General features: G+C 39.1%; 2 protein-coding genes across 4 annotated transcripts; one reads left to right on the top strand and one right to left on the bottom strand.

The window, feature by feature from the left end:
* Positions 1–21,817: 21,817 nt before the first annotated feature.
* Positions 21,818–37,490, top strand: guk1a (guanylate kinase 1a). Its single transcript, XM_048162588.1, has 5 exons — positions 21,818–22,426; positions 22,805–22,943; positions 23,893–23,977; positions 24,076–24,161; positions 35,660–37,490. Exons 1-5 carry the CDS (start codon positions 22,239–22,241, stop codon positions 35,693–35,695), a joined length of 534 nt encoding a protein of 177 aa, XP_048018545.1. The 5' UTR covers positions 21,818–22,238; the 3' UTR covers positions 35,696–37,490.
* Positions 37,491–37,817: 327 nt separating this feature from the next.
* On the bottom strand, positions 37,818–117,464 carry LOC125250161 (intracisternal A particle-promoted polypeptide). 3 transcript variants are annotated; one of them, XM_048162581.1, is made up of 13 exons: positions 66,812–69,390; positions 66,620–66,691; positions 66,418–66,492; positions 66,192–66,266; positions 65,982–66,035; positions 50,046–50,257; positions 49,561–49,780; positions 47,681–47,836; positions 44,663–44,830; positions 41,310–41,447; positions 40,906–41,028; positions 38,690–38,910; positions 37,818–38,588 (listed from the first exon to the last, which is right to left on the bottom strand). In XM_048162581.1, exons 1-13 carry the CDS (start codon positions 66,828–66,830, stop codon positions 38,364–38,366), a joined length of 1,758 nt encoding a protein of 585 aa, XP_048018538.1. In that variant the 5' UTR covers positions 66,831–69,390; the 3' UTR covers positions 37,818–38,363. The 3 variants fall into 3 exon arrangements, with proteins under 3 accessions (XP_048018538.1, XP_048018537.1, XP_048018539.1); XM_048162580.1 differs by lacking the exons at positions 65,982–66,035; positions 66,192–66,266; positions 66,418–66,492; positions 66,620–66,691; positions 66,812–69,390 and adding exons at positions 85,479–85,851; positions 117,119–117,230; positions 117,342–117,457; XM_048162582.1 differs by lacking the exons at positions 41,310–41,447; positions 65,982–66,035; positions 66,192–66,266; ... (1 more) ...; positions 66,620–66,691; positions 66,812–69,390 and adding exons at positions 85,479–85,851; positions 117,119–117,230; positions 117,342–117,464.
* Between the last annotated feature and the right edge of the window lie 21,943 nt (positions 117,465–139,407).

The following is a 139,407-nucleotide window of genomic DNA, read 5'->3' as shown; positions in this document are numbered from 1 at the left end:
CGTGCCAGACAGAGTTGTCTGCAATTCTTCCTATTGTAAAGTCATGCAGTGTGAAACCTTCTGTCGCCGATCCATCGTGCAGTTTGAACACAGCAGCGACTGAATGCTGGCCAAGATAGTCATGCAGTGTGAAAAGAACAATGACCCGACTACTTTGAAAATCATGCAGTCTGAAAAAAATTATCCAGCCTTAATGTGAATGTCTGTGGTTGCTGATGTTGTATAATCCTCACTCTTCTCTTCATGTGTTTTTTGACCTCCCTAGCTGTTGTTTGTGCACCAATCTTATGCACCAAAAGCATGCTTTAATTTAATTTTAATATGTGTGGTATAAGATAAAAAATAAAATGAAAAAAAAAAATGAATAAATAGAGCCAAATCTCAGAACCTGCCAAGACAATTTTAATGTCAGTCTCAGGTAATAATAAGGTACATGTCTAGATTTTTCTGCTCACTTATGCAAGTTTTATTTTAAACAGAAACTTTTATAATCATGTGAAATTTTATTGAAACAGGGGTTTTTAATAAATTTAAATCATGTCAATAAATAATGAATTTAAAAATTTGGTGACACTTTATAATAACTGCACACTGTGAAGCATTAGTTAAGTATTAGTAAATAGTCAATTCATCATTTATAAAGCATTGATAGACATTAGTAAGCAGTTTATAAATACAGCTATAAATGCTTTGTTCTTGATTTATAAGCATATCTTTAATGTGTTTAATACTTGTATTTTCATACTTTATTAATGATCAATTTATCATTTCTAAAATTAAGTATTACATTATTTACAAACCAGTTGTATAATCCTCACACTTCTCTTCATGTGTTTTTTGACCTCCCTGAGCTGTTATTTGTGCACCAATCTTATGCACCAAAAGCATGTTTCATTTAATTTCAATATATGTGGTATACAATGAAAAAATAAATAAATAAATAAATGGAACCAAATCACAGAACCTGCAAAGACAATTTTAATGTCAGTCTCATGAAATAGTAAGCTACATGTCTAGATTTTCCTGCTCACTTATGCAAGTTTATTTTAAACAGCCACTTTTATAATCATGTGAAATTTTATTTTAATAAATTTGAATTATATAAATAAATTATTAATTAAAAAATAATTTTAGAAAATTATTTAGAAAACTATTCCTGTACCAATAGGGATACAGTGTTATAGTTCAATTTCAAATGAGTGTGAAGTTATCATTTGCAGCGTGTTCTTATGTTTTAATTAACCTAATTATAAAACTAATAATGTAATACTATGTTGTCAGTGGCCTACAAATGCACTGGCTTGATTAGCTGCTTCAGGTGTGTTTGAGTCTGAGAATAAAATGAGTCTGCAAAAAAAGGTTAAATAACTGATCAGGGATGGAAAACTCTCTCTCTCTCTCTCTCATTCAAACACACACACACTGGTGTGAGGTGTCAGGGGGAGAGGAGGGGGGAATGTGAGCTGCACATAGAGAGAGTGCCTATGCCTATGTGTGTGCGTGAAAAATCCACATTCAAACAAAAATATCTGACTTCCTGTTGGTCTGAGCTAATGACTGTAAAATAGAAAGTTATCAGTCTTGATGAGATCAATATGTATGCCGAGTTTGGTGACTGTAGACTAACCCCCCGACTTTTGTCAAAAGGTGGCGCTGTATAGGCCCTGCTCTCTGCCCGTTTCTAAGGCTTTGCCCATGTCTACTGTATGACAATATTGATGTGTGTGTCGAGTTTCATCCAAATTGAAGCATGTTAAGAGCCTCAAAAAATCCCAAGAATATTATGAAAGTTTGACATGCTGCCATGGCAACAATATTTAAGATATGACAAATGCAGTAACAGGTCTACATCTGCCATGTTTTGACATTATTGTGATGAAGTTTGAAGCAAATCGGGTGAAAATAAGAGGGTGATCTCAAAGCATTTTGAAAGTGACACACTTCCTGCTGCCAGTTGGTGGCGCTATAACTTTGATTCACAATAGTCACATCCATGTGATCAGACTCCTATAACGAACACACCGCTGAAGTTTCATAAACTTCAATTAATGTATGTAGACGTTATAACACATTTCGTGTTTCCCTTTTCTCGCCATAAATTTGTTGCTTCGCCACGGCCAAACTGTTCGAGATATCAAAAATCTGCTGGCAATTTTTCATCATCAATGTCTTGACTTCATGCTGACCAAGTTTGGTGGTGATCGGAATAATCTCCTAGGAGGAGTATATCAAATTCCAGAGCATGCGTTTTTCAAACAACCCGTAATAACTGACTTCCTGTTGAGGTGGCGTTTAACTTAGAGTACGAAAGTTGTTTGGCCCGATTAGGTCTATATGTGTACAGAGTTTTATACTTGTATGTCCAAGCGTGTTTGATATATAGACCATGTTTTCGGACCCCATTCAAGGGGGCGCTGTCGAGCCCCCCTGCCACGCCCGGGTACCAGCTTCTGCCCGGCCCTGTTGGCCGCGGATTCCAATGTGTGTGCAAATTTTCAAGAGTTTTCGAGCATGGTAAGGGCCCCAAAAATGCCTGAATAGTCGGAAAAAAAAAATAATAATAATAAATATAGCTGCGAGCAGCGATGGCGGGCCCAAGCCCGGTGGCACCGCCACCCCGGTGGCTTCAGGGCAACTGTGCACAGCGGGCAATAGGCACTTAAAACGGTTAAACATCAAAGGACTATGTCAAATTCACTCCACATTTACTGCACTACAAGGTGCCACTATAGAGCCCCTCCTCCCTGCCCATTTTCAAAGGATTACATGTGCCAAGTTTTAACATTATTCTGATGAATTTTGAAGCAAATCAGGTAAAAATAAGAGGGTGATCTCAATGTATGCTGAAAGTGACACATTTTCTGCTTCCAGTTGGTGGCGCTATGACTTTGAATCACAATAGTCACATCCATGTGATCAGCCTTGTACAACGAAGACTAAGCCGAAGTTTCATCAAAATCAATTAATGTATGCAGAAGTTATAACACTTTGTTTCCCTTTTCTTGCCATAAATTCGTTGCCTCGCCACGGCCAAACCGTTTGAGATATCCAAAATCCGTTTGCAATTAAACAACTTCAATGTGTTAGCAACAAGTTAAAAAAAGCTTGGTGTAAATTGGATAAACCCTGTAGGAGTAGTAGTATAAAATTCATAGCCTGTTTTTTTCAAAAAATTAACATTCAAACCAAAATAGCTGACTTCCTGTTGGTCGGAGCTAATGAATGTAAATTAGAAAATTGTCCGGCTTGATGAGAACAATATGTGTACCAAGTTTGGTGACTGTAGGAAAAACAAACCCCCCCACTTTTGTCAAAAGGTGGCGCTACTGAGCCCCTCCACCACGCCCATTTCTATGGCTTTGTCCATGTCTACTGGTTGACAATATTGATGTGTGTGTCGAGTTTCATGCAATTTGAAGCATGTTAAGAGCCTCAAAAACACTCAAGAATATTATTACAGTTTGACCTGTTGCCATGGCAACAATATTTCAAATATCAAAAATCCTGTCATAGGTCTACATCTGCTGTGTATTGACATTACACTGATGAAGTTTGAAGCAAATCAGGTAAAAATAAGAGGGTGATCTCAAAACATTTCAAAAAGTGATACACTTCCTGCTGCCAGTTGGTGGCGCTATAACTTTGACTCACAATAGTCACATACATGTGATCAGACTCCTATAACGAACACACTTGTGAAGTTTCATAAAGATCAATATATGTATGCAGACGTTATAACACATTTCCTGTTTCCTTTTTCTCGCCATAAATTCGTTGCCTCGCCACGGACAAACCGTTCGAGATATCAAAAATCCCCTGGCAATTTTTAATCATCAGTGTCTTGACTTCATGCTGACCGAGTTTGGTGGCGATCGGATTAATCGTCTAGGAGGAGTATATCAAATTCCAGAGCATGCGTTTTTCAAACAACCCTTAATAGCTGACTTCCTGTTGGCGTGACGTTTAACTTAGAGCACGAAAGTTGTTCGGCCCGATGAGGTCTATATGTGTACCGAGTTTCAGACTAATACGTGCAAGCGTGTTTAATATATGGACCAAATTTTCAGACCTTTTTCAAGGGGGCGCTGTTGAGCCCCCCTGCCACGCCCGGGTACCAGCTTCTGCCCGGCCCTGTTGGCCGCGGATTCCAATGTGTGTGCCAATTTTCAAGAGTTTTTGAGCATGTTAAGGCCCCCAAAAAGCCCCGGAAGACGAAAAAAAAAAAAAAAAAAAAAATAATAATAATAATAATCCTTAGAAAAACAAGAGGGCCCTGCGCGAATTTTCGCTTGGGCCCTAATAAATATAGCTGCGAGCAGCGATGACGGGCCAAAGCCCGGTGGCACCGCCACCCCGGTGGCTTCAGGGCAACTGTGCACGGCGGGCAATGGGCATTTAAAACGGTTAAACATAAACGGACTATGTCAATTTCACACCACATTTACTGCAGCAGCTTTTACTTCAGCCAAGTTTTTAGTGTTTTTGGTCCAAACAGCATATTATTAACTTTGAACAATTTCAACTGCCAGAAGACTGCTATTACACTACAATTTACCACTTTAGATCAAGTTTTAGAATAACAAATATTTTCTTACATATATTTCCCTCTCAGCTTGCCTCCTTTAAGATGAAAAATACATGATTTTTCATTTTTTTTACTCCTACTGCCAATACCTTATTAAATTCATACACATATTTCTTTCAAACCATATTAAGGCTGTGCACTATAAGTAAATGTTGTGTTATACCAAACTATTATTTTAACATTGATTATATCATAATATTTACAAATAAATAACTACACACAAAATATTGCATTGTACCCTAAACAATGCAATTTTATTTTCCAAGTTTTACAGTACATTAAAACTCATGCAATGAAAACATAGAATCAATCCGCTTTATTCAGTGCCTAACACAGCTATTTTGTCATTCAAACTTAGAAAAAGACAAAGACTGACAGTTTTCTTATCTTTTTACTGATCTGAAATATAGTACCTTCATTTTGAATTAATTCAGGTTCAATTACTAAACATTCAATAGTAATTTAATTTAAATCAAACAATGAGTGCAAAATATCATCCTACTCTGCCATGTCTGTTTTTTCTCAGACAAACCCTAAAAAATTCTAGAGTAAATTACATACTGTTATTTGTGCAAACTTCACCGTGCTCTGAGAAATCTAATTTAGCCTTAATGCGAATGTCTGTGATTGCTGATGTTGTATCCACCTTATTCCAACGCCCCATGACGCTTTGCACGAATTATGGGAGTAATTTACGTTAAGCTGTAAACAGTCAGTGATAGACACTATGAACGCAGTAATGCGTTTTATTTTTAAACTGGGTACAATGAGATGACATTATTCTACTCACCCTTCAACCAACGAACAATAAATGGACATTTAAAAGTGTGAAAGCATCAACAAGGTAATTTCAACAGGCCATGAAAAGGTGTGATTCTTTCCACAGCAATAACGGATGAGTTGAACATATGCTATAGTGATATATATGCATTATGTAATACGTTGCCTTAATAAAAATGTTCATAAACTTCAGCATTGTGTGATACTATTTCAAAGTGATTTCCATTTTAATAAATTGTATTTACCTGTAAAACAAACCTGGAAAGAGACGTGAGGCTTTGAGGAGATTCTTTGTGCATTCCAGTGAATTATTAATGGGATGTATTGTAAATTATATAGAAAGAACAGACCACAAATGTGCAGTATATGCTGTCCTTTTTCATACTATTACAGCAGTATGCAAAGAGACAAAATAAAATATTCTGGAGGATAGAAAGCAGCTGCTGAAAAGATAGATAGCCATAGATATTTTTGTTATAACATGTTATATTACAATACCAAGCGTTATGTAATTCTCATGATGTCTGAAAATAAAACATGAAAGAAAAATTGACAGTTTATGTTTTTGACCTCCCTGAGCTGTTGTTTGTGCCCCAATCTTATGCACCAAAAGCATGCTTTTGCAGTGTGTTTTTATATTAAATTAACCCTAATTATCAAACTAATAATGTAATAATATGTTGTCAGTTGCCTACAGATGAACTGGCCTGATTAGCTGCTTCAGATGTGTTTGAGTAAGGGTTGAGAATAAACTCTTAAGCACAGTGAGGCTGTAAAACTCTCTCTCACTTTCACTCAAACACACACACACACACACACACACACAGAGGGGGAGGGGGGGGGGGACTGAGACCCTACGTCTTAGAGAGCTTATGTGTGTGCGTAAGAATGTTTGAAAAATCCACATTTAAACCAAAATATCTTACTTCCTGTTGGTCAGAGCTAATGACTGTAAATGAGAAAGTTGTCCAGTTTAATGAGAACAATAAGTGTACCGAGTTTGGTGACTGTAGGTTAAACAAAACCCCCCACTTTTGTCAAAAGGTGGCGCTGCAGAGCCCCTGCTCCCCGCCCGTTTCTAAGGCTTTGTCCATGTCTACTGTATGAAAATAATTATATGTGTGTCAAGTTTCATCCAATTTGAAGCATGTTAACGGCTTCAAAAACGCCCAAGAATATTATAAAAGTTTGACGTGTTGCCAAGGCAACTGTGTTTGAGATATAACAATTCTTTTCAAAGGTCTACATCTGCCATGTTTTGACATTATTGTGGTGAAGTTTGAAGCAAATCGGATAAAAATAAGATGGTGATCTCAAAGCATTTTGAAAGTGACACGCTTCCTGCTGCCAGTTGGTGGCAGTATAACTTTGACTCACAATAGTCACATCCATGTGATCGGACTATTACAACCAACACACTCGTGAAGTTTCATAAAGATCAATCAATGTATGCAGAAGTTATAACACATTTCCTGTTTCCCTTTTCTCGCCATAAATTTGTTGCCTCGCCACAGCCAAACCGTTCGAGATATCAAAAATCCGCTGGCAATTTTTCATCATCAATGTCTTGACTTCATGCTGACCGAGTTTGGTGGTGATCGGATGTATCGCCTAGGAGGAGTATATCAAATGCCAGAGCATGCGTTTTTCTAACAACCCATAATAGCTGACTTCCTGTTGAGGTGACGTATAACTTAGAGTACGAAAGTTGTTCGGCCCGATAAAGTCTATATGTGTACCGAGTTTTATACTTGTATGTGCAAGCGTGTTTGATATATAGACTACGTTTTCTGACTCAATTCAAGGGGGCGCTGTCGAGCCCCTCTGCCACGCCCGGGTACCAGCTTTTCTCCGGCTATTATGGTCGCGGGTTCTGACCCGTATGCAAAATTTCAAGAGTTTTTGAGCATGTTAAGGGCTCCAAAAACCCCAAAAACGTGGAAAAAAAATAAAAATAAATAATCCTAAAGAATATAGCTGCGAGCAGCGATGGCGGGCCCAAGCCCGGTGGCACCGCCACCCCGGTGGCTTCAGGGCAACTGTGCACAGCGGGCAATAGGCATTTAAAAATCAGGTAAAAATAAGAGGGTGATCTCAATGTATGCTGAAAGTGACACATTTTCTGCTTCCAGTTGATGGCGCTATGACTTTGAATCACAATAGTCACATCCATGTGATCAGCCTTGTACAACGAAGACTAAGCCGAAGTTTCATCAAAATCAATTAATGTATGCAGAAGTTATAACACTTTGTTTCCCTTTTCTTGCCATAAATTCGTTGCCTCGCCACGGCCAAACCGTTTGAGATATCCAAAATCCGTTTGCAATTAAACAACTTCAATGTGTTAGCAACAAGTTAAAAAAAGCTTGGTGTAAATTGGATAAACCCTGTAGGAGCAGTAGTATAAAATTCATAGCCTGTTTTTTCAAAAAATTAACATTCAAACCAAAATAGCCAACTTCCTGTTGGTCGGAGCTAATGAATGTAAATTAGAAAATTGTCCGGCTTGATGAGAACAATATGAGAACAACATGGCTTTGTCCATGTCTACTGGTTGACAATATTGATGTGTGTGTCGAGTTTCATGCAATTTGAAGCATGTTAAGAGCCTCAAAAACACTCAAGAATATTATTACAGTTTGACCTGTTGCCAGGGCAACAATATTTCAAATATCAAAAATCCTGTCATAGGTCTACATCTGCTGTGTATTGACATTACACTGATGAAGTTTGAAGCAAATCAGGTAAAAATAAGAGGGTGATCTCAAAGCATTTCAAAAAGTGATACACTTCCTGCTGACAGTTGGTGGCACTATAACTTTGACTCACAATAGTCACATCCATGTGATCAGACTACTACAACCAACACACTCGTGAAGTTTCATAAAGATCAATATATGTATGCAGATGTTATAACACATTTCCTGTTTCCTTTTTCTCGCCATAAATTCGTTCCCTCGCCACGGCCAAACCGTTCGAGATATCAAAAATCCGCTGGCAATTTTTCATCATCAGTGTCTTGACTTCATGCTGACTGAGTTTGGTGGTGATCGGATTAATCGCCTAGGAGGAGTATATCAAATTCCAGAGCATGCGTTTTTCAAACAACCCTTAATAGCTGACTTCCTGTTGGGATGGCGTTTAACTTAGAGTTCGAAACTTGTTGGGCCCGATGAGGTCTATATGTGTACCGAGTTTCATACTAATACGTGCAAGCGTGTTTAATATATGGACCAAATTTTCAGACTTTTTTCAAGGGGGCGCTGTCGAGCCCCCCTGCCACGCCCGGGTACCAGCGTCTGCAGCGTCCTAATGGCCGCGAATTCCAATGTGTGTGCCAATTTTCAAGAGTTTTTGAGCATGTTAAGGCCCCCAAAAAGCCCCGGAAGATGGAAAAATAATAATAAAAAAAAAAAAAAATACTTAGAAGAACAAGAGGGCCCTGCGTGAATTTTCGCTTGGGCCCTAATAATAATCCTTAGAAGAACAAGAGGGCCCTGCGCGCTAATTCGCTTGGGCCCTAATAATATTAATAAACAGAGCAATTCCAATAGGGTCCTCACACCATCGGTGCTCGGGCCCTAATAAACGGAGCAATTCCAATAGGGTCCTCACACCATCGGTGCTCGGGCCCTAATAATCCTAAAGAAAACAATAGGGCCGTCAGCCCCTTACAGGGCTTTGGCCCTAATAATCCTAAAGAAAACAATAGGGCCTTCAGCCCCTTACAGGGTTTTGGCCCTAATAATAATCCTAAAGAAAACAATAGGGCCTTCAGCCCCTTACAGGGCTTTGGCCCTAATAATAATAAGAATCCTAAAGAAAACAATAGGGCCTTCAGCCCCTTGGGCTTTGGCCCTAATAATCCTAAAGAAAACAATAGGGCCTTCAGCCCCTTGGGCTTTGGCCCTAATTAAAGCTGCAAGCAGCGATGAAAGGGCCCTCGCACCCGGCCTCACCACCACCCGTTGGCCTCAGGAAAACAGCGAACAGTGGGCAACATGCATGTAAGCGAGGAAATACAGGAGAATTATGGCAAAATCATGCAAAAGTGCCACACTTCCTGCTGCCAACAGGTGGCGCTATAGCTAACTGAATATTGTCATATAGATGTCTTTAGGCCAGGACTTTTATCACTCATGTGAAGTTTGGGGCAGATCAGACATAGTATGCCTGAGTTACAACAGTTTCCTCTTTCATGGCGAAACATCAAACTTTGTCAGTCTGCCACAGACACGCCCTTCAACGAAAACTCAAGATCTTTGATATTTATCATCGCTAAGGTCTTAAGATTAGACTGACAACATATGATGTTGATCTGGTTAAATCTCTATGAGGAGTTAATCACAGTGTAAAACATGTCATTTCCTGTTGCCCCCAGGTGGCGCTATGACTGTAACTGAATATTGTCATGAAGATGTCTTCAGGCCAGGACACTAATAAAACATGTGAAGTTTGGGGCAGATCGGACATTGTTTGTCTGAGTTACAACAACTTCCTTTATCGTGGCGAAACATCAGACTTTGTCATGCCGCCACGGACACGCCCTTCAGTGAAAACTCTAGATCTTCTCAATTTAACGTCACAAAGGCCTTTAGATTAGACTGACCAAATATTACATTGATCTGATTAAATCTCTAGGAGGAGTTAATCACAGTGTAAAACATGTCATTTCCTGTTGCCTACAGGTGGCGCTATGACTGTAACTGAATATTGTTATTGTTATGTCTTCAGGCTAGGACTCTTATCACACATGTGAAGTTTGGAGCGTAGCAGATCGGACACTGTATGCTTGAGTTACAACAGCTTCAACATTCATGGCGAAACATCAGAATTTGTCAGGCTGTCACGGACACGCCCTTCAACAAAAACTCAAGATCTTTGCAATTAAATGTTGCTAAGGCCTTAAGATTAGACTGACCATATATGATGTTGTTATTATTAAATGTCTTTGTGGAGTTAATCACAATGTAAAACTTGTCATTTCCTGTTGCTGGCAGGTGGCGCTATGACTGCAACTGAACATTGGCATATAGATATCTTCAGGTCAGGACTCTAATAAAACTTGTGAAGTTTGGGGCAGATCAGACATCGTATGCCTGAGTTTCAACAACTTCCTGTTTCATGGCAAAACATCGAAATTTGGCAGGCTGCTACGGCCACACCCTTCAGCGAAAACTCTAGATCTTCGCAATTTAACGTCATAAAGGCCTTTAGATTAGACTGACCAAATATGATGTTCATCTGATTAAAGCTATAGGAGGAGTTTGTTAAAGTACAACGTCTGGAAATGGCAAAAACTGCCCAAATTTTGCAAAGAAAACTCAAAATATCTGACTTCCTGTTGGTTTTCAGATTTCACTCCAAGAGACTTTTTTTGTAGATATTGGGCTGTTAGATGTGTGTACTAAATTTCATACCTGTACGTGAAACGTAGTGTCAGGGGCACTTCGTTGAAATATTTTAGGTGGCGCTATCGAGCCATTTTGCCACACTTAATTCTGAAACCCATATCAGACGTAAATTTTCACGACTTCTGACGTATCTGCAAAGTTTCATGAGTTTTCGAGTATGTTTCGGCCCTCAAAAAAGTGATTCACCTTACATGGCGAAACATCAGACTTTGTCGGTCACCACGGACACGCCCTTCAACAAAAACTCAAGATCTTTGCAATTTAACATCTCAAAGGCCTTAAGATTAGACTGGACATGTGCTTCTGGGTTAATCTCTATGAGGAGTTAATCACAGTGTAAAACATGTCATTTCCTGTTGCCCCCAGGTGGCGCTATGACTGTAACTGAATATTGCCATAGAGAGGTCTTCAGGCCAGGACTCTAATAAAACATGTGAAGTTTGGGGCAGATCAGACATTGTATGCCCGAGTTACAACAACTTCCTGTTTCATGGCGAAACATCGAACTTTGCCAGGCCGCCACGGAAACGCCCTTCAGCAAAAACTCTAGGTCTTCGCAATTTAATGTCTCAAAGGCCTTTAGATTAGACTGACCAAAAATGACATTGATCTGATAAAAGCTCTAGGAGGAGTTCGTTAAAGTACAACATGTGGAAAAGGCAAAAACTGCCAAAATTTTGTAGAGAATATAAATATTTATATTTAAAATATCTCACTTCCTGTTGGGTTTACAAACTTTGCACCCATGGGCTTTTTTGTAGGTATTGGGCTTTTACATCTGTCTACCGAATTTCATAACTATACGTGAAACGTAGCACGAAGGGCGCTTAATTGAAATTTTGTAGGTGGCGCTATCGAGCCATTTTGCCACACCTAATTCTGAAACCCATATCAGATGTAAATTTTCACCACTTCTGACGTGTGTGCAAAGTTTCATGAGTTTTTGAGAACGTTTAGGCCCTCAAAAATGCGATTCATTTTGGACTAGAAGAATAATTGGCTGAGCAATTCCAATAGGGTCCTCACACCATCGGTGCTCGGGCCCTAATAATAATAATAAACGGAGCAATTCCAATAGGGTCCTCACACCATCGGTGCTCGGGCCCTAATAAACGGAGCAATTCCAATAGGGTCCTCACACCATCAGTGCTCGGGCCCTAATAATAATAAACTGAGCAATTCCAATAGGGTCCTCACACCATCAGTGCTCTGGCCCTAATAATAATAATAAACGGAGCAATTCCAATAGGGTCCTCACACCATCGGTGCTCGGGCCCTAATAAACAGAGCAATTCCAATAGGGTCCTCACACCATCAGTGCTCGGGCCCTAATAAACGGAGCAATTCCAATAGGGTCCTCACACCATCGGTGTTCAGGCCCTAATAAACGGAGCAATTCCAATAGGGTCCTCACACCATCGGTGCTCGGGCCCTAATAATAATAAACTGAGCAATTCCAATAGGGTCCTCACACCATCGGTGCTCTGGCCCTAATAATAATAAACGGAGCCATTCCAATAGGGTCCTCACACCATCGGTGCTCGGGCCCTAATAAACGGAGCAATTCCAATAGGGTCCTCACACCATCGGTGCTCAGGCCCTAATAATAATAAACGGAGCAATTTCAATAGGGTCCTCACACCATCGGTGCTCGGGCCCTAAAAATGCAAGCACGGTTAATGCAATGCACATTTTTTTTTTCAATTACTGCAATTCAACAGGCTATTTATTTCAAAAACATTTGGTATTAATTAACTTTCATACGTATGCTCTATGACCAGTCATTTACGCCATTATCACCCAGGTGTTGATAGCGCGCGAACGCAGGTGAGACCTGAACAGCTCACGTTGCTATCTCTGTTTAAACTAAACTCATTTAAACCTTTCCAATTTAAACATTCAACCTTAAAACGCGAACGAGAACTTGCACACGCTGTGAGGAGATTTGTGTGTTTACTAATCCGAAGCGCGAACACAGAAGGCCACGTCACAGTGTGCAAATACTCTCACGCAAATTCTCTTTCAAGTCTTGCACCTGAACAGACAAATTCACACAAAAATTGTCAACATGCCCATCTTAGTGAGTATCCTAACAAACATAGTAGGTTATGTCTTAAGAGAAAACCGAGACAGACAACGCATGTGTATAAGTGTACTGGATCTTTGAATTATGTCTTAAAGGGACAGCAGTCTAAAATTCCTGCTCTGTGTTTTTAATGTTAATCAAATGACAAAAGACAAAGAAATCACTCACTACTATTGAATGAATAGCTTTTGTAACTTCAATAATGTTTAATCTTTATTTAATTTATTCAAAGAAGTTTATATGCAGTGATATTTTATATTTGATTACTTTATTCAATTTCTGTACCTGAAAACAACTGTTAGATACCTGAAAAACCTGTAAAGCATTGTTTTTTTTTTTTTTTTTGTATCTTAGCTCTCATGTATTTATTTGTGCTTTTTCTTGTAGTTAGATTATTTGTATTTATTTTCTTTATTTGTATTTGACAAATGTCCTATTTTTTTACTGAACATAGCACATACCAAACCATACCGAAACCCTGACCCTAAAACTTAATAAAATCTCTGAATATCATTTACTTGATGGTTTTAGTTGAACACACCAAAATAATTGACTGAAAATCCAACAGTTAATTTTGTCTAAGATTTACAGTTATATTTAAGTTTTTACGTTGTTTTTTTTTTTGTTTTGTTTTTTTCACTAAAAGAATTTAGTTTTTGACTAACGAATTAGTTTTTTTAAATATACTTAATATATTTGTGAAAATCAAAATATTTGCGAATGGAGAATTAAACTGATCTGTTTCAAGAACCACAAAAATTACTTAATTCAAATCAATATTATTCATTTTTAACACACATTAAAGAAATTGAGTAAGTTTACTCAATTAAAACATTGCACCCTTCCCCCACCCTCCGACATGACAACAACTCAATGGTTAAGTGAGCATGGGCTGTTTGAATACTTTCCAGTCTCCAGAGCAGTTCTCCCTTCTCAGCATTACAGAATTGGTGCATTTCCTCTGTGAAATTCAGGTTTGTGTATGTTTTATTTTATCTATAAAATCATTACTGTGCTTTAAATCATTTTATTTAATGCAAAACAACATACAGGGATGCAATGGGAGTCACCTAAATGAGTGTCACATCTGTCTTTTTGCGTGATTAAAATGCCTGATGCCTTTCATAAAAAAAAATAAATAAAAAAAATAAACACAACTGTATTCCTAAAGATAATGAATATAATTAATTTGGATGATGACATGTTCTCAGAACTCTGCACTGTTTGTTTAATAGCAGGTTATGGAGTCCATCTCACTAGCGAGAACCTACGCTGATACGGTGGAAATGGGATAACAGACCAGTTTTTTACACATGAATTACCTTCAAATGTTTCATTTTTATTTCTAAAATGCTTGTAACATGATTTTTAATGTAGGTAATATTGTATACATGTTAAAATAGTATACATATCTGCAAACTTGTCTTCGCCGTTTTGAATCAAAATATGGGGAATTGCAAATTGCAATAAACCTCACAAGAATCAAAAATGGGCTACATTCCCAAACACTGGAGTGAGACCATAGACGTCTCTCAAGGTGTCGCGATCTTTCTTGGCGCTCTGTGGCGCCAAGACTCATTAGTCAGCTACAAAAATGAACTAAGAGAAGAGCATTCTGCTAAATGTATGATGCCCCCAGACCTCCCACAATAATTTAATTCAGAAACATGTCACCTTTTTCACCTCTTTTGTTAAAAGTTAAAATTACTAAAATTTATTAGTTTTTAAGTGTTTTACCAAATTATTTCTACTCAATTTTATTTGTTTTTAAATGTTTTTCCCCCAATTATTTCTACTCAATTATACTTGTTAATGTACCAAATGCAGTTACTCGGAGCATACTAAAATTCAAGCACAGTCCAGCTACGACACCAGAGGATACTCAAATTCCTGCGGCCACTCACAGTTTTCCATTAAATTGTATTATATTAGTCCAACTCATTGTTATTGTATTGTACTCACGCATCAACGCCACCTTGCCTGTTTGGTAATTATTCACTGAATGATGCATTCAGTGGCCTAGATGCGACGCAGCTCAGTGCCTAGTCCTGTGCGCTAACCAGCTTTCCGGTACTGAAAACAAGAAATCTAAACCATACTGGACCAAGGACAAAAAAAGCTATTCTTTTGAAAGACGTGGAAAACACCCAAGCCTGCCGCTATAATCGGTTACTCTTGCACATAAGACAAAAGGCATGATATAATTAATTCAGGCCTACAGTGAAAGTGATAAAAATATGAAATACTGTTCTACAACACTGTTTCACATCATACTTTCAATAGATTTATTTTGAAAAAAATAGCCTACACATCGCTACTTCTTCCTCCTCAGTTAACATGAAATCATCCATCACGTTTAAGTTCAGCAGTTGACTTAACCCTCTGGAGTCTGAGGCTGATTTGGGGCCTGGAGAAGTTTTGACATGCCCTGACATTTGTGCTTTTTTCAGTTGTTCATAAACATATAAATGACAAAAGTGTCATTACACTGTATTCAGCACAAACTAGGCTACCATAATATGTGAGGAACATGTATGTACATGTTTGTGTTTTTGAAGGAATAACGTTTATGCGTGGTTATTGAAAAAACAAAAAACTTAAGTCACTGAAATAAGGCCAAAAAAATAATATGAAATCTGTGTTCACAAGACTTCTGGGTATTGGAGATTGTAGACTAGAGTTTTTGCTTCAAAATTATGTAAAAATTATCCTTCCTACTCCTTCATATAAAACAATAGAGAGATTTAAATTTTCTAAATCATCTTTGGTCAAGAAACACAGTATGCGTGGAGGCGTGAATAATCATGAATAATGGGTGATTCTCACCTGAGAAGACAAAAGAATCGCATAAAGAGCTCTAATGAGCTGCATAAATAATGAGCTCTTTCAGTCAGGTAAGCTGTGAAAACCCCCTCTGTGATCATGTCTCAAAGCAATGGTGTAAATCAAACATACAGAAAAAAACAGCAATACTGTGAAATATTATTACAATTTAAAATAATGGTATTCTATTATATTCTTTAAAATATAATGTATTTCTGTGATGCAAAGTGTCTGACCAATTATGTTACCTCTATGGCATTTCATATAGGCTTTTAGCTTAAAAGCATGCACATTTGGAGAAATATTGATGGATTCTCATATGTTTATGTCAATTTTCTATACAGAGGAGTTATATTTATTCAGGATTTATTGTCATTACTATGAGTGCTGGATACTGTGTTTTCAATTCATACTTGCAGCCGGAGGGCGCTCTGTACACCTTTAGTCCACAAATGCCTGAGCACTAAAGAAGAATAGGCAATCCAGGAACTAACCGAACTAACAGAGGCCATAGATCGCTAACTATGGCTATTCAAAACACTTTTCAAGACAATAAATACACGATTGAGACGATGTATGCATGTATTGACTGAATTTGCGTCTGAATAGCGCTGGCTCCGTGGGCGTGGCCGCATTAGCGGGTAATGAGCTGAATCTCGGACTTCTGACATGGCTCTCTTTTCATACAGATTACATAAACACAGAATGTTTGTTTTCGATTTGACTTACACGATTTAAAACCTGACATTTCAACATTTTTTTAGACATAAGTCTAATTTTTTTGTGATTAGTATTCATTAAGTTACAGTTCATTTTCTGAGAACTATCAGATTGGACTTTGTTCAGAGGGAGACGAGAGATCACGCATCATGTTAGTTTTCTTTATTTTGCAAAAAGCACAACATTTTGTTTTTACTCTGAGTGTACACAAATGAAAGAAGATATTCAACAGATTAAAATGGTATATAACTCTTAATTGTATGTGCAACATTGATGGAGTATTTTGAGTCTCTTTCACACTGGTAAGAAAAAAACCGCGGTGGTATCGCCGGCGATACCTCAGGCCTCAGAGTGTTAATGGACCTGTTTTGATCCCTTAATTTTTTTAGGGCTAAATGGTTACTAAGGACTTTGTTGAAATGCATAACAGAACTTAAGGAAACTCTCAAGTAATTAAGGGAAAATACTTAAAGGGTTAATTCACCCAAAAATGAAAATTCTTCATTAATTACTCACCCTCATGTCACACTCTACACCCGAAAGACCTTCGTTCATCTTTGGAACACAAATTAAGATATTTTTTATGAAATCCGATAGAAAGATACTAAAGACATGGTTAAAACAGTCAATGTTTTAACGATATCAAGTGGTTCACACTTAATTTTATTAAGTGACAAGAATAACTTGCGCAAAAACAAAACAAAAATAAATTTATTCAACACTATCTTCTGTCCTGTGTCATTCTGCTATGTTGTTTACATCCAGTGCTTCCAGGTTCTACGTCAGAACACCAACTCATTATTGGTCGGCTCCTGCATCAGCATCACACATGCGTTGTGTTGCTCATGTGCTTCAGCTTTATGGGTGGTTCATGTGGTTCAAGTATTCTTGTCGCTTCATAAAATTAAGGTTGAACCACTGCAGTCACGTCGACCATTTTAAAAATGTCTTTAGTAACTTTCAGGACCTTGAAAGTGGTTATAAAATTGCTGTCTATTGAGGAGTCATACAGCTATCGGATTTCATCAAAAATATTTTAATTTGTGTTCCGAAGATGAACAAAGGTCTTACGGGTATGGAACGACATGATGATGATTAATGACAGAACTTTCATTTTTGTGTAAACTAACCCTTTAATGGCAGTCTTAAAGTTCCTTAAAGGGTTAGTTCACCCAAAATTGAAAATTCTGTCATTAATTACTCACCCTTATGTCGTTCCAAACCCACAAGACCTACGTTCATCTTCGGAACACAAATTAAGATATTTTTTGATGAAATCTGAGACCTCTGTCTTGTTTTAAAAAAACATGTACTCCTGTGGGTGGGACAGATGTTTGTGCGTGTGTGTGTGTGTGTGTGTGTGTGTGGTTATGTAACTGTACAATTTCCTAATAAATGCACAATTTTTTGACATTGAGTTCATGTTTAATGTGATAGTTTCATCCTTACGTCTTACGTTAGTGAATAAATATATAGATCCACATTAAGTATTCATTAGTCTTAATGGGCTAGTGGTAGAATTTTCATTAAGCATGCCAGAGGATCTGGGTTCTAATCCATCCTTGTATAGCTTTTTTTCCTCATTAAATCCAAAGATGTTTATCAGTGATTGTATATCAAATGCAGGGAGAGACACATTTGTTTGAATTTGGTTTTGTGATTTCACAGGAACAAATAAAGAGTCTCCGCAACGGTGTTAAGCAATAATTTAAAGGTCCCGTTCTTTTTGATCCCATGTTTCAAACTTTAGTTAGTGTGTAATGTTGTTGATAGAGTATAAATAAAATCTGTAAAATTTTAAAGCTCAAAGTTCAATGCCAAGCGAGATATTTTATTTAAGTCGCCTACATCGAATGGCCAGTTTGGACTACATCCCTCTACTTCCTTCTTTAATGACGTCACTAAAACAGTTTTTTTGACTAACCTCCGCCCACAGGAATACACAAGAGTTGCGTTTGTAGAGTGTGTTTGTCGCCATGTCGTCGAAACACTGTTATTTTCATCCCGCAAGTCCAATCACCGGGTCTGATTCCGGCTCAAATTGATAGGGTAAAATTAAAGACATGTTTACAATAACACTCAGTGCATGCATCTCCACGTTATGGTAAGAGGCATGACCTTTCCGGGCAAGATTCGCTAAACTGCTGTCGAATCACAACACAGGAACCGCTGGCACAATCAGAACTCGTTACGTATTTCTGAAGGAGGGACTTCATAGAACAAGGAAGTCATCAGCCCGTTTTTATGACAGTGGAAACAGCGGTATACAGATAAGTAAATTATGTGAAAAATACTGTGTTTTTTTACACGCAAAACATGAACATATGTTATATTGCACACTATAAACACAATCAAAGCTTCAAAAAACCACGAAAAACGGGACCTTTAAAGCGCCCGTCCGTGCGAAGTCTGCGCAGTGTGCACAAGTGTCAAGATAACACTGTTGTGCCACTGATAACAGCGGCATTGAGCACTCAGTATGATTTCAAAAACAACACATCCCAGCACCAGATCTCCTCTTATTTAACACAAACAAATGAATTGCTAATCAACTAGAGATGGTTCTTTCTATATACATCAGTGGCGTGAGATGTTTAAAAAAGTAGTAGGGCAGTATCAACCTTCGCAAAAAGTGGTGGGGACATGTCAATTTAATTACCACTTTCAAGGCCCAGAAAGGTAGAAAAGACATCACTAAAATAGTCCACGTGACTTCAGTGGTTCAGCCTTAATTTTATGAAGAGACAAGAATACCTTTTGTGCTAAAAACATCTCGGTTACTTATGTAACCCTCGTTCCCTGAAGGAAGGAACGGAGACATACGTCAGAAGTGAACCAACGAATTGGGATATGGCGTGAGAGCCCAATCACCTTCGATTGTAAACTAAATGAGCCAATGCACATTGGTGTGCAAGTTTTGCGTCACGCGACCCGCCCCGTGGTGTGGTTATAAATGCAGAAGCGTGTGCACTCGCATTCTGTTTTTCACTGAGGAGACGAGCACATAGCCCGCGCTCAGTGGTGGCACAGGAACTGTGGTGACGGGATGTACATCTCCGTTCCCTCCTTCAAGGAACGAGGGTTACATACGTTACCGAGATGTCCCCATTCAGTCAGTCACGTTTGGTGTACGTCAGAAATGAACCAACGAATTGGGATCCCTAATAATGCACAGCGTAAGCCTCAGCATCCCCCCACACCTTGGGGCAGAAAATAGGACCGGGCCAATCAGTAATACTTGGATAACTCTGGGAAAGCGTGCCCATAAGGAATGCTGCAGAAACCACAACCTACACAAAGGGAGGTATTACATGGGAAGACATACATGGACTGGCCGTGGGCAGTGCACATATGGAAGTCCCTGGGATGGCTCCGGCCAAAAGGGACATCTGATAGGGACAGCAGAGCGGACTCTACTGAGGGAAAGACACGGGCTCACTGTAGAGAGACCGTGGAGATATACACACATGGGACTGCCGTAGGGGTCACGACATATGACACCCAGCCTAGCACAGGTGAAGTAATGAGTGCTTGGCCTAGCGACAGACACTCCGCAATGTCTGAGGCTGCAAGGGGTGGCAGAGGAACTCAACAGGGTTCACCGGCCAGGGAACTCACTGGAGCAATGAGCTCCACTCTGAGAGGGGAATGGCGCTGCAAGCCGACACAAGAATGGGGGCTTCAGGCATTACTGCAGGTTCACTACCTGGGACCTTATTTATAAAACTTTGCGTAGATTTCATCCTAAAAGTGTATGTACGTGCAAAAGCTAGATTCTGCATACGCACAAAAAAATCAGATTTATAAAACCATTCGTACGCCAGAACCTGTGCACAAATCCCTTTATAAATCCCAGTCAGCAGAAGATTGTGCATACGTGCATCTCCACCCTGTCTCCTCCCTGAAATCACCATATATGGAGCTTACGACGCCTAGTTTTACTATGCATAACCTCATCCACGTGACACCATGGTTAACGCCATCAAAGGTACAAGACAATGGAAAATATTAGATATGGACTATAAATGCCATTTGTGCCACACATTATATTGATAAAGATCATCCAATATCCTCTTTATGTTTTAGAATAAATATATTAAAATATCCATAAAAACAAAATTGTATAAAATACTTAAGATAAAGGTTTTAGAATAGAGCTGATTCATTCATTTCCACTGGCCAAACAGTATTTTAAAAGTTTTAAACAATTCAAATCAAATTTATGCAGTTTTGCTGATAAGGTGAACATATCTTTTAGGAAGTTTATAGGCTATTTTTAGTGGAAACAGATAGGACTACTTGATGAGCAAGTTCCACTTCAGAGTGCAGAGGTGCCTTGTAGAGGGAGCTTTAGCAGAGAAGTGATGGTGTCTATGACCAACTGGGGTAGATCACCTAGAATCTCCGTGTCCCGTCCAGGGACCAAACAGGGTGCCCCGTCTCTGAGTCGGAAAGGCCTTCCTCAGAGGAATGGGCCAGGGAGGTGCTGTCGTGAGGAGCATCAGTTTGGGTAACCTGATCCGGTTGGGCCAATAGGGCGCAACTAGAAGGACCTGCTCCTTGTCCTCCCGGATTTTGCACAACATCTGTGCAAGAAGGCTCACTGGGGGAAACGCATACTTGCGAAGACCCTGGGCCCAGCTATGTGCCAGTGCAAATGGCGCCAAATCAGCTGGACCACCTGGGAATGGAGTCTCCATTCTCCCGGAAAAGGAGGCTGCCGTGAGAGCACGCCTGGGATGTGAATGGCACAAAGCGACCTCAGATGCTTCTGACTCCATAGAGGGAGATGGTGGGTGAATTGTGACATGTGACGGGAGCGTAGACCTCCCTGGTGGTTGATGTGTGAAACGGTCGCAGTGTTGTCCTTATGGACCAGTACATGCTTGCCTAGTAGCAGCCCTTTGAAGCGGACCCTTTGTCCACAGACCCGAGACTGCATGCCCGTTGTACATGGCCCCCACAACCGGTGGTGGAAGTATGTGGAGACCACAGCATGCCTGGACACCTGTTCCAGTGGAACACCGGCCCGCGGGAACGAGGGGTGCGATATCCCAATTTGTCAGTTCACTTCTGACATACATTAAACTTGACTGACTGAAAGGGAACAAAACAAAAATAATGACTTTATTCAACAGATTCGTCTCTTCCCTGTCATTCTCCTACTCTCTTTACATTGTATAGACAGTGCAGAACTTCTGGGTTCTACATCAGAGCGCCGGCTCAGTATTGGCTGGCTCCTGCGTGTGAACAGCTATTGTCAATATTTAGTCGCCGTTCTGATGTAGAATCTCGAAGCGCTGAACGTAAACGCCGTAGGAGCATGACACGGAAGAGAAGAAATTGTGGAATAAGGTCGCTATTTTTGTTTTGTTTTTGTGCACAAAACATATTCTCGTTGCTTCAAAAAATTAAGGTTAAACCACCGTAGTCACGTTGACTATTTTTACGAAGTCTTTTTTACCTTTCTGGTCCTTGAAAGTGATAATTAAATTGCTGTCTCTGGAGGAGTCAGAGAGCTCTTGGATTTCATCAAAAATATTGTAATTTGTGTTTTGAGGATGAAAGGTCTTACAGGTTTGGAACGACATGAGGGTGAGTAATTAATGACAAAATTTTCATTTTTGGGTGAACTAACCCTTTAAGAGGACCCTCTTTTCTTGCAACCCATGATTCATTAAGGGTACCCTTAATCTTATAACTAAGGGTTTTTTTAACTTAAGGGCTTTGATGCAACCGGGCACTGTTATGTTATTATGAGAAGTTTAAATATATTTTCGGGCAGCAACAGACAATCTTTATATTGTGGTGGGCTGCCAACAATAAATCCATGTATGGGAAACAGGTTTTTTTTTTTTTTTTTCAGTTTTCAAAGTCAATGAGTGGCCTATTTTCTGAAAAAAAAATCTTTCCTTTTTCAGATTATCATTATGTTACCAGGGAAGTTATGCAGGCGGGCATAGCAAATGGCGAATTTATTGAAAATGCTGAATTTTCAGGGAACATGTATGGAACAAGGTACAGCCCTCTTTGGAAAGTCTTGTTTATATGTGAATGGACATAACTGAAATCCTTCTGTTGAAACTGCTGATAGAATTTCTCAAAAGTGTTTTTTCTTATTGAATGGTCTATAACAGGGGTGTCCAACCCCAATCAAACACACCTGAACCAGCTAATCAAGGTTTTCAGGGTTGCTTGATAATTAGAGACAGGTGTGTTGGAGCAGGGTTGAAACTAATGTCTGCAGGATGGTAGCTCTCCAGGAGCAGGGTTGGACACCCCTGGTCTATAACTTAACATGCTTGTCATCATATTCAAGCTTTTCAAAATATGTATGTAAAAATATTTATGTATTTATGTATTTATGAACTAACATCACTTTTGGCCTGTTTACAGTAAAGCAGCTGTACAGGCTGTTCAGGCCAAAAATTTGATTTGCATTTTGGACATTGACATGCAGGGAGTTAAAAACATCAAGAGAACCGATCTCAACCCCATCTATGTGTCCATCCAGGCCCCGTCAATGGACATCCTGGTAAGAAATACTTTAAATAATCGCTCTCTGTCCAAATATTATGTTTACATGTCTTCACATTTTAATATTAAAGGGGACCTATTATGCCCCTTTTTTTCAAGATGTAATTTAAGTTTCAAGTGTCCCCAGAATGTGTCTGTGAAGTTTCAGCTCAAAATACCTCACAGATCATTTATCATACAATGTTGTAAATGCCCATTTTTGAGTGCAAAAACATGCTGTTTTTGTGCGTGTCTTTAAATGCAAATGAGCTGCTGCTCCCCACCCCCTTTCCAGGAAAGCACTTCTTTCAACAGCTCCTGCCTGCATCAGATACTCTGCCAAATACTAACAAAACATCTGCTTGGTTTTGATTATCATCTATATCACGATCACCCTTATGGGCATTGCAGTTCTTCTTCATCATGAAATCTGCATGCTACAAGCTATATCAGTTTAAATTTCTAATTTGTCATTTTCTGAGCGCACACATCTAAAGCACATGCACAGAAAGCAGGCTGTCAGATGACAAGTCTTGTGAGTATTACACTAACTTCTCTTTCATGTTTTATTGTATTTAAACTGTCAAATACACACAAGGTTATGTCAAAAACACGCAAAGTTTACAAACACAGGCGGTTATGTCTGTGAACGTAAATAGCCAGGACAAAAATTGCATGTGTATATTAGATCTGTGGCGCATTCCCTTCAAAAACAAAACTAATCCACTGCGTCTTCAGATGTTGGTGGGGCCTTTACAATGTGATGTCACATTGTACAGAAAATGAAAATGGCTTGTTCTATGAGACTAAAAGTCTTTCATAGGTATTAAAAAAAAAGTGGGTGGATTTTTATTATTATAAGGTGGCTGTGTACACACACTGCCAACACACATTTATGTTCAAACACCATGTAAAAGAGAATTTTGCATAAAAGCTTCCCTTTAAATCTCTAACTTTTTTTTTTTAAGGAAAAACGATTAAGGGATAGAAAAACTGAATCTGAGGAAAGTCTACAAAAACGTTTACATGCAGCCAAAGTTGACATGGAAATAAGTAAGTATCTGTTACTATATGAATCATTTTTAATAAAATGCTACAATTTTTTTTCACATCTGGAATAGCATGCTAACCTTTATATATCCATATTTCAGGCAAAGAGCCTGGATTATTTGATGTGGTCATTACCAATGATGATCTTGACGTAGCATATGGGAAATTAAAAGATGCTCTTCTCGAGGTAAAAATTTCCAGTCTAAATGTTCATCACTAGGAGTGTAATGGTATGAGATTTTGATGGTATGAAAGTTTTCATGAAAATTTCACAGTATTAAAGGCACAATATGTAATATTTTTGCATTAAAATATCCAAAAACCACTAGCACAGTGTTATATATATTTTGTTGAATTGTATACTGATATTATCCCAAATGTTTCCAACAATGTTAAATCTAGAGAAATTAGCAGTTTTAACCAGTGTAACTGTCAGTGTCATTACGCCGCATGTCAATGATGTAGTATCTGTCAACAACGTGGTTACCCTGGATTTCCGGATCTGCTTCAGTGAAAACCATAAAAACACCAAAGACACTTTAACCCTCTGGTGTCTGAGGTTTTTTGGGAGGAAGTTTTGACATGCCCTGACATTTGTGCTTTTTTCAGTTGCTTATAAACATATTAATGGCAAAAGTGTCATAACACTGTATTTAGCATGAACTAGGCTGTATTTTTGAGAGAATAATGTTTATGCATGATTATTGAAAAAACAAAAAATTTAAGTTACTGAAATAAGGCCACAAAACAAATACTAAATATGTGTCCACAAGACTTCTGGGTACTGAATGTAAAAGCCTAGAATGTTTGCTTCAAAATGATGTGAAAATCATCCTGCCTACTCACATAAAACAATATACTGATTTAAATTTTGTAAGACACTTTTTGTTTAGAAAGACAGTATGTGTGGAGGCGTGAATAATCCTGAATAATGCTGTGATTAACACCCGAGGAGAAAATTAGCCGCATAATGAGACTTTCAGAGGTATGTGAGAGAGAACTACAAGAAATAGCATGAGGATAAAGTAGTTTATTTTGTAGTTTATTTAGAATATAGTTAACATAATAAATGAGAGTCAAAGGCACATTTCAAGTACACAGTTTTACCTGGAAATTAATCCTGTTCAAAGATATAAGTGAACATCACTTACCTGGCATTTCAGGGTGTTTGGTGTTTCTATGCACTGGAGAAAAAAAACTTTCCTGCTTCCAGTCAGTGATCTCACCATCATATTCATTCAGAATGTCCAATGTGTGCCAATATCTGGTCACTATGATTCTCAAATATGTGAGATAAAATAAAAAACCATCTGTGAGCATGCTGATAACAGGATCACATCAACTATTATATTAATGTTTAAATAATGTCCACTCTTAACAGAAAACATGATTTTTGTGATCTCATGTATGCATGCATTAGTGCACATCTTGCTTGTATGCAAAAAGTTTGTATAGGCCTATTATATTTTAAATTATATACAGTACCGGTCAAAAGATTGGACACATTACTATTTTTAATGTTTATGAAAGAAGTCTCATGCTTATCAAGCCTGCATTTATTTGATCAAAAATACAGAAATAGCAATATTGTGAAATATTATTACACTTTAAGATGATAGTTTTCTATTTTAAAATACTTTAAAATATAATTCATTTCTGTGATGCAAAGCTGAATTTTCATCTTTTGTTGCAAACAAAAGCTTCATTGATGTGGCAGTAGGCTATTTCACAGTAAAAACTTCATAAATTAAATTTAGTTCCCACCAAAATCAGGGGCCGTATTCACAAAACATCTTAAGGCTAAAAGTAGCTCCTAACTTGCCGATTTAGGAGAAACTCTTAAAAATAATGGGTGTGTCAGTCCTAATTTTAGGAGTCCTAAATTTGTGCTCTAAGAGTATTTCACAAAGCATTTTATCGATAAAATTAACTCCTAAATCTGTGAAATGTTAGGAGTAGTCAAGAGGACTCCTAAATCACTAAGACCAAATCACAAACAGTCCTAATCCACCTAAAGACACTGTACACCATTGAGGCAATAGCGATAGAGCCTTGGGTGCTGAACCTTTTCTTCATAAATGCAAAACATTTTGATTTATAGATTTGAATCTACGACGAGACGGCAAAAAAAAAAAAAACTAACAAATAAATTAATATTTTCTGATTACCTGTGGCAGTGATTTTCATGAGTTCACACTTACAAATGATTGAATAGAGTAAAAAAAAAAAAAAAAAAAAATATATATATATATATATATGTATATATATATGTGTGTGTGTATTTGGTGTGCTGTCCAAGGGGATCGAGGGCTCTGAGCTTGGAATTTAGCCCAAATTTCTCCCTGTATCCCCAGCCGAGAGTGAGGAGCGGGTTGGCGGAGGGATACAGAAAACTGTCGAAATAACTATAGGCGAGTCAACTCTCGTCTGTGTATATATGCCTCCTCTCGAGCTGATTAGAAAGACCTTTTGAATTCTGCATTCTGTTGAGATGCAGACACCCAAGAGGTGGACAATTAACTGTATATACTAGTTTAATTAGTGACACTTAGCCTACATTTTAAAACCTTTATGGCAACATTTTATTTTGACTATGGCAACATTTTTATTAAAAAATATTTATTTGAATAGGGCAATATTTGTGTTTTAAAACCTTTATTTTAATGTGGAAACATGACACCTCATTCTACAATATTTCTATGATTAAATCGCTGACTCCTCCCCATCAGCCAATCACTGTGTGTATACTCCATAGCAACAAGGTCAACCATACTCTTAGCTTAAGACTTCAGTATATTCCTTAGTAAAAGTTTGTCTCAGCAGCTTTGTGAATAGGTTTTAAGAGAAAACTCTTAGCTAAGAACTTTTACTGCTATTTAGGAGAACTCTTAGTGGTAAGATAAAATGTTTTGTGAATACGGCCCCAGTATTGTATCTGGTCGGTATTGAAAAGTCAATTTTTAATTTTACGCAAAAATGCGATATCCGCTGTGTTATTCTGTGTTATTCATGTTTTATTTCCAAACCGCGACAAACGCCAGTCTCCCTTCTCTGCAGAATGTGATACATCCGCTCAACCAATCACAGCACACCATTCCACGCATTGTAAACAGTAATTGCGGCGCATTGAATACATCCTAGTTTTTCTTATCTACTTCGTACTTTATGATCAACAAACAAACAAAAAAATAAATTTTGATGGCATTGATGAACCTGTGGTGGTGTCTGCGGTGGGGAAGAAACGTAAGTCATCGAAATCTAATCATTTACGTGAGGAGATTACGAAGATGAGGCACTCGGGAGGAGGAAAAATGCCGGCTGTTGCTTGTTCTCACACAACAGCAACTTCTGTCGGTCTCCAAAACTGAATCATGAGCAGCTTTTAAAAGCCGTTCGACTAAGAATGATTAATTCTCGAATCTGGCATTGCTAGTTTTGATTCTAAACATCTGATGATGATTGCCAAAATCTGCACTGTCAGACAAGGATTTATCAGCTATATTTTACTTTTGTCACACCAGTATAGCGACGCCCCTGCGTAGTTGCAGTCAATTCCAATGTACTCAGCAAATGTGTTGTTTCTATTTTAACCGTGCGGAGGCGCCAGGTACTCTTTAATTGGTAATGACAAATGGAGAAATAATTTATTTTTTTAGCATTATGCAAGATGACCCGTTGAATTCCTTTTGGGAGCGATGACTGATTAAATGTATTTTTAGTCCAGTGCCTGTTTATAAGATTAGTATTGACCAAGTTCAGAGGCTGTCATACACTATATTGCCAAAAGTATTGGGACAGCCCTCCAAATCATTGAATTTAGGTGTTCCGATCACTTCCATGGCCACAGGTGTATAAAATCAAGCACCTAGGCATGCAGACTGCTTCTACAAACATTTGTGAAAGAATGTTTTTCGCTCTCAGGAACTCAGTGAATTCAAGCATGGTACCGTGATAGGTTGCCACCTGTGCAATAAGTCCATTCGTGAAATTATCTCACTACTAAATATTCCATGGTCAACTGTTAGTGGTATCATAACAAAGTGGAAGAAATTGGGAACAACATCAAATCAGCCACGAAGTGGCCAACTTTCTGCAGAGTCAATAGCTACAGACCTCCAAACTTCGTGTGGCCTTCAGATTTGCTCAAGAACAGTGCGTAGAGAGCTTCATGGAATGGGTTTCTATGGCCGAGCAGCTGCATCCAAGCCTTACATCACCAAGTACAATGCAAAGCATCGGATGCAGTGGTGTAAAGCACGCCTTCACTGGACTCTAGAGCAGAGGAGATGTGTTCTCTGGAGTGATGAGTCGCACTTCTTTCTGGCAATCCGATGGATGAGTCTGGGTTTGGTGGTTGCCAGGAGAACGGTACTTGCCTGACTGCATTGTGTCAAGTGTAAAGTTTGGTGGAGGGGGGATTATGGTGTGGGCTTGTTTTTCAGGGGTTGGTCTTGGCCCCTTAGTTCCAGTGAAAGGAACCCTTAATCAGGGTATCCGCGGGGCATTGAAAAGCATTAAAAGTCATTAAATGGATTTTGCAAAAATTAAGGCCTTAAATGGCATTGAAAAGCCAAAAGAATTTCTACAGGCATTAAATTTTTAAATAGTTTTGAAGAAAAAGAATACTACCAGTTTATTTTGAATAAAGCCTAAATAATGAATAACTTTGATTTGCTGTCACAAAATATATACACTGGTGTGATACGCACACGGAACCAGTTTGGTCATTGTCTCCGGCCGGTGTGAAATTGCCATAACGCCGGTTTGGACAGCGGCGGGCTGGGACCTGTAGACAGAAGGCTGCATCAGTGTTGCCAACTTAGCGACTTTTCAGGCCCCTTTTGCGACTTTTTTCTAAGAAAGCTCGTTGTGACGAATATAGCGACTTGTTAACCTGATCCAGCTTCCGAGACTCCCCGGTACCCAGCAGGGGCTGGCGCACGAGTGCGAGATCTTGCTTTCCTGCCGCAGCCATTCAGCCTCTCTGGTTCAGCGTTGAGGATGTGCGCTCTGAGAACAAATAAAATAGATACTATTGCTTCTAACTTGAGTGATCATTTTACGTGTAGTACATATAGCCAAAATCACAGCAAATGTCTATCTTATGTGTATGGTGATTTTGTCAGACAACGTCTCGATTAACATGTCAGGGATCGAACTTTACTTTCCCGACCGCACAAGGACCTGATTAAAACGTAAATACCAAAAAAAAAAAAAAAAAAAAAACAGCAACTTGGGAATCACCAAAATGCGAGTGACTGATTTTATTACAATTAATTATCATTAGTGACGATAACAATGTTGCGCTGTTGAGGCTCGCGCAGCATCTCAAGGAGAAATGGAAACATGAGCGTAGCACACACAAAAAGAAACTCAGTTAAACATACTGCGGTAAAAATTCAAAATGTGGAGTTTTTATAACTCGAAACTGGTAAGCAAAACCACACAACAAAGAATGCTGTTTACAGGCTACCATCACGATTAAAAACATGACACTGATTTCATACAACTGTTCAATTAACAAGTAGTTAATATTAAGCCACTTACATTTTAGAAGGAACATCGACTGTTTTTGTTCTATTTTAGCAGCAAAAATAGTTTCAAACAAAGATCACAGCAAAGCGCAACACTCCTCGCCTTGTTTTCATTACTGAATGATTCAGCATTTTGAACGAATCGGTTGAGTCAAAGATTAAATGACCCATTCATAAACAACTGCCTCATTCTTGAATGAATCAGCCATTGGAATGAATCGTTTGAATGAATGAATCAATGACCCACTCAATAAGACGGTTACTTGACGCCACCTACTGGTGGTTTAGTTTAATTTTTAAAATATAATTTCCACTCCAACATTTCATATTTGTATTTTCAAAAAGTATTTAAAACAATCCCATAACATTAATTAATGCAGTTGTAATCAATCAAAAATATGCAGATTTACCTATGTCAAAGCTGCAATATTCTGAAAGGATATTGCTTCAGAACAAATTTATATTTCCACCACAAAAAAAAAAAAAAAAAATCCAGACAAGCTACTGTTTTACTCGTACAAGTGACTGATTTACTCTTGTCCACATGACGAGGCTTAATGTCGAGCCCTGTGTAATCTTAATGGGCCTCGTTTCAGTCACCATTTCATATTGTATGACAACAAAAACAGGAAAAATATATGAAACAATTTTATTGGGAATTTGGCTGTGATTAAAATATATTATGTGAGCAAAAGTGTAGCAGCAGAGAAGCAAACAAATGTAAAGGGCTGACACTTGGCAGAATGCGAATACAACAATGACATGATGAATATTCTAATTGCCATATGTCGTCATCTATCGACATTTAGCAGCATATATATATGTTTATATATATATATATATATATATATATATATATATGGCATTAAAAAATTAAAAATTGGCATTAAAAAGCATTAAAGGTGCCCTCGAATGAAAAATTTAATTTATCTTGGCATTGTTAAATAACAAGAGTTCAGTACATGGAAATGACATACAGTAAGTCTCAAACTCCATTGTTTCCTCGTTTTTATATAAATCTCATTTGTTTAAAAGACCTCCGAAGAACAGGCGAATCTCAACATAACACTGACTGTTACGTAACACCCCCAATATTTGCATATGCCAGCCCACGTTTCCAACATTATAAAAGGCATTAGACAAGGGCAGCCAGTATTAACGTCTGAATGTGCACAACCAAATCATCAGACTAGGTAAGCAAGCAAGAACAATAGCGAAAAATGGCAGATGGAGCAATAATAACTGACATGATCCATGATAACATGATATTTTTAGTGATATTTGTAAACTGTCTTTATAAATATTTCGTTAGCATATTGTATTAGGCTAATGTACTGTTAAATGTGGTTAAAGTTACCATCGGTTATTACTGTATTCACGGAGACAAGAGAGCCGTCACTATTTTCATTTTTAAACACTTGCAATCTGTATAATGCATAAACACAACTTCATTCTTTATAAATCTCTCCAACAGTGTAGCATTAGCCGTTAGCCACGGAGCACTATCAAACTCATTCAAAATCAGAAGTAAACAATATAACAGTATACAGTACTCACATAATCCGATGCATGCATGCCGCATGCATGACGAACACTTTGTAAAGATCCATTTTGAGGGTTATATTAGCTGTGTAAACTTTGTTAAGGCACTGTTCAAGGCAAGCGCGAGCTCTGTGGGCGTGGACCACAGGATTTAAAGGGGCCGCAGCATAAAATCGGCGCGTTTATAATGATGCCCCAAAATAGGCAGTTAAAAAAATTAATAAAAAAAATCTATGGGGTATTTTGATCTGAAACTTCACAGACACATTCAGGGGACACTTTAGACTTATATTACATCTTTTAAAAACATAATCTAGGGCACCTTTAAATTAGATTTGATGAAACCTGTAGAAACCCTGCTTAATGCTTCAGCATACCAAGACATTTTGGACAATTTCATGCCCCCAACTTTGTGGGAATAGTTTGGAGACGGCCGCTTCCTGTTCCAACATGACTGCGCACCAGTGCACAAAGCAAGATCCATAAAGACATGGATGAGCGAGTTTGGTGTGGAGGAACTTGACTGGCCTGCACAGAGTCCTGAACTCAACCCGATAGAACAACTTTGGGATGAATTAGAGCAGAGACTGTGAGCCAGGCCTTCTCGCCAACTTCACTGCCTGACCCCACGGTTCTTGAAGAAAAAATTCCCATAAACACACTACTAAACCTTGTGGAAAGCCTTCCCAGAAGAGTTGAGGCTGTTATAGCTGCTCCATATTAAACCCTACTGATTAAGAATGGGATGTCATTTAAAGTTCATGTGCACATAAAGGCAGGTGTCCCAAAACTTTTGTCAGTATAGTGTATGTGGATCAACTTTATGTATTTTCAACAGTTTCAATAAGAAAAATAACTTTTATATTGATTCAATGGATTTATTGCAAAATCTGAATTAGATTTTTTTAAATGTTATTATAACCTAAAGATGCTATGTGAAAGTTTGAAACAGAAAATAGTGGTTTTCTTCTTGCCACTTTCTTGGTAAAGAAAACACATTTTTACTCAAATTAATCAAAATGGATTTATAGCGTTTTGGACGTTTTGGAACCAAACTCTTCATATGTCTTATGTTTGTATGATAAGTATTCACTAAGTCGTTAGAAAATGAACTGTAACTATCAGAATGGACTTCATTGAGAAAGAGACTGCAGATCGTGCATCATGTTAGTTTTTTTTTTTTTTTTTTTTTTTTGCAAAAAGCACAACATTATGTGAGCAAAAGTGTGAGCAAAAGTGTTTTTACTGTGAGTGTACACAAATAAAAAGACATTTCATAGTTTTGAATGATGTTTAGCTCTTATGTGTATGTCCAAAATTGACAGTATTTTAAGTCTCTTTCGCACTGCTAAGAAAAAAACCGAGGTGGTATCACCGGTGTAACCGCCGACCCCTGATAGTTAATATGTTATGTTTTATTAGATATAAGTAACAGTTTGGATACCTTTATCGACAGAAAAGTGATCATTGTTATATAGCTCAACACGGCTAGTTTTGTCACGGTTAGTTTTGTTAGCTTGTCAAGTGGCTAACATAGCATAATCAGAAATATCTTTATTTGTAATAAAATATCGCATTTTCTCCACCACACAATATATTTTACAATATATTAGTCAAATTAACTGCATGCCATTTAGCAACACAAGTCATCCAGGTTTTATTAATATGATAATCTAATATCGATCATCGTTAGCTTATGTTATGACATAACATTCAACACACTCAATTGTATTTCAGTATGATTGTTTTGACAAAGTAAAACAATGCTGCATTACCACACAATTTTAATTTGTCAAATAAAAGAACCTGTATAATAATTCAGCACTTGAGGCTATTTCATTAGAATGAGATAAAATAATGTGAATTTAAGTGATCAAACTTAACTGTAACAAAGTTCAAGTTCAGGGAAGGAGGAGACAGGAAGCGGCAAACATTAAATTTAACTAATTATAATAGACATTGAAAACCACTGATTCAAAACAAAAGATTCGTAAAGCTTCGAAGCTTCATGAAGCAGTGTTTTGAAATCACCCTTCACTAGATATTGTTGAATAAAGTCATTATTTTGTTTGTTTGGTTTTTTTGTGTGTTTTTTTGGCACACAAAGTATTCTCGTCACTTCATAACATTAAGGCTGAACCACTGTAGTCACATGAACATGTTTTAAATATATCTTTACTACCTTTCTGGGCATTTGAAAGTCTAAATTAAATTGTCAATGCAGGCCTCACTGAGCCATCTGATTTTATCAAAAATATCTTAATTTGTGTTCTGAAGATGAACAAAGGTCTTACAGGTGTGGAACGACATGAGGGTGAGAAAATAATTACAGTGTTTTAATTTTTGGGTGAACTAACCCTTTAAATTTGCAATTGAATTGGAAACTGTGAAGAGTGACAGTAGCTGCGTTTCCATTACCCTTCAAATTGCGGAAATTGTAATTGCGAATTGAAATTACACTCAATGGAAACACGTCAATTTCGCGAAAACTCCCAAATGTCGCAAAAAGAAAAGTTTTTATGCTCGCATGAGGTGGTTTTTCAGGCAATTCGAAAAAGCAATATTTTGCAAAACTGCAATGGAAACTTTTTCGCATTTAGGTCAACTGACATACAGTCACATCATCATTCTTTAAAGATAGCGCGGTATGTTTGTACAGAAGATGAGACGGGGTGCTTTTCTTATTTATGCATCTCTTTCCTCGCGCCTCAGCTTCACGAGATGCAACGGGAGGATACAAGAAAAGAAAACGAGGACAGGGTAATCGAAGGAAATCTTATTTGTATATTGGAATATTCTTGATCCCTCGAGCATCAGTTTAAAGCTTCATCAGCCTCGAGGGATCTTATGTTATTGAAGTTTGACATCTAATAGTCTATTAATAGTATTAATCTATTAATAATTAACATAATAGAAACTAATAGTATTAGATGTCTGCACTAGGGCTGGACGATATATCGAATGCTTTTGTCACGCGCATTTCGTCAGTAAAGCCGGTTCCCTGATTACCGCTAAATCGCCATCACCTGCTTTCAAATGGAGAGGCATTTAATAGACAGAGCCGTAGTTCACCGACAAGCCACGCAATATCGCGTTCAATATCGACGGCGATTCATATCGATATTGAACGTGATATTGCGTGGCTTGACAGTGAACTATGGCTCTGTCTATTAAATGCCGCTCCATTTGAAAGCAGGTGATGGCGATTTAGCGGTAATCAGGGAACCGGCTTTACTGATGAAATGCGTGTGACAAAAGCATTCGATATCTCGCCCAGCCCTAGTCTGCACCTGTGCATCCTCGCTCATAGCTCCTCAGGAAGCTTTCAAACTCCTTGTTCCTCACCTCCTCATGGTGCATTTATAGAATTAAAATGGCCTTCGAGATTTTTTTTGATCGGTTTCCAGGTCACAGGCTGGAGTATTGAAAAGCACCTAGTAGGGCTGGGCGATATATCGCATGCGATTGTCATGCGCATTTCGTCAGTAAAGCTGGTTCCCTGATTACCGCTAAATCGCCATCACCTGCTTTCAAATGGAGCGGCATTTAATAGACAGAACCGTAGTTCACTGACAAGCTACGCAATATCGCATTCATTATCGAAGGCGATTCATCTGCAATATGAACGCGATATTGCGTAGCTTGTCAGTGATCTATGGTTCTGTCTATTAAATGCTACTCCATTTGAAAGCAGGTGATGGCGATTTAGTGGTAATCAGGGAACCGGCTTTACTGACGAAATGCGCGTGACAATCGCATGCGATATATCGCCCAGCCCTAGCACCTAGGGAAGCATATGAGGGAGAAGGGCTTCCAGAAGCCATGGCAAATATTACGCTCCAAATAAAGCTCTCAGAAAGAAGTATCTTTTTGAAAATGACTCATCACAAGAGTTTTAGTCGCATAACATTGGTTAATAGAAACACAGTCATTTCGCAAGTTTTTTATTGACATTTAGAAAATATTGCAAAAGTTTTGCGCAAATCTATAATGGAAATGCGGCTAGTGATAACCAACAGATGAGACAAAAAGCAACATTTTTTTTTTTTTTTTTAAGTACTTAATTGAGCAGTTTTTGCTCTGGTACCGAAATTAGTACGGTGAACCAAGAAATTTTACTGGTATTGGTACCGTGACAACCCAATTACTTTCTATTTACTGTGTTTTTATTGTTATTATTTTACAAATAGATGTGTTTTTCTCTGCTTGTGTATTGTATGAATATAAAATATCAAATTTATGTATATATCTCTGATGGACTGTTGTTGTGGTTTTGGTTGCCTCTTTGAGGCTGCTTGCTGATTATCCCATCTATAACGGCGACTCCCACACCAAACCCTAACCATACTGGGACTAGGGGATTTCCGACGGAGGGACGGTTGAATGAAAAGAGAATTTAAACATTTTTGAGCCTAACTGAATGTCTAATAAATGGAAATCTAATTCTAATCTAATTTTACTTAGACTCCACCTAAATTTAAAATGACAGTGTACCGCAAAATCGTCATACCCTTACATCCTTATTCATTTTAAAATTCTTTTAGTTTTATCTTTGATGTCTTATGTGAAAGTATTTCACTTCCATGTGGCTTTTTCCTTCCTTTAACAGGAAATCCAAAAGGTCAGAGACACCAGCAAATCCTAGATGAGAACACACTTGCCAACAACAGCGACCTCTCTATTCACTTCCAACTTAGTTTTCAAATCTGAACATTCCACCCAGGGAAGACTTTATGAAGTTTGATCAGTACTCCAACAAAACTGAATGTAAAATATGTTCATTACTAAATGGTGCAGACTAATATATTCCATGTTCAGTTTAATTATTGATCACGCATGTTACTTCATTCCAGGGCTAAAGCTAAAAAAGCATGTAAGATTCAACCAAGAAACACTCTTAACTCTCAAGGCCTTCTCTTTGAAACAGTTTGTTTTTATTTTTTATAATGAAGGAAGATTGTTATATCTTTGCTATATTTGCTGTATTGTTTGCTATATCTATTTGGTATTGATATATCTAACTAGCATGTTCCCTAATGTATTGCTTTTCCATGCTGATCTTTTTTGATGAATTTAATCATCTTTTATTATAAAATTTATCTTGGTTGCTGCTGTATACAAATAGGACAAGCAGCTTTACATTTGTGATATTTAAACATTCTAGCTATTATCTGCACATATGGCTGCTTTTATTCTAACAATTGCATCTGAACGTCTGACATAGTAATTAGTTAAGAAAAGAAGCTTTGCTCAACTTCTACAAATTCTTAAATAATGGTAATGGTTGCTTCCCATATGCTGGTGTCTTGAATTGCACAATCATGTTTCACATACACAAGTGAAATATTGTCCTCTTATTTTTTTTTTTTTTAATTATTATTATTTTTTTATTATTATTATTATTATTTTTTTTTTTTTTTTACAAAACATGTTTGTTTTATAAAGAGTTCAAAGGCAATACAGATGTTGTTTCAGATTTTTAGTGTAAGGCAGCTCATAAACACAGCCACAAGTCTTGTAGCAGTAGGTTTAGGACATGTTGTTGACACAAAGCTTTGTCTTATACAGCTGATCTTTAGCAGATGTTCAGATTGCTCCAGCAATTCTAATCTGCCCCTGTCAAAAAGGCAGTTAAATAATTTGGAAACCAAAATAAAACAATTTGTTTTTGTTTTTTTAAATATGAAACAGAGTAATTTTTTTCTTGTTTTGTTTACACCCTTATGTTTATCAGCAGTTAAAACATTTATATAAAGTGATTTCACATGATTAAATACCTTGATAGACATAAAATATTTGTTACCTTCCCATAATTGTCCAATGTCATGAGCTATGTGGTTCCAGTTTACCTGATATAATGTTATAACATAATAGATTGACTTAAAATGTGGTCTTGTTTTTTTTTTTTTTATTATTTAGCACATATACTCTGGCTGCAGTTTAGCAGAAGAAAGTTTGGCATCAAGTTTATATTTGATTCTCCAAAACCTTCAAAGTACTGTGTGTGACTTTTTGTCCATTGAGTGTGAAAACAATGTAATAAAAATGCAAATTGTGATGTATACACATACATGGTTTATCAAAATTGAACAAACGTTTTCTTAAAATTGCACAATTTTAAAGAAACCAAATGACCAGACACCAGCTGTTTTTGAAATGTAGAACGATCCCGTGTTTGTTGCGAAACTTCTAATAATTTAGGGGGAGGAGGGTTATGCTTATACAAGTTGACAGATTTTCTACTTCAGAGTTATTTTATTCCTTGGTGCATCGTAAACATTTAGTTGAAATAGACCTGTCAAACATTTGTGGTATATATGAAATCTGAGAAATGCATTTAATGTCTCAAATGTATAAACCAAATGTCACTGTTTTCTTTTTTTTCGTAAACTGTGTACATGTACCATGCAGGTGTAATAAAACTACGCTATTACAGTTAAGTATATGGCTGATTAGTTGTCAATGTAAATTTACATTGTGAATTTCACTTTGAATTCAGGCAGTGACTTGTGTATATCATTTTGGTATAATTAGGTGATATGGGAAAGACAAAAGAATCAACTGATCATCAAATTACATTTAAATTCCTATTCACAAAAAGTTCCAAAACTTTCATTGTACTTGATTAATGATAAGAAAGTGAATGGGCAGCTTCATTTTGGTTTGATTTTACAGTAGGTCTGTGTCTGTAAAATCACAATTCATTGTAGGTTAAAATCCTTTGTGAATGTCTGTAGTGGTCACTGAGTCAGATATGGGAGTCTCACTGGAGTGGTAAACCATTTTTTTTATTCCAGGAAATTGTTGATATTAATGAAATATTAAAGCTCTCAGCTGAACAAATTCTAGTGCTTAAATTTATTCAAATATTTTAACAGCAATCAAGCAAGTGTCCACAAGCTTAAGATTGTGATAAATAAAAATGTATAATACAGAAGTGCAAATTGTAACAAATAAAATATTTAGAAATGAGGCAAATGTGAAAGTGAACTCAACAAAAGAAGCAAATTGCTGGCTAAAATGCACAACACTGAGATGAAAACACCACAAACAACACAATGGACTGCATAGGTGAACTAAGTGACCTTTTGAAGCAGGCTGTTATACACAAGCTATTAATTGCTGATGATCTCAAAAAAAAAAAAAACACCTTGATGCTTCACTCCCAAACAATGCTGTGGGTCTTCTCAAAGGCTAACATATGAGAATCATACCATGTGTCCTTCTTAACTCATTTAAAAGTTATAATAAATTAGACAATCTAAAATCAGTTACAACAGTGGAGTTAAGTGATATGTTGCTGGGTGTGAATATCAGAGCACGGCTACACCACCATCACAGCGGCTGGTGATCATGTTACCGATCTCCGTCCATGTGTCCAGGTGGGGGTCATAGATTTCGACCGAGTCTACAGTAACTGGTGCTGAAAAGTCCCTACTAGTGGTTCGACCACCTACCGCATATAACAAACCATTAACGGCTGCAACTGTTACCCCAGCGCGCGGGATGGCCATCGGCGCCACCTCCACCCACTTCTCCTGTAAGAAGAGAGCCATAAACAGCATTAAAAGGAAAAGTCAAAACATTTGCATAAAGGTTCAACTTGATATTTGTGGACCAGACTTTATGGAATCCTAACCTCCTCTAGGCAATATTTTTCCACAGTGTCCAATGATCCCAGTGCCTCATTCCAGCCTCCTACAGCATATATGCAGTTATTGAGACTAGCTACACCCACGTACGCCCGTCGGGTCACCATTACAGGCAGGGCACTCCAGCGGCGAGAGATTGGGTCGTAAACCTCAGCCGAGCGCAGCTCCGTACCCTCATCGCTGATGCCACCGATCACATAGATGAAGCCTGGAACATTCACACACCATACTAAAGACAAGGGCCTGCATACTTTTTCCATACTTCCACAGTGCATTTTAGTGCTTTTGGTTCCATTGTCCTGAAGTCAATGTGGTTTTGGTTAAATGCCTGAAATAAGATCTGTGGTGAACACAAGCTCAAGATATGTTCAGGTTTTATTCTACGACATAAAATACATCATTAAAGGGATAGTTCACCCAAAAATGAAAATTATCCCATGGTTTACTCACCCTCAAGCCATCCTAGGTGTATATGACTATCTTCTTTCAGACAAACACAATCGGAGATATATATATATTTTTTAAATATCCTTAGTCCTCAAAGGTTTATAATAGTTGTGAATGAGGGGTCGCGTTTTGAAGCCAAAAATAATGCATCCATCCATAAAAAAAAAGTAATCCATACGACTCCAGGGGGTTCTTCTGAAGCAAAGCGCTTTTATAAGAAAAATATCCATATTTAAAATTTTATAAATTCAAATAACTAACTTCCGGTGGATGATCGTACACAGAATCGGTATGTGGCGGAAGAGTATCCTTTGACCTGACGCACAACAACGCACAATGACGAAAGCAGAGGTGCAGAGGATAGAGCAAAATAAATCACCGGTCAAGGATTATAAGTCTAAAATAATAATTTTTAAAGAGAAATGTTAGAGGATTTTGATATAAAAAAAGAGGATCTTAAATTTGTTGCACAGCCCTATTTGTTTGAACCGCGAGAGGCGTCTAAGCTTACAATACTCCAACATCCTGTGTCATACATCGCACCAGAGGATTACTTATCTGGCACAAGTCGACTTGCGCATTCTGTGTACAGTCATCCGCCAGAAGCTAGTCAATTGAATTTATAAAGTTGTAAATATGGATATTTTTCTTACAAAAATGCATTGCTTTGCTTTATAAGGCCTTTATTAACCCCCTAGAATCGTATGGATTACTTTTTTTTATGGATGGATCCATTATTTTTGGCTTCAAAACACAGCCCCCCATTCACAACCATTATAAACCTTGGAGGACTAAGGATATTTTTTAAATATATCTCCGATTGTGTTCGTCTGAAAGAAGATAGTCATATACACCTAGGATGGCTTGAGGGTGAGTAAATCATGGCATAATTTTCATTTTTGGGTGAACTATCCCTTTAATACCTGCTTGTGATTTTTAAAAAGATTTTACTAGTCTCACACTCTTGCAAACTATTCTAATTCAAACTTATAAGGAAAATGTTTTTAAATAAAGACTAAAAGAGTTGTTGGAAGCTTGGTGATGGTGACTGTAGTGTAGTTCATTTATAGCCTACATTTAGCTTCAGCTTCAAAATTCTTAAAAGTTGTTCATTTGTGAAGATTTTCTTTTGAAAAATGTGTAAGAATCACAAAACTTTCTCAGAGCTTATTTTCTGCAATAATCCAAAAGCCAATGTAAAAAATCCTATTGGGTTTTTGTTGAGGGAACCATGCTAACTTCTGGGTGGGCCTACAAAAATATGTAATCACTGCAGCGCTTTACAGTTATGTCCAGTTTGTGAAAAAAAACAATCTTTTGTATCTGTTCTTTTTAGTGAACTGAATGAACATTTTAAACAGGTTAAGGCTTTGTCACAATTCACATTTTTTTCATCATCATTTGACATTTATACCCTCAAAATCTGAAACTATTGGTTATTCTAACATCACATCGTTTGACACTGTACAAGTTTGCCACTGCAATGTGCACAAGTTGTGCTAACCTTGCTCTGTAGAGCAGAGAGTGAAAAGCCTTTTTGATGAAAGAAGAGGTATAATGTTAAAGTAAAGAATCATGCACAATTAGGAGAAATGTATTATAAAAGTAAAAAGGGTCCAATTTTATTTTATGTTGATTTTAATGCTACACTATTTGAAATAAATGGGTTTATGAAACAAAGTGGGTGTTTAAATCAAATATATTAAACCTTTAAAAGTCATTTATTGGTCATTAATATGGTTCCATGAGGACATACCTTGCAGCTCACAGCAGCCAAAATAATATCGAGGAACAGCCAAGCTTCCAATAACCTCCCATTTATTTTCTGCTGGGTCATATCGTTCCATGGTCTTCCCAATTTCCGATCCAATCCAGCCACCTGAAACGATAAACGTTTACATGTATGCATTTGGCTGACACTTTTATCCAAAGTAACTCATATTGTCCCCAATGTGTACATTTTATCAATTCATGCATTACCAGGGAACCCATGACCTTGGCGTTGACAGAGCTATGCTGAACTACAGGAATGTTGCAAAATGCATTCATGCAATCAATCAATCATGATGTTATAGTGCAACTGAACAAAACCCTGAAGAGAGCAGCAGACTCACAGTGGGAGTGAAGTTGCCCTGCCAGAAAGCATCTAAATTTGCATACCAATTGCATAAAGAGCTCCATGACACGAACAAACTCCGACCCCACAGCGTGGATAGGTCAGAGACGCCACTGCCGCCCACTGCTTGGTCACTGGGTCATACCGCTCCGTACAGTCAAAGATCATGGAATCTTTTTCTCCTGTGCAATACAAGATGGCTGTATATTTTTCATTGTCTCCTGAAAATCATATTCTAAATACTATTTTAGTACATTGCTATGAGGTTGCTAGAGAGTTCTGTATGTATGCTAGGGTGCTTTAAATGACGGCTTAATAGCCTAATGGCATACACCCATATTCTCTATTCTGGTCTCTGGTCTCTAGACTCTAGATCTCATTTTCAGTGTAAATGCATATAATGATAACTAAAACTAAAAAGTTATAATAATCATTCTCATTCTATGAGAATAGTGAAGTCCACACCACATCTATAACGATAACGACACAAAGGAATGATTTTGTTGGAATAATTTCAGAACTATTTTTCCAGGTGAAGAAAGATAAAAGCAGACAACATAACTGCAGCACACGCTAATAATATGCAGAATGATATTGCTGGTGTGGATGCTAATATAGTTTTTGTTATAGTTATTGTTTTTGGTGTAAATGGGCCTTAAGTCTACAAGGTTCTGTTTTCTCAAGTATAAGTTAGTAGAAGTAAAATGGAAGTTTTAAATTTTAGTAGAGATACTGATGCTTCCTTTTAAAAATGATGCACACTATTTGGACAAAAGTACTGGGACATATTGTGAATTCAATTGTGGTACTGTGATAGGATGTCATCTATGCAATAAGTTAGTTTGTGGAATTAAATCCCTACTAGATATTCCATGGTCAATTGTAAGTGGCATTATTAGAAAGTGGAAGTGTTTAGAAACAGTAGCAGGGTCACCAAGTGCTAAGGCACTTGGTGAGTAGAAGTCACCAATGCTCTGATGATTCCATAGCTGAAGACTTCCAAACTTCTACTGGTGTAACAAATGTAGCGGTTATTACTAAATTTATGGATGAAATATGAATATAATAATTCATAAGGTTATGAATAAATTATGATTCATATATCGACCCAACGGGGAATTAAACATATATTGTGAATCAATTACAACGAATTATAATCAATTACATATATGATTAGTTCTGGTTTAATAATTATTTAGAGAAACTGTTCGTTTGTCCAGCAAACTAAGTCCCTCACAGAATATTATAAACAGAGTTATTCTCTGGCCATGAAAATAACTAAAGCATAAAGCGATCGAAAAACGTTAAAGTGACTTGGTCTTCAGTTGAAAGAACGAACAGAACAATCGAGCATGAATTAAAGTGTTTAATATATGCAGCTATGACTGAGATTATACGTCTAAAATATATACAGAAGGTATACACATATATATGCACAAGAGTGAAAATGAAGAAAAGACATGGAAAGAAAGATGATCAAAGGATGGCAAATTCTTTGTTAAACCTTTTTGAGAGAGAGCCAGCACAGAAATCAGTTTAGACAAATTCAGATAAATGATAATACTTGCTTATTGGTTCAAGTCCGTGTGTAGCAGTTTCAATGCGCCTGGCTGGGTTGGTCCTTTCAGAGAGGGTTTCTCCGGCGGGGTTTTCAAAAGAGGTTTAAGCTTAAGTAACTTAGCCGAAGAGAGAGAGAGTCTAAGGAAGTGGTCCTCCCGAACTGCGCGCGTGGTTGTGAAGCGCGGTCACCTGAGGCGTCCGTGCACAAGGTGCTCGTGAGTCAGTCGGGAGACGAAGGAGAAGAAGAAGAGAACGCGAAGAGGTGTGTGTCGTTGTCTTTATGGAAACCCAAGCTAACACACCTCCTGAATTGTAGCGACCAATAGATGCGCTGCACTATTTGGCGGGCAAAGTTGCTTTGTTTGGTCTCCTAGCTGAATTTGCATACTTGATGATTATCCGATCGGATTTCGAGATGGAGTACGTTCTTCACAGGATCATTAAACACATAGAAAAATGCACTTGTCCGTTTTGTGACATGTCTCAATGAATAGCTCAAGTCCGGAGCTTTAAAACGAGATCAAACTCGATAGGTCGGAAAGGCATAGGGAAGAAGTTATGGTTTACAGACAGAATTCCACTATTACCATGCACACTAGCACAAATACACTCCTTTAAACACTAGGAAACATGCATACGCTTCAAAATACAGGATGAGTATATGTTGGCATAATTTGTATTTTACATATACAGTCACAAATGTATGTTTGTGAGTTTCTGTATGTGTCTGTGTGTGTGTTTTTGTGTGTCCCTGTGTGTGTGGGGTGTTGGAATGTGGATCTGGTCAGTCTCTGGGGGGGGTGCTCCTTTTGAAGTCACCAAAGTGAGGAAGTTGGACTTTTCTGTTTACTATCGCAGGCCCACAAACCTGCCGAAAGTCACAGCCGTCCGGCGCCGATTTAGTGATTTATAAACAAAGTTCACCAGGTTAAAAGCGTTCTGAAAACTCCAAAGTTTATTGACTCTGAACGGATCCATCCAGGCGTTACACTGGCATTAATAACAGAAAATATCAAAAACTGTCTGGCGAGAGCTTCATGGAATGGGTTTCCAATGTCGAGCAGCTGCATGCAAGCCTCACATCACCAAGTACAATGCCAAGTGTTGGAAGGAGTGAGGTAAAGTATGCAGCCACTAGACTCTGGAGCAGTGGAAATGTGTTCTGTGGAATGACGAATCATGCTTCTCTGTTTGGCAGTCTGATGGGCGAGTCTGGGTTTGGCCGATGCCAGGCGAACGTTACCTGCCTGACTGCATTGTACTAACTGTTAAAAGTTTGGTGGAGGAGGGATAATGGTATGGGGCTGTTTTTCACAAATTCGTGGGAACGGTTTGGGGATGGCCGTTTTCTTTTTCCAGCATTACTGTGCTCCAGTGCAAAAAGCAAGGTCCATAAAGACATTGGATTGGATGAGTTTGGTTTGGAAGAACTTGACTGGCCCGCACAGAGCCCTGACCTCAACCCCATCGAACACCTTTGGCATGAACTGAAACAGAGGTTGTGAGCCAGGTCTTCTCAATCAACATCAATGCCTGATCTCACAAAAGCTCTACTGGATGAATGGTCAAAAATTCCCAAAGAAATATTCTAAAATCTTGTGGAAATCCTTCCCAGAAGAGTGGAAGCTGCAAAGGGAGGGACCAACTGTATATTAATGTCTATGTATTTAGAATGCAATGTCATTACAGTCCCTGTTGGTGTAATGGTCTTAATACTTTTGTCCATATAGTGTATTTCATAGAGGGTGCAGCCAAGAAGTCATTTTTGCATGGGCCCTAATAATATTATGTGGCAACACAATAGAAAGTACACAAAAATATAAACCCACACACTTACCCCCCACTACATATATCATGCCTTCCAGTACCGCCACTCCGAGTCCACTGCGGGCCTGATGCAGGGAAGACACGGTGGTCCAGTACTGACTGAACGAATCAAAGCGTTCAACACAGCTCAAAGCTCGACTGTCACTCCATCGGCCACCCTGCAGACGAGTGTAACCACCTGAAAGACAGAAGGAGAAAGAAGATGAATTGGATGAACATGACTAATGGCTTGAATACACTATACAAATTTTGCCAAGATTTTTGCACCGATTTACAGTCTGGAAGAGTCGACGATAGTTGCAGAAAGTCTGCAGATTTAGAAAAAAGAGCTATATAAATAAAGGTGATTTTACTTGACAGATTTCACTGAAAATTGCGTAGTGTATAATTGGAATAGACTTTTGATTTTTTAGCTTCAGATTATAATTCCATTCATTTAACAGTATTTCAAACATATTTGATATTTTAGAACACATTGTTTTCATGTGTCTCCTAGCAACAATGCATGAGTTCGTGCTTCTGCATTATTTTGTTGTGTTCAAAATGACTTAAAAATCTAGTATGGTGTGATCCTCAGTTGTTTAGTGTATGATGCCCAGTTCTATTATGTACTAAAAAGTTGGCACGTGTACGATGCCTAGTGTTTAAGCCTGTTAACTGTCAGTGTCCCGGTAGCGGGACATTTGGCATTTCTTTTTTTCCCCATCACTTATTTTTTGTAATCATCATAAATTTGGTATCATTTGGACCCTTAAACACTCAAAATTAGTTTGTTTAAAAATTCAAATCAGTTTCAAATTGGACATTGCATTGTCATGGAAACCTTTTAGCAGGCTTAATTTTTGTGATATCAACTTTGGAACTTAATAACTTGGTAAGTCATGACTTTGATTTTCTATCAATTTAAGTTCAAATTATTTAGTAAAATATATATATAGTAGTCAACATCTGAAGTGGATCAAAAAAGTTAATCAAAGTTCTCCTAAGAACGAAGCTGTCCTAAGAAGGAGGTTTTAGGACAACTTTGATGAAAGGTTTTGATCCACTTCAAATGTGAACTACTGTATATACAGTGGGTACGGAAAGTATTCAGACCCCCTTAAATTTTTCAATCTTTGTTACATTGCAGCCATTTGCTAAAATTATTTAAATAATTTTTTTTCCCTCATTAATGTACACACAGCACCCCATATTGACAGAAAAACACAGAATTGTTGACATTTTTGCAGATTTATTAAAAAAGAAAAACTGAAATATCACATGGTCCTAAGTATTCAGACCCTTTGCTGTGACACTCATATATTTAACTCAGGTGCTGTCCATTTCTTCTGATCATCCTTGAGATGGTTCTACACCTTCATTTGAGTTCAGCTGTGTTTGATTATACTGATTGGACTTGATTAGGAAAGCCACACACCTGTCTATATAAGACCTTACAGCTCACAGTGCATGTCAGAGCAAATGAGAATCATGAGGTCAAAGGAACTGCCTGAAGAGCTCAGAGCCAGAATTGTGGCAAGGCACAGATCTGGCCAAGGTTACAAAAAAATTTCTGCTGCACTTAAGGTTCCTATGAGCAAAGTGGCCTCCATAATCCTTAAATGGAAGATGTTTGGGACGACCAGAACCCTTCCTAGAGCTGGCCGTCCGGCCAAACTGAGCTATCGGGGGAGAAGAGCCTTGGTGAGAGAGGTAAAGAAGAACCCAAAGATCACTGTGGCTGAGCTCCACAGATGCAGTCGGGAGATGGGAGAAAGTTGTAGAAAGTCAACCATCACTGCAGCCCTCCACCAGTCCAGGCTTTATGGCAGAGTGGCCCGACGGAAGCCTCTCCTCAGTGCAATACACATGAAAGCCTGCATGGAGTTTGCCAAGATGGTGAGAAATAAGATTCTCTGGTCTGATGAGACCAAGATAGAACTTTTTCACCTTAATTCTAAGCAGTATGTGTGGAGAAAACCAGGCACTGCTCATCACCTGTCCAATACAGTCCCAACAGTGAAGCATGGTGGTGGCAGCATCATGCTGTGGGGGTGTTTTTCAGCTGCAGGGACAGGACGACTGGTTGCAATCGAGGGAAAGATGAATGCAGCCAAGTACAGGGATATCCTGGACAAAAACCTTCTCCAGAGTGCTCAGGACCTCAGACTGGGCCGAAGGTTTACCTTCCAACAAGACAATGACCCTAAGCACACAGCTAAAATAACGAAGGAGTGGCTTCACAACAACTCTGTGACTGTTCTTGAATGGCCCAGCCAGAGCCCTGACTTAAACCCAATTGAGCATCTCTGGAGAGACCTAAAAATGGCTGTCCACCAACGTTTACCATCCAACCTGACAGAACTGGAGAGGATCTGCAAGGAGGAATGGCAGAGGATCCCCAAATCCAGGTGTGAAAAACTTGTTGCATCTTTCCCAAAAAGACTCATGGCTGTATTAGATCAAAAGGGTGCTTCTACTAAATACTGAGCAAAGGGTCTGAATACTTAGGACCATGTGATATTTCAGTTTTTCTTTTTTTAATAAATCTGCAAAAATGTCAACAGTTCTGTGTTTTTCTGTCAATATGGGGTGCTTTGTGTACATTAATAAGGAAAAAAATGAATTTAAATGATGTTAGCAAATGGCTGCAATATAACAAAGAGTGAAAAATTTAAGGGGGTCTGAATACTTTCCGTACCCACTGTATATATATATATATATATATATATATATATATATATATATATATATATATATATGTACAATACATTTAGTTTAGTACATTTGCTTAACACTAAATATTTTTGTAAGCACTTCTGCAATAATATGCTGGGTGTCCTCTTTAAAAAAAAAAAAAAAAAAAAAAAAAAAAGACCATCCTTAGGTCTGTATTCCAAAGCATTCATGAATTACAACCATTTCAGTTCAGATCTATGCTCAATAGACAGTTAACAGGTTAAAATCAAAATGATTTGAAAATTTGTGTAGTGTATTCCAACCTTAAGACAAATATTACAGCTGCACATTGGCGAAAGAGTTTACGTACCAATGGCATAGAGGTACTTGCGGGCTTTTCTCCTGGGCCGGGTCTTGGCCGTTTGCAGAAGGCTGAAAGGTTTGCTCTCTTTAGGGGACTTGTTGACTTCAGTGTACTCTCTCAGAAGGGTTTGCAATGCAACTCGCAGACTGAAGTCAGAAATACCTGTCAGGGAAAGTTTCATCAAGAATGTGTGCACAAAAACAGACATAATAAAACAAATAATTCCAGCTCTAAAGTATGACTGGATGAGCCACATTTGTTGAAAAATAGACAAGATATGGACACCTACACATTAATTCAATTCTATATCGATAATGAACTTTACTTTATTTATTTCACTGCATTATTTTATTTCTGTTTATATAACCTTGAAATCACACCTTTTCTTTTCTTATTGTTTTCAAACTATTTTTTATTATGCTTCATTTTTAAATCCTCTTAAAATGTATATGTAACACATTTTGAAATACCATCATATATAAATATATATTTTAACGTATTTGCTTTGCCTTTATTATTTGACAGAATATTTTATTCAGATTATTATTAATAATAAATGTAATTATTTATCCTTTGTGTTTACATGTATTACTGCTGCCATTGTTTAAAAAAAAAAAAAAAAAAAAAAAAAACACCTCTCAAATCTGTAACAGTGACTTGACCACTGTTACCACAGCTATACTTTCAGTCAGAAAAGTAAGAAAACTTGTTTCTGACCCTGAATAAAAAATAAAAAAGGTAATTGCAATTATCTCACAATTCAGACTTTTTTCTCAGAATTGCATGATATAGGGCCCTATTTTAACAATCTAAGCACATGGTCTAAAGCGCACGGCGCAAGTTGCTTAGGGCGTGTCTGAATACACTTGTGCTAGTTTAAGGACGGGAAAAATTGAGCGCCAGGCCTATGGTCTAAAAGGGTTGTCCCTATTCTCTTAATGAGTAATGGGTGTGTTTTGGGCATAATGTGCAATAAACCAATCAGAGTCTCATTTCCCATTCCCTTTAAAAGCCAGCTGTGCTCATGCCATGGAGGATTCGCTATTTACATAGCGGAATTTGCAAGCGGAAAAACTAAATGCTTCTCTAGTGAGGAAACAGATCTGCTCGTAAACGAGATTAAAGCAGATCATCTACGAGAAAAGCAGGATTCCACCAAAGCATTTTTATCTTTATGCACACAATAATAATCTTTTACATTGTAATCCTTTTATTTTTAATATTTGGCATGTTTGTGTGCTGCTGCACATCCCTGTGTGTGTAATAAGCAGAGTGTATGCACGTTGTGCACCCGCATGTAGGCGCATATTACTTACATGCTCTTTAAATAACAAAACAAATATTGCACCATTGACTTTAGACCAGGTTTCAGTTGGTCAATGGCACAGTCTATTTCAGTTGCCTCAAAATAGTAATGCACCAACAATGCCCCTGAACACACCTCGTTTTCAGACCAGCACGCCCATGGGCGCACTAATAGGTGCAAATGCATTTGCTATTTAAACAACGTGGCACAGGACGTGAAAATGATGTGAAAATGATAACTGCGTCGGGATGAAACTAGCAAAAAACACGTGTGTTGCACCTGGCGTCGCATTGCACCGGGTGTATAATTGGGCCCATAAACAAAAAATTCTAACAAAAAGTCAGAATTGCATGATAGAATTTTGCAGTTGCGAGTTATAATCAGAATTGCATGTTATAAAGTCAGAATTGCAAGTTTATATTTCAAAATTTCGAGAAAAGTCAGAATTGAGAGATATAAACTCGCAATTGCGACAAAAAATAAGTGAATTGCAAGAAAAAAAATCAGAATAAAAGTCAGAACATGAAAAAATGTTTTCATTCATTAGTCACACTCATCTGAAACCGTATCTCTCGCTCACCCTCAATGTACTTGTAGAGTCTCTGTGGTGACAGCAGAGGGAAGCGCACAGGTTCCAAAACTTCGACCACATGCTTCTTCCTGTGGGGCACGTTGTGGTGCAGCCAGTCCATAGCAGCCGTGAACACTTGATACTCATCTTCGATCCTGAGCTCCTCACTGCGGAGCAACTTCACCAGCTGATCTTTTGACAAGCTTGAGAACTCTTCTGAGGAGCAAACCTGACACCAGACACATGACTGAACATGATTTGAAGGTTTTGATTGATTCTCAAAACCACAAAATACTGACAGTCATGGAGGCTGAGTATTTGGGTCTATAAAAAAATCACTGTAGAACAACAGTGGGCAGTACTGACAATAGTAAGTCATTTAACTGGGTGACTTTCTATACTTATTACAGGTTCAGCCTTCCTGAATGTTAAAAACAAAGAAGAAAACAATGCAGAGAATATTTGAAACAGAAAACTTGAGTCAATAAACCCACCTCTAGAAAGTGGACGTGGATGTAGTCTTCAGTGAACTTTAACAGCTCCATATAGGCGATCTGCTCCAAAAAGCGATAAATCCCGACACAGTTGGATGGGTCCATATGAGCCCGGAGAAATTCTCCACATATATCCACCACCTCACTCAACTGCAGCATGTCTGCAGCCACCATCAGCTCTTGCACAGTGTCCACTGTCACATCAATAGAGCCTATCAGGAGCAAAAGAAGTGCTTCTTGTAATATGTTTAGCATTCATGTAGACAACAGAGGATGAAACAATTTGTTTTGGGTTTTTTTCTTTCAAATTGAAAGAATTTTTTTTTTTTTTTCACACTATTTAACAGAAAAGTTTTTATCCAAAGAAACTTATGTTATGTTTTTTAAAGGTCCAGTCCCCTGGACACAATAGACCTAAAACTTATGTAATATTTTAAAATGTATTTTTTAATAAAAACTCTAAAACTGATCAACTTTTCAATGATTAAAACTAGCACAGTCTAATAAACTGTTATTCAGAGATAGCAGACATAATGAAGCATACAATGGTGAATCTTTGGCTGGTATTGAAAAATTAAGTTTAATATCTTAAGTTTAAGCCTTGGAATGTCCACTGGGTGTAGTGGATCTGGAGCAGTTGCTCGTGAGATATTTAGCATGCTAAATATTTAGACCTGTCTGTGAATCGTGTACTGTCTGAGTAGGTACTACATTTTAATTTACATTTTAATTTACTTCACGACCGTTAAAAAAGTATGTTCTACACAAGTATATATATATATATATATATATATATATATATATATATATTTTTTTTTTTATTATATATATATTTGTAGTATAAATTACATTCGGACGCACATCCGAAATGTTGTCGACACGTTACCTACCAGCGTCAGTTATGTCACTTCACTTCCAGTCATAAATCCCCTCCCATGGCCTCATGGGATAGTAAAGTGTCCATCGAATACGCACTTTAGAATCTCGGTGGTCATCTGGGGACTTTACACCTACGTTTTTTTGATTACAATGTATTTTGACATACTACTCTTCTGGCTTACTGTTTTTTGCATACTATACAGTAGGGAAGTATTTGATTTTGGACACAGCGATGGTCCTGCAGTGAGAAATGTGTTTTGACTGGAAATTTAATCAGTGACAATCTGCAGCCAATGAGAGAACAAGATACAGGGCAAGAGAAATTTCAGAGGGAGGAGTCATAGACCTGAAACCGAATATCAGCAAGCATGGCTCCTCCTTTATATTATTATTTTTTTTCTTTTTTTCACTGCAAATCAGCACACAGACAACTTTAATTGTAAGCTTCTTGCAGGGTACCTTTTTTAACAGGAAGAAATCCAGTCTCGCACAAGAACTACTGTATCACGCATGATTTACATTATTTCTTGTGTCACTTCTCGCTAGGGTTAAAACGGTTCTCAGTAAAAAATCAAGTCAAGTCAAGTCACCTTTATTTATATAGCGCTTTTTACAATGCAGATTGTGTCAAAGCAGCTTCACAGTGATAACTGGTAAATAATTTTGACTGCACAGCAGCTCTAGAAGAAAATGGTGTCACTATCCAGCTTAAATAAATTCAGTATTGATTCATTCCATTGTAAAAATCAATAGTTATTAATTTAGGTAATTTATATATATATATGTCAGCACTGGAGAAAACAGTGATGTCATCGTCCAGCTCAGTTCTGTTTGCATACAATGGTGTCAATGCAGGCAGATCAAAAACATTGTTGAATATCAAAAGTCCCTAACTAAGCAAGCCAAAGGCGACAGTGGCAAGGAACCCAAACTCCAACAGGTGACATCAGGTGACCAACAGGCAACAAAAATGGAGGAAAAAACCTTGGGAGAAACCAGGTTCAGTCGGGGGACCAGTCCTCCTCTGGCCAACACTGAACAGTGCATGATTATGATACAGGCAGCGTTACAGGTCATAAGTCTGATTAGAATCGCAACAGTCAAAATACTTAATCCAGTTCCATCTAGTTGAAGATTGTATTCATCACACTGTTATGGGATGGTTTGTCGGGAATCTGTGCCACTGGCTATCATGTCAGTGAGGCCTTCAAAGGGGATAATCTAGTTGACCCAATCTCTGCTAACACTTCAGGGCTGCTTTGTCATCGTGTCTAGCCACAGGTTCTCCATCTGATCTGGATACGGTCAAGATCCAGCTGACTACGGTAAACCTCTGAATAAACAGAGAAACTAATATTAGTGTAGATTCCATTCTTCTTCAGATGTAATGAGTACATCCGGTGTTAAAGGAAGTGTTCCCGGTTCCGGCTGACCTAATTTATGCAGCCTAACAATCCTTTAACGAATGTGAAAACATAAATTAATAATATGTTATGTGTATGCCAGATTAAAGAGATGTGTTTTTAGTGTAGATTTAAACTGACAGAGTGTGTCTGCTTCCCGAACAATGCTAGGAAGACTGTTCAAAAGTTTAGGTGCTAAAAAGGAAAATTATCTACCGCCTGCGGTTGATTTTGATATTCTAGGTATTATCAACTGGTCAGAATTCTGAGATCGCAATAGATGTGAAGGACTATAATGCGTTAAGAGCTCGCTCAGATACTGGGGAGCTAAACCATTTAGTGATTTGTAAATAATTAGCAAGATTTTAAAATCTATACGATGTTTAATAGGGAGCCAATGCAGTGTTGACAGAACTGGGCTAATATGGTCATACTTCCTTGTTCAAGTAAGAACTCTAGCTGCTGCGTTTTGTACCAGCTGTAGTTTATTTATCAAGCGAGCAGGGCAACCACCCAGTAGAGCATTACAGTAATCTAGCCTTGAGGTCATAAACACATGAACTAACTGTTCCGCATTTGTCATTGAGAGCATATGTCGTAGTTTAGATATATTTTTAAGTTGGAAGAATGCGGTTTTACAAATGCTAGAAATGTGGCTTTCAAATCAGAGATTGGTATCAAAGAGCACACCCAGGTTCCTAACTGACGACGAAGACTTAACAGAACATCCATCAAGTGTTAGACAGTATTCTAGGTTATTACATGCAGAAGTTTTTGGTCCAATAATTAGAATCTCTGTTTTTTCTGAATTTAGTAGTAGGAAATTACTTTTCATCAATTTTTTTATATCAGCTATGCATTCCATTAATTTTGTTAGGTAGTAAGTTTCGTAAGGGTGTGAAGAAATATAGAGCTGAGTATCATCAGCGTAACAGTGAAAACTAACGCCATGCTTCCTAATGATATCTCCCAAGGGTAGCATGTACAGAGTGAAAAGCAACTGTCCTAGTACTGAGCCTTGCGGTACTCTATTGTAGGAACTGTGGACGAACCAGACAATTGAATCATTCAGATGATTCTTTTAAACATAATCCTAATTCAGAATCAAGTTCCGACTCCAGCTCGTCTGCGGAGTAAACCCAGGCGGATTAATTTTATGACACCCCACGCTCCTGATAGCAGGAGGAGTGACAAACCAAATGGTCACCAGGAAGATAAGATTCTTTGATCACCCAGATCAAAGAAACAGAGGAAACAATGCAGGCCCCATTTGTTCTCTAAAAGACCTAACCTCACAGAAAACTCAACAGAGACTGTTCTACAAATAAAACTGCTTCGAAATTGTTCCAACAATTTTAATGGACTTATCAAACATCTTTTAACTACATACATTTTGCATTATGTGTCCACAAGTACTACCTGTAAACAGTTAGGCTTTAGAACACTCACAATTCATGTAAATATGTTAACTCTTGACTGAATGACTGAAAGTATGCCTTATTTGGACTTGATTTATTTCTTTTCATCTTTCCTATATCCTGACTTGAATGAAATCTGTTTAAAATGTATTGTATTCCATTTAATAGAAATTATGTTAAAATGACACTCTGCTGAAGCAGAAACAGGATGTAACACCTATGTGTTATTGGGGGCAGAGAAAGGCCCTTTTGAAACAGGACAATGTCTGATTGGCCAAAACTCCTCAGAGGTGTGACAAACAACTAAGTTTAAATTGTCATTGCCAGATAGAAGGAGTTGGTTAGTTCTGGTCAAGGAAAACAGAGCAACAGAAGAAAGAACCGGTCAGCCATGACCAGAGTACCAAGAACAATGGAGTAACAAGAAGAACAGACAAGCCGCTCATTTCAAGCCATCCAACTTCCACTCACTTTTCTTTTCTTTCTTTAATTTTCTTTTCCGTTGAAAGTCTCGTGTTCTAAGTTTTGCACAAAGTTCAACCAACGACTTCTGCCGCTTCAACTTTAACTCCAGCGACAAAGAGACTTCCCTTTAATTTTTCAGCAAGCTCAAACGTGATTGGGTTCTACCGAACACAACACGGACCTTGAATACCCTGCGACAACTCATCGACTTGGAAAACCCTTCTCTACACGCCAACGAGGGATATTCACATTCAAAGTCAACGCAAGCAAGTACCTCCAGATTAAAACTGAACTGGTGCATTTAATGATTCATGGTTCGTTCAGGTCAGATCTTCTGAAAAGCATAACTTTGCTAGGAATTCATCATATCACACTCTCTCTCTCTCTCTCTCTCCTAAACTCTTTCTCTCTCACTTCCTGCCTTACTGCAACGCGTATGAATGAATGTATGTATGTATGTGTGTGTTCGTGGTAGATTAGCTTGTGTTAGAATAAATAAAATCTCTTGTAGATTTTAAAAGAAAGTGTCTTGTATTATGTGCTTTATGATTTAATGTCTTAAACTGTGATCTTAAAAGGTTACCGTGCTCTAATCAGTGTTTTCACGATACAAGAGTTTATTACGGCTCGAGCAAATGAATGCTGGACGACTCAGTTGCTCGGTCGTAATCTAAACAACTCTTTATAATTCCCTATAAATATTTCATTTGAGCTAATTTTACTTCCTAGGGTGTTTTCCCTACACTATATTGAACTTGTGATTGATATGACATCTCTTCGTTTACTACTACAAACTGATAATGGTCAGATAAGTACAGTATTTGAACCATGTCAATGCAATTCCACTTATGCCATTGTAATTTTCGAGTCTATTTAAAAGAATGTTGTGGTCGATAGTGTCAAATGCAGCACTAAGTTCAAGTAACACTAATAGAGAGTACAACTACGATCTGATGATTAAAGCAAATCATTTGTAACTTTAATGACAGCAGTCTCAGTAGTATGGTACAGTCTAAATCCTGACTGGAAATCCTCACAGATACCATTTCTTTCTAAAAAGGAACATAGTTGCGATTATACTGCCTTTTCTAGTATTTTTGACAGAAAAGGTAGATTCGAGATTGGCCTGTTATTGACTAATTCTCTAGGATCAAGTTGTGGTTTTTTAATAAGGGGTTTAATAATAGCCAGCTTAAAAGTTTTCGGTGTGTATCCTAGTGATAAAGATGAATTAACAATATGTGACCCGTCACGGAAACCAGGGACACAAGTCGGCAGCACAACTATTGAGCAAACTGAGAAAGAAGCGTTTTTTTTTTCAAAATTGGTGATTTTCGTTTTTTTGCAGAATCTGTTAGTTGAGATCATGAAGAAGCAACTCCGTGTTTTAGATAGCAGTATTGGTTTATTTAAAAGCGTACATTTTGAGGTTGAAATTGGCTTGTTTTTCAGAGATTCAATCTCGCAGTAGGGGCGTGTCATTGTCTGTTTGTATTTCCATACTGGAATCGGATACGCCGGCTTTTGTTTCTTTTGTTATTGCCACCGCCCTCCAAGGGAAGCGTGGCTACTTAGTATGCAGCGCTCTGGCCAGCTCTAGCTGATATCAAAATTTAATGAAGATGGACGCCGCAAAGAATATCGCAGACGAGCTGATTCGTGGCCGTTACACCGAAAATGTTTTGAAGTACAACATATGGCTGGATTCTTTAGCTGCGGAAAAAGAGTGGCAGGACATGCAAATTATTGGACATTTAGAGGCAAACAGATGCATAGTGCAAACTTCGGAGATGGTTACATCCACAAAGAAGACCCCGACAAAGAGAAAGTGTGCCCGAACATTTCATTGGAGGCAACAAGATCTTTTCTGTTTCTTATGGGGTGAGTTTCCATAAACATCAAAGTTTGTCGTTTTGTGTTCATTCTAAGAACACGTAGGCTACACGTTATCTCATGTGTCTATTGTTATTAGTGTGGAATTACAAATTTAAGAATCTGTTTAAAATCTGCGGATCCTACATCCTGACCATTTGGCAGGACAAGCTCAAGATACAGCAGTGCTTTTGTCTCTATGATAATGTAAAGGTATAGGTGATACTGCCAGACTGATTGGATTAGCACCTATGCATTTGAATGACACAGTTATGCTGATTAGATCATGGCTGGGAAATGTAGGCAATGATCTGATTCCTGTACTGCATTTGCATCCTTTGTTTAGATTGTCCACACCTCTACTCTATGTATCCCTCCCCCTTGAATGTATATGAACTACCAAGTCACTGCCTTAGTTAGATTTTTGGATGACCACAGCGACGCACAGAGTGTTTTTCAATAAAGAGTAACTTCTGCTTCAAGAGATCCCAAAGTCTCCTGGTCTATGCTTCTGAGATTTCCAACAGTTTTGGTGCCGTGACCCGGATAGAGCTTCTCACCTCAATCCAGATTGGAACTTCAAGCACAACAGAGATCTGATCCAAAAGAAGATCCAGGCTGAATTTTCCTGTGCACCCAAGGGTTGGTGAGTGATACTCTATCCAAAAGAACCATTAAGACCAGTACAAATGTGTTATCCTCTGCACCGTCAGAGAAGAGTTAACAGACAGCTGTAGGGTTTGGTTAACTAAGTTATCCTCTAAAAATGTTCTTTTAGAGATGAAGTTTAGCCTCTGTTCAGGTAGAGAAGATTAGCATTACGTGCTAATAATTTGTGTTATCCTCTGTTTAATCAGGGAAGGTGGTGTGTTAACAGAATAACCATCCTCTACTTTGCTAGAGAAGAAGGTTCATCCTTTGTTAATTCAGGGAAGGTTACAACTGTTACAGTGTGCTAGCAAATTGGTTCTACTCTGCTCGTCAGAGAAGGTTGAATACATTACGATGTGTATTAACTAGGTTAACCTCTGCTCTGTCAGGGAAGTGTTGAAGTGTATTGTTGTGCCAGAAAGACATTACACAATGTTGAGAAAGAACGCTAGACTAATTCCAACAACTGAGAAAGGTGGACTAGCTACTCCTTTATGGACAGATAGTGAGTTCAAATCATTGTTAGGAAAGCACATGGACTCAATAGTGACTGAGTCAGTCAGATTGGATTTGACAAAGAAATTTGGGATTCATCCAGAAAAAGTTTGGTCTATTGAAGAATGCAAAAAGGTACTTGGTGCTTGTATTCGGAAGAAAAATATGAAGGGCATTATCTGCTGCCACAGAGAATTTACTCTATCCATTGCAAAAGAACAAATCCAACGTATTGCTAAGTTAGAAGAGCAGAACAAACAGTTGCACACTCGAGTGTCTCGTCTCACTCAGAAGTTGGGCCTTAACAAAGCCTCAACCAAATGTGACTCAAAAGACCAACAGTCAGATGAAAGCTATCCTGACTTACAGTCTTTCTGTAGACTAGAGGGCAATAGCAATACTGGATTCATGGATAAAGATGTAAATGCAGTTGAAGTGTGTGGAGTGAGACAAAAGGCTCAGAGTAGGGCAAAAGGGGTTGACACAGTTCCATCTGTAACCCCCATACTGCAGTTACAAGCGGTCAGTACCACTATAGGTCCTGAAGACATAGAAAGAATTGCTGAGAATTTGCCATCAGTGCATAGAAACTTTTCTGAGTTTAGAACAGAGTTGTCCAGAAAAATGAAGCTCTATGATATGTCCCTAGCTGAAGTCACCCAGCTAATGTCACAAATCCTGAAAGAGTCAGAATTCAATGATTTTGAAAGTGCTGTAAATAATTCTGAGTTTCAGCATTCCAGCAAAGGTGAATTGAGAGAAGGAGTTCTGAGAGTGTTACAGAACCTTGTTGGACCAAAGGTGGACTGGTCAAAGATCACTAGTTGTGTACAGAAGGAGGATGAAACTGTAAGTGAGTACACTGAAAGATTTTGTCAGTCAGCTGCAGCATACAGTGGAATAGCTGACACTCCAGAGAAGGTGTTAGAGGATAATGGACCACTGGTCCGCATGTGGTTTGATGGGCTCTCATCAGAATACAGAAATGCATTGCCTTTCTTAGACCTCACATGGTCCAATGGAACTCTGCAAAACAACTTTAATAGGTTAGCTGTTTGGGAAAGAGACTCTGATGTCAAGACAAGAGTAAAAATTGCAGCAGCATCCTTTAAGGTCAACACAGAGAATCGACAGAAACGTAAATGTCCTAAGAGAGAAGGCAGTTGTCATTACTGTGGTAAACCTGGACATTGGATGAAAGAGTGTAGGAAAAACAAAAAGACATTAAAAGAAATGAACAGCTTTACTCAGCTCCTACTCAGTCTACTTGCTACATTGAAACTGCCCCTCCCCTCTTCTCCAAACTCTTGGAGCAACTGCTTGCTGACATGCTAACCATTTGGGCTGTGAGTGCTTAATTTCCCCAGTAATCTACAAGAAAGCTGAAAGACTCATTCTGAACAAAAGAAAGTTGACTATCACTTCCATCATTTGGGGACACAGGTTAAGTACACTCACAGCCTTAAATGTTATGCTACAGCACACTCCATTCACTCCTCTATGGGTTGTGATGTCTGCTATAACTGATGTTTCAACGGAAGATGGAGATGTAGCACAATAAAGTTTGCAATTTAATTACAGGGAGAGAATAGGACACACAGACCAGTGAGGAGCCCAGGGAACCGAAGTGCAAAAGGCCTCGGGGGCTAACCCTGTGGTGAAGACTTCCTCATAGGTTTCCCCCTCTCTCAGTTTATCCCCACCTTACTGGTCTATAGGTGTCAAATTGATTAAGACTAGGTTAAGAAAAAGAAGAACAAAACCACTATACGATCACTAGAAGTTTATGATGATCAGAGTTAGACACAAAAACTATACGATCATCAGAGGTCTAACGTACTAAAGTCTATGCATGAATACTGCTGGTCTGCTGTCTCTTTGTTTTCTTGTGTGCAGGTATGTGTATATGCCATGACGTCTCATAAGCAGCACCTGGTGTAAAACATCACCTCAGATATCCATGAACAACCTTCATGATGATGGAGTCATCTGAGCAACTCAGAATTGCACAACGACAAAGAATCATCTTGGGACAAACATGGAAATGGACTTTACCGGGAACAGACTCCACAGCTATTCAGGCGCCATGGACTTTTAGGACTTCCACGCTTATGCTACATGGTTTTTCTGTGTCATCATGTAGTTAATACAACATGTTACCACCCTGCGTTGTATATGTGTGTCAACAGTATACTCAAGTTAAAGAACAACACTTATGTAAATGTTGGACACGACACAGAATAAGATGTATGTGCCTGTAACTGTTACAAGTTGCATGACTGGAAGATGGAACTTATGTTAACAAACATATGTTATAGAAGGGATTTAAGAAGGTTTAAATTTGTATTATGTGAGAGTTATTAGAACTCTCAAAGGGGGAACTGTGGAATTACAAATTTAAGAATCTGTTTAAAATCTGCGGATCCTACATCCTGACCATTTGGCAGGACAAGCTCAAGATATAGCAGTGCTTTTGTCTCTATGATAATGTAAAGGTATAGGTGATACTGCCAGACTGATTGGATTAGCACCTATGCATTTGAATGACACAGTTATGCTGATTAGATCATGGCTGGGAAATGTAGGCAATGATCTGATTCCTGTACTGCATTTGCATCCTTTGTTTAGATTGTCCACACCTCTACTCTATGTATCCCTCCCCCTTGAATGTATATGAACTACCAAGTCACTGCCTTAGTTAGATTTTTGGATGACCACAGCGACGCACAGCGTGTTTCTCAATAAAGAGTAACTTCTGCTTCAAGAGATCCCAAAGTCTCCTGGTCTATGCTTCTGAGATTTCCAACATTAGCTAGCTCAGGACTGTCGTTTTAATTGTAATCGTTAGCATCGTATCACTTGCCAAAAACCCCCATTACTATAATGGGCTTTTAGATGGTAATGTTAGCATGTTAATTTGAATAACACTTCAACTGCTTGAATTGACTGGTGTGAATGACTTAGCTCATGTAAACCTTACTATTCTTGAATTGAATGTGATGCTAATAATTTTAGCCAGTTACTACTACTAAACAAGGATTTACTAATGTAATAGTAAATGTATCAGATTAAATTCCTACATAAGTAAAAGTGTAAAGTATCCGTAGCCGTAAAATGTGCGTTATAAGTCAAAAGTAAAAGTATTGAAGAGTTTAATGTACAGGATTTTTTTAATCCTTTGACTCAAACCAGGTCTAACCACTAACTGAGGTCTAAATCAGGACTATACGGTTATCACAGAATCCTGTTCAAAAAGTTCTAATGTCAAAAAAGATAAATTACTGACATTTACAATGCACATTATCCTTTATTATTAATTGTATGTGGTCCGATTTTTCCTGTTGCGTCTGTCGTTGCTATGCAACCATGCAGCTTTACAGGGGGTATGGCTTATCTAAATGAGATGTAAATGAGCCCTATTGTCACTCCCAGCAGGTGAGAACAGGCGAGAACTGCAAAATCTTTAGGTCATTTTCTGCCCTTTGAGCTTTTTTGAGTGCCTACCTTCAAATGGCCACAACTTCTCCAAATATTACCAGATTTCCATGTGTTACACATCGTTGGAAAGCTTGGAGACTACACTTTCAGAAATGCCCCAGAACCGACTTGTGTCCCTAATTTCCGTGACTGGTCACATATTTAAGAAGAGGATCTATGACCTCTGGAAGCATCTCTTTCAATAGCTTAGTCAGTAAAGGGTCTAACATACATGTTGTTGATTTTGATGATTTAACGAGTTTAAACAATTCTTCCTCTCCTATAGCAGTGAATGAATGGAATTTTTCCTCAGGGATACTACAATGCGCCATCTGATGCTATACTGTACTAGACTGTTGCATGGTTATAATTTTCTCTCTAATATTATCAATCTTGCAAGTAAAGAAGTTCATAAAGTCATTACTGCTGTGCTGTTTGGAAACATCAGAAGTTGAAGCTTTATTTCTCGTTAATTTAACCACTGTATCAAATAAATACCCAGGGTTGTGTTTGTTTTCTTCTAAGAGATTTGAAAAAGAATTAGATCTAGCAGTTTTTAAGGCCTTTCTGTATGTAAAAATGTGTTCTTTCCACGAAATGCGAAAAACCTCTAGTTTTGTTTTCTTCCAGCTGCGCTCCATTTTTCTGGCTGCTCTCTTAAGGGCCTGATAGATTTTATGTTGGTCTCAGCATTGAAGGAAAGTGGACAGAGGCTCCTTTGTCCTCGGTTGAAGCTATCCTATGTTTTCACATATGGTTTTCTTTATGTACCGGAACCATTTCCATATAAGGAACAAGGCTCTACTAGGATAGAATGGGAGACAGGGAATGGTCCCTTGCTTTTTGTATTACAAAGCATAGGAGAAGGTCTTTGGGATAGCAAGGAACTCCTGAGTAGTGTTAACATATACCTTGTGTCACTTTTGAATGATTTATGGCTTTTGCATATGATTTATTGCACCCTCATAATTCTCAGACTGACAGCTGTCAGATGTCAGGACATATGTCAGGTAATATACGACCCATGGTGTTACATTGTGACGTGGCTATGTGACTTCCTATGCCAGTGGCTGTATGACTTCCCAAGCTGTTGTCTGTACGTGTTAAAAAAACAGATCAAACAGGGGGAGACTGACTTTTTGATAGGGTATCACATCTCTCACCCAGCAATGATGTTTTATGGTTTATTCCTTCCTTGTCTCCTGGCTCCTTCCAGTCTGATGGGGTAAAAGTGTGATGTCTGCGATCGTTCATTTCTTTGATTGCGGGTTGCCTTAAAAGATACCCAAGCCTAGTTTGTGTTATGCTGACACCTCACCAGGAACAGTAATGGGGGTTCAATACAGTATATGTTAATTGAGTCAAAATATTTGGATCGTGACATTCAGGTAGACAATCATCCCGACAAAACAAAAGGTATGGCCATTAAAATAAGTGACCTGGTGTTTTAGAAGCCTGTATGGGCCATTAATGGTCGATAGGGTGGGGTAGGGGTCTATCATACTGGGTGATTATGCGTAGTCTACGTGACGCCTGAGGGTGATGACCCATTTATTGGGGTGATTGGGTGAAGTTTTATATATATGTTAATGATGTTGTGGGCTGTACCGGCTATTTACGTTTTGAGGTCTCTGTATAAAGCTGGCCAGTTTTTCGTCAGTATGTATCCAAGCATCGTGTGTGTCAGACAATCTTCGATCTCAAACAAACTATTTCATTCACACCACGGCTGTTATCGGGACGTTCGAGTGTTTTACTGTGAAGATGGCTGCTTTATTCAACAGTGCTTATCGTTATTATTATTATTATTATTAAGAAAAAAAAAAAAAAAAGTTTATTTGTGTCCGTGAGTCACGGAACTATTACGTTACTTAAACAGGATCTCTACGCTTCAGGTGATGCGGACAATGCGTGTGGAAATCTTGATGATCTTGTTGAACAAATTCAATTTCTCAATCAAGCGAGTGGTATGTATAATTTTACGTTACATGCAGAACACCACACGTCTAGTGTAATTGACGTTATACAATATGTTTTATTTATTCATGCATTCGTCTTTTATTTTTTTATTTATATATTTAATTATTTTACCAGGAGGGCTGAAAAACGGACTCAGATCTGCAACAAATCAGCCGCCTTCGCGAGGCAGCTCGAACAATCCGGAACTGGGTTAGTGTTTGTAAACCATACGCCACATAAAACGCCTTTGGTGGATTTACATTCTGTCTGAACGAACGCTTGTTGTTCTTAAATTCACACGAATCGTATACATGCTGTATCGTATTTTATATAATGTGTATATTTTTAACATTGTTAACAGGAGATCCTAAACCTGAAACTAGCTCCTCGACAAATCAGCCGCCATTGCGAGGCAGCACGAACAACCCGGAGCTGGGTGAGTGTTTGTAAACCATAAGTCATATAAAATGTCTTTGGTGGATTTACATTCTGCCTGAACAATGCGTGTTTGCTCTTATATCTAGACACTTGTATGTTGTTTAGCGATGGTGTAAATGTATAATGTGCTTTTTTTTTTCAAATTTATTATCAGGAGGAACGAATCCTGCGAGTACGTCATCAAAACGTGTATGCATCCAGCCACTCAGTAAGTGTTGTAATATTTCGTTATCTACTATATACGTTATGTTTTGTTTTTTGTTTTTGTTGTTGTTTTAACAGCTTTTTATTATATGTATTCCAGAAGGATTATCGAGCCTTGTAAAAAGTATCGATACGCCGCAGTGTAGGGGTGATACAGAGAAACCTGGCTGCAGTGGGATAACGTCGAAAAACCGCCTCAAACGTAAAAACGCCGTGGGTAACCGGACAAAAGCAAAACCTCCGGTTGATTGTGAGAGAGACACCGACTGTATTCCAGAGACGCCGGATCGACCAAGACAATCATTTGGAGCAATAGTTGGTAAGTGTGTGAAATCGTTAGATAGTCAAGCATATGAATAAAACAATGCTGTGTTGATTTTCTGTTTAAACTGTTTGTAATGGTAACCTGTATATGTGTTTAGTATGAGCAAATAGTTTCTAAACATCGACCCTATCTATTGATGCTTGTTAGTATTACACACACACACACACACACACGATATAATAAAATAATATACTTTCTTCTTCTTCTTCTTAACAGATGTGAATGCTGATGACAACGTGGTCCCAGATGTAGATGATGTCCAGAACTGGGGTGATGGTCTGTTAGAATCGTGGGATGCCTGTGAATTCACTGTGTTACCTAAAGAAACGCAACCACATGTTCCATCTGATGAAAACGTGGAGGTCGTGGCGGAATCAGACCCTGAGGAACTACCTTCAAATCAGGAGGCTTTCATACGGGAGTCACATCTGAATATAGACACTCAATTCATAACCACCCTTATACAGGACACTGTCAAGTCTGTATTGCTTACCTTGGAGGAGCAGCGTACGAAAATTATACAGGATACAGTCAAGTCTGTATTGCTTGCCTTGGAGGAACAGCGCAGGAAAATTATACAGGACACAATCAGGACTGAACTTCTTGCTTTCGAAAGACACTTTACAGCCCTTTCACAGCGACAACAAGAGCAAGGTATTTGGATTAAACAATCCATAGCAGAGCATCGCTTGAACAACGCCGTGGTCCGTGAAGTGGCCCGTGATCAAGGCCTGACAACAGATGTGTTGAGGCAGGTTGTCATCACTCTTAAAAAGCGTTATGGGTGAGTTGTAATTACTTTTTACATTGATGTGTAATTTTGTTTTGTTTCTTTTAAAACGACTAATGTCAAAACAGTGTGTAATTTAGAGTGGTTGTTTAGGACCGTTGTGTTTTAAGTGTAAAAACGCCGTTTTTTTTTTTTTTTTTTAAATAAATATGATTGTGGTCGAGGTGTTATAGTACAGTTCGACGGGGTCCATACGACCATCGTCTTGTCTAAACCGTCCTACCACACCTCGACCACAATCACCTGGCTCCCGACAACGTTTTGGCATTTTAAACAATTTTTCTTTTTTATTTATTTAAAAAAAAAAAAAAAAAAATCGTTTGTACACTTAAAACACAACGGTCCTAAACAACCACTCTAAATTACACACTGTTTTGACATGAATCGTTTTAAAAGAAACAAAACAAAATTACACATCAATGTAAAAAGTAATTACAACTCACCCATAACGCTTTTTAAGAGTGATGACAACCTGCCTCAACACATCTGTTGTCAGGCCTTGATCACGGGCCACTTGACGGACCACGCCGTTGTTCAAGCGATGCTCTGCTATGGATTGTTTAATCCAAATACCTTGCTCTTGTTGTCGCTGTGAAAGGGCTGTAAAGTGTCTTTCGAAAGCAAGAAGTTCAGTCCTGATTGTGTCCTGTATAATTTTCCTGCGCTGTTCCTCCAAGGCAAGCAATACAGACTTGACTGTATCCTGTATAATTTTCGTACGCTGCTCCTCCAAGGTAAGCAATACAGACTTGACGGTGTCCTGTATAAGGGTGGTTATGAATTGAGTGTCTATATTCAGATGTGACTCCCGTATGAAAGCCTCCTGATTTGAAGGTAGTTCCTCAGGGTCTGATTCCGCCACGACCGCCACGTTTTCATCAGATGGAACATGCGGTTGCGTTTCTTTAGGTAACACAGTGAATTCACAGGCATCCCACGATTCTAACAGACCATCACCCCAGTTCTGGACATCATCTACATCTGGGACCACGTTGTCATCAGCATTCACATCTGTTAAGAAGAAGAAGAAGAAAGTATATTATTTTATTATATCGTGTGTGTGTGTGTGTGTGTGTGTGTAATACTAACAAGCATCAATAGATAGGGTCGATGTTTAGAAACTATTTGCTCATACTAAACACATATACAGGTTACCATTACAAACAGTTTAAACAGAAAATCAACACAGCATTGTTTTATTCATATGCTTGACTATCTAACGATTTCACACACTTACCAACTATTGCTCCAAATGATTGTCTTGGTCTCTTACGATCCGGCGTCTGTGGAATACAGTCGGTGTCTCTCTCACAATCAACCGGAGGTTTTGCTTTTGTCCGGTTACCCGCGGCTTTTTTTTATGTTTGAGGCGGTTTTTCGACGTTATTCCACTGCAGCCAGGTTTCTCTGTATCACCCCTACACTGCGGCGTATCGATACTTTTTACAAGGCTCGATAATCCTTCTGGAATACATATAATAAAAAGCTGTTAAAACAACAACAAAAACAAAAAACAAAACATAACGTATATAGTAGATAACGAAATATTACAACACTTACTGAGTGGCTGGATGCATACACGTTTTGATGACGTACTCGCAGGATACGTTCCTCCTGATAACAAATTTGAAAAAAAAAAGCACATTATACATTTACACCATCGCTAAACAACATACAAGTGTCTAGATATAAGAGCAAACACGCATTGTTCAGGCAGAATGTAAATCCACCAAAGACATTTTATATGACTTATGGTTTACAAACACTCACCCAGCTCCGGGTTGTTCGTGCTGCCTCGCGATGGCGGCTGATTTGTCGAGGAGCTAGTTTCAGGTTTAGGATCTCCTGTTAACAATGTTAAAAATATACACATTATATAAAATACGATACAGCATGTATACGATTCGTGTGAATTTAAGAACAACAAGCGTTCGTTCAGACAGAATGTAAATCCACCAAAGGCGTTTTATGTGGCGTATGGTTTACAAACACTAACCCAGTTCCGGATTGTTCGAGCTGCCTCGCGAAGGCGGCTGATTTGTTGCAGATCTGAGTCCGTTTTTCGACCCTCCTGGTAAAATAATTAAATATATAAATAAAAAAATAAAAGACGAATGCATGAATAAATAAAACATATTGTATAACGTCAATTACACTAGACGTGTGGTGTTCTGCATGTAACGTAAAATTATACATACCACTCGCTTGATTGAGAAATTGAATTTGTTCAACAAGATCATCAAGATTTCCACACGCATTGTCCGCATCACCTGAAGCGTAGAGATCCTGTTTAAGTAACGTAATAGTTCCGTGACTCACGGACACAAATAAACTTTTTTTTTTTTTTTTTTTTTCTTAATAATAATAATAATAACGATAAGCATACTCACTGTTGAATAAAGCAGCCATCTTCACAGTAAAACACTCGAACGTCCCGATAACAGCCGTGGTGTGAATGAAATAGTTTGTTTGAGATCGAAGATTGTCTGACACACACGATGCTTGGATACATACTGACGAAAAACTGGCCAGCTTTATACAGAGACCTCAAAACTTAAATAGCCGGTACAGCCCACAACATCATTAACATATATATAAAACTTCACCCAATCACCCCAATAAATGGGTCATCACCCTCAGGCGTCACGTAGACTACGCATAATCACCCAGTATGATAGACCCCTACCCCACCCTATCGACCATTAATGGCCCATACAGGCTTCTAAAACACCAGGTCACTTATTTTAATGGCCATACCTTTTGTTTTGTCGGGATGATTGTCTACCTGAATGTCACGATCCAAATATTTTGACTCAATTAACATATACTGTATTGAACCCCCATTACTGTTCCTGGTGAGGTGTCAGCATAACACAAACTAGGCTTGGGTATCTTTTAAGGCAACCCGCAATCAAAGAAATGAACGATCGCAGACATCACACCTTTACCCCATCAGACTGGAAGGAGCCAGGAGACAAGGAAGGAATAAACCATAAAACATCATTGCTGGGTGAGAGATGTGATACCCTATCAAAAAGTCAGTCTCCCCCTGTTTGATCTGTTTTTTAACACGTACAGACAACAGCTTGGGAAGTCATACAGCCACTGGCATAGGAAGTCACATAGCCACGTCACAATGTAACACCATGGGTCGTATATTACCTGACATATGCCCTGACATCTGACAGCTGTCAGTCTGAGAATTATGAGGGTGCAATAAATCATTCAAAAGTGACACAAGGTATATGTTAACACTACTCTCCTGGATAGTTAACTGGGAGATGACCATATTTAGACTTGTTTTTCTATATGTATCACATTCCTATACCATGAGCTATATGATGTATTCTCTCTCTCATTGGCTGAACCTATACTACACCCCTTGTACTCTTTCTATATATTCTCTTTTTTCTTATCAATAAAATGAGATTATATTCTCCCTCAGCGCTGAGTGATTGCTCATTCAATTGCCAATTAAGAGGTGTGGGATGAGGCACGAATTAGGAGCAAAAACCTAACAATTTGGGGGCTTGTCGGGATTTCTCCAGACAGGTAAGAAATAAAATGCTTAAGTGCATCTTACTGTCTGATGAGAAATTGATCCTTGTATTTTTGTGCCGCACTTTTTCATATGTGTTAAAAGTGGATATCCTCGTATTTTTGATAAATGCGGGAAGAGTGAAAGAGGACTGATCACCCTTTCATTTTTTGGTGTTATCCTCATGGATTATATGCGTGGGAAGGGAATAGATGAGTTTGAGTTGAAAATTTTCTCTCTCTCTAAGTCTATTTCATGGTGATATCCTCAGGTCCTTGTTGGCAGTTGAATGAATAATACTGAATCAAAAATTTTCTTTTTGCCAAAAATACTAAAAAGTTAATATAAAGCTGCAGACTTTAATTTGTATTTTATTTGACCATTCTCTGAAATTGTAAGATTTTTATTAAAGCAAAGGAGAGATCTTTGTTGGCTGTTTCAAATGGGTGAAACGATTAGTTGACCGTTAATGGGGGAAACCCCCAAGGATTTCATGAATCGCAATAATAAAGCATTTTTCACTGAACTCTATCTCTCTAATCTCGCGGGATGGTCAGAAGGGAAAATACAATTAGATCCATTTGCCCGCGATGGTTCTTTTAAAGATGAAGATATGCGTGCTGCAAAAGATATGATCTTTAGTTCTTGGGGTGACCCAGGATGGCCAATTGATTATATGAAAGATGCATATAAAGCTTGGATGAAGATGAAAACTTATTGGGATAAGTGTCCAGAGCTGAAAAAACAAGACAGCTCTCCCTCTCAGTCTCAGTTGAAACCTGATACGTCCCTTCCTCTATATGAATGTGTTGTTTCTGCTGAAATTCCAAAGCGCTTGACCAATTGATTATATCCGCAGTTGCCGTCCACAACTGAAGTTTTTCCGTTTGTACAGCTTCCAGATGGTTACAAAATTACTCCTCTGAGTGTAACGGAGGCAGTTGCCATTTGCAAAGATCTGCCTGATCCAGCTATGTCACCACATCAATTTGTGGCAGTGCTGCAAAGGTTAACTGCCTACAGTCAACTGACAGGGCGAGATTATCGTTTTATTTTTACTAAAACACTGCCTGCGGAAATTACAGAGGAGGAAATGATTGAAGAAGTTGATTACTTAAACCCCATGTACGATACACTGCCTGTTCGTCGTGTTGTATCTCAGAAAGCTGGAGATTCGAAGCCCCTTGATTTGTCTAAACCTTCTCGAGTGCTTCTAATTACTGATTCTAAGGATGAAGAAGATGAATATGATTGGGTTTGGGCCAGCTCAGGTAAACTTAAAGTTTTTTTCAAGCAATTGACTGCTTTTTTGCTAAAAGTGTCTTCTGCTAAACAAGACATCTCGCATGCAGCCAATACCAAACAGAGAACTGGTGAAAGCCCCGTTGCATTCTTTAATAGATTTAACTCCCTGAGGTCTGAAAACGCGCCGGCGCGTTTTGTAGGATTTTTTTCACATTGCAGCAAAACAGACTTAAAATACTCCGTCATTTCTTGTCATAGAGACATAAGTAATATATCAATTGAAACTATAGAATATCTTCTTTTATTTGTGTACACTCAGAGTAAAAACACAATGTTGTGCTTTTTGTAAAATAAAGAAAACTAACATGATGCATGATCTCTCCTCTCCCTCTGAACGAAGTCCAATCTGATAGTTCTCAGAAAATGAACTGTAACTTATGAATACTAATGACAAAAAAAATGACATTTACGTCTAAAGAAACGTTGAAATGTCAGGTTTTAAATCGTGCAAGTCAAATCGAAAACAAACATTCTGTGTTTATGTAATCTGTATGAAAAGAGAGCCATGTCAGAAGTCTGTGATTCAGCTCATTATCCGCTAATGCGGCCACGCCCACGGAGCCAGCACTATTCAGACGCAAATTCAGAGGCAATACATGCATTCATCGTCTCAATCGTGTATTTATTGTCTTGAAAAGTGTTTATTTGGATGTTAAAGCAATGGTTAGCGATCTCTAGAAGACATGCCGTTAGTTCCTAGTTCCTTTTCTTCTTTATATGAATTTGTGGCCTAAAGGTGTACAGAGAGCGCCCTCCGGCTGCAAGTATGAATTGAAAAAACAGTATCCAGCACTCATAGTGATGACAATAAATATTACTTCTCAGTATAGAAAATTGACATAAATATATAAGAATCCATCAATATTTCTCCAAATGTGCATGCTTTTAAGCTAAAAGCCTATATGAAATGCCATAGAGGTAACATAATTGTTCAGACACTTTGCATCACAGAAATACATTTTATTTTAAAGAATATAATAGAATACCATTATTTTAAATTGTAATAATATTTCACAGTATTGCTGTTTATGATGAGCTGAGACATTATTACAGAGGGTTTTTTTCACAGCCTACCTGACTGAAAGGCCTCATTAATATGCAAGTCATTTCAGGTCATTATTATGTGATTCTTTTGTCTTCTCAGGTGTAAATGGCCCATTATTCATGCAGATTCACGCCTCCACGCATACTGTGTTTCTTGACAAAAAGTGTCTTACAAAAACTAAATCAATATATTGTTTTATATGAAGGAGTAGGCAGCATAATTTTTACATAATTCTGAAGTAAAAACTCTAGTCTACAACCTCCAATACCCAAAAGTCTTGTGAACACAGATTTAATATACTTTTTTTGGCCTTATTTCAGTGACTTAAGTTTTTTGTTTTTTCAATAACCACGCATAAACATTAGTCCTTCAAAAATACAAACATGTACATACATGTTCCTCACATATTATTGTAGCCTAGTTTGTGCTGAATATAGTGTAATGACACTTTTGTCATTTATATGTTTATGAACAACTGAAAAAAGCACAAATGTCAGGGCATGTCAAAACTTCTCCAAGCCCCAAATCAGCCTCAGACTCCAGAGGGTTAACCCTCAGGGGTCTGAGGATTTTTGGGACCCTGGAAAAGTTTTGACATGCCCTGACATTTGTGCTTTTTTCAGTTGTTCATAAATCTTTGTTCACAAGACTTCTGGGTATTTGAGGTTGTAGACTAGAGTTTTGCTTCAAAATGAGGTAAAAAAGTATGCTGCCTGCTTGTTCATATAAAACAATAGAGAGATTTAAATTTTCTAAAACATCTTTGGTCAAGAAACACAGTATGCGTGGAGGCGTGAATCCTCATGTATAATGGGTGATTCTCACCTGAGAAGACAAAAGAATCACATAATAATGACCTGAAATGACTTGCATATTAATGAGGCCTTTCAGTCAGGTAGGCTGTGAAAAAGCCCTCTGTGATCATGTCTCAGCTCAATTAAAATAATGGTATTCTATTATATTCTTTAAAATATAATGTATTTCTGTGATGCAAAGTGTCTGAACAATTATGTTACCTCTATGGCATTTCATATAGGCTTTTAGCTTAAAAGCATGCACATTTGGAGAAATATTGATGGATTCTCAAATGTTTGTCAATTTTCTATACAGAAGAGTAATATTTATTCAGGATTTATTGTCATTACTATGAGTGCTGGATACTGTGTTTTCAACTCATACTTGCAGCTGGAGGGCGCTCTGTACACCTTTAGTCCACAAATGCCTGAGCACTAAAGAAGAATAGGCAATCCAGGAACTAACCGAACTAACAGAGGACAGAGATCGCTAACTATGGCTATTCAAAACACTTTTCAAGACAATAAATACACGATTGAGACGATGAATGCATGTATTGACTCAGAATTTGCGTCTGAATAGCGCTGGCTCCGTGGGCGTGGCCGCATTAGCGGATAATGAGCTGAATCACGGATTTCTGACATGGCTCTCTTTTCATACAGATTACATAAACACAGAATGTTTGTTTTCGATTTGACTTACATGATTTAAAACCTGACATTTCAACGGTTTTTTAGACATAAGTCTAATTTTTTTGTGATTAGTATTCACTAAGTTACAGTTCCTTTTCTGAGAACTATCAGATTGGACTTCCTTCAGAGGGAGACGAGAGATCATGCATCATGTTAGTTTTCTTTATTTTACAAAAAGCACAACATTTTGTTTTTACTCTGAGTGTACACAAATAAAAGAAGATATTCAACAGATTAAAATGGTGTATAACTCTTAATTGTATGTGCAACATTAACAGAGTATTTTGAGTCTCTTTCACACTGGTAAGAAAAAAAACGCAGTGGTATCGCCGGCGATACCCTCAGACCTCAGAGTGTTAAACATGCATGGGTTGAGGAGTCTGCGATTCCTTTTGATCAAAATTGTCCATTGTTCTTAAATACGTTCCTAAATAATATGAACAAAGACACTGCACAGTTAATTCGTATAACTACTCCAAATATTACTATCATTTCTGTTGATGAATTGGGAAAACACCTGCAATGCTTCAAATGAATGCTGCTGTGAATCCTCGTCCGCAACAATTTGGAAATGTGAGATGCTGTTTTTATTGTGGCAAGCTAGGACATCTGGAACGTAACTGTAGGAAAAAGGCTTGGGATTTGAGGCAGAATGTGTCAACTGTTTTGCCATTTATTGAATTAAATGTTGACCATAAACCTTATGTTTTTCTCTTAGATTCTGGGGCGTAGATCTCATCGTTATCTTCTCTTGTTTATGAGGGCTCGATTACAGGAAAACATGTAAACTCTGTGGGAATCAACGGTGTGCCTGTGAAATGTGAAATGACACCAACATTTCCAGTTACTTCTAATGATGTCCCATCATTGTTTAAAATGCATGCTTTTGCCATCATACCGAATTCGCCATTTTGTCTTCTCGGCAGGGACCTCATGCATAAATTAGGTATTCAACTTAATTTTAATGCTGACTCTCTACAACTTATGTTTCCTGCAGCCTTCTCTCTCACTGTTGATACAGGAAATGCTCTCCTTGAGGACGATTCTGCAACTGAGCTCAAACAGGAAATTGAGGGCGTCAATTGTGGGCGGCCCATAAGGATGACACGGGATTCATTGATGTCCAGCCCTATGTTTCCAAGCCAATAACAGACAAGCCTGTGTATCAGAAACAATACCCCCTCTCAAAAGAAAAGGTGGAGGGTATTCTTCCTGTTATTGATAAATTACTGGCTCAAGGCATCCTGGTGCACACTCATTCACCTTATAATACACCAATTAATCCAATTAAGAAAGCAAATGGATCTTGGCGTTTAACTCAAGATTTGAGAAAAGTTAATGAGTTAGTAACACCATTGTCTCCTATTGTACCTGATGTGCAAACTATAATTAATTCTATTCCTTCTGAACATTCATTTTTTACAGTTCTAGATATTTCCAGTGCCTTCTTCAGCATTCCTGTTGATCGCCGAACTCAGCCATTGTTTGCTTTTACCTTGGAAAATTCACAATTAACGTGGACAAGACTCCCACAAGGGTTCAGAGATTCTCCAGCTGTTTTCTCTGCTGTAGTGCACGCTACACTGAAAAATGCCAAACTTCCTCCAAACACCTGTCTGCTTCAATACGCAGATGACATCTTTATCACTGGTGCAACTGAGGACATGTGTGCTGCTGCCTCTAAAATTGTCTGCAACATTTTGGCAGAGGCTGGTTTCAAAGCATCAAGAGAGAAACTACAGTGGGTACAGAGGAGGGTCGAATACCTTGGACATGAACTGTCACAGGGCAAAGTGCAATTGTCTGCTGACAGAGTGAAAGCTATTGCTACCTTCAAGCACCCATCAACACGGAAGCAGATGCAAAGCTTCCTGGGACTGGTTAATTATTGCCGATCATGGGTGCCCAACTGTTCCATGTATGATAAAGTCCTACGAGCTGCTACTCTGGGGGACACAGAGGACATTACATGGACAGCTGAGATGGACCAAGCATTCAGACATTTGAAATCCTCCCTTATGAAACCTCCTGCACTCGGCCTCCCAAATTACACTCAAGACTTTCACCTGTACGTGCATGAATTGATAGTGCACACCTCTCATCAGGTAGGAGTCATAATGAGCAATATTTCTACTCAACATATGACTGCTCAACGCCGCTCTGGCTATGAGGGTATATTATTAGCTACTGCTAATTTGATTTTGAAACCAACTTCTGTTATCCATGGCCCTACTGTACATTGGCACAGGTTGCTGACACAAGGTGAATTTGAGAGTGACGACCACGATTGCCTGGACAGAATCCAGATTTCGACTGCCTGCAGGCCAGATGTTTCTACATCTGTCCTGGAGGAGGGGAAGAATTGGTATATTGATGGATCCTGTTTCAAGCCAAATGATAATGTATACTTGTGTGGGTATGCTATTGTTGAATTACCCGATCATGTAATTGAAGCATACTCTTTGCCATACAAGTTGGCACAAGTTGCAGAATTAATTGCTTTAACGAGAGCTTGTCAATTGGCAAAAGATCAGTGTGTTAATATATACACCGACTCAAAATATGCGTATAGCATAGTCCATGACTTTGCTAAATTGTGGGAAGAAAGAAATTTTAAAACCTCAGATGGAAAACCAATTGCTCACCATAGCATTGTATCAGAGCTCATTAATGCAGCACAACAACCATCAAAACTCGCTGTTATTAAAGTAGCAGGACATGCGTCAGGAGAAACAGATGAAGCCAAAGGAAATAGATTTGTACATGAAGTAGCGAAATGGGCTGCTAAAGAAGTAATATTAAGTCCACATGTAAGCGAAAGGGGCACAGATGTGCCTATGATGAATTCATTATTGACTAATGATTTGGACATTAAAATATTACAAGCTAATTCTACGCAAGCTGATTTGACTTACTGGTCAGACAATGAAGTAAAACCAGATCAAGCTGGAATCTTGAGACACAAACAAGGTAGACTTTCACTACCTGCATCTGCGATTGTTATGCTATGTAGACATTATCATGGTGTATCGCATGTGTCAAAAAAGAAAGTGATACAAATGTTGAATCGATCTTATTGCATAGCAAATGTTCGAAGAAATACTCCGTTGATATTGGATGCTGGTCTGGTGTGTGCTCAAACCAACAAGCACAAGGCAACTAAACATGACTCTTTACCACATCCTGAGCTACCATTCCAACACTTGCAAATTGATTTTACGCACATGCCTCCTTGTGGAAATAATAAATATTTGCTTGTGATGGTTGACAGATTTTCTAAATGGCCTGAAGCTTTTCCGTGTTGAAAAGAAAATGCACAGACGGTAGTTAAAGTTCTGGCTAAGGACATTATACCGCGTTTGGTATACCAATGGTTATCCATAGTGATAATGGAACACCATTCACTTCCAAAGTCATGCAGTTGTTAGCCAAAGAGCTTAACACTCTGAGGTCTGAGGGTATCGCCGGCGATACCACCGCGTTTTTTTCTTACCAGTGTGAAAGAGACTCAAAATACTCAGTCAATGTTGCACATACAATTAAGAGTTATACACCATTTTAATCTGTTGAATATCTTCTTTCATTTGTGTACACACAGAGTAAAAACAAAATGCTGTGCTTTTTGTAAAATAAAGAAAACTAACATGATGCATGATCTCTCGTCTCCCTCTGAAGGAAGTCCAATCTGATAGTTCTCAGAAAATGAACTGTAACTTAGTGAATACGAATGACAAAAAAATTAAACTTATGTCTAAAGAAACGTTGAAATGTCAGGTTTTAAATCGTGTAAGTCAAATCGAAAACAAACTTTCTGTGTTTATGTAATCTGTATGAAAAGAGAGCCATGTCAGAAGTCAGTGATTCAGCTCATTATCCGCTAATGCGGCCACGCCCACGGAGCCAGCGCTAATCAGACGCAAATTCAGTCAATACATGCATACATCGTCTCAATCGTGTATTTATTGTCTTGAAAAGTGTTTATTTGGATGTTAAAGCATTGTTGTAAAGCATGGTTAGCGAACTCTAGAAGACATGCAGTTAGTTCCTGGTTCTTCTTCTTCTTTATATGGATTTGTGGCCTAAAGGTGCACAGAGCGCCCTCCGGCTGCAAGTATGAATTGTATCCAGCACTCATAGTGATGATATATAGAATAAATATCGAATAAATATTACTCCTCTGTATAGAAATTTAACATAAACATAAAAGAATCCATCAATATTTCTCCAAATGTGCATGCTTTAAGCTAAAAGCCTATATGAAATGCCATAGAGGTAACATAATTGTTCAGACACTTTGCATCACAGAAATACATTATATTTTAAAGAATATAATAGAATACCATTATTTTAAATTGAGCTGAGACATGATTACAGAGGGTTTTTTCACACCCTACCTGACTGAAAGGCCTCATTAATATGCAAGTCATTTCAGGTCATTATTATTTGATTCTTTTGTCTCCTCAGGTGTAAATGGCCCATTATTCATGATCATTCACGCCTCCATGCATACTGTGTTTCTTGACAAAAAGTGACTTACAAAAACTAAATCAATATATTGTTTTATATGAAGGAGTAGGCAGCATAATTTTTACATAATTCTGAAGAAAAAACTCTAGTCTACAATCTCCAATACCCAGAAGTCTTATGAACACAGATTTAATATACTTTTTTTGGCCTTATTTCAGTGACTTAAGTTTTTTGTTTTTTCAATAACCACGCATAAACATTATTCCTTCAAAAACACAAACATGTACATACATGTTCCTCACATATTATGGTAGCCTAGTTTGTGTTGAATACAGTGTAATGACACTAGTGTCATTAATGTGTTTATGAACAAATGAAAAAAGCACAAATGTCAGGGCATGTCAAAACTTCTCCAGGCCCCAAATCAGCCTCAGACTCCAGAGGGTTAATATTACCTGGTCATTACATATACCGTTTCACGCTCCATCTAGTGGACAAGTTGAGAACATGAATAGGGTTATTAAAGATCGTCTTAATAAAGCGTGTCTTGATACAGGCAGAAATTGGGTTGATCTGCTGCCTGCCGTATTGACAGAAATTAGAATGTCACCATCAGCAACAACAAAGATGTCTCCGTTTGAAATCCTTATGGGTAGACCTTTCCTGACCCCATGGGTCAGAGGTCACGCTGGCAATTTTTCCACAGGTGACACGGAGGTGATCATCACGGATTATGTGGATTCCCTAATTAAAACGTTGAATAGCATCAATGGTGATGTGTCTCTCTCTCTCCCTCTTCCTGCAGAAAAACCCACTCATCCTTTTGTTCCAGGACAACAGGTGCTGATAAAGTGTCTGAAGCCCACAAAACTGGGTGAGCCGAAGTATCTGGGGCCCGCCACGGTGATTGCTGTGACGAGAACAGGAGTGCTGACTGACTTCCAGCCGCAATGGATCCATGTCAGTTGACTGAAAGCAGCTCCATCCCAGGGGAACGTTCTGGTCAATGAGGAGGAGGAAGCCAGTGAGCCAAGGAAAGATCCGAAGGAAGGTGAACCAAGACGTTCAACGAGGAGAAGAAGAAAGAGATTGCTAGAGATCTAGAACCAGCAATAATTATCATCGAAGCTCTCTAGCCATGATTGCTAAATTGATATTTTACCTGGTTGTGCTGACAAATGTGTTTATTCACATACAAGCTGCTGTTAGCACTGGTAATGAAACTTGGGTGCATTATGAAGAAGAACCACATGCCTTCGCAGCTAATATGTGGTGGAGATTAGCCAACTACACTGCTAAATCTGAAGGAAAAACAGGTGACTGTTATGTTTGCGCAAAAATGCCACATAGTGCTTCTGGTCCACATGTAGAAGTTAAATCACCAAGGACAGAAGAAGAATTAGAATGCCCTATTTTTGTTAGCATTACTGGAATGATGGCTCCAAATAGAACTGCAATATGGAGTTGTGGAAAAAGTAGAATAATGATGCTTGCAACGCAAGTACATGTTAAAGTGACAACCATTGGCTCTATTCCAGACTCACTGTTATGTATGGAAAGAGAAACTGTAACAGTGAGACTGGGGGTAATACCTAAAAGTAAATGTAATTGAACATACCATCATTGCGAGATAGAAAATATGTCTTGTTGTATGGGTTGTATTTTGCATTATCCAAAAGCTAATATGACTGAGTGTTCTAAAGGAACACCAGATCCTATATCTACTATGATTGCTTATGGATGGGCTAATCCTTTTATTCAAGATGTGTGTTCTAAATATTGTGCACTTGTGCCAGGTCAAAATTGCTATAGATATGCTCCTGCTTCACAGGGAACTAGAGCTGTCAAAGATTGTTTTTGGCTGTGTGGACATAAAGTCTACACTACTCTTCCAGAAGATTGGAGTGGAAGATGTGCTCTAGTAACTTTGGAAGAATATTCCATGGTTATTAGACCACACAAACCTCACGTTATGATAAAACAAAAACAGAAAAAGAAACGCTACCTCTCTGGTCGCAGTTCAACTAGTAGTTTAAGCAGAGATAATCCAGTACCAATGCAACATCGACTCTGGACTGGTACTGAAAGATTCTTTGAAGCAATGTTTCCAGGAGTAGGTGTTTCTAGTCTTCAAACTGAAGTTGAGGTTACAAGATATGAGCTAATTTCATTTATCAATACTACAAGAGACACATTGGCTGGTGTTCAACAGGAACTCCGAGGGCTCCGTTTAACTGCCCTGCAAAACAGGCTAGTTTTAGATCAATTAACCGCGGCAGGAGGAGGAGTCTGTGTTATTGTTGGTACCTCTTGTTGTACCTATTTTCCTGAGAATGATGCAGATGGTCATTTAATCTCAGAGGGTTTAAAAAATATGACTAGAATTGCTCAAGAATTACAAGGACGAGAAGTTACTGATAATCAAGGTGGGTTCTTAGCATGGCTCACAGGATGGTAACAAATGCTTGTATCTGCTTTAATTCCTATAGGTGTAATCCTATTAATTATTGCATTTATTATCTGTTGTATTATTCCATTTATTAGAGCTTTGATTAATCGTGCTATGAATACCTTTGTATCCTCTCAATATGCTTTGATGAATAGACCTGTTAAATGTTAGTAATTTTGAAGAAAAATGAAGGAAATGTTTGCTGAAAAATGTTGTGATTTTGAAGGTAAAGAAAGTGATTGTATTTGTATATGAAAAAAGTAATGCTGAGACTTGGGTGTGGCAATTTTATTGCCAAAAGGGGCAACTGATAGATTTTATGTTGGTCTCAGCATTGAAGGAAAGTGGACAGAGGCTCCTTTGTCCTTGGTTGAAGCTATCCTATGTTTTCACATATGGTTTTCTTTATGTACCGGAACCATTTCCATATAAGGAACAAGGATTTACTAGGATGGAATGGGAGACAGGGAATGGTCCCTTGCTTTTTGTATTACAAAGCATAGGAGAAGGTCTTTGGGATAGCAAGGAACTCCTGGATAGTTAACCGGGAGATGACCATTTTTAGACTTGTTTTTCTATATGTATCACATTCCTATACCATGAGCTATATGATGTATTCTCTCTCTCATTGGCTGAACCTATACTACACCCCTTGTACTCTTTCTAAATATTCTTTCTTTTCTTATCAATAAAATTAGATTATATTCTCCCTCAGCGATTGCTCATTCAATTGCGAATTAAGAGGTCTGGGATGAGGCACGAATTATGAGCAAAAACCTAAAAGGGCCCGAATGTGCTCGTTGTACCACCATGTTGGACTAATTTCCTTAATCTTGTTTAAGCCCAAAGGAGCAACTGAGTCTAATGTGCTGAAAAAGAGAGAGTCAATAGTTTTTGTTGTAACATCGAGATAGCATCGAGTAAGCTATCTGGTATGCTAAGGAGATGAAACTGATCAGGAAGATCATTTATAAAGCAATCTTTAGTGGTAGAAGAGATAGTTCTACCATATTTGTGGCAGGATGGCGGTTTTGCAGCCTTGGCTAAATGTAGTATACACGAGAATAGATAATGATCTGAGATGTCATCGCACTGCTACACAATTTCAACGGCATCAATATTGATTCTATGTGACAATATTAGATCTAAAGTATGATTACAACAATGAGTGGGTCCTGACACGTGTTGTCTATCTCCAATAGAGTTTAGAATGTCTGTAATTGCCAATCCCCTTTTTCATTATCTACATGGATATTAAAATCACCCACAATAAGGACTTTATCCGCAGCCAGTACTAACTCTGATCGAAAATCAGCAAATTCTTTGATAAAGTGCCCTGGTAGCCTATATACAGTAGCCAGCACAAACGTCAAATGGGATTTGTCACTTACATTACATAACGTTACATAAAGCACCATCACTTCGAAGGAATTATATTTGAAAGACTTTTGAGTAATACTGAAGGTATTACTATAAATTACAGCAACACCTCCCCCTTTGCCTTTCCGATGCGACACGTGTCGATAATAGTAAACTTGAGGCATGGACGTCTGGTTTTAGCCAGGTTTCTGTCAAACACAGCACATCTAGATTATTGTATGTGATAATATAATTTATAATAAATGCTTTTGAAGAAAGGGATCTAATATTAAGCAAACTGAGCTTTATCATTTGTTCATCAGAATTGTATCTGTTTTTTAACCCTCTGGAGTCTGAGGCTGATTTGGGGCTTGGAGAAGTTTTGACATGCCCTGACATTTGTGCTTTTTTCAGTTGTTCATAAACATATAAATGACAAAACTGTCATTACATTGTATTCAGCACAAACTAGGCTACAATAATATGTGAGGAACATGTATGTACATGTTTGTATTTTTGAAGGAATAATGTTTATGCGTGGTTATTGAAAAAACAAAAAACTTAAGTCACTGAAACAAGGCCAAAATAAGTATATTAAATCTGTGTTCACAAGACTTCTGGTTATTGGGGGTTGTAGACTAGAGTTTTTGCTTAAGAATTATGTAAAAATTATGCTGCCTACTCCTTTATATAAAACAATATATTGATTTAGTTTTTGTAAGACACTTTTTGTCAAGAAACACAGTATGCGTGGAGGCGTGAATCTGCATGCATAATGGGCCATTTACACCTGAGAAGACAAAAGAATCACATAATAATGACCTGAAATGACTTGCATATTAATGAGGCCTTTCAGTCAGGTAGGCTGTGAAAAAAACCCTCTGTAATCATGTCTCAGCTCATCATAAACAGCAATACTGTGAAATATTATTACAATTTAAAATAATTGTATTCTATTATATTCTTTAAAATATAATTTATTTCTGTGATGCAAAGTGTCTGAACAATTATGTTACCTCTATGGCATTTCATATAGGCTTTTAGCTAAAAAGCATGCACATTTGGAGAAATATTGATGGATTCTTATATATTTATGTCAGTTTTCTATACTGAGAAGTAATATTTATTGTCATCACTATGAGTGCTGGATACTGTGTTTTTAATTCATACTTGCAGCCGGAGGGTGCTCTCTGTACACCTTTAGGCCACAAATTCATATAAAGAAGAAAAGGAACCAGGAACTAACGGCATGTCTTCTAGAGATCGCTAACCATGGCTTTACCATCCAAATAAACACTTTTCAAGACAATAAATACACGATTGAGACGATGTATGCATGTATTGCCTCTGAATTTGCCTCTGAATTGCACTGGCTCTGTGGGCGTGGCCGCATTAGCGGGTAATGAGCTGAATCACAGACTTCTGACATGGCTCTCTTTTCATACAGATTACATAAACACAGAATGTTTGTTTTTGATTTGACTTACACGATTTAAAACCTGACATTTCAACGTTTCTTTAGACGTAAGTGTCATTTTTTTTGTCATTAGTATTCATAAGTTACAGTTCATTTTCTGAGAACTATCAGATTGGAGTTCGTTCAGAGGGAGAGGAGAGATCACGCATCATGTTAGTTTTCTTTATTTTACAAAAAGCACAACATTGTGTTTTTACTCTGAGTGTACACAAATAAAAGAAGACATTCTATAGTTTCAATTGATATATTACTTATGTCTCTATGACAAGAAATGACGGAGTATTTTAAGTCTGTTTTGCTGCAATGTGAAAAAAATCCTGCAAAACGCGCCGGCGCGTTTTCAGACCTCAGAGAGTTAATTGTTGAACATCAATTAAATTTTTACCCTCAAATGGGTTTGGGATTTTTTTGTATTTATTAATTCAGGGTACAGACACAGTCTCTATGTGATGATATCTAGGTAATAGAGTCTCTATGTGATGGGATTTATCTGACTTCTGTGATGTGAGACAGCTAGCTTGCTTCTTGACCTGGGCCCCAGTTTGTCATGTTTCAGCTCTAAGACTATGTGCCATATTACTAGAGAGAATAGCGGCACCATCCCAGGAGGGACAGATACCATCTCTTTTCAATAGGTCAGGTCTGCCCAAAAACTTTTCCAATTGTCTATGAACCCTATATTATTCTGCGGACACCACTTAGACAGTCAGCCATTGAGTGATGATAGTCCGCTAAGTATCTCATCACTCCGACAAACAGGAAAGGGTCCAGAGCAAATTACAGTGTCTGACATCATACTTGTGAGTTCTCAAACCTCTTTAATGTTAATTTTAGTGATCTCCGACTGGCAAAGTCGGACATAATTAGTGCCGACATGAATAATAATCTTAGAGTATTTACGATTAGCATTAGCCAGCACTTTTAAATTAGCTTTGATGTCAGGCGCTCTGGCTCCCGGCAAATATGACTATGCTGAATGGTGTCTCTATTTTCACGTTCTGTGTAATAGAATCACCAATAACTAGGGCACTTTCAACAGGACTCTCAGTGGATGCATCAATGAGTGGGAAGAACCTGTTTGAAGTTCTAATCGGAGTGGAAGAGCAGTGTTTTGTCCCGCGACTAGGCCGTCTCACGGTCACCCAATTGCCCCGCTGCGTGGGACCGAACAATGTACAGAGTTCATTAAGCTAGTCGCATCCAAAGCAGTATCTGAAGCCCTTACATTCTTACTATCCTCGAATAAAGTTTGGATGCGTGTCTCTAATTCTGAGATTTTCTCTGTCAGCCTAACTATTTCCCTGCATTGAATACCTCGTTGCTGACAGAGAAAGCTATACAATACATGTGTCAGGCAGTGCAAGAAACAACAAAAGGAGAGGATGACATAACTCACCGTGTTTGTAGACTGATCCGACTCACCAGTTGTGTGATGGATTCATAGAAAAAAAAGGAGCGCGCAAGAGAAAAAGACGGTAGGCACAAATAACAAGTTAACAGGCTAGCAAAATGCTAGCGTGTTGTGATAGCGTTTAATTTTAAAGATTAAAAGCTAGCAACATCAAATTAATGCGATAGACAATATCGGATATATGGTGATGATAATATAAACAACAAGGAATGATAGTAAGAGATTCAAAAGAAAGCTATACGGAGCTGCAGGCGCAAACCACTGAGCAGCGAGGCAGGCACCGTACCGTTCTCAACCCACGGTTCAGCACGCGCTTGTACCGCGGTTCATCTAATATCTGACAATGCATTCGCATCTATAATATGGTTTCTTGAAAATAAATAAAACAGACAGACAGAGTTAGGCTAATGTATGTTTCTAACGATGGATACTCATTCTGGCTGTCCCCTAAACTTTGTTCAATGTGAGTGCCGTATGCTCTATATGAGCAGTCATTTACGCCATCATCACCCTGGGTTGTTGATAGTGCGTGAGCGTAGGTGAGACCTGAACAGCAAGCATTGCTATCTGTTTTTAATTTACACTCATTTAAGCTTTGCTAATTTAAACATTTGAGCACAAGATGCAAAAGGGAACTTACGTGCACGCTCTGAGAAGATTTGTGCACTCATCCGAAGCACACACACAGATTCTGAGTTCTTTTTCAAGACTTGCGCTTGAACGGACAAATTCACACAAAAAAAAATATGTCCCATCTTGGCGAGTATCCTAGCAAACATAGTAGGTTATGTCTTAAGTGAGCTTAAACACTCGAGAAAAAACACATGTGTTCTGTATCAGTGTACTGTATCAGTGCAATATATCTTAAAGTGACAGTAGCCCTTGCATTCCTGCTGTCTGAATGTGTTTTTAATGTTAATCAAACAACAAAAGACAAGGAAATCACTCATTGCCCTTGACAGAATAGCATTTGTAACTTAATTAATAATTAATAATGATTAATCTTTAGTTAATTTATACAGTGAATTATATGCAACAATGTTTTACATTTGATTACTTTATTCAACTTCTGTACCTGAAAACTACTGTTAAGATACCTGAAAAACATTAAAAGCACTGTTTATTTTAATTTGTATCTTTGCTCTACTGTATTTTTTTGTGCTGTTTCTTGTAGTTAGATTATTTGTTTTTATTTTCTTTATTTTTATTTGACAGTAGTCCTTTTTTCCCTGAACATAGCACATACCGAACCGTACCGAAACAATGACCCTAAAACCGTGATAAAAACCGAACCGTGAGTAATTTACCATTGCACCCCTACTTCTATGGTTGTGAAAAGTAGTTTTCAGACCAGACAGAGTTGTCGCTAATTCATCCTATTGTGAAAGTTGTACAATGCATGGCCTAGGGCTGCTTGATTATGGCAAAAATTTTATCAGAAATACAATAAGAAACTAATTACAACCGAACAGACAAATAAATACAACAGAACAAAAACATAAATTAAATAAACAATGTTTTAAGTATTTCAGAAAGATGTACTAACAGTGGTATTCAGAAAACTGATAGCCTATAACAAAAAAATGTAATAATCAAATGTAAAATAACACTGCATAGTCTTACTGTATACATTAAATATAGATTAATCCTTATTAAAGGTACTTAAGTTTTTCAGTCAAGATCAGTGAGTGATTTCCTTTGTCATTTTTTGTTTGATTATCATTAATGACAGACTGCGGCAGCTATATTAGGCTGCTGTCACTTTAAGAGCTAATGCACAGATCCAATATACTGTTACACGTGCATTTTCTTTCTCAACTGTGTATGTTTATTTAAGACATAACCCACTGTGTTTACGTGAATACTGTCCAAAAAGGCATTTGACATTTTTGTTCACTCGTTTAGACACGTATCCAAAGCTCATTTGTTTATTGCACAGAGAGCCGCCTGTGGAACAGTATCTCTTTTGCGCCTTAATGCACTTTTAATAACACTGTTTAATATCAAACACGTCCCACAGTTTAGCAACAGTAGCCTGCATTATACACTACTCACTTATTTGGCTGATTTAGATCACAGCACCGCTGTGAAGGAAATAATTTTACCTCGATTATCTTGTTTTCATAATCGTTGGAAGCCAAAATCGAAATCGCAAATCAATTATGATTAATCGCACAGCCCTGGTGTGACCCCGTCACCAATCCGCTGTGTAATGTGCACACAACAGCAACTAAATGGTACCCCAGACAGGCGTGTAGCATGAGAAGAACAGTGATCTTACAACTTTGAAAATCGTGCAGTGTGTACTCAGCATAAGTCAAATAGCACACCTCTCCTCAAAAGTTGAATGATTTGAGGTATTGTTCATGTAACAGGTTGAGTTTAATACTTCTGAATAGAGGTTTGTTCAAATTAGTAATATTAATAGTGACATTGGCCATTAGCAAACACCACTAACTCGCTTCCTAGAGGTGTCTGTAGTGATGGACAAACATACAACATATATGACTCCAGCATACCAGTGTAAATAAATTCTAGGAGAATTTCAAAGACATCAGCCTCCACTCCAGCAATGCAAACCTCCTCCTCATGGGCTTCACTCATGCCTCCAGAGAACAGAGCAGCAAAATACGGGCCACTGGCAGCCAGCACCAGCTTATGGACCCCAAACACCTGCCCGCCTACCAGCAGTCGCACATCGCAGAAGTCAGAATGCAGACGCATCTTGTTCATCTGAGCTAGGAGGAGACGAGCATGTCTGTCTGAGGAGTAAATCCCATGATCGGTCACTGCCTTGGTTTCATCTCCTGCCACAGAACGCCGAGGGCATGGCAGAGATGGACCAGTGGAGGACATGATGATTCCAGCTGGGGACCACAACAATTCTTTTACCTAAAGCACACAGAGACACACAAACAGACACATTTAATAATGCTGTAACTGACTTTCTCATCCAAAGCCCCTCACAGTACACTTTTTATGAAGTCATGTAGAGTCACAATTGAACTGAGAATGCCTATTAAATTACAATTCAATTCTAAAATTGAAAGAATTTTAGAATTTTAGGAAGTTGATTACCTTTATATATTATATTGGATCATATTTTACTTTCTGTTTATGAGCCATGCTGGAAGAAAATTTAATCAACCACAAAAACCTAAAATGAAATGTTAACAACCATATAATGAACAGATTCAGCACACTGATGTCAATATTTACAGTTCTGCTCATTAATTTACATCCCTTGCTAAATATATTCTAGATATTAATAATTTTAACAAAAAAAGAGGGATCATTAAAAGTGTGTAATTTTAAGGGGCTGTAGCCCCTTATTGTAATCGTTAGCTTTCTTCTTTAGGGCCCAAGCCCTGAAAGGGTAAAGGCCTTGTTGTTTTCCTTAGGTTTATTAGGGCCCGAGCACTGATGGTGTGAGGAACCTATTGGAATTGCTCCGTTTATTATTATTATTAGGGCACAAGGCCTGAGAGGGTGAAGGCCCTATTGTTTTCCTTAGGATTATTATTAGGGCCCAAGCCCTGAAAGGGGCTTTTTGGGGGCCTTAACATGCTCAAAAACTCTTGAAAATTGGCACAAACATTGGAATCTGTGGCCATTAGGATGCCACAGAGGCTGGGACCCGGTGTGGCACAGGGACTCTACGGCACCCCCTTGAATAATTTTCGAAAATTTGGTCCATATATCAAACACGCTTGCATGTATTATTGCATGAATGGTGTTGCCATGGCGATGGTTTAAAGTAAGGACAAAAAAGGGAAACAGAAAGTGTCTCATATCTTGTAAAATCATTGTTTGATTCAAATTAAGATTGTGTGTTTGGTAATTTAACCTCGATGAATTTAAAATGAATGTACTATATTACAGATCTATATATATATATATATATATATATATATATATATATATATATACACACACACACACACACACACACACACACACACACACACAGTGGGTACGGAAAGTATTCAGACCCCTTAATTTTTTCACTCTTTGTTATATTGCAGCCATTTGCTAAAATCATTCAAGTTCATTTTTTTTCCTCATTAATGTACACAAAGCACCCCATATTGACAGAAAAACAGAATTGTTGACATTTTTGCAGATTTATTAAAAAAGAAAAACTGAAATATCACATGGTCCTAAGTATTCAAACCCTTTGCTGTGACACTCATATATTTAACTCAGGTGCTGTCCATTTCTTCTGATCATACTTGAGATGGTTCTACCCCTTCATTTGAGTCCAGCTGTGCTTGATTATACTGATTGGACTTGATTAGAAAAGCCACACACCTGTCTATATAAGACCTTACAGCTCACAGTGCATGTCAGAGCAAATGAGAATCATGAGGTCAAAGGAACTGCCTGAAGAGCTCAGAGACAGAATTGTGGCAAGGCACAGATCTGGCCAAGGTTACAGAAAACTTTATGCTGCACTTAAGGTTCCTAAGAGCAGAGTGGCCTCCATAATCCTTAAATGGAAGATGTTTGGGACGACCAGAACCCTTCCTAGAGCTGGCCGTCCGGCCAAACTGAGCTATCGGGGGAGAAGAGCCTTGGTGAGAGAGGTAAAGAAGAACCCAAAGATCACTGTGGCTGAGCTCCAGAGATGCAGTCGGGAGATGGGAGAAAGTTGTAGAAAGTCAACCATCACTGCAGCCCTCCACCAGTCAGGGCTTTATGGCAGAGTGGCCCGACGGAAGCCTCTCCTCAGTGCAAGACACATGAAAGCCCGCATGGAGTTTGCTAAAAAACACCTGAAGGACTCCAAGATGGTGAGAAATAAGATTCTCTGGTCTGATGAGACCAAGATAGAACTTTTTGGCCTTAAAGGTGCCCTAGAATTAAAAATTGAATTTATCTTGGCATAGTTAAATAACAAGAGTTCAGTACATGGAAATGACATACAGTGAGTCTCAAACACTGTTGTTTCCTCCTTCTTATATAAATCTCATTTGTTTAAAAGACCTCCAGCGAACAGGCGAATCTCAACATAACACCGACCGTTATGTAACAGTCGGGATCATTAATATGTACGCCCCCAATATTTGCAAATGCCAGCTCATGTTCAAGCATTAGACAAGGGCAGGACGTCTGGATGTGCACAGCTGAATCATCAGACTAGATAAGCAAGCAAGGACAACAGCGAAAAATGGCAGACGGAGCAATAATAACTGACATGATCCATGATATCATGATATTTTTAGTGATATTTGTAAATTGTCTTTCTAAATGTTTCGTTAGCATGTTGCTAATGTACTGTTAAATGTGATTAAAGTTACCATCGTTTCTTACTGTATTCACGGAGACAAGACTGTCGTTATTTTCATTTTTTAAACACTTGCAGTCTGTATAATTCATAAACACAACTTCATTCTTTGTAAATCTCTCCAACAGTGTGTAATGTTAGCTTTAGCCATGGAGCACCTTCAAACTCATTCAGAATCAAATGTAAACATCCAAATAAATACCATACTTAAGCGATTAGACATGTTGCATGACGAACACTTTGTAAAGATCCATTTTGAGGGTTAGCTGTGTGAACTTTATTTATGCTGTTTAAGGCAAGCGTGAGCTCCGTGGGCGGGAGCGTGACCATTTAAAGGGACCGCAGCCTAAATTGGCTCATATTTAATGATGCCCCAAAATAGGCAGTTAAAAAAATTAATGAAAAAAATCTATGGGGTATTTTGAGCTGAAACTTCACAGACACATTCAGGGGACACCTTAGACTTATATTACATCTTTTAAAAAGACGTTCTACGGCACCTTTAATTCTAAGCGGTATGTGTGGAGAAAACCAGGCACTACTCATCACCTGTCCAATACAGTCCCAACACTGAAGCATGGTGGTGGCAGCATCATGCTGTGGGGGTGTTTTTCAGCTGCAGGGACAGGACAACTGGTTGCAATCGAGGGAAAGATGAATGCGGTCAAGTACAGGGATATCCTGGACGAAAACCTTCTCCAGAGTGCTCAGGACCTCAGACTGGGCCGAAGGTTTACCTTCCAACAAGACAATGACCCTAAGCACACAGCTAAAATAAGGAAGGAGTGGCTTCACAACAACTCCGTGACTGTTCTTGAATGGCCCAACCAGAGCCCTGGCTTAAACCCAATTGCGCATCTCTGGAGAGACCTAAAAATGTCTGTCCACCAACGTTTACCATCCAACCTGACAGAACTGGAGGAATGGCAGAGGCAAACTTGTTGCATCTTTCCCAAAAAGACTCATGGCTGTATTAGATCAAAAGGGTGCTGTCAATATGGGGTGCTGTGTGTACATTAATGAGGAAAAAAAAAGAACTTAAATGATTTTAGCAAATGGCTGCAATATAACAAAGAGTGAACAATTTAAGGGGGTCTGAATACTTTCCGTACCCACTGTATGTCTTTAATTATTTATTGATATAATTCAAATTCATTAAAAAAACCTATTTAAGTACATTTCACATGATTTTATAAAAGTGTCTGTTTAAAATAAACTTGCATAAGTGAGCAGAAAAATCTAGACACGTATCTTACTCTTACCTGACACTGATAATAAAATCATCTTTGCAGTTTCCGTGATTTGTCTCCATTTATTAAATTTATAATTACATATTTTTCATCGGATACCACCCATATTGAAATTAAATAAAAGCATGCTTTTGGTGCATAACATTGGTGCGCAAACGGTAGCTCAGGTAGGTCAAAAAACACATGCAGAGAAGTGTTAGGATAATACAACATCAGCATTCAGATGGCATTCTGAACTTATTAATCTAATTAATACTAATTAATCTAAATTTAAATGATCACATAGATGTGGCTGTTGTGGTTCATGGTCATAGCAGCACCAACTGATGCAGTAAATGTGGTGAATTCAAATGACTGACACAGTCCTTTTATGTTTTCCCATTTTAAATGCCTATTGCTGGCCATGCACAGTTGCCCTGAAGCCATCGGGGTGGCGGTGGCTCTAGGGCTTGGGCCTGTCATCGCTGCTTGCAGCTATTTTTTTTTTCTCAAACTTCCAGGAACTTTTGGGGGCCTTACCATGCACGAAAACTCTTAAAAAACTTGCACACATGTCGGAATCATCGGCCATCAGGGCCGGGCAGAAGCTGGAACCCGGGCGTGGCAGGGGGGCTCGACAGCACCCCCTTGAATGGGGTCCAAAAACTTGGTCCATATGTCAAACATTCTTGCATGTATTAATATGAAGCTCGGTACACATATAGACCTCACTGGGCCAAACAACTTTCATGTTCTAAGTTATACGCCAACTCAACAGGAGGTCAGCTATTATGGGTTGATTGTAAAATGCATGCTCTGGAATTTGTTATACTTCTCACAGGCGATTAATCAGATCACCACCAAACTTGGTCAGCATGAAGTAAACACACTGAGGATGCTAAATTGTGAGTGGATTTTTGATATCTTAAATGGTTTGTACGTGGCAAGGCAACAAATTTATGGCGAAAAAAGGGAAGCAGGAAGTGTGTTATAACTTCTGCATTGATTGATTTTGATGAAACTTCAGCTGTGTGTTCGATGTAGGATGCCGATGACATGGATGTGACTATTGTGAGTCAAAGTTATAGTGCCACCAACTGGCAGCAGGAAGTGTGCCACTTTCAAAATGCTTTGAGATCACCCTCTTATTTTTACCCGATTTACTTAATCAGAATAATGTCAAGACATGGCGAATATAGACCTGTGAAAAGATTTTTGATATTTTAAACACTGTTGCCATAGCAACAGATCAAACTTCAATATTTGTTTTGGATGCTTTTGAGACCATTAGCATGCTTTGAATTGCATGAAACTTGACACACACATCAGAGATCTCATCCAGTAGACATGGGCAAAACCCTAGAAACGGGCAGGGAGGAGGGCCTCTATAGCACCACCTTTTGACAATAGTGGGGGGGGGGGGTAGTTTTACCTACAGTCACCAAACTCTGTATATATTGATCTCATCGAGCCGGACAACTTTCTAATTTACAGTCATTAGCTCCGACCAACAGGAAGACAGATATCTTCATTCAACAGATTCTTTCAAATACACTGATTCCTCCAGTAATGAAACAAGAGAATTTATGAGCGAATCATTGAATCATACATCCAAACAAATTTTATAAAAATAATTAATTCAAATAAATGTAAAAAATAATAAGACTGCAGCAATTAATATTTTGTAAGAACCTCTAGTAAATTAAATGTTATTTCATTTAGTTGTCATTCAGAATTGTGATCTCAGTTTGAAACAAACAAAAAAGTTTCTCAATTTATCCAGAATTGTGCAGCTCTAAGTTTCTTTAACAGTTATTTATTTAATATTTATATAAAATATAAGAAATATATGTTTACATTTTATTTTGCTTTGATTTAAAATTATTTGTTATTTACCTTAATTAAAAATGCATTGGTTAATTTCAAACATTTATTTCTACTGGTCTTTTTTAAAGGTTATTAAAACATTTTCAATAATTATCGATACCGAACAACATGAAACATTATATCATGATACACTTTTTTTAGCTGTATCGCCCAGCCCTAGCACAGAGAATCGGATGTGTTGGATTTACAACAAACTTTAAAGTTACTTACACAATGTGTATCTGATATGAATAAAACTTGTTTAATTATAATGGAAAGGATTGTTATTGCCGCTTTTATAGACATCAGTGTGTATTTTACAAATTCTAAATGCATTTTTTTGTTAGTACTCATGTTTATTTAAATGTCTGAAACCTAACATAACACTGGTTGAAAATACTGCATATTTGTGATATCAAAAGCGATGAGCGCGTCCGGCTTTGGCTCGGTGCCAGCCAAAGCGCACAAGCACATTTGAATTTGGCAGTTGATCATGTGATGCGCTGAACATTCTAATCACAATGGTGTGATCGTACGCTCCAAGGACCAGCCAAGACTGGTCACACCAGTGTGATCGTACATCTCAAAGCCCTTAGTGTGAGTGATATTACATACCAGGCTCTGCACAGACAGAATGTGCGGTGTGAAAGAGGGAATTTCCAGGTTATAAAACCTGCCAAAAGTGTTTTGAGCCACAAAACAAATATCCTGAATAGACATGCCCTTATCCCAAGCCCAAGACGACACCAGACTCTTCATGGAATGGGCACAAATATCTATTGGGCAATCGACACCTCGGGAAGCATAAACCAGGCGAATAGCTTCCACTATTCAATATGACAGTCTCTGCTTTTACACTGAATGCCCTTTCTTAGCGCCTCTGAAGCAGACAAATAGCTGTTCAAATGTACGGACGGCACAGTTTGGTGCAGTTAGATGATGAATACAGTCAGTCACAGGTGATCAACACTCCAATCCAGAAGGGGGTGTGCACGGTAATGTATTGTAGCCTAACCACTTTTAACAAGCATTAACCACCAATAATCAAAATAAGCTCTGTGTTTTGTTACATTTGATAAAAAACAAAGTGTGAACTTTCATATTCTGTCGATTTTATCATGAAATTCAAACAAAAAATGCAGTTTTGATGCTTTTTGATGTGGCATAACAGACGCTGTATAGGTGCCTCAGTTCCAGCAGCAGTGCGGAGTGCGAGTGAACGCGATCATTTTTTCCTCTTCACTACTAGTAACAGAATGAACATGAAATTAACATCTTATGGTATGTTGAAAGATACAGTACAACTGACTGAAACATATCTCGTGTAATAGCTCAATCTGTCTTTCAACCATGGAAAGATGTCAATAACGTAACGTAACCTTCAAGTGGTACAAAACAAGCCAATGGAAAGCTTGAGGTCCTTTCATCTACTTTATCAGAGATGAAAGAAGCACTCACCAACATAGGTATCAGAGTGGCCGCGACTGAAGAAGCAGTCAAAGTTCACGAAACCCGCATTGAATCATTGGAGAAATTATGTACACTCTTGGAGGCCGAATGTGAGAAGCTTAAGGAAAAGACCTGCGATCTAGAGTCAAGATCTCGGAGACAAAACATCCGAATCATCGGTGTAAAAGAAGGTGCAGAAAAGGGTAAACCTACCGAGTTTGTGACAAACCTGTTGATGCAAGTGTTGGATGCGGGGAGCTTTGACCGACCGATACAGATCGACAGGGCACACCGCTCGCTACAACCCCCAAGAGACGGCCGGTCACGGGCATTTATTGTTCGACTGCACCACTACCAAGTAAAAGAACATATTCTACGTCTGGCAAGATCGAACAAGCTGCAGTATGAAGGAAAAGAGATACATATCTTTCCCGACCTCGCCGCTGACGTCTTGAAACAGAGACAGAAGTTTGACGCCATACGAAAGAAATGCAGGGAACACGAAGTGAGATGCGGATTCGAGTTCCAAGTTCCAAGTTCATTGTGACCGTGAAGGACAAGGAAACGAAAACTTTTGTTTCGCACGAACAAGCAGAGGCATATTTACGGGGCGCAGTGGAAAATTGGTGAAATGCAGACGACGAGAACTTGACATGGAAGTTAGAAAGGACTTAGTAGAGACTTGCGTTTATTTAATTTCATTTGATATACAGGGAGTTCACAAGGTATTATTTCTTGTTCATTTGTAAGATAGTGGAGAGCTATTTTACAGGAAGAATGTTAGAGGGCATCAAGGGTGAGTCAAGTGATGCATATTTTTTTTTGATAGGCATCCATAATGTTAACATGGGATGCAATAGCGGGGGGAGGGAGGGGGAGAATGTTCTTCCTTACAAAGTTCGTAATGTTCATGGGTTGATGTTTTCTGTTAAGCTTGAAATGCAAGGTTTCATATACCACCTTTATTTAAGGAGAGCAGGCAAAACACGCTTTAATTTTTACACTAAATAGTGGAATAAATGTTTACGGTGGCAGCAAACTGAACCTACTAAGCTGGAATGTGCGTGGACTTAATAGTCCAATCAAAAGAGGAAAGGTTTATACACATCTTAAGAAACTGGGCTCAGAGGTAATATTTCTTCAGGAAACACATATCAAAAATACAGCGAAGTTCAGCATCAAAGCTCCTTGGATGTCTCAAGTCTATCAATCAAACTATTCTTGTAAAGCTAGAGGAGTAGCAATTATTATTAAAAAATCCGTCCCCTTTATACATAAGCAAACAATCATGGATAAAAATGGTAGGTACTTAGTTGTGTGTGGAGAGATAAATGCATTACCCATCACTTTAGTAAACGTTTATGGTCCTAACTTTGATGATCCTTTATTTTTTTGAGAATATTTTCAAAATTATACCAGATTTTGTACATTCACTGGTCATCATTGCAGGCGACTACAATTGTGTTTTAAATGCAAAGTTAGACACGCATCCCCGTCGGACTACAAAAAGCAAATCAGCAAGTGTACTAAGCAACTATATGCAAAAGTTAAACTTAATAGATAGCTGGAGAGCCTTGCATCCCACAGATCAAGATTACTCATTTTACTCTTCAGTTCATAAAACATATTCAAGAATTGACTTCTTTTTAATAGATTCAAGATTGCTGCAACATGTCGTTTCAACACAGTATCATAATAGACTGTTATCCGACCATGCCCCTATCTCTTTTAATTTAAAAATAAATTTGAGCAGAGGAAATTATGTCTGGAAATTCGATAACATGCTGCTAAATGATGTCAAATTCTGTGAATATCTCTCCAATAAGTTTTCATGGTTTTTAGAAAACAATGATAAAGGAGACGTTTCTGACTCTGTTCTATGGGAGACGATGCAAGCAGTTATCAGAGGCGATATTATTGCATACCAAACAGCTAAAAATAAAGAAAATGAAGCCAAATTAAATGAAATTGACAAACAATTAACACATTTAGAGATCGACTACAGGTCTACCAACAGCGAGACCACACTTAAGAAAATAGTGGCGATGCGAAGTGAATACAATTCGATTCTTTCTAAGAAAGTATCAAGACAACTTATTCATATCAGGCAAAAGCTATTTGAAATAGGCGATAAGCCCCAAAAATTACTTGCACGGCAATTGAAACAGGCTCAAGCATCGCGTGCAATACAGAAAATAAAATTGAACAATGGGACTGTAATTGTTAATTCTAAAGAAATTAATCATCATTTTGCTGATTTCTACAGGGAAGTTTATGAATCAAAGTGCGATATGACTGAAGAGTCAATAGAGAATTTTTTTTCTGATTTGAATCTTCCTACTCTCAGTACCGACGCAAAACAGTTCCTAGATAAAGAAATTACCTTGGAAGAAATAAATGAAGTAATATCGCAGTTACCTAATAATAAATCTGCTGGCCCGGATGGCCTTAGCGCTGAATTTTACAAAAAATTCAAGGACAACCTTGTACCTATGATTCAAAGATTGATTAAAGATGTAATAACACACAATAAATATCCACCAACAATGTATCAAGCGAATATAATACTAATTCTGAAACCGGGACGCGATAAGCAGCAAATGTCTTCATATCGTCCAATCTCTCTCATTTCCATTGAATCCAAGATTATAAGCAAAATTCTAGCAAACAGATTGAAAACATACATTTGTTCAATAATTCATCAAGATCAAACCGGCTTCATGCCCAACAGACATATTTACTTTAACTTAAGACGCCTGTTTAATATAATTTATCATAAGAAAAATTCAAAGGCTTGTGTAATCTCGCTAGATGCTCAACGAGCTTTTGATCAATTAGAATGGAAATATATGATTGTGGCCCTAAAGAAATTTGGTTTCGGTCCAGAATTTATTAAATGGATTGAAATAATGTACTCGCACCCAGTTGCATCTGTTATTACCAACCAAGACAACTCAAAGTCATTTAAACTATCACGTGGCACACGCCAGGGGTGTCCCCTGTCTCCCTTTTTATTTGCCATATCGATGGAACCGCTGGCAGCTAGTATTAGGCAACATCTCAGTATAGAGCCTATAACGACAATGGGCAGACCCCAATATCTGTCATTATATGCAGACGACATTCTCTTGTATATTTCTAATCCTGCAAAGTCCATTCCACCACTACTCAAGCTTATTGAAGAATTTGGCAGTTTCTCTGGATTCACAATTAATTGGGAAAAAAGTGAACTGATGCCAATCTCTGACGACCAAGAGATTGAGCAAGAACTCCTAGCCAGTACCAAATTTAAAATTGCAAACCAGCATTTCAAATATTTAGGTATAATAATTACTAAAAAGTCCAACATGCTTTTAAAAACAAACTGGAAAAAGAAAATTGATCAACTTAAAGACAATATAACCTTTTGGAAAACACTCCCCATGTCCATGGTAGGCAAAATAAATGCTATAAAAATGGTTGTACTTTCAAGATTTTTATATATATTTCAAGCTATCCCTTTTTTTATTCCGCTTCATCTTTTTAAACAGCTAGAATCTATTATAACAGACTTTATTTGGGCCAATAAGACAGCAAGGATTAATAAAAAACATCTTAACAAACCCAAGGATCATGGAGGGTTTGGGCTTCCAAATTTTAAAAATTACTATTGGGCAGCTAATCTAAACACTTTAGCGTGGTGGAGAAAGATCAGTTTAATGGAGCCAGACAAACCAGAATGGTTAGCTATAGAGGAAGCTTCTTGTAATAAGACTTCATTAATTGCCCTGTTTAACGGTCCCATTAAAATAGACTTAAAGTGTTATAATGGAAATACAGTTATTTCTAATTCAATTAAAGTATGGAAACAAATCAAGAAATATTTGGAAATTCCAGATATATCTGGATACTCCAATTTGCCATAATCATGCTTTTCCCCCAGGACTACACGATAAGTTCTTTCTTCAATGGAAACAAATAGGCATAACCACAATTAAAGACTTATACAATGAAGGTAAATTTAGCTCCTTTGACCAGCTAAAGCAACATCATGCCCTTGCCCCTGCAAATTTTTTCCGTTATTTGCAGGTTAGAGATTTCATCAGAAAGAATATTACAGATTTTGAAGTTTTGAAGTTTAACCCTAATTTAGAGAACATCATAAAGGTACAGCCTGGTATAAGCGGTGGTGTGTCTCGCTTCTACAATTTACTGCTAAAAAAGGTTAACACCAACACAGAAAAAATAAAACTTGACTGGGAGGAGGAAATGGGTTTTAACATTCATGAAAATAAGTGGGAGGAATGCTTGAGAAACATACATACATGCTCTGTGAATGCTAGACATAATTTGATTCAATTCAAGGTAATACATAGGCTCCATTATTCAAAATCAAAACTTCATAAAATATATCCTACAGTATCTCAACTCTGCAACAAATGTAAAACAGTAGACGGCACTTTGTTCCATTCTTTATGGTCATGCTCCAAAATCCAGCCATTTTGGAAAGGTATATTTAAATTTCTTTCTGAAGCACACTCTATCAATCTGGAGCCTGAACCCAGCATCGGTATTTTAGGAGCAAATAGTGCTTTTTGCAATAGATATCAAACACAATCCATTATGTTCTGTATGATGTTAGCAAAAAAACTTATTCTACAGATGTGGAAAGCAGACACTGTCCCAACCATTGAACTATGGACCAGAGAACTGGGCAATATGTTGCATCTGGAAGAACTGAGATACTCATTAAACGAGAAACTACCCACTTTTAATAAGATTTGGAATCCAATCAAATTATTCTTACAGGAGAACTGAATTAGCTTTTATATTTATGCTTTATTGCCTATTCCATACTGTCCAGTTTCACTTTATTTATTTTTTGTTTATGCTGTTGCTGTCCACCAATTTTTTATTTTTATTTATTTATTCACTTATTTGTTTTGCTGCTACTCAAATACAATATGCTTTTGTTTATAGAACATTTAAAAGAAACCTTCTATAATTAATCTAACAGGGAAGGGTTGGGGAGGGGGTTTTATTATAGATAAGTTGTAAAATTAGTCAAGCATATGTACAATGGTCCTATTAGAAAATTCCTGTTATGTACATTTTTTGTCTTTGTAACCATTGTGGAGATATTCATCTTAAAGAAATAAAAATAAATAAATAAATAAATAAATAATAAAAAAAAACAAGCCAATGGGAATTGGCCAGTGAGATTTACATGCCGAGCGCACCCACCTGGCACATCCGGGTATAAATAGGACCGGCATATTCACTTCCATTCATGCTTTTGCTTCGGAGCCGAACAGTCACACTGATCGGTCTTTCCTTTCACCTTCAAAACTGAAGTGCAAATTTCCTTCAACAAGAAAGCAAAACAGCAACTTAATTGCTATTTGGAGTTTCTCCTCAACAACAATTTTCACTGCTTTCTGCCTCGAAGCTCGTGGGGATTCTCAGCTGGTGTGAAGGCACGGCTCAGCGGTGTGTGCGGCAGCACGCTGAGACAGGAAAGCACAGCATTTCATCCCTGAACGCTTCAGCTGTCAGATGTCTTTTCGCCCGTGTGTTTCTAGATGCGGTCGTTTCCTGACGGCCACGATCGCTATCTCAAATGCCTGGGCAAACAGCATGCTGAGTCGATGCTCGTGGATAGTACATGTCCTCACATTCGGCGAGGATCTGATGTCGATCGCTGCATCAGAGAGTGGGCTCGAGTGGATCCCTCCACCGTGTCCCGAGCACTCGCGGTTGGATGATTGGTTTCTGGGTGCGGGGCGTGGTTCTCAGCCACATGCCGCCCCAGTGCCTTTCTTACAGGAAGTGCATGAGGAGGTTCAGAAGATGTGGAAGGCACCTTTTACTGCCAGGAACCATTCTTCTGCCTCCTCCACTCTCACTAGCCTCGATGGTGGGGCCGCCAAGGGTTACATGGAAATTCCACAGGTGTGACCCCTGGGTCAGATGATATCCAACCCTAACCCTAACCTGGACCCCAACCTGCTCACCGCCAAGGGCGCCCCCCTGTGGCTGCACAGGCTCCCGGGAGATCGGATTTGTCCCATCCTCCCCGAGCCTCCAGCAGGAAGGCAACGCAGCCCGTCCAGGCTGCTAAGCCCTCAAAAAAGAAGTCTCCGAAGCGGTCCTGAGACGGGTGGCCCAGAGATGGAGGGGACTGCTCTGACCCAGGAGATGGTGAAGGCACCGCTCCTTCCCCTGGGAGAAAGCCGGGTGGAGAATCCTGTGTTTCATTTTATTTCTGTTCCGTTGGTACCCACCTTTTCAATAAAAAAGCAGTTTCCAAAATCTCTGGGTCATACCAGGTCTGTGCTGACAGCGGGCGACGCACTGCTTCCTCACTCTCAGTCACACCCTCATTCGCCACGGGTAGGGCTTTGGCACTTCGGGTACATACAGCCTCCCCACGCCTCCCTGCCCTGTCCCTCACGGGACAGGGCGAAGCTGTGTAAGTGCACCCCTCTCACAGCCTCTACTTCAGGATGCTCTGCCTCCCGGGTTGGGCCACAGTGCTCCACGCTGCTACTTCCATGTCTCGATCCTCCCTCGACAGACCGTTTCTACATTTTGCATTTGAGGGTTGGGCATACCAGTACAATGTCCTACCCTTCAGGCTTTTCCTGTCTCCCCATGTCTTTACCAAAGTCGTGGAAAGAGCCCTTGGCCCGCTCAGGGAGGTGGGCGTTCGCATTCTCAACTATATCGACGACTGGCTCATTCTGGCCCAGTCCCAAGATCAGTTGTGCGAACACAGGGACCTGGTGCTCTCGCACCTCAGGTGGTTGGGGCTTCAGGTCAACTAGGAAAAGAGCAAACTTTCTCCTGTGCAGAGTATCTGGAGTTGGACTCGGTCAACATGACGGCGCGTCTCACCAACGAGCGTGCACAGTCAGTGCTGAACTGCCCGAATTCGTTCTCGCAGAAAACAGAGATTCCACTGAAACAATTTCAGAGGTTCCTGGGGCATATGGCATCCGCAGCCGCGGTCACGCCACGCGGATTGCTTCATATGAGACCGCTGGCTACACAGCCAAGTCCCGAGGTAGGCATGGCAAAATGGTACGCTTTGTGTGGTTATCACAACGAGTTGTCGCCGTACGTTCAGCCCGTGGTCGGACCTTGATTTTCCACGGGCCAGTGTGCCCCTAGTACAACTTGCAAGTGCTGCCCCTGGAGGAGGCAGACCCAGCCCTCGTGTTGCTGTGTCCTGTTGGTGCACTGTGCGTCTATGTGGACCGCACACAGAGCTTCAGAAGCTCTGAGCAGCTCTTTGTCTGCTTTGGAGGTAAGCAGAAGGGAAAGGCTGTCTCCAAACAGAGCTTGGCCCACTGAATAGTGGATGTCATCGCCTTGGCATACCAGTCCCAAGGCAAGCCGTGCCCCCTCGGGGTGAGAGCTCACTCCACTCAGGGTGTTGCTTCCTCCTGGGCGTTGCTCTATGGCGGACGTTTGCAGAGCTGCGGGCTGGGCAACACCAAACACATTCGCAAGGTTTTATAATCTCAGAGTGGTCCCGGTGTCCTTCTGTGTGCTGTCTAGATAGCCACGGGTTCTCGCTTGTTGTGCCATTTCCCTCTGACGAGGGAATACGAGCACTTTTCTGCTCCTCAGTTCAGTTCCCCAGATGGTGAACCCTGTGGAGTTCCTCCGGCATCCTGCGGCAGTCAGATGTGGTGGAGGCGTCTGACGGCAGGTCCAGTACTCATGTGCATGCCCGGTTGGTCAGCCCTTGTACTGGACTAGATGCCCATGTGATGTGATTCCCTCCAGGTAATCCCATATGTGTTTGTCCACAGTACGGTTTCCCTGATGGTAAACCCGTGTCTTTCCCTGGGCAGCTCTGCTCTGCACCTATCTCTGTTCCATAGTGTTCCTCCCTGGTTAGGTAGGTCCTACCTCAGAGATTTCCATATGCATTACTGCCCCACAGGTCAGTCCATATGAGTATTCCACACGCCACCTCCCTTCGGGCAGGGTGTGGTCTCCGTAGCATTTAACTCCATTGGACTGGGAACGCTTTCCTGCCATTTTGGTCATGGCTAAAAAAATGTGGGAATCGAGTCCCGAAGCACTCTTCCCTGGGGGTAAGGAACAGCAGCTTCGACCATCCCCTGAGTAACGCCCTGTCCACGCCATCCCACTGATATGGATGACTTCCTCGGGCTTACTCCGGATGCTGGAAGGTTATGACGTCTATGGTAGCACTTGCATTGGACACGCTACGGCTTGCCAGCATCTGCTTCCATCACTGTCTCAGAAAATATACAAAATATGAATGGAAGTGAGTATGCCGGTCCTATTTATACCTGGATGTGCCGGGTGGGTGCGGCTTGGCATGTAAATTTCACTGGCCAATTCCCATGGGCTCGTTTTGTACCACTTGGAGGTGATTGAGCTCCCAAGCAAGACCTCATTACGTCATTATCGACATAACGTCTCCGTTCGTTCCTTCAGGGAATGGGGGTTACAATAGTAACCTAGACGTTCTAAAGAGAAATGAACTCTAAAGAGAATTTTAGCCTATATAATAATTATACTTTACTTAACCTGTTAGTGATGTCTTAATTATTTAATATATGTTTAAATAAAACCATCATGAAAACAAGTTATGACAGCCAATGTGTAAATTATTATATTTCAACAACAAATTGGAGAAACATAATTTTATAATTAGATATAAAAATTAATGCAATTGTGCAATTTACATGTTTACATAATTTTTATTATTATTATTTGAGTGTTGATGATTAATTCTAAAAATAAATAGCAACTGAATTTAATAGTTTAGGCTCTGTTGTGAATTGTAACCTTTAATATTAGTAATGTGTAGTAATGTATAGTAATGTGTAATCAACAATCATTTGGTCCAAAATGCATACAAACACTCCTGACAGAGAGAGCATGCAAATCCCTGACTCGTTTCCCATTTGTTACAGTGAGCAACAGCGCCATCTTGAATGACAGCACTCTTTAGTTGCTTGACTCAAAGGCCGGGTTTGTCAGCACGCTGAGCACCAACGACAGGTCCAACAATGGAAAAGACGAGGACGGGGAGGATTCAGACATCTTGTGCCCCAAAAAAGCTCATTATCAAGTGGTGTTTACCCACTGACCTACCTTCTAAGTTATGAAAAGCAGCTATAGCAGCCACATAAACTTTTAGCATAGAGGGTGAGCTGCAAGCATTCAGTTGCTCCTGCAAGAATGCCAGGATAATGGACACTACACAATTTAGTGGGTCCTCTTCTTTGCCCATACACCAGTCCACAAATACTTTTCATTAAAGTGTAAAGGCATCTCATTGAAGGGGCTCTAGCCTCCACTATTGTGATCAGCACTTGTTGCAGAACAGAGAGTGGGGAACTGCCACACAGACCTGCCAAACATGCAGGTTTAATAGCTCCAGCCTGGGGTCGCAAACTGTCCCCCTGTCTGAGAGAGGAGGTCCCTTTATAACAAAATCTGCCATGGAGGAGTTAATGACAGATTCACCACCTTCAGAAAACACAGCTGGTTGGGCCACTTCGACGCAACTAGCAACAGTGTGCCCCTCTCCTCCCTGACTTTCTGCAATACCAGCTGCATTATTTTGACAGGGGGAAAAGCGTATTTCTGTTTTTTGGGCCAGTGGCTCAAAAGCGCATCCATGGAGCGATCAAGGGAGCGATCATCAAAGAGAACAGTGGGGGGTGGGCATTGTCCTCTGACACAAAGAGGTCAATCTTCACGTCGCTGAAGATACTCCATATAATTTTCATGGTCTGAGAGTAGTGTTGTCAAAAGTACCGGCACTTCGGTACCAAGTCGGTACTGAATTTTTGAAAATGTGACGATACCTGCATTTCTGTAGTACCGGTAGTACCGAGAATCCGGGTATATTCAGTACCCACTTATAGGGCTGTGGCAGTATTTACGTGAATATGAAGCACAAAGCTTTGTTTACAAAAGAAAAAATAGGTTAGCAATTAAATGTGACATCGCAGCCATGGAAACATTTTGATTCATGCCGAATGAGAAACAAGTGAGTCCATACATTTAAGCTTTGTATTCTGTTTTGGGAATCGTGATCTGGTCACATGATTAGCAGAGAATTTACCAATATTCCATTAGTTATTCCAAACTACACATTAGTTATCTCAAATCTTCACTCACACAGCGGATTATAAACGTTTCTTTTGTTCGCATTTAGGCTTATTATAGGCTATTTGCATTATTTACTGTGGTAAAGTAGAAAAAACACAGTAGGACAGAAACCTTTTTGCTTGCACGTCAATTTCTATTTAACGCAGTTTGTGCTTGTTATTAGACTTCATAAGACGCGTCAAGTTTATTTGTATAGTGCGTTTCACAAACGCCTGTGATTTTTACTTTCGTTTTCTCTGGCAGTGCAAAATCAAACATAGCCTGAATGTCTTGCCCCTGCGGAAGATAAAACTCGCTCTTCAGGCCTTTTACAACAAGTGTCAGTAACATCAGGAGAAAACATGAAGATATTATTAAAGAGAAATGGTCTCTTTCCTGCTCGTGTCCCTCATCCCTCTCAAAGCGCAGAGCGGTAGGCTATATCAAAGACTATAACGGGACTTTGGCTATATGACACGTCATTGTGTGGAAATAAAAAACAAATGTTTTTTGAAATAATATATAACTTTCTTATTATTTAGGTTACCATTATTTACCGATATTTATTTCATAGTTTTACAGGCTGTAGTGTGTTGTTTCACTGACGGAATAGCTAAAATAAACACGCACATCTGTTACCCCTGATGAAAAAAAAACAGCATATGCTGGTAGGTTTTGAAGCTGGTATGCTGGCTTGAGCTGGTTTATGCTGGTCCTATGCTGGTCCATGCTGGTCCAGGACCACCTCAGGACCAGCAGGACCAGTTTAGGACCAGGACTAGCACATGACCAGCATAAACCAGCTCAAACCAGCATACCAGCTTCAAAACCTACCTTACCAACTAATGCTGGTTTTTTCAGCAGTACAAAATGGATGTTTGAGCATTTATTTTTTTTTATTTTTTTTTTATATTTCAAAAAATATTTAATTGAGGTAGCCTATTTATACACACACAAACATTCACACACACTCCAAATCATATTTAAATTCAAATAGGCTATATAAAATAGTAAAATAGTTCCAACAGATTTTGCTGTGGTACCGAAATTGGTACCGAGAACCGTACAATTTTCATGGTATCGGTACCGACTACTGGAATTTTGGTACCGTGACAACACTATCTGAGGGTGCAATCTCCACTCCACTTAGGGCTGCACAATTAATCGAATTTCTAATCACGATTACGATTACGGATGCCATGATTTCATTATCGTTCAAAGGTGCGACTACAAGGAAAAATATCCACTTACATTATTCTGCGTGTTTAAGAGGTGTGTTATGAGCATGTAACATTGTGAGAGGCGAATCACAACTGCTTCAGAATGTAAAAGGTCTAACCCAGTGTAAAAGGAGATAACTGTGAAGTAGGTGTACACTGATATGTCGAACACACGTGAAACACCCTCTATTTTTAAAAAGCTGTGTACACACCCTATATATTAACTCCATAAACTAACTCTACAAATATGGAAAACAGTGATAGATGGACCTCTGAACCGTATGCTAAGGAGAAAATCCAGGGTGACTTTGAGCAGACCAAGCGAAACATGATTATGTATTTCTGATAAGGTAGCGACATTGGGCATCAACCACACGGCAAAAGCTAATACTTTTTCATATACTGTCTACTTTCTTTGTGTAACAGTTCTATCTAATAATGTATTAGACAGGACTGTTAAACAGATCGTAAACTAATGAAGACGGAGAATGCGAGCACTGTGTGTTCTCAGGATCTGTCTGAACTGTTCTCAGCGCCATCAAAATAAAAGTCCACCGCACCTTCAAAATAAAAGTAACAACAACAAGCGCAGTTTACGTCACTACAGGCCCTAGGGGAACATCAGTTCTTGGGGAACCACACTGGTGGCAAAAGCCCCTATTATTATACCATGCATATGTTGACTTTTTTATTATTATTATTATTTAAAGAAAAAAAAAAAACCAATATATAGTTGACATTTGAGGTTTAATGCTATAGAAAAACAATAAAAAATTGTGTTGTCAGATTGTTTTTTTTATTTTTATACAAAAATATGGCATGCAGTTGCTTCAAACAATGGTATACAGCTATTCAATACATCATTCAATGTAAATTGTGATAATCGTAATTAATAATCGCAATTACAATTTCAAAATTGACAATTATGATTTTTGTCATAAGCGTGCAGCCCTAACTCTACTCTGGACATTGGTCCTTGTACCGAACACTGGTCCTATCGCAGCGAGCTCCTCAGCCGGTCAGTGAGGCATTCTTGGTGACCACCTTCTGCCTGACCACTCTATCCATACTGATTCCCTGCTCATACATGCTCATATCGAGCCAGGGCATCAGCGCGTTGAGCACACATTATCATGATGTGCATTGTCCCTGCTTTCCACATTCTCCTTGGAACACGGTCCTTTAACCATAATTGCACTCTCAGAGCCAGAGCTAGTCCGAACGGCAGGACTTTGAACTGATAAGCAACACCTTTGAATGCAAACCTCAGAAAGTGCCTGTAATGAGGGGCTATCTGAATATGAAAATAGGCATCCTTCAGATCCACCGCTATGAAATAGTCTTTGCCAGCGCTCTGTTCATTGGTCTTAAATCCAATGTTGAACGCATGCTGCCATCATTTTTTGGAACCAGAAAATAACGGCTTTACAACCCGCAATTTCGTTGTGCTTCGGATACTATCTCTACTGCATCTTTGGCCAGGAGAGGTAATCTCTGTCCTTAAACCCTTTGAGCGTTACGGTCCCACATATGGGATTTAGAACATTCAGTGACATCACATAACTGCCAGATTCAAACTGTGCTTTCGTGCTTTTGCTGTGAGACGGACACGCTCAGCGCTTGTCGTATATCACAACTATGCAGTGTTTTCAGCCACATAATGTTTTTTTTAAGGTTTAAGACATTTAAATACACATAAGCACCAGGCATGTGACGTTATCAAATTTTCATGTTGCGATAATTGTTGAAGCTTTTATCACGTTATACTGTATGATCACGATATTGAAATACTTTGCAAAAAAGTGCTGTTATACTATAACAGGTTTAAGAACTCTTTTTCTTATAACAAAAAGAACTCTGAACATTTAAATACAAACCCGATTCCAAAAAAGTTGGGACACTGTACAAATTGTGACTAAAAAAGGAATGCAATAATTTACAAATCTATATATTTAAACTTATATTTTATTCACAATAGAATATAGATAACATATCAAATGTTGAAAGTGAGACATTTTGAAATGTCATGCCAAATATTGGCTCATTTTGGATTTCATGAGAGCTACACAGTCCAAAAAAGTTGGGACAGGTAGCAATAAGAGGCTGGAAAAGTTAAATGTACATATAAAGGAACAGCTGGAGGACCAATTTGCAACTTATTAGGTCAACTGGCAACATGATTGGGTATAAAAAGAGCCTCTCAGAGTGGCAGTGTCAGATGCAGTTCTCAGAAGTCAAGATGGGCAGAGGATCACCAATTCCCCCAATGCTGCGGCGAAAAATAGTGGAGCAATATCAGAAAGGAGTTTCTCAGAGAAAAATTGCAACGAGTTTGAAGTTATCATCATCTACAATGCATAATATCATCCAAAGATTCAGAGAATCTGGAACAATCTCTGTGCGTAAGGGTTAAGCCGTACTGGATCACGTGATCTTCGGGCCCTTACACGGCACTGCATCACATACAGGAATGCTACTGTAATGGAAATTACAACATGGGCTCAAGAATACTTCCAGAAAACAATTGTGTCGACACAATTCACCGTGCCATTCGCCGTTGCCGGCTAAAACTCTATAGGTCAAAAAAGAAGCCATATCTAAATATGATCCAGAAGCGCAGGTGTTTTCTCTGGGCCAAGGCTAATTTAAAATAGACTGTGGCAAAGTGGAAAACTGTTCTGTGGTCAGACGAATCAAAATTTGAAGTTCTTTTTGTAAAACTGGGACGCCATGTCATCCGGACTAAAAAGGACAAGGACAACCCAAGTTGTTATCAGCGCTCAGTTCAGAAGCCTGCATCTCTGATGGTATGGGGTTGAATAAGTGCATGTGGCACGGGCAGTTTACACATCTGGAAAGGCACCATCAATGCTGAAAGGTATATTCAAGTTCTAGAACAACATAAGCTCCCATCCAGACGTCGTCTCTTTCAGGGAAGACCTTGCATTTTCCAACATGACAATGCCAGACCACATACTGCATCAATTACAACATCATGGCTGCGTAGAAGAAGGATTCGTGTACTGAAATGGCCAGCCTGCAGTCCAGATCTTTCACCCACAGAAAACATTTGGCGCATCATAAAGAAGAAGACGCGACAAAGAAGACCTAAGACAGTCGAGCAACTAGAAGCCTGTATTAGTCAAGAATGTGACAACATTCCTATTTCTAAACTTGAGCAACTTGTCTCCTCAGTCCCCAGACGTTTGCAGACTGTTATAAAAAGAGGGGATGCCACACAGTGGTAAACATGGCCTTGTCCCAACTTTTTTGAGATGTGTTGAAATTTAAAATCAACTTATTTTTCCCTTAAAATGATACATTTTCTCAGTTTAAACATTTGACATGTCATCTATGTTGTATTCTGAATAAAATATTGAAATTTGAAACATCCACATCATTGCATTCTGTTTTTATTCACAATTTGTACAGTGCCCCAACTTTTTTGGAATCGGGTTTACAGATTACACAAAAAAATATGAAGTAAAATGTTTCAAGTAGATGAAAGTGCAAAAGAGTTATAAAGAACAACAGGCAACTTTTACAATAAGGTCTCATTATTTAACATTAGTTAATGAATTAACTAAGATTAAGAATGAGCAATAAGCTATTTTGTTAGAGAAAGTGTTATTTTCTGTTAAAGACGACCTGGATATAAATGTGTTTTGGCAGTGTGTGTACACAACCACCCTATAGTGATAAAAATCCACCCACTCCTTTTTTAATCCCCATAAATCATAAGCTGTGTCTCAGAACAAGCCGTTTACAGGTTCCTGGCAGTGTGACGTCACATTATCCACAGGCCCTGCCCACGAATGTTGACAAACACTGCCATTTTAACATAGAACCGCCCTGAGCGAGTTCACAGCGAGTTGTACACAGTCCGTCACTGCTACACTGATGAGAATGTCTCCCAAGCGTTTTAGGTGTTCTGTAGCTGGATGTATTAATCCACATAGCTCTCTCCATTTACTCCCTGAATCTCAGCTGCTGAAGACGAGGTGGATTAATTTTGTTTTCGAAGAAAATGCTCCCTCAATTCTACCGAAATTCGTTTATGTCTGCGAGAATAATTTCACACCGGACTTTGTGAACAAATGTCAATATAAAGGGACAATACAAAACAGAGGTTAAAAAGTTACTCAAGGATGGATCAGTACAAACTGTTTGTGATCCAGCTTACAGCCTCCAGAGTGATACTGGATACGGCAGTAATAAAGGTGAGAGCACTTTATTACAGTTCATCGGAGTTGATTTACGGAAATAAAGTTTACCAGTTTATTAAGCACCACCCAAAAAGGCATAAGGTCTTTATGTATTTGTTTACTGTTAGTTGTAACAAGTGTTTCTGTGTACTTCACTATGTATGTTGATGATAATGCAAGGGGGAAAGAGTTTATGGATATTATTTTAATGCACACTTTCACTGTGTTTTTTTAAGCTCTTACAGTTATTTTCTAGACTGAAAACGGACGCTTCATACTTTGTGTGAAGTACAATAAACGTCATAAAACTCATGGGTAAAGTTTTGGCCATCATTCGGACAGGGTCCAGTACAACAGGCTTATACAAATATAGTGTATAAAAACAAGAAGACAATATAAGTTATAACTAGGGGTGTGATGAGATCTCTCGTCGAGGCGAAAAGTAGTCTTGTGATGTTGCCATGACAGAGTGTTAGGATGATTAGGAAAGAATATGCCACCGCTACGTTTACATTACGCCTCCACTGTCCTTTTGCTTTGTGTTTAAATAAAAAAACATTTAATCAAGTTGGATAACGGTCGCCGCCGCTCCATATTTAAAGAGTTAAGGCAGGAACACACCAAACCAACGGTCGGCCGTCGGGCAGTTTTTCTTCGTTGGTCGACTAAGTTTTCTCAGTGTGTTCTGCACCGTCGGCTGAAGTTGGTCCTCGTAGGCTTTTTTTCGGCCGATTCGACATGTTGAATCGGCGTTGGAGCTCGTCGGTCCGTCGGGCCATCTGATCATTCTGATTGGCTGTTCAGCTACTGCCGCCTGCTGTTCAAAAAGGCATTTCATCTCACGCAGGCACAGAACTGACGTGCTACTTGGCCATCGGTTTGGTGTGTCAGGGCAACTTTGGACACAGACGCTGCCGACGTGAGCCGACCCCGCAGTTTGCTTTCGTCGCCACTAGTTCGTCGGCGTCGGCTTGGTGTGTTCTGGCCTTTACGCGCGATCGTGAAAGTGAAAGTAAACACAAGCGTGCATTCAAACATGATTTCAATACCCCGCATTTTGAAAGCGGCTCCCTGATGCATGCAAATATCTCTCAATATGAAAGCTATTTTAGGCTGGGCAGTGTAGTTGTAACCATCTCTTAGCTCTGTATCAAAGAAAAAGTTGGTCTTATTTGCACTTTGAATATTGAGAGTGCGATTATGGTTGCACTTATTGTAAAGTGTTACTATAAAAACGAATAACAGTTTTCTCTTAATCTTATTAAGCACAAACAGTAAGGTTTCATTTGTTAACATTAGTTAATGCACTGTGAACTATCATCAACTAACAATGAATGACTATTTTTATTAACATACCGGTAAACAAAGATTAATAAATACTGTAGCAAATATATTGCTCATTGTTAGTTGATGTTGATTAATATGTTATTGTTAATAAATGAGACCTTATTGTAAAGTGTTACCATTTTTATTTATACTGTTTTTATTTCTATGATCAGTTTGGGGAAAGGAGTTCAGTTAGGAGGTCAAAAGTTGTAGAAGCTCATAAATCATGTACAGTAAGATCTGAAGAGACTGAAATCATACAGAAGAGAAGTCAGTCAGTTGAGTTAGTGGCAAAACCTTTTACAGTACTTGAGTATTGTTGTCTTTTACTGTATATGATAATTCATACTCAGAAAGTAGAACTGAATGACAGTCATTATAAGATGATTAGTTAAAACATTTCAAATACACCTGCAGAATATGTATTTCACCATTGAGGATTTCTTAAAAATAGTGTGTAAAAATCTTGTCTCGTCTCGTCTCGTGAACTCAATCTCGAGTCTCGTCTCGTCTCGTGAGATACCCGTCTCGTCACACCCCTAGTTATAACCGTAATTAAACTAAACTATACCTGTTCTATCTCCATGCAGCATTTATTTGCAGTTTCTGACATTATAGTGCATCGTCCTGACTGACTCCTGACACTGGAGGATGAGCTCTTGAAGCTCCGCCCTCTTAGGCAGAGTGCAGCAGCTCATTTGCATTTAAAGGGCACACACTAAAATGTCACATTTTTGCTCACCCCCAAAAAGTGGCAATTTTAACATGCTGTAAAAAATCTGTGGGGTATTTTAAGCTAAAACTTAACATACACACTCTGGAGACATGAGAGACTTATTTTACATCTTGTAAAATGGGGCATAATAGGTCCCCTTTATTGTTAGTTTAAAAAAAAAATACAACTGATCATTGTTAGTTTTAGCTCAGGTCTATTAAATAATAATTACAACCTGATTTAGTAATTTTATTAAACATTAACTAAGATTAATAAATGCTTTATAAGTATTTTTCATTGTCAGTTTGGTAATAATGAATTAGCATGTTAACTAATGAAGCCTTATGTCACTTAGTGTTACTGAACAATAACAAAAATAATCAGAACATTTTCAATCATTATAGGGCATGTTGTAGTCCAGATTAAAATATAAAAATGTTCAAGTTAGAAAATAAATAGCCCTTTAAGTCTTTAAGTATTAAGTATTTGGTGCTGTGATGAACAACATTGTAAATACAAGAAAAACTGAATGGCTGTTTGAAGCATTTTAAATACTGTTCAGTAGGTAGCTGCTTTGTTTATGGGGTTTCCGGGGTAACTGCTGCATTTCTGCTGTTCCATCAGCGCCATCTGCTGTCAGAGAGTGAACATGCACTTTTTTGATTCAGCGCGTGTCCCTCACTCGTTCCGCCATGTGCTTCTCATGCACGTTGGGCTTAAACATCTGAGCACCCGTGTCCCTTTGACGCAGAATACAGCGGTTTTGTGCAGTTTATACGGTTGATGGGGAAAGTATTCTTAAAATGTATTATAAAAATTTAAATAATTCGTAATAAATAATTATTTCCAGTATTTTTTAATTGCCTACGATAACAATATTGTGCATATTTATTATTGTGATTTATCGTATTACCGAATATCGGCATGTCTAATAAGCACCAGTAAAACATTACATTTAGAGTTTGTAAAATGCACACTGATGTCAGACATCAATGGAAGCAGCAATAACAAATGGCAATAACCATTATGTGTGTCTGATAACAGCAATATCAGACACACATAATGGGCCTAAGAAACTATAAAGTTTACCCTATATTATTCTTTCAGTTCACCAGCCACTTACTTGCATATATTTTGGGAGAAACTGATGAATTCACCTGCTGTAAATCTGACTGACAGGACTCTGCGAACTGCGGGGCAAACTAAGATGGCGGCGGGTTTTTGGCCTGCCGAATATCTTGGTCCAAAGCGGGCCAGCTCGGGCTTTGGTTACGAACAAAGGCGGAGTTTATCTGTGTGTGGAGACGGAGGTGCCATGGATGATTACATGTAGGTTACCAGCTAACATCATTAAAGACTTTTAAAATCATTTTAGCTCAAAACTCACTTTCAGACAGCAGCAAGTGTTTAAAATAACTTCTGTTTGTGATCCGATGTGGATTCTGCTCACCAAGACTATGCTCGCTATTACATGGTAAATACGACGGCTTGAAGAAATCAGACAAATATACTTAGGCTATCACAATCATGTATTTATTTTATCTGTCAGCACGTCTCATCTCTCAACGGACTGAAATCCATATTTAGCCCCGTATATTTCATAAAATAAAGCAACTCCATGTTTTCGGGATTCCTCTGTTTCCTTGTCACTGGAGAGAGTGCTAAAGCTCCTCAGGTCGTATTTTTGGTGGAAAATTTGTAGAAATTATTATTCTTTGTAAATGTGATGTAAACATACTGTCCAAATAAACAGAAACAGATGCGACTGAATAAGTGCATGTGTCCTCTTTCTTTTGTGAAATAACAGTAAATACCACTTTATTTCTGTGACTAATGTTTAATCTTGACACAAATTAATTCATTATGATTAATTTGTTTGGTAAAACATTGATGCTTGGGTTTTTCAATTTTTAAAGTAAACAACAAAATGCCAACAAACGCCTGCTTTTATTATGTTCACTTTACAATCTCGCTAGTTTCCAGTGATTTCTTTCTGATTATTTTTCTGATAAAACTTCCATTTGTTTGTGAAATGACGGGTTTGTGTGACGTTGTTCCAGAGAGGCGTGTTACGGGCGGGTTTTAGCGCTGCGACTCGTGCTACAAGTCCGGGGCTATTACCCTAGCCTGGCCCGCTGAAAGCCCTGGCTCGCACTGGCCCAACAGTGGAAAGCCCTAGTGATAAATTATAAGCAGCTGACCTGAAAATTATGGGTTTGATTCCTGCGTGGTGCAACATTATAAAAGTGTGTGTATTTTACATTCTCACCTGTACTTCTGAACCTATCTGTTTTTCATGTACATTCTATTTCTTTCTTCTCTTTGTGTTCTTCTAGCTCTGCACTGCTATTGCTGCCAATTCAGGGCTTGGCCCTTTATCACTGCTTGCAGCTATATTTTTTATTTAGTATTGTTCTGAGCAAGCTATTTCACATAACAGATATTTACATATAGTCCACACTACAAAATAATGGTCAGAAGTTTATTTTAATGTATGTTGTTGCCTGGATGATCTACAGCTGTTTTATGTTTTGTGATAGTTCTTGAGTCCCTTGTTTGTCCTGAGCAGTCCCAGCAAACAAGGGACGTCCCCTGGACGTTGTGAACGTCCGTTAAGGTCCGCGTTTGGTCCGCTTTGTAACGTTCGCTGACGGACGTTCGGAGGACGTCCGCGTTTGGTCCGCTTTGTAACGTTCGCTGACGGACGTTCGGGGGACGTCCGCGTTTGGTCCGCTTTGTAACGTTCGCTGACGGACGTTCGGAGGACATTCAAGTCCTTGCCAGTTTGCGAAAGTCCTACTGACGTCCCTCATCTGGTATTTCCATAACAAAACTTGTAAAAAAAAAAAAAACAGCGTTGCCTTTTATCAACAGACCTTACACCTTGAAACTCAGACAAAGGGCAAATGAAACTAAACCTACTGGATTTAAAGGAGGTTGTGTTCCTTAAAAATCCCTTTAAACATGATAATGGATTTACAGAAACCATGATTGTTTTGTTGTGCAGGTTGATATTATGGTTTTACTTCAAGTAAAAATAGTAGTTGAATTCGGGTCATTCTACAGAAAAGTCCACTTTTGGTATGACAAAATGTCTTAAAATGTATTTCTTTTTCTAACGTTTAAACTTAGACCACATTATTATATTACACATTGACTTTATGAATACAAATGACAGCTTTATGATTTATTATTATTATTATTATTATTATTATTTTTTGTGCATTTAAAGACAGCATGTACCATTTTTTTGTCACTGGTGTTACCATACTTCTCTGGCATTTTAAACATTTTTATGAAATGATATTTCTCATTTGTTTTCAGCACATGCAGTCAGAGTTACAGAAAAAAAGATAATGAAAAAAATAAGGAGATTATGTGTTTTGTTTTGGTTTTTTTTCAATCAGGTTAGTTAAAAGTGATTGAATTATGCTAATTTAATTATGCATGTATTTGCTATAACAATGGAAATATTTGAAAAACAGTTATAAACAAGTAATGCAATCCTTTACATCTTAATTCTTGAGTTTAGCAGAATTCAATGAATGTAAAAGTATTATCATGTCACATATGACACATTTTATTTAATGAGAAAAAAACACAAACAAAAAACAGTAACAACAGTGACACAATGAATCACCAGTGACAGATACGACCAAAGATAGCCTACTTATTCTTCAACTATAATCAAGGAGAGGAGACTAAATTTTTTACATTTTTTTATACAATCAAAGACTTTTCATTGACACTTAGTGAAAGCAGTCAGTAAAAGATCATAAACAACATTTTAAAAATGTCTGTAAAATACGCTGTCCGTAAAGTCGCTGCTTTTCAGCTTCTCAGTTTAGCCAAATACCCTCAATTTAGCCATATCTGACCAAAGGAGGATTAACAATAGGAAAAAAAGTTAGAATCACATTATTTAGTGCTATTTTATGCAAAATAACTAAATAAATAGCTTTGAATAAAGTTTTTTTTTTCTATAAACAACACCAGTGACAGTAACACCAGTGACATTTTTCATGAAAAATGCATTTTATGGCTGCTGCAAGGTATCAATCCACATGTTGTCAATCATGGTACATTCACTAAATTAAGTAGTTTAATCCATTTGTATTCTAGTTTTTTAAAATTCCCTAATAATAAAGTAGGTCACACCAGTGACTTCAACTAAAAGCTTCATATGAAATTATGATTTTCTAATTAAAATTTCTGATAACTGAAAAGAGATAGTGGACTTTCCATGTGTCTTTCTTCATGGATCTTCAGGAAATAGGAAGAAGGTAGTCAACTGATGTCAACAGTGTGATTTTTATTTCAAAATAAGAGATTTTTGTTAAAGGTAACACCAGTGACACAACACCAGGTTTTTTTTTTAAATATATTTTATAATATTTATTCAGCATTTGTTTTTGTTTTTTTTAATGTCATTTACATAATATATTTGACAGTTATGCATACATTATTGTATTTAAACCCTGTTTCTGAGCTCAAAATAAAGCACTTTCCCACATGACTGTGGGGACGAGCACTTCTGTGCTGTTTGGAATTTTTATAATTAAAAAACAAATACTGCCACATTGATGCGCAAGAAGGTTTAATTGTTCAAATATTGTTTCATATTAAAATATATAAAAAAAATTTGTTTTCAATATAAAAAAAGTGTAATATTTCTGTAAAGGGACAGAAAAGTTGACTTTTCTGTAGAATGACCCATTCATTGTAAAATGAAGTAAATATTAAAAATGAACAACTTTCATGTTAGCCTATGGGAAAAAATAATGGAGTAACTTCAACCTACTAACTAATTAAAGATGTCATCAGATCATGTGTGCTTTCAGCAGTTATCATTTTAAACATCAAAATCATGATGCCCCCCAATAGTAGACTACTGAATATAAGATGTGGGATAATATAAGAATGGGACATTTTATCCAAGTCATCTCAATGGTAAAAAGTGTCCCAATCACCCTGAACTGGAGCTCTAAAATAATGTTATTGACTTCAACTGATGAATGCAGCCAAAGAAAAGATGAAGAATGGAAAAGCACTTTGCTGGCAAAGAAATTGGAAAATAACACAGGTAAGACAATTCCTATACCCATAAATACCTGTCAAACATGGTTTTATTAAAGAAAAGTTATTTAAAAAAAATTACTTTAATTTTTACACATAAGAAAGGTATAGCATGTGGCAAAAAGTGTAATATAGCCACACTGTGAGATACAAGCAAGTGACGATCGAGTGACGTCATTCTTTAGGTTACGCGCATGTATCCATGGCAACGCTCGGCTGCGTCGACAGTTAACGGTCCTGCCGGTGATTTTCTCAGATGAGGCCTTGAGTTTTCTCTTTCGTCGGTCAAAAAGGTATTTTAAATTTTAGTTTAGCAGACATTAGCTACCATAACCACTGTTTATCTTGTAAAGTTTAAATTATATGACAAGATTACATTTACAAACGTTTGCTGAAGTTGTTGTCCGTCGCGGCTGACCACGGCATATCTTCAAATGTACGCTAGTCTTGGTCTCACGAATCCAAATTGTCAGTAACAAATGTTTCTTAATAGACAAACGATACCTGAAACATTATTGAATGTGTTCATTTTGTCGTTTTAGGTTAGAAGCCATCGAAAAAACTGCCATCGGACTACCACAGCTGACAAGCTGACAACCTGCTGACAACGAGAGACGCGCGTGCACAACTGCATAACACACACACACACACACACACACACGGAAAGAGCACAACAATTATGAAACTGCTCATTTATTATAAATAAATAAATGTATTTTTCTCCTTACAACGTGTTTGTGTTCTTTTGTTAACCTAGAAGTAAAATAAAAAACAATAAGAGGACTTAATCGAAAGTCCCCTAAACGTCCCGAATGGCCGCTGAACGTCCTGTGAACGTCCGGAGGACGTCTTTGCGGACGTCCCCGGGACAGCCAGAGGACCCTACACATGGACGTTCGGGGGACGTTCGCAGAGGCCATTCAGGGGACGTTCTGGGGACCTTTTTTTGTTAGCTGGGGTTAAACTGTCCACTTTCTTTCTCTTTTTCTTCTTCTTTCCAGCAACTTCTGCATATGTGAACCCTTTCTAACAGTGACTGTATGATTTTGAGATTCACTCTTTAACAATGTGGACAATTGATGACTCAAATACAACCAATACAAAAGGTGAAAACATTCACTGGTGCTCAAGAAGGCAACACAATGCATTAATGCATTTAGGGGCATATGTAAACTTGAGTGCACAACTGTTTTTATAACTATTTTTTATAAATGTAAAAAATGTGTTGGACATTTTGTGGTGTTCTATGGCAAATTTAAAATCTCATTTAATGTGTGTAACCAAAGAAACCACAACCTGGTGTAGTTTGGGGTGGGCTGGGCTATATTTTGTCTGTCAGGCTGCTATAAACAGAGCACAAGAACCTGTCGAACCTGCAACCTTTCAGCAGCCCAGATGTTTAACAAATAAGCCACACCTCCTCCATGAAAATAATGAAGGCTAGCATCAACCTGAACTCCTGTGTGGACTGTCTCCATGTTCCTGTGCTACACTTACAGCTTGCTTTACATCTAAAACACAGCTTAGCCCAAACTACAAAAAACATCCTCATTAGATGCTCAAATTGCAACATGCGAAAATCAAAAGCTCAGTTCAACATGTAAAACAGTTAAGAGTCCAGCGCGATTTTCTCTGCTCAATGGACGTATAAGCCTACTTACATTTTATTTTCGTTGTTTTCTCCACTTCATTTATCCAAATGATCAGAGACAGACCCACTTCCGCATGGACATCGAGTTTTCCTGCATCGGCATTTCAGACTGTCAAACCGTTCTGAAACACCAAATATGTAGAAAAGACTTCGGGACTGTGTGCCGGGATTTGACGATTATTATTATTATTAATCTGTTTATTTTTATTCATTTATACTATTCACTTATTTACCATTTTCACCAATTTTAAAAGTCCTGTTGGTGGCGATAATGCGCTGAATGGCGTTCAATCTGAAGAAGAAGACTGTCAGACCGAAGTAATCAATACACGGTCCTGAAAGTGGCCCTGCGTCTCAATCAGCTCCCTAGCTCACTATGTCGTGAATCAGTATATCATGTGAATGTGGCTGATTCCCTGATCAGTGCCCTGACTACTGAACTAGGGAGCTGTACTTCTCATTTCTTATTTGTGCATCCTCGTTTCCTTTCCTCGCGTCTCATCTCAACCCCCCATAGGATGTGAGGAGAGGTCAGAAAACGAGGACAGAGGAATCGAAGGAAATACTTTTATTATTATTATTATTATTATTATTATTATTATTATTTATTATTATTATTATTATTATTATTATTATGCATCAAACAATAAACAGATACAAAGACAAAACAGACAGAACCTCTACAGGAATGAAATTACATAAAACCTTCATGTAAAGTTCCTCAAACAAAATAAGAGAAAGGAAAAAAAATAAAAAAATAAAAAATAAAACATCATAAACACATACAGAGGAAACATTATGCATCAGAGGCATTACCAAACAAATCATAAAATTTCAAAAATCTGTCACTTTTCTTGTTTTTAATCAATCTAAGAGATTTGAGAAATGCATCAACCTTAATTAAGAAATGTGAAAAAGTAGTCTGCGAGTTAGAGAATTTTTGCTTATGAATAAAATTTTTCCAAAAAAAAAAAAAAAAAAAAAAAATAATTTATTAGTATTAGTACCTTTAGTATTAGTATTAGTTGTACCTTTATAGTGACAAATTATATCTTTTTATAAGGATTTGGAAGAATCAAGATGCTTACCTATATGAAGATATAAACTATACCAAAAGTTTTGAGTTTTTTCACATTGGAAAAATAAATGCCACAGTTTCATTCACAGGATATATTTTATGTTTTTTATCATTTTATCTTAACCCTTTGATGCACAAGCTATGAAAACCCCTTCTAATGAGCAACATGGGTCGAAAATGACCCGTATTCATTTCCTATGGAATTTCAGTCATGACTGAGTGTTTCTTCGCTGAATCTTTAAAAGAAATGTATTTTATCATTCATTTATTCCAGGTATTGCTTAAATATCTTGTTTTTGATTGACAAAAATCATTAAGTTCATTTTTTCTTTCTTACTTTATAAACAAGCACAGTTTTTGTTTGTCTACATCAATTTTACACACATGGGTCAAAAATGACCCGTATTCGTTTCCTATGGAATTTCAGTCATGACTGAGTGTTTCTTCGCTGAATCTTTGAAAGAAATGTATTTTATCATTCATTTATTCCAGGTATTCCTTAAATGTCTTGTTTTTGATTTTAACAAATCATTGTGTTTATTTTTTCTTTCTTTTTTCATAAACAAACACAGGTTTTGTATTTCTACATCAATTTTACACCCATGGGTCAAAAATGACCCATATAGAAATCTTTGCAAATTTTTGCAAGTAGGAACATATTTACTGCAGACAACTGTTCATCCGCCACACATTTCACCTCTCAACATGGCTGCTTTTGTATATTTGATGGATGAAAGTCATATTATATTTCATATAATAGGCTATATATTATATTTCATAATTTGTATTTTTTGTCATAAACCAATGATACTGGTCACCTTTTTCATCTAAAAGGTGTTCCTGAAAAGTAACAGTTTTGAACAAGGTTTCTGTCCAACAGTGAAAATATATAATAAGTGTATCGATCAACAGTGCTTTTGATTTTCTTTATCTAGAGTGTTAGCGGCTGGTCCTCAACAGAACTGAGGTGGATGATGACATCACTGTAAAAAAAAAAGCTGAAAGTATACTTTGTGCACAGTCAAACGCAATTTAAATGTGTATGTGCAGGTTGCACATACACAGTTACAGAAATCCGGCGGAAATTATAAAAAGTTACAAAAATCTGTATGCTGACCCTCACGTACGCATAAAAGAGGTATACATTGGCCTTTAGAATGGTAATGACACACACACACAAAAAAAATCATTCAAAAAGAAAGGAAAAATTAAAATAAGGATTTGGTTATTGAGTAATAGATGGAATAATGAATGATGAAATTAATTTATTGTAATATATGCAATATAGAAAATAACTCATTCAGGTCACTTTAGACCCATGTTGTATATGTCCAAAACTGTTACTTTTCAGGAACGCTGACAGACATAAAGGATGACCAATTGCATTGATTTATGACAAAAAATTAAAAATTATGAAATATATAGCCTAATATATTAAATATAATAAGACTTACATCCATCAAATATACAAAAGTAGCCTTGTTAAGATGTGAAATGTGTGGCAGATGAACAGTTGTCTGGAGTAAATATGTTCCTACTTGCAAAAATTTGCAAATATTAAAGATTTCTATATGGGTAATTTTTGACCCATGTGTGTAAAATTGATGTAGAAACTGTGTTTGTTTATAAAGTAAGAAAGAAAAAATAAACATAAGTATTTGTAGAAAATCAAAAACAAGATATTTAAGGAATACCTGGAATAAATGAATGATAAAATACATTTCTTTCAAAGATTCAGCGAAGAAACACTCAGTCATGACTGAAATTCCATAGGAAACGAATACGGGTCATTTTTGACCCATGTGTGTAAAATTAATGTAGACAAACAAAAACTGTGCTTGTTTATAAAGTAAGAAAGAAAAAATGAACATAATGATTTTTTACAATCAAAAACAAGTTATTTAAGGAATACCTGGAATAAATGAATGATAAAATACATTTCTTTTAAAGATTCAGCAAAGAAACACTCAACCGTTATTAAAATTACATAGGAAATGAATACGGGTCATTTTTGACCCATGTTGCGCATTAGAAGGGTAGTGATACAAAAATGATTTTTATTAAAAAAGTAAGAAAGAAAAAATGAAAATGAGGATTTGTGATGATCAAAAACAAGTTAACTGAGGAATACCTGGAATACTGAATGATGAAATTAATTTCTTGCAAAGATATAGAAAATAAAAACTCAGCCGGGTCATTTTTGACCCATGTTGTGCATCAAAGGGTTAAAATGAAATTCTTTGGTCTTTGGAATGCAGTATTTATGAGGTAACAGCCAGGCTTCTTTCCAGTCTATAAGTTCAATAAGAGATGCCCAATAAAATTTGCCTTTAGGAATGTTACATGTTTAATTTTGAAGAATTTGTCGAATATGCTTATTATTACATTTTTTGTTAAATATACTTATTCCATCTAAGATCAAATAAGGTTCTTTTGTGTCACTCTTACTAAAAGTTAGATGACATTTAACAAGTTGAGTTAGACAGAAGGAACCGCTTTAAGCACTGCATTATATTCTTTAAACGGTAAGGGGAAATTATGAACAGACATAAACTCTTCATAAGACAAAAAATGACCTGATTTATCAAAAAATTCCAATTATATTCCTGTTAAAAAAAATTCCAATTATATTCCTGTTAAATCATGTAGAGAGAAAAATAGATTTATTCCTAATCATTATATCGGAGCTGTTCCACAGAAAGGTTTTATGTGGTGAAAAATTGTGGGTGTAGCATAACTTCCAAGCAAGAAGAGCCTGCTGATGAAATTTGGACAGTGCTACTGGCAATCTATTAGGTAAGTAGTTTCATTTTAATAAAAAGGGAAGGCCACCAATTTTTGTAAAAATATGATTTGGGATAAAAAAAAACAAAACAAAAAAACATATAGAACTGGGATTTGTTAAACATCTTTTAATCCAATTTATCCTAAAGGTGTTCTCTCTATCACTAAAGTCTAACACCTTTTCAAGTCCACCTTTTTTCTGACTATTTGAAAGGACTGTTTTTTTAAGCTTACAAGGTTTGTTTTTCCATATGAAGTCTAGAAAAAGTTTGTTAATTCCTTCAGAAGTAGAGTCCTTAACAAAAAGAGAAAGAGAAGGATATGCAAAACGAGATAATCCTTCTGCTTTGGACAAAAGAACCCTCCCATAAAGGGAAAGGTCTCTTTGGAGACAAAGATTAAAGATGCTTTTAGTTTTTTTGACCCTGCCAGAAAAATTAAGTTGTTGTCTGATTGCAAAATTTTTTGTTAAATAAATACCCAGATACTTTTTACCGAGATACCATCAATTAAAGAATCATCACTTTTGTAGAGTGTCATTATCTCACACTTGGACATATTCAGTTTCAATCCATTCATGAAAACTGGTCAATTACATTTATAGCCTTTGTTAACTGACTTTGTGAATTGATCTTTTAAAAAGAGAGCCGTGTCATCAGCCAACTGAGAGATTTTAATTTTTCTATCAAAGATGGATATACCTTCTAAGCTTTGTTCATGGATAATACTTAATGATAATAGTTCTGTAACTAAAATAAATAAAAAGGGCAATATTGGACAGCCCTGTCTGACATCACAGGTGATAAAAAATCTTTTAGATGTACTGAAACTAATTAAGACAGAGCTGCTAATATCTCTATAAAACATTTCAATAACATTGACAAAAAAGTCACCAAAACCAAATAATCTGGGAGTCTGCAAAAGAAACCCATGCTCAAGGGTGTCAAAAGCTTTATAAAAGTCTAGGAAAAGAATCATACACTCAAAAAAAGATTTTTTGATGCTGTTCAGTTTATTTAAACAATTTATTTTGATTCAACACTATTGTATCGGGTTTCTGGTTTAAATGTGATTGATTCATGTTAAGTTGACTTGAAACGATTACTCTTTGACTTAACTTGATGTTTTCATATTGAAATAACATGTTTCAATCAAGTAAACCCAACCAGGACTCAATCAAACAGGATTTTCACTTCCCATCATGCTTTGCAAAGGGGCTGAACTAGGAGTGTAAATGTTGAAATAAAGTGTTATTTTAAGCAGTTTTTAGGAAGATGAGAAAATGGAAAGACTTTTTAATGTTTACTGTTCTATTATGTTGGTATTTAAAAGTTTCTGTTAATTCATAGTTTTGGAGTTACCATTGTGGTGAATTGTTGCACTTGTGCTTGGGGTGAGGACCTGCTAACAAACTTTCAAATTACTTTAATAAGAAAGTAATCACTGTGGTAGTACTCTGGGTTGTATTTCCCAAAAGCATTGTAAGCCTATGTTGATTGTAAAACCATTGCCACCAATGGACTTATGATCAATTTAGGCTTTACAATGTTTTTGGTTAAGGCAATTTAGGATGAATCCAGTATAACATCTAGATTTCTAACACAGAACATCACAAAAGTTATATAAATCACAAAATTAAACAAGAAGAATTAATTGTAAAAATCAATGTATATGAAAACAATTTATTTATTTATTTATTTATTTTTATTTTCCAAAACATTGCAAATTAGTTGGGCTGACACTATTAAATTAAGCTGTGCCCAACCATAGTAAATAAGTTGAATCAACCTTAATAAATTAAGTTGACCCAACGTAAGTACATTAAATTGTAATAACAGAATTGCATAATGCTGAAATAAAGCAACTTAATCATGTGGAAATCCTTTCCATGATTTTTTTATGTTCGTTCAAAGAGTAATTTTTTTGAGTGTAGCTTTAGAATGTACGAAATCTGCATAGTCTAAAAGATATAAAAGATATAAAATAAGTCTTATATTGTTACTGATGTGCCTATCTTTTATAAAACATGATTGTGTCTCAGCAACCAACTGATTAAGTTTGACCTTTAATCTATTAGCAAATACCAAGGCTAAAATTTTATAATCGATGGTCAGGAGCGTAATTGGATGCCAATTATCTATTAGAAGTGTGTTCTTTTCCGGTTTGGGAACAAGGGAGATGACAAGGGAGATGACTCTGTAATTTCCTTTGAATTAATACATTCTTTATACATACAAAGCAATGGTTGTTTGATTAATTCCCAAAAATGAATATAAATCTCAACAGTTAGTCCATCGCTGATTTTCCTTTCTTCATAGAGAGAAGCACTATTCGAACTTCCTCAGTTGTCACATCAGAATCACAAAAGGCTTTAAAGTCAGTATCAGTAATTGGAATATGAGCTTGAACCTTCTTTATAAAATTGTCGCAATTATCTTTATTAAACACAGATGTGTAAATGTTTTTACAGAAATCTGTGACAAATTTAGATATTAGGATTTGTGCAATTGACACCATTAATATTAAGAGCAGTCAAGGAATTTCTTTTGCAGTTCCTTTTCTCTAATGCAAAAAATAGCTAGAATTCACTTCTCCTTCTTCCAGCCATTTAGCCCTGGACCTGACAAAGGCACCTCTAGCAATATTTAGACATGTTTGATTCATTTGTAGATGTAGCTCCTTTAATTCTAGCTCCTCTTCCTGAGACAGATTACCTGTCAGTAAAGAATTTATTCTTTCCATTTGTTCAGTTTTTTTTAATTATTATTATTATTATTTTATGCTTTTAAATCTTTACTTCTTTTTATAGTTATTTGTCTAGCTCTGTATTAAAAAAATTCCCATTTAGCTCTATATTCGTTATGAATTTTATCAGGAAACATACAATTAATAATTTTTTTTAATATTGTCATTGAAAATGTTATCATTTAAAAGACAATTATTAAATTTCCAATAACCATGTAACTTCGGACTCTCATCATTACAACGTTCGAGGGATCTGCCCTCATGTTGTTAAAGTTTGGTTAATTAAAAAAAAAAATCATAATAAATATTAATAACGCAAGGTGCCTCATTGAAATATGTGAGATATACAGTTTATTTACAGTTTTTTTCAATTGCTAACAAGCGTTTACCAACACTTAAAGTATTTTTTCTAAACTCTTAACACAGCAACACACATACATCACACAATTAGCCAAATAGTTAATTTTCTGCTGTGACGAGATATCACTTGCTCCCCACTCGTCACCCTTGGCAACGCTAATTATGGGGAACACCTGGCAATCCCAGGTGACGGGGATGAGACAATCACCCAGAGGGAGATAAAAACACCACCAAGGAAGAGGAAGAGAGGGCCGTATAGACTCTCACTGGGTGCGTTACTAACCTCTGTGTCTTTTCTTATCTAGAGAGTGATTGACTTCCCCAAGTGAGTGTGGACAACCCAGCTAGTTGGCTAAACTACCCTCTCTTCGCTGGGCAAGGAGGAACTGCACTTCTCCCCCACGGAACACTCCAACTGCACGTAACACAGAGACTGAGTTTGATTGCACCTAAACTTGCACTACTTGACAAAATAAAGACGCCTTCCGGGGTGACACTTCACTGCATTCCGTGTCTGTTCTCCTCTTTTTCCGCAGTGGTGGAGAATGCGGGCAGGAGACCCCAGACATGAGGATCCTGGCGAGACAGGCTCTCTCCCTAGTGTGGGGGATGTGATCCGTCATCTTGCCGAAGTGTCTGTGCGCCAACAACAGTTATCAGAACGGCTTGTAGCAGGACAAACCCAGGTTGCTGAGGAACTGGTACGTCTTCGTGCAGACTATACCAGGACCCTCTTGGCGGATTTGTCAGGCCCCCGACGCAACCCTCAGCACTTCCAAGGATGACCGAGCAAGATGACCCAGAAGCTTTTCTGCACACGTTTGAAATTGTTGCAAGGAGAGCAGGCTGGGAAAAATCAGACTGGGTCCAGAAGTTAGCACCCCTTCTCACTGGTGAGCCCCAACGAGTTTACTTCTCCCTCCCACCACCCCACCTAGATGACTATGATTTCCTGAAGAAAGAAATCCTGGCTCAAGTAGGACTTTCCCCTGTCTGTGCTGCCCAGAAGGTGCACGATTGGGTGGATGATGCGCAGGTACCCATCCGCATGCAAGCAGCCCAACTTACTCGGCTCGTCAAGCTTTGGTTATTGTCAGATGATGTCACCCTGACCGAGGTTGTAGAGAAGGTCGCTGTGGACAGACTATTACGTGCTTTACCCCGCCCACACAGACGCACTGCCGGACTGCAAAATCCACAAACTCTAGCAGAGCTGGTGGAGGCAGTAGAGCTGTCCGAGGCTGCGGTGGCAAGGGACTCAGGAGAGAGAGCTGCCTCATTCCCCAGGAGGGTTACTGGGGAGCGACGAGGGATGAACAGCACCCACAAGTCGGTGAGCCTGGCAAGCCCTTCTCGAGCACTGGGACAGGATGAGCCCATGCCAACTGACCCAAATCCACCGGAGGCCCAAGCCTGGATGGCAGGATGCATTTTGCACCATAACATACCCATCGGAGCACCGGAAGAGGAAGTCCGGGTGAATGGTCATCGAGTTAAAGCCATTCTAGACACACGCAGCAGCGTCAGCCTCATCCAACCCCAGCTTCTTGGAACCATAAAGCCTGGCTGGTCCCTCCTCCCAATCACCTGTGTTCATGGTGACACAAGGTATGTGCCGGCCCAAACTGTCTCAATTTCTGCTTCCCCAGGAACCTGGATGGTTGAGGTTGGGGTATTGAAGGACCTGCCGGTACCTGCCCTGCTGGGGCGAGATTGGCCAGGGTTGGAGCAACTTTTACAACGTCCCAGCAATCCTGTGCGCTGGAAGGGGAGGGCCCGGCCCCGGAAACCGAGAGCTCGCCAGGCTTACCTCGCATCGGAGAGTGAGAGAGCGGGTGAGTCTTCTCAGACTAATCTTGAAGTCTTCTCTGATCTCTTCCAGCAGATTACAGGGAGCGGGTCCCTTGGAAGGGAACAACGAGAGGATGATCGCTTGAAACACTGCTGGGCACAGGTCAGGGTGGTCAACGGAACCGAACACCAGCCACCCCCACACCCCTTTCCACACTTCATTGTAAAGAATGACTTGTTATACTGTGTAGCGGAAAGGCGGGGGGAACTAAAGGAACTGCTGGTACTTCCAAGGAGCAAAACAGAGATGGTCCTCCACCTGGCACACCCCCATCCACTGGCCGGCCACCTGGCAGCAGAAAACACGTTACAGCGGATAAGAGATCGCTTTCACTGGCCGGGGATGAATTCTGAAGTGCAACGGTTCTGCCAGGCCTGTGCAGTGTGCCAACGAACTGCTCCTCAAAGACCGGCCCCTGCGCCCCTGATTCCGCTACCAGTAATAGAGGTGCCATTCTCATGCATTGGGATGGACATCGTAGGGCCGCTGCCGAAATCTGCCCGAGGGCATGAATACATTCTGGTCCTGGTAGATTATGCCACTCGCTATCCTGAGGCCATTCCTCTTCGACGAGCCACTGCAGCCTCCATCGCCCAAGAGTTGTTTACCCTTTGCAGCCGGGTGGGGATTCCATCGGAAATTTTGACAGATCAGGGCACCCCCTTTGTCTCCAGGGTCATGGCTGATCTGTGTAAGTTGCTGCAAGTCAAACATCTTCGTACCTCAGTGTACCACCCCCAGACAGATGGGCTGGTGGAACGCTTTAATCAGACCCTCAAGCGAATGTTAAAACGGGTGGTAAATGAGGACGGGCGTGACTGGGACCGTATGATCCCCTATGTGCTCTTTGGGATCCGAGAAGCTTCGACAGGCTTTACCCCATTCGAGTTACTGTTCGGACGACAACCCCGTGGGTTGCTAGACATTGCCAAGGAGGCCTGGGAGCAACAACCTTCCCCACACCGCACAATGGTTGAGCATGTTCGAGAAATGAGAGAAAGAATTGAACGGATAATGCCTCTGGTCAGGGAACACCTGATTGAATCCCAGCGTGCCCAGCAGTGACTCTATGATCGGCCAGCGCAGCCCTGAGAGTTTCTTCCGGGAGACCAAGTCCTGGTCTTAGTTCCCAATGTGGCCTGTAAATTCCTGGCCTCCTGGCAGGGCCCGTACACTGTCATTGAGAGAGTTGGACCCGTAAATTATAAACTGCGCCAACCCGGGAGACAAAGAAATGAGCAGATCTACCATGTTAATCTGTTAAAGCGATGGGTCCCAGAGCGGCCGGCGGTGGCCCTGACAGCTGACAAAGATGATCCTGTGGTAGACCTGAACCCGCAGCTCGGTCCACACCAAAAGAAGGAACTGCAAACCCTGGTCCGGAGTTTCAGTGATGTTTTCTCCCACTCTCCGGGACGCACCTCCGTCCTGTCACATGACCTCTGACCCCACCCGGTGTCACCGTTCGACAGCGGCCCTATCGAATCCCCGAATCTCGTCGGCAAGCTATTGAAGAGGAGGTGGAAAAAATGCTCCAACTAGGGGTCATTGAGCCTTCCTCCAGCCCATGGTCCAGCCCGATTGTACTAGTCCCCAAGCCTGACGGCTCCTTCCGCTTTTGTAATGATTTTCGTAAGCTAAATGAAGTATCGAAGTTTGACAGCTACCCCATGCCTCGTGTGGATGAGCTCATTGAACGTCTTGGTAGGGCCCGGTATATTTCCACGCTGGATTTAACAAAAGGTTACTGGCAAGTACCCCTCTCCACTTCAGCAAAAGAGAAGACCGCCTTCAGTACTCCGTCAGGGCACTGGCATTACCGGGTCTTACCTTTCGGCCTGCATGGGGCACCAGCAACCTTCCAAAGGTTGATGGACAGAGTGCTCCGACCACACCAGTCCTATGCAGCCGCCTACCTGGACGATGTGGTTGTCCACTCTGAGAGCTGGGAGGAACATTTACATCGACTGAGGGACGTGCTGACCGCACTACGTCGGGCTGGACTGACGGCTAACCCTCAAAAATGTCATCTAGGGCTTACGGAGGCACGATACCTGGGTTATCACATTGGAAGGGGACTGATTGAGCCACAAGAGGAAAAAGTAAAGGCCATCAGGGAGTATCCCCGACCCTCTACCAAGAAACAGGTATGTGCCTTCCTAGGGTTAGCTGTATATTATCGATGTTTTATTCCGGGTTTCTCTTCTCTGGCTTGCCCCCTTACAGACCTGACCAAGAAGGGCCAGCCAGAAAAAGTACAGTGGAATGCTGCAGCTGAGAGAGCCTTCCAAAAACTACAGACAGCGTTGATCTCAGCGGCAGTACTTTATGTCCCAGATTTCTCCCTGCCATTCGTCCTCCAAACGGATGCCTCCGACACGGGCCTAGGAGCCGTGCTGTCTCAAGTGGTCCAAGGAAAAGAACATCCTGTAACATTCATCAGCCGGAAACTTACCCCTGCCGAAACACGGTATGCAGCTGTTGAGAAAGAAGCCCTGGCCATTAAATGGGCTGTCGAGGAGCTCAGGTACTATCTTTTAGGTCGTTCCTTCACCCTGGTGACAGATCATGCTCCTCTGCAGTGGATGGCAAGGGCAAAAGACAGTAATGCCAGAGTCACCAGATGGTTCCTGGCTCTTCAAGACTTCCACTTCGTGGTCAAACATCGAGCCGGTTCCGTCAATGGTAATGCTGATGCACTCTCCAGGATGTTCTCTGGCTGGTCAGGTCTGGTAAGGGTCATTCCCACCCCCCCTTCCCACGCAAGAAAAACTTCATCTGCTCACAGGAAACCCACCTGCAAGCAAAGGAGGGGGGAATGTGACGAGATATCACTTGCTCCCCACTCGTCACCCTTGGCAACGCTAATTATGGGGAACACCTGGCAATCCCAGGTGACGGGGATGAGACAATCACCCAGAGGGAGATAAAAACACCACCAAGGAAGAGGAAGAGAGGGCCGTATAGACTCTCACTGGGTGCGTTACTAACCTGTGTCTTTTCTTATCTAGAGAGTGATTGACAAACCGAGTCGTTCTGTCAAACACTAACACTAGTTTTCTATCCAACATGAACATATAGTCAATCAAAGTACAATGACTGCCAAAATACTAACAGTTGATGGCATTACGAAAACCGCATTACTTGTCATGTTTCGGTTCCTGGAGAAACCTGGAGAAAATATGAAATCCATTGTTTTTTATAATTCAGCTTCCTTTTACTGCAGTAATATTAGAATGTTTACATGTAAGCCATTCTACATTTTTGGTTGAGTGTTGAATGTGTGCATTCTTGGAAACAGAAGTGAATGAGTCATTACTTTATAGAATGTGCAGTAGAAAAAAGAAGACGAAAGTAACAGAAATGCTCAGGGCAGCCACTGGTCAAATGTGTCCCCTATGCAGAACTTCAGTGTCCCTCTGTTGAAATCTCTTTCTGGGGTTGGGTGTGTGGTGTTGATGTTGCCCTCATAGAGGGTGGGATGGAGTCCTCTTGGTAGCTAGTGCCCTATGCAGACCACATATTTTGTAAATATGGAACAGTGGTAGTGGAATCGTTGTAGTAAAATTGTTGAATATAAAGCTTTTACTGAAATGAAAACATGAAATTGCTGCCATTGATCAACAACAAATCCAACATATATGGTCTTTGGTTACTGTTGAAGCTTGTTTTTCCACCACAGAATAAAAAGTATAAAAGGTATTTTTATTATTTTTATTTATTTATTTACAGTTTTTTTTTTTTTTTTTCAATTGGTAACAAGCGTTTAGCAATACTTAAAGTACTTTTTCTAAACTCTTAACACAGCAACACACAAACATCACACAGTTAGCCAAATAGTAAATTTTCTGCCCAAAACCATATTTTGTTATATAAACACAAACTCCACATTTCAAAACGCTAAAAACCTTTTTCAACATATACTAACTCTATCAAAACACAGCAAACCTGATTCAAAATCGAGTCGTTCTGTCAAAACATAGCACTAGTTTTCTATTCAACATGAACATATAGTCAATCAAAGTGCAATGACTGTCAAAATACTAACAGTTGATGGCATTATGAAAAATGCATTACTTGTCATGTTTCGGTTCTAACTGGAGAAAATATGAAATCCATTGTTTTTATAATTCAGTTTCCTTTTACTACAGTAATAGTATAATGCATGTAAGCCATTCTACATTTTTGGTTGAGTGTTGAATGTGTGCATTCTTGGCAACAGAAGTGAGTCGTTATTTTATAGAATGTGCAGTAGAAAAAAAGAAGAAAGTAACAGAATTGCTCAGGGCAGCTACTGGTCAGATGTGTCCCCTATTGTAGTGATTTTTACTCCATTCACCTGTGACGTAGTGATTTTTGATCATGTGTCACTTAAGGTGTGGTTATGAGTGTATCAGAGGACCCCTCCCCCTTTTGTAATACGGGGCACCAGTCAAGAATACTATCTTAACAATTTAAGAACACTCCAAAAGAGCTGTTCAATAATTCAGAATTAATATAAAATGGAGGGAGTCGGTCAACTGATTTATCTGAAGGATTTGTGAGTCTGGTCAACTAGTAGAATCTTTGATCATCAACACAAGGAAGACACAGTTATAATAAAATCAATGAAATTTATTAACAATAAACATGCAAGAGTAAATACCACAACACTTAATAACGAAATAATGAATATGCACTTCTAAAAGATAGTAAAATAATAATCAAAGGAGAATACTGAATTAAATCAAAGAAACAAATAAATGAAGTGAACACAGAATGGATAAATGCAATGCTGTTGAACTGAATGTAGAATGGAAGAGAATCGTATGGGAATGCTTATGGGAGCCACCTAATGGCTCTGGTAAAATGGTGATAAATAACTGCTTATTTATTATTCAACAAATAATATTCCTATTATTTGTAACAAACTGACCTCAAGTAACTGTTATCTAAACAGGTTAGAAAAACATATGCTGCATGTATAAACTAATGCCAAGGTCTCTAGAAAAGAGGTTTGGTAAGTTTATATTTACGTTCCACACAGTCGGGTGATCAATACGGTAGCAGAGACGTCTTCCACTGATGATGCAGGCTGCGTGCAGTGGGAGGGCGCGGAGTTGCGATCCAGTAGTCGTGCCACACTGGGCTGGAGGATGCTGAACTTCGGTTGCGCCAAGAGGGTCCTTTAGGATGCACTGGGCAGCTGGGTCAGATGAATCTTCACAGGTTCCTTTGCAGGCTGGCTGCGTCGCTGAGGAGCCGTGTGGTACAAGCAATGTCTGCCGATGCAGAGGTCCTTTGCGGACTGGGCTGCACTGCTGTAGGAGCCGTAAGGGTCAGATGAAGTCCCTCAACGCTGGGGCCCTTTTGCAGCTAGAGTGCAGCTGGAAGCAATGAGAAAGGTTTTGCTCGCAAAAGCTTAACCGTCTTGTAGTTTCTTTCCTCGTCAGGTCAGAAACTCAGGACGTGGAGTGTCTGTTAATGTCTCCTTCCCCGTCGAGTTGGAAACGCAGAACAAGGGTGTGTCTACCCGGGGGACATATTTATCCATTTCTGATGAGGAGGAGATTGAAATGTGGCGCCTTGCCGATCCTGGAGTGTGATTGGCTACTGTTATCTGAAGCAGCCCCGGTGTTGCCCACCCTAGTGTGGAACACATTTGCATAGCAAAAAGTACAGTGTTAAAATAGTGTCTTTAACATTTTACCCATGCATTATTTCTTTACCAAACCTCTTTCAAATTATTAAAGGCATCGTAGGGAACAGATAGACACCAAACACGAAATGAAATGGTTAAATCATCGTCCATGCATTTGTTTATCTGTTAACAGGTCTGTCCCATGACCTGTTGTTTTAGCAGTCAGTAACCATTAACATAAACTGTGCTTTGTATGAAGATGGAGTGGATGTGATGCAGTTTAGATCAAATTAAGGCCTCCAAACATAGGTATGAATGGATTTAGATAGATCTCTGTGGCCTCTCTTTATTTCAGTATCTGCTGCTCCATCCAGGAGGTCCTGAAGGAATTTTTATGGCAGTCCTTGCCTAAACCTTAGGAATGAGTTTGGTGGTTAGAGTCAATGTGTCGTCCAATGAGAAGTCTTCTCCTTGGTTTTGGTGGGTGCAGAAGGTCCCCCTTCCTGCTCTGGAAGAGGTGTCTGGTAGTTGTCCCAACATCTTATCTGATGTTGCTGAACATTTATTAATGTTCATTCAAGATCCAATCACGGTGTGGCACATCTTCCTACACACCAGCAGTTAGGGAGGGGCCCTGTCGTAAACTGGTCCCTGGAATGCCATCTTGACTGGTGTTCACAACACTATGCAGAACTTCAGTTGGCCCCTTGGTTGAAATCTCTTTCTGGGGGTGGGTGTGTGGTGTTGATGTTGCCCTCATAGAGGTTGGGATGGTGTCCCTTTGGTAGTTAGTGCCCTACGCAGACCACATATTCTGCATATATGGAACAGTGGTAGTGGAATCGTTGTAGTAAAAGCTTTACATGAAGATTTTACTGAAATGAAAACATGAAATTGCTGTCATTGATCAACAACAAATCCAACATACATGGCCTTTGGTTACTGTTGAAGCATTTTTCCACCACAGAATAAAAAAAAGTATAAAAGGTAATTGTGACTTTTTATCTCACAATTCTATTTTTGTCACGGTTCATGAATCCGCTGTCTCATTCTGGTGTCTGTGTGTTCTGTAGTGTGTCACCTGATTGTTTGTGTGGGCGTCGCCGCTGATTATCTGATCAGCGGCAGCTGGTTGCAATTACACCTGCCTATATAACGCCTTGTCTTTCGTCTCTTGTTTGTCAGATCGTTGTTTGGAGTCCTGGTGTTGTTGTCTCGTGTTTGCTTGTGTTGTTTGTTCCTTGGACTGGATTTCTCGTCGTTGTTTCCTGTTCCCTGTTTCCTCGTTTGGATTGTTCTCTGGATTTCACCCACGGATTACACAGCACTGTTTCACGGACGCACTTCACCAGTCACCATTCATCTGGACTCTCATCGCCCATCGAGGTCCCTGCGTCACCACTCTCCTGCTGTGTTCGTTGTGTTATCTGTGACTGACCATCTGTGTGTGAAGCTCTTAATAAAAGAGATTAACTTGCTATTGCATCCGTCATTATTTACGTGACAGAACGATCTGACCAACTATGGATGCAGCAAGCTCAGCAGCTTTGACGGAGTTCATCAACCACAGCATTTCTCGCATGGACCAACAGCAGGAGAGTATCTCTTCCACCGGACGCGCTGTTCAAGCGCTGGTGACGCAGGTGTCTGAGCTCTCCCAGCAACTTCAACAGCTTCGAGCTCCCACTGCGCCACCCCCACCGCCGATTCCCCCAACGCCGCTGGAGCGGTGGGATCAGCCAGAACCACGCCTTCCTGTTCCTCAGACTTATGCCGGTGAGCCGAACTTTTGTAGAGCGTTCTTGAACAAGTGTTCCTTGCATTTCTCGTTGCAGCCACGCACCTTCGAGAGGGAGGAATCCAAGGTGGCTTTTGTGATCACGCTCCTGACAGGGAAGGCAGCATTGTGGGGAACGGCGGTGTGGGAGAACCAGGATCCATGCTGCGCCTCGTTCCAGGCACTCGCCGCCGAGATGAGGAGAGTGTTCGACCGTGCGGTGGCTGGCAAGGACGCTGCCCGACAACTCACCGAACTCAAGCAGGGTAACCGCACGGTCGCAGAATATTCCATCGAGTTTCGCACTCTCGCGGCGGAGTGCCGCTGGAACGAGGAGGCGCAGTGGGATGTGTTCCTGCATGGGTTGGCCGACCGTGTCCATCGAGAAATCTATGTCTTGGATCTTCCTCAGACACTCAACGCACTCATCGATCTCGCGCTGCGAGTGGATGCTCGACTTCAGAGGCTGGAACATCTAGAATCTGCTAACGCTAAGCCTCATGGAGCGGAGGGCCGGTTGGCCAATACAGCGGACACGGTCGGCTCCTCTTTAGATCCCGAACCCATGCAGGTAGGGAGAGCTCGGCTTTCCCGGGAGGAGAGAGAAAGGCGGAGATCCCAAGGCTTATGCCTCTACTGCGGAGCATCAGGTCACTTCCTCAGGTCTTGCCCAGTAAAAGATCAAGCCCGGTAGTAAATCTGAGGCTACTATTGGGTGGGATCTCCGCCGAGAAGTCCTCACCATCCACCCTCCTCCCGGTAAGACTGAGATGGGCGACTCACAACATCACCTGTCAGGCACTCATCGACTCCGGGGCTGAGGGGAACTTCATGGACACCAACTTTGCACAACTTAACAGTTTAGCCATCATCCCACTCACCCGCCTGATCACTGTCGACGCACTCAATGGACAACGACTTCCCAGCATCTCTCACTCTACGGACTACGTTACTCTCATCTCCTCTGGCAATCACAATGAAGACATTCAGTTTCTCCTCATGGACTCACCTCAGGCACCTGTCGTTCTCGGACACCCCTGGCTCACCAAACACAACCCTCGGATTGACTGGCAGAAGCACACCATCACCGAGTGGAGCACTCTTTGTCACAGGTCTTGTCTGTTGTCTGCTTGTCCCACTGTGTCTGTTTCTGTGTTACAGGAGGAGGCGGTGGATTTGTCTAACGTGCCCGCAGAGTATCAAGACCTGAGGGAAGTGTTCAGTAAGTCCCGGGCTGCTTCTCTCCCTCCACATCGTCCCTATGACTGTGCCATAGATTTAGTACCCGGTAAGTCTCCGCCTAAAGGCAAACTATACTCTCTGTCTGCTCCCGAGAGGGAGGCCATGGAGAAATATATTTCTGATTCTCTTGCAGCGAAATTCATCCGCCCTTCCTCTTCTCCAGCGGGGGCGGGGTTCTTTTTGTGGGGAAGAAGGATGGGTCTCTGCGACCTTGCATTGATTACCGAGGGCTGAACAACATCACGGTAAAGAATACTTATCCTTTGCCGTTGATGTCTTCAGCCTTTGAGAGGTTGCAGGGAGCATCCGTTTTCACTAAATTGGACTTAAGGAACGCTTATCATTTGGTTCGCATCAGGAAGGGGATGAATGGAAGACCGCGTTTAACACCCCTAGAGGACACTTTGAATACTTGGTCATGCCCTTCGGGCTGTCCAACAGTCCAGCGGTCTTCCAGGCACTCGTCAATGACGTGTTGAGAGACATGGTCGATCAGTTCATTTATGTCTACCTGGATGACATATTGATATTTTCCTCGTCTCTCCAGGAACATGTTCAACACGTCAGACGAGTGCTTCAGCGTCTGTTAGAGAATGGGCTTTTTGTCAAGGCGGAGAAATGCGAGTTTCATGCACAGTCTGTTTCTTTTCTAGGGTACATCGTCTCGTCTGAGGGAGTTCGCATGGATCCTGACAAGGTTAAGGCTGTGGTGGATTGGCCAAGTCCAGATTCCCGTAAGGCCCTACAGAGGTTTCTGGGATTCGCCAATTTTTACCGGCGTTTTATTCGCAATTTCAGCCAACTAGCCGTGCCTCTGACCGCCTTGACCTCCCCCAGAACGACCTTCAGGTGGTCAGATGCAGCGGAAGCTGCATTTGCCAAACTGAAGAGTCGCTTCGTTTCGGCTCCCATTCTCATTGCCCCTGATCCTTTGCGTCAGTTCGTGGTGGAGGTCGACGCGTCAGAGGTGGGGGTAGGTGCAGTACTATCCCAGCGTTCTCCCACGGACGATAAGATGCATCCTTGCGCGTATTTTTCCCATCGTTTATCTCCAGCCGAACGCAACTATGACATTGGTAATAGAGAGTTGTTGGCAGTCAAATTAGCGTTGGAAGAGTGGCGTCATTGGTTGGAGGGTTCGGGGGTACCCTTTATCGTATGGACAGATCATAAGAACCTTGAGTATATTCGATCGGCTAAAAGACTTAACTCCAGGCAGGCTCGGTGGGCACTTTTTTTCGGACGTTTTGATTTTTCTCTATCGTACCGCCCGGGCTCCAAAAACATCAAGCCCGATTCTTTATCTCGCATTTTTGATCCTTCCGAACGCCCGTCTACTCCCGAGTGTATTCTTCCCGAGACATTAGTGGTCTCCACTCTTACATGGGAGGTCGAATCGAAGGTCCTGTCGGCCTTAGAAGGGGTAACGCCTCCGCCCGGATGCCCACCGAACCGTTTGTTTGTGCCGGAGAAGTTAAGGTCCTGCGTTATCAAATGGGGTCATTGTTCCAACGTGGCTTGTCATCCAGGGGTTAATCGGACCAGGTTTTTGGTTAAGCAACGATTCTGGTGGCCAGCTATGGCTCGTGACATTCGCAGTTTTGTTTTGGCTTGCTCGGTTTGCGCCACTGGCAAGACTTCCAATCGACCCCCAGATGGGTTACTCCAACCGCTGTCTGTCCCTTCGAGACCTTGGTCCCACATTGCGCTAGATTTCGTTACCGCCCTCCCACCCTCCCAGGGGTACACGGTCGTTTTGACCGTGGTGGACCGGTTCTCGAAGGCGACTCATTTTGTTCCCTTAACCAAATTACCCTCTGCTAAGGAGACAGCGGTTACCGTCGTAGACCACATTTTTCGGTTACATGGCCTCCCGATAGATGTGGTGTCCGACAGGGGTCCCCAATTTGTGTCCAAATTTTGGCAAGAGTTTTGTAGACTGCTGGGGGCGACTGTCAGTCTTTCCTCTGGGTTCCATCCCCAGACCAATGGGCAGACCGAGAGAGCCAACCAGGATTTGGAGCGAATGTTGCGATGTTTGGCGTCCAAGAATCCTTCCTCCTGGAGCCAACAACTCTCTATGATTGAGTACGCACATAATTCATTACCAGTGTCTTCTACGGGCCTCTCTCCGTTTGAATGTAGTATAGGTTACCAGCCACCTGTGTTTCCCAGTCTGGAATCTGAAGTCGCGGTCCCCTCCGCTCACGCCTTTGTCCAGAGGTGCCACCGCACTTGGAGCAGAGCCCGTGAGACTCTGCTGCAGGTGAGGGCGCGCACCAAGGCTAAGACTGATCGCCACCGGTCGAAGCCTCCCGTATACGTCGTTGGTCAAAAGGTGTGGCTTTCTACTAAGAACATTCCGCTCCGCTCCGTTGCCAATAAATTAGCTCCTAAATTCATCGGCCCGTTCCCTGTCACCAAAATCATTAGTCCGGTGGCAGTCCGACTCAAATTACCTCCAGCGTACAGGAGGATTCATCCCGCCTTTCATGTTTCCAAAATTAAACCCGTTTTTCACTCTCATCTTAATCCGCCTACTCCGGTTCCTCCACCGCCGCGACTCGTAGATGGGGAACCTACTTATTCGGTCAATCGCATTCTGGACTCTAGGCGGAGGGGACGCGGATTCCAGTACTTGGTGGACTGGGAAGGTTACGGTCCGGAGGAGAGAAGTTGGGTTCCTGCCAGGGACATCCTGGATCACTCCCTCATCGATGATTACAATCGACAGGTAAGGAGCTCTGGGAACGCCGTGAGGCGTTCCTAGGAGGGAGGGTACTGTCACGGTTCATGAATCCGCTGTCTCATTCTGGTGTCTGTGTGTTCTGTAGTGTGTCACCTGATTGTTTGTGTGGGCGTCGCCGCTGATTATCTGATCAGCGGCAGCTGGTTGCAATTACACCTGCCTATATAACGCCTTGTCTTTCGTCTCTTGTTTGTCAGATCGTTGTTTGGAGTCCTGGTGTTGTTGTCTCGTGTTTGCTTGTGTTGTTTGTTCCTTGGACTGGATTTCTTGTCGTTGTTTCCTGTTCCCTGTTTCCTCGTTTGGATTGTTCTCTGGATTTCACCCACGGATTACACAGCACTGTTTCACGGACGCACTTCACCAGTCACCATTCATCTGGACTCTCATCGCCCATCGAGGTCCCTGCGTCACCACTCTCCTGCTGTGTTCGTTGTGTTATCTGTGACTGACCATCTGTGTGTGAAGCTCTTAATAAAAGAGATTAACTTGCTATTGCATCCGTCATTATTTACGTGACAATTTTTTTTTTTGCAATTGTGAATATACATCTCACAATTTCCCTCAGAATTGTGATATATAAACTATAGGAATTGAGTTTAAAAATGCACAGTCCAGCATTCTTCCTCCTCTCCCATACCTCTTCTTCTCCCTTGTCCTGATCCAACTTCTCCTTTCCTCCTTCATCTATTCTTCTCCCTTACCCAGATATTATTTTCTCTCTGCTCCTCTGTGTTGTTTTTCATCCACACTGAACAAATCCGATTCAAAGAGTCCTATTTTACGGTGTGTCCATGTAATGGAAAAAAGTTCAACCCCTGACTATACTTCCAACTGAGACTGGAATCTGCTATTTGTTATGACATCGGGCGGTGCACATATGTCTTTCCCATGGTCTTTCCGCGCTCATGGGCAAAGGAGTTTCTCTGAAAGGCTTGCGCGAGACCAGGGGCGCCGTTGGCACGGGGGACAGGGGGGTCAGGACCCCCGCAGTTTTGAAAAGATAGAAGTCGACCCCCGCACTTTTGATAAGGGCTGCTTCAATTAGTCATATATCATCTTTTAGCTTAGGATATTTTCTTTCAAATGAGACCATTTTCACGTTTCTGTGAGCTTCCGTTCGTAAATAATCAGCTGTTTTGTCACGGATGTGAACAGGAAATGCGCTCTCGAACGGAGAAACGCGTGATCTTCAAACCATCGATCAAAGCATGCTAACGTTTTAGGACAGGTTGATGGTATATAAATCATGCCCGAACGTTAGCGTTTGTCAATCAAGCCAAACCGTCCATTCAGAAACCGAGAAATTTGACACTTTAAGGTAAGGAGGCTGATCTCTCAGGTTGACGCGCGAGCTGGCTTGACTGAAGTTTTCGTGAGGATTTATAGTTTATGGACTGTTTTGATTTCGGTAAACATCTTGAAAGGCAAAAGCATTGATGGCATCTATAAAAGAGATATCTGAAATAGAAACGAAAGTGATATTGCTTCATCCAGTGGAGGACACACGAGAGGAGATCTGTGCGTTTCATTGGTATGTGTATACTGCATTTACAATATCAGTGGCGTGCACTTTGATCGTGAAAGTGAAAGTTTTGGTGATCGCGTGTTTCTCCGTTTGAGAGCGCATTTCCTGTTCACATCCGCGACAAAACAGCTGATTTTTTACGAACAAAAGCTCACAGAAACGTGAAAATGGTCTGATTTGAAAGAAAATATCTTAAGCTAAAAGATGATATAGTGTGACTAATTGAAGCAGCCCTTATCAAAAGTGCGGGGGTCGACTTCTATCTTTTCAAAACTGCGGGGGTCCTGACCCCCCTGTCCCCCGTGCCAACGGCGCCCCTGCCTGACTATGCCTCCAACTGAGATTGGAATCTGTTGGTAACACTTTATAATAACGTTCAGTTATAAGTCACTTGTAAAATATTAGTTAATGATGAACTAATCATTTACAAAAAATGGTTATATGTTCATAAATGACTGATAAGTGATATGTTAACATTTTATGAATGTTTTATTAATTCAGTTATAAGTCATTTATAAATTATTAGATAATGTTCAACAAATCATTTACAAAACATGAATATACATT

Source organism: Megalobrama amblycephala, linkage group LG17 (genome assembly GCF_018812025.1).
Source record: "Megalobrama amblycephala isolate DHTTF-2021 linkage group LG17, ASM1881202v1, whole genome shotgun sequence".
NCBI classification, from domain to species: domain Eukaryota; kingdom Metazoa; phylum Chordata; class Actinopteri; order Cypriniformes; family Xenocyprididae; genus Megalobrama; species Megalobrama amblycephala.
This window is presented reverse-complemented; position numbering and strand designations above follow the sequence as displayed.

What these genes read in the sequence shown, in the direction of transcription:
- guk1a (XM_048162588.1), top strand. Translation starts at nt 22,239, where the DNA reads ATGTATGGGAAACAGGTTTTTTTTTTTTTTTTTCAGTTTTCAAAGTCA. An exon ending in CAAAGTTGACATGGAAATAA is followed by an intron (nt 23,978 to 24,075) that starts GTAAGTATCTGT and finishes TCCATATTTCAG; the next exon opens with GCAAAGAGCCTGGATTATTT. An exon ending in TAAAAGATGCTCTTCTCGAG is followed by an intron (nt 24,162 to 35,659) that starts GTAAAAATTTCC and finishes TTCCTTTAACAG; the next exon opens with GAAATCCAAAAGGTCAGAGA.
- LOC125250161 (XM_048162580.1), bottom strand. Translation starts at nt 85,815, where the DNA reads ATGTCCTCCACTGGTCCATCTCTGCCATGCCCTCGGCGTTCTGTGGCA. An exon ending in CAAGTACCTCTATGCCATTG is followed by an intron (nt 44,831 to 47,680) that starts GTACGTAAACTC and finishes TCTGTCTTTCAG; the next exon opens with GTGGTTACACTCGTCTGCAG. An exon ending in TGGCTGCTGTGAGCTGCAAG is followed by an intron (nt 38,911 to 40,905) that starts GTATGTCCTCAT and finishes TGAATGTTCCAG; the next exon opens with GCTTCATCTATGTGATCGGT.